This window comes from Oryx dammah, unplaced genomic scaffold (genome assembly GCF_014754425.2).
Source record: "Oryx dammah isolate SB20612 unplaced genomic scaffold, SCBI_Odam_1.1 HiC_scaffold_1, whole genome shotgun sequence".
NCBI classification, from domain to species: Eukaryota; Metazoa; Chordata; class Mammalia; order Artiodactyla; family Bovidae; genus Oryx; species Oryx dammah.
In genome coordinates this window covers 65,833,584-65,968,318 of record NW_024070185.1, presented here as the reverse complement: position 1 = coordinate 65,968,318, position 134,735 = coordinate 65,833,584, and the positions used below count along the sequence as shown (strand labels likewise).

At 46.4% G+C, this 134,735-nt stretch overlaps 2 protein-coding genes and 1 non-coding gene across 3 annotated transcripts in view; 2 read left to right on the top strand and 1 right to left on the bottom strand.

The window, feature by feature from the left end:
- Window positions 1–14,042: 14,042 nt before the first annotated feature.
- LZTS1 (leucine zipper tumor suppressor 1) lies at window positions 14,043–82,572 on the top strand. The gene is made up of 4 exons (XM_040239185.1): window positions 14,043–14,288; window positions 72,752–73,229; window positions 74,624–75,412; window positions 78,843–82,572. The coding sequence occupies exons 2-4, from the start codon at window positions 72,885–72,887 to the stop codon at window positions 79,494–79,496; spliced, it is 1,788 nt and encodes a 595-aa protein (XP_040095119.1). The 5' UTR covers window positions 14,043–14,288; window positions 72,752–72,884; the 3' UTR covers window positions 79,497–82,572.
- TRNAC-ACA lies at window positions 34,059–34,130 on the top strand. The gene has a single exon. It is a non-coding gene; the product is annotated as a tRNA-Cys (tRNA).
- Window positions 82,573–114,174: 31,602 nt separating the features above from the next.
- Window positions 114,175–134,735, bottom strand: part of ATP6V1B2 (ATPase H+ transporting V1 subunit B2) — a 24,087-nt gene continuing 3,526 nt past the window's right edge. Inside the window, exons 2-14 of the mRNA XM_040239171.1 lie at window positions 130,497–130,552; window positions 126,363–126,461; window positions 125,024–125,117; window positions 124,789–124,866; window positions 124,220–124,359; window positions 123,780–123,881; window positions 123,311–123,408; window positions 122,567–122,690; window positions 120,508–120,658; window positions 119,037–119,119; window positions 117,666–117,770; window positions 116,270–116,399; window positions 114,175–114,455 (exon numbers count right to left, since the gene is read on the bottom strand). Of these exons, the coding sequence (XP_040095105.1) occupies window positions 114,316–114,455; window positions 116,270–116,399; window positions 117,666–117,770; window positions 119,037–119,119; window positions 120,508–120,658; window positions 122,567–122,690; window positions 123,311–123,408; window positions 123,780–123,881; window positions 124,220–124,359; window positions 124,789–124,866; window positions 125,024–125,117; window positions 126,363–126,461; window positions 130,497–130,552 (1,400 nt within the window). The 3' untranslated portion in view covers window positions 114,175–114,315. The remainder of the gene's footprint in view (window positions 114,456–116,269; window positions 116,400–117,665; window positions 117,771–119,036; window positions 119,120–120,507; window positions 120,659–122,566; window positions 122,691–123,310; window positions 123,409–123,779; window positions 123,882–124,219; window positions 124,360–124,788; window positions 124,867–125,023; window positions 125,118–126,362; window positions 126,462–130,496; window positions 130,553–134,735) is intronic.

Below are 134,735 nucleotides of genomic sequence, written 5' to 3'. Positions count from 1 at the left end.
GACCTCTTCAGGGCCTCACACTCTACGGTGACCCTAATTAGACAGGTGTGGCACACAGATATAAGGAAGACTAGTGATGGCATAGATTAGGCAGCCTCCTCAACATAGTTCCTGGATTCCCTGTACCTCCTACAGCATCACATTCACTGCACCCTCTTTTACTTACTCAGTGACCATATTCCCTACCAAGGCTGTAAGTTTCATGAAGACAAGGACGTGTCTGTCTTGTTCACTGCCCTGTTCCTAGCACAGTGAAAAGCATGACTGGTTCTCTTGAAATATTTGTTGAATAAATAAGAAAATCATATTACATGAGTAAAATGGTGGCGAAAAAAATGGGAACGTTAAATTTGGAAATGAGTAGTTCAAAATGGACCAGATTCTGATTTTTAAAAATCTGCAAGATTTTCAAGTGGAAAAGGGAATTTGTTTACTTGGGTTGCTCAATGAGCAGAATTAGCATGGTAGGGACTAGAGTACTGGACTGGAAGTCAGAACCCTGAGTTCTGAACACTGGGATTGAAAAAATAAGTAAAAGGATAGAGAATGGTAGAAGCTAAATTTCTCATAGTTGGAGTAGGAGGTTACAGATAAGGGGAAAAGAATAAAATGAACCATGTAGTTCTGAACTAGAGTCTGTGACATCAATGGAAATTCTTATTTAGCTTAACTTAGGAACTGGTGAGTAATAGTAGAAATAATATAGACTTGTATGGATACAAAGTTTAATATATTAATACATACCTTTACTCTCTAGCTCAGACAGTAAAGAATCTGCCTGCAATGCAGGAGACCTGGATTCGATCCCTGGGAGGAGAAGATCACCTAGAGAAGGGAATGGTTACCCACTCCTGTTTTCTTGCCTGGAGAATTCCATGGACAGAGGAGCCTGGTGGGCTATAGTCCATGGGTTGGCAAAGAGCTGGACACAAATGAATGACTTAATTTTTTTTTTTTTTTTTTTACTTTCTAGCACTGACAGGGCCTAAAGGCAATGACATTCCAATTTCAAAGCAATGAGCAGATTAGAGCAAATGCTGGTTTACCACTCTCCAATAAAAGGATTCAGGGATCCTTGTTGAAATAACTGACTTGACATAAAAAACAATGAAATAATGCCATGTGAAGCAACATGGATGGATGCAGAGATTATCATACTAAGTGAATTAAGTCAGAAAGAGAAAGACAAATATTATATGATATCACTTATATGTGGGATCTAAAATACAACACAAATGAACATACTATGAAACAGAAACAGACTCACAAACATAGAGAACAGACTTATGGTTGCCAAGGAGGGTGGAGGTGGGAGAGGGATGGATTAAGAGTTGAGATTAGCAGATGCAAACTCATATATATAAGATGGATAAACAGCAAAGTTTTACTATATAGCACAGGAAACTATATTTGATATCCTGTGATAAACCATAACAGAAAAGAATATGAATGGAAGAGAATATGAAAAGAATATATATATATATATATATGTACAAATGAATTACTATGCTGTATAGCAGAAGGAGTGACGCTGAAGTTGAAACTCCAGTATTTTGGTCACCTGATGCGAACAACTGACTCATTGGGAAAAGTCCCTGCTGCTGGGAAAAGTCCCTGATTGAGGGCAGAAGGAGAAAGGGGCATCAAGAGGATGAGATGGTTGGATAGCATCCCCAATACAATAGACATGAACTTGGGCAAACTTTGGGAGATGGTGAAGGAAAAGGGAAGCCTGGCGTGCTGCAGTCCAAAGGGTTGAAAAGAGTCGGACACAGCTGAGTGACTGAGCAACAACCCCAGCAGCAGAAATTAACATAAGACTGTAAGTTAGCTCTACTTCAATATGTTTTTAAAAATAATACTTACCCTTTTTACGTTACAAGGTTGGCAAAGATCAAACAAGAGAATGTTTGAAGTTCAAAAGTATGAAGTGCTCTACAAATAGATTAAGTCTCTGCTCTGTTGAGAAAAAGGAAATCTTAAAGTCCCACATCTGATGCCTGGGCCAAGATTCTGTCAATCTTAAACAAGGGTGTTTTTCCTCAAATCCCCCTAGACATCTCAGAGATAGTTTGCACTTCTCTCTGTCTCCCTGCCTGGTGATAACAGGGCTGTTAATTTGTTTTTTTAGTTGTGGTGATTTCACTTGCTACATAAATGTCAAGTTCCACTTGGGTAGAAGTTAATACATAATGTCTTCCCTTCCCTTATGAGCACAATCCTGTTACATTATCCCTTTATGCGCACATTGATTTTTTTTTTTTTTTTTTTTGCTTTTCAGTTTTAAGTGCTAAAAATAGCATATTCTACCCCACCACTTTACTGCTTTCAAGGCAATGAGAATGGTGCCTGCCATGGTGGGAGTTTAACAAATCGTCGGGAAGTTGACTGTTCTTCAAGATGGCAACAGCACTGCCAAATGGGCATTTATCAAGGGCAGCCTGACAATCCCAAATAACCATACATTTGCAGCCTTTCATTCACAATTCCCTGTAACCTTCATGCAAGCTAAATGGGAACACAAGATAGGTTTTATTATCCCTATTAAATTGAGAGGGAAAACTAAGGTACAAAACAATTAAATGCTTTTGTAAAATGCCTTGGGCTTCCCTGGTGGCTCAGTGGTAAAGAATCCACCTGTAATGCAGGAGACCCGAGTTTGGTCCTTGGGCCGAGAAGATCCCCTGGAGAAGGAAATGGCAACCCACGCCAGTCTTTTCGGCTGGAGAATCCCATGGACAGAGGAGCCTGGCGGGCTACAGCCCATGGAGTTGCAAAAGAGTTGAACCTGACTTAGAGACTAAACAATAATACAGTACTTGATCCTAGCAAGGCTGGTGCTAAACCTACAAACCTGGCTTCCTATTGGCCCAGTACTCTTACATCTTCAGACACGTTTCAATGACTCTGCCTTTCCCATCGGTTGACTGTACTCCCAATCCACTCTTGGGATCATGGCATGCAGACTTTTCAATCCTGACCAGTCTTGCTAGGAAAGGCTCTGACCTTTTTCATGGCACCTTCTCAGACAACCCAAGAGAGGCCCAAGCAAAGAAAGTGTCTCAGAACAGGAGGAAGTAACCAGGAGAGCAGGCTTGTCTCTGTTGTGAAATTTCAGTGTTGGTTCTTACAGCTGATCGGAATACTGGGCAACAAGCACCAGTGAGGGGCTTAAAATCTGCCTGAAACTGGAGGAAACTCTGAGTTAAAAAGATACGCCCTTCAAGTGTAGACAGTGACTTTCAATTCAAAAGCACTTTCGCACTGTCACCTGATTTGGTCTTGGTAATAACTCAGTGAGATGTGTGTCAGATGCGGGGTGAGGGGTGGGGCTGGCTGGGAGGAGGGGGAATCTCTCCACTTTACAGCTAATCAGCTGAGGTTAAATGATATTCATGGTCATGAGCTAGATAGAGCTACTCATGAACTCTGGCCTTTGGAAAACAACACTAGAAGATGCTGTTTTGTTCATAAATAAGTCTCAGGATTGACTCACATTTACAGGGATTTATTTGGAAAGGCTCTTTTTGGTCTCCCAGCAATAACACCACAGAGGTAAACACTGTCCATTATTCTCTCTCTCTGCAAAAGGCTGACTCTGCACTATTTTTTTTTTTAACTTTTTGTTTTATATTGGAGGATAGCTGATTAACAATGTTGTGACTGGGCAGGAGCAAAGGGACTTAGTCATACATATACATGTATCTGGGGCTTCCCTGGTGGCTCAGACAGTAAAGAATGTACTTGCAATGTAGGAGATCTGGGTTCGATCCCTGGATTGGGAAGATCCCAGAAGGGAATGGCTACTCACTCCAGTATTCTTGCCTGGAGAATTCCGTGGACAGAGGAGCCTGGTGGACTATAGTCCATGGGGTCTTAAAGAGTCAGACATGACTGAGTGACTGAGCACAGCACAGCATACGTGCATCTATTCTGCCCCAAACTCCCTCCCATCAAGGCTGCCACTGATCCTGCATTTTATAAAGGGTAGGTTCACTCGCACTTTTCCTTTCAAGGCCAGGGAGGCCCCCCTTTCCCTAGACCTGGCTTTTCCATGAGAATCTCGAAGAGACAAGCTAGGAATGTTTGTTCTTAGCTTTAAACCAGCGAGAGACTTCCCCATGTCAGAGGGAGCAGGACTTTCCCAGAAATCCCTCTGGTACAAGAGCCCCCATTTTTTGTCCCTCTCTCTGCACCTCACCTTCTCCAGCACCCCGTCATCACCAGCGCGGCAGCCTGCCAGTCCACACCTCCCGCCTTCTTAGCAAGCAGCTGCTCCCTCCACACAGATCAGGTCCAGGGGCAGGCCAATAAAATGCAGGTCTCAGGGAGGGGAAGCTGGAGACGCTCTTCTGAGAGGCTGTGAGAGCCGGCAGGGTGGCCCCATTGAACCCCTTTCTCCTCCCACTGCAGGGCGGTGGAGGGGTGGGGTGGTGGTGAGGGGGTGGCGGGGAACCTCAGCACTGCTAGTTGAAACAGGATTCCCCCCTCCCTTCTCAGCAGCCAGGCTTTAAATAGGATTAATGAGAGAGAACATTCTAAACACTGCTCTGTGAGGTTCCAGAACCGGCAGCCGGCTATTTCCTCTCAAGCTGCCATTTTGGACTCATTCCCCGGGCTGCCCTCCTAACTTCCAGCTACTTCTTTCCCACTGGGCATTACAGCTCTCTGCTCAGAACCTCGCTACACGGAGCTCAAGGACAGATGAATGTCGTCCACCCACTGCTTGTGTCAGGGAGTGCCCTCTGCTGCATTCACTGAGACTGATTATCTTCTGTGATAAAATTCAGACCTTAGGGCAGGGGGTGGGCACGAAATGGAACAGAAAGGGAGTGGCCCTAAGCTGTGGAGGACGAGTCATATTCACTCTGGTGTGAAGGGCTCTTTCATATCATGGGGGACTTCCCTAGTGGTCCAGTGGTTGAGAATCCACCTTGCAATGCAGGGGATATGGGTTTCATCCCTGGTTGGGGAGCTAAGATCCCACATGAAGCCGAACTGAGACTGCAGGCTCTGGAGCCCAGATTTGGCAACTAGAAAGGCTATGTGCCACAAGGAAAGATCCTACATGACATGGGGGAGATCTTGTGTGCTTGCTGTATGCTCAGTCACTTCCGTCTTGTCCAAGTCTTTGTGACCCACATAGACTGTAGCCCGCCAGTCTCCTCTGTCCATGGGATTCTCCAGGCAAGAATACTGGAGTGTGTTGATCTTCCTGACACAGGGACCAAACCCTCCTCTCTTACATTTTCTGCATTGGCAGGTGGGTTCTTTACCAGTAGTGCCAAGCTGGGAAGCCCCTTGTGTGCTTCAACTAAGACCAAAATAAATTAAAAAAAAAAACAAAACAATCACAGTACCCACAGAATTGTAGCTGTTTGTTTTGGCCACACCTTGAGGTGTATGGAACTTCCCTGACCAAGGATCGAACCCGCCCCACCCCAAAGCAGATCTTAATCATTGCCCCACCAGGGAAGTTCTGTAGATATTATTTTATCACCTGTAATTTTTTCTTGCATTCCTCTCTGTGAGATTATAGTGTTAAAATCACTCAAAAGTGCCAGAAGCAGAGGATATGGGAGCAAGAGATTTGGCCGAGATCACATAGGGCCTGAGGGCAGAGTCGGATTCAAACTCAAGGTTCCAGCTGCGATGGATAGATTCAAAATGCTGTTCTCAGAACTTCCCTGATGGTGCAGTGAATAAGAATCCACCGGCCAATGCAGGGGACACAGGTTCAATCCCTGAACCAAGAAGATCCCAAATGCCTCAGAGCAGCTAAGCCTGTGCACCAGAACTACTGAAGCCCACTTACCCTGGAGCCTCTGCTCTGAAACAAGAGAAGTCACTGCAATGAGAAGCCCATGCCCACCATGAAGAGTAGCCCTGGGTCCCCGCAATTAGAGAAAGCCAGCGTGCAGCAACAAAGATCCAGCACAGCCAAAAACAATAAATAAATAATGAAAATTTTAAAATGTTGTTCGCTTTTCCACTTCACCATGCTGAATTGGTTTTGGGCCAAATCGTGAGAATGTTTTTAATTGGAAGAAATAGGGCAGAAAAGGCCCTGGGTTTCTGATGGGGGGAGGAGAGGTCGCACAGAGAATAAAAGCAGCTGAAGGGTTTTCCTATAGATTGGATGCTGGGCTCAGCTTGTCACAAGTGTTGATACATTAAACACTCAAGGCGACTCTGCAAGGCAGGTGTATTAGGGAACTTCAAGCAAACTGAGGCTCTTTCACAGGAAAAATTAGTTCAAGATCACCAAGAGCCTCTTCTTGCCAAAGTGCTCAAGTGGCACCTGCAGCTGTCCTTTTTTGCTGCTCCCAACGACTGGAGCGACTTAACAGCAGCAGCAGCCACCTTAGGTAAAGTCAGAAAATGCCAGAAGCGACCTCAGAGATCACCTGGTACAGCCACCCACCACCTTCCCTTCTCTGTCCCCCTTTCTGGCCTCTATTTTTGGAGCTGGTGAGATGGAAGCCTTCTCAATCATTCTGGGAATGAAAGCAAAAGAAATGGTCAGCATGGAGCAAATACAGTGAGTCGGGGAATAAAGGCAAAATACAGGGTGAACACCTAGAGAATTCGATACACAAAGTAAAGGCAGTGAAGTTAGTCCCAGAAGATGGGAGGGAAGAATGGCAATGTTACTTGAGGAGTGGAGTGACCTGGAAGATTCAGTTAGAAAGCCAGGCAGGGGACTTCCCTGGTGGTCCAGTGGCTAAAACTCCATCTTCCAATGCAGGGGCCTGGGTTTGATCCCTGGTTGAGGAACTAAGATCCCACATGCCACAGTGCAGCTAAATGCCACAACTAGAGAGCCCCACATGCCCCAATGAAAAACCCACAGACAGCAATAAATGAAGATCCAGTACACACATCCCCCTCCTAAAAAAAAAAAAAAAAGAAAGCCAAGCAGGCCAGCAGGAGCTCAAGTCCAGGGCAGGTCCCAGGCGACCGGTCTTGATGTCACCAACTCTTAGGGGACAGCACCAGCCTTTCAGTCTAGGTCTCCCTGAATTGCTTCTTCAGAAAGAGCTAAGTAAATGTGTAAATTCTATTTCAGCACAAAGGGTCTCAAAAGCCTCTCTGCTATTTCCCGCCCCCGCCCCACCCCCCCACCCTGGCACAGGAAATGAGCCTGCCAACATGCTCCATAGGGAAACTAAATGATTTCCCAGAAGTCACAGTCTCATATGCTCTATTTGCTTAAATGAGTTGAGGGCTATAAGCAAATGTGGGCTTGATGGGGCCCATTTACCCAAGGCCTCTCTCAGTACTGAAAAGGTCATGCCAGCTTCTTTGTCTGCCTGTCGTTCCTCAGCCCTGGGGAGGAATCAGCCCAAAGCCAATTAGTCCATTAGTCACCACCCACGGGCAGCAGCAGACTGAGGGTTACGAGAGAGAGAGAGAAGTAAGAGGTGGTCGCTGCCCTCGCTCAGTCATTAAGTATTTGTGGAAGGCCCTCTCATGGACTAAGCATGGAGCTGGCCAATGAAAAATGTAGTGGGAAAATAAGATGCATTCACGTAAAACAAGAAAGCACAAGTCACAAAGTGTGCAAGAAGGACAGAAGAGCAGACACGGACTTGACACATTTGCTAGGACTTCCAGTCATGGAGTGGGAGTAGGGCATGCAGGAGGGCAGGGCCAGGGCTTGGGGAGGGCCTTGAAAGACACTTCCATTCTGCCCTGAAGGAAGGCAAGAGCATGGTAGTGGCCTTGATGGAGGTGGGGAAGTTGTGTGGAAGTAAAAAGACATATCTCTTGGGAGGAGCGGGGAAAAGGAATGCGCAGGTAAGAAAGAGGCACACTGTAGAGATGCTAAGAAAGAAGTTTAAACCTGAGTGGAGGGCCTCCTTGGTGGCTCAGTGGTAAATAATCCACCTGCAGTGCAAGAGACCCAGATTCAATCCCTGGGTTGGGAAGATCCCCTGGAGAAGGAAATGGCTACCCACTCCAGGATTCTCAGCTGGCTGGAAAATCCCATGGACAGAGGAGCCTGGCGGGATACAGTCCATGAGGTCGCAAAGAGCTGGACACGACTGAGTGACTAACACCTTCACTTTCACTTACTTACACTTTGGGGCAAATTACTTAGCCACTCTAAGCTTCAGTTTCTTCACTTGGAAAAGAGAAGTAATAATGATTTCTACAACTAAGTAAGATAATGTAGATAAAATGCCCAGCAAAGTAGAGGGATGAATAGACAAGCAATGATTGTCAGTTCTCGCCACAGTTTCCCCCTTCTCCTTTGAAGACAAGAGATACAGGTATGTCCCAATATCTATTCCACTTCCAATCCCTTGGTAAAAACCAATCAAAATAATCTCATTGGATCTGTCAATGCCTGCTTGCTGATGTGGCTAAGCTTGTTCACTGTCAGCAGGAAAGATTTTTCTCACCTTTCAGGAAAGGTTTTCTTGATCCTAGGAAAGAGATGCAGAAACAAAGGTACTTTAATCCTCAGACTACTGTTGGACATTGGGTGTACCAATGGGACTGAAAGATCCAGCCTGTAGTCCTAAACAATCACTCTGGGGCAAAGCACTTACTCTGAAAATACCAAACTAGGAAATGGAGACCTGATCTCTGATGATATTGTGAATCCATGGTATGCACTAACCTGGGAGCTGAGCTCTTCACTTATTCATTCATGACAGTTGTTTTTTTTTTTTTTTTTCCTTTTGTTTAACCCAGTTTGAGTCAAGCTTTCCTAATACTGTAAGTAGAAACAAAGTGGAAACATCTGCCTGCTTCAGACTTTCAGACAAACTAGTCCAAACCCTGGAAGAGACAGACTCCCTAACAGGTGCTATAGCCCAGAACCTTTCAAAGCGAGGATGCTGAATGAGAAATAACCAACCACCTCCTATTGAAAATGGTGCTGGGATAGGAGGAATCAAGTCAGAATATTTTCTTCTCAGTTTTTCCATAATCTAGTTTAATCTTGCATTTACACTGAAGCATTTGCTAAACAGTTACCTTGTGAGTTTTGCTGGCTGGTGGCTGGACAAAACCTCTTCACACTGAAGCTAGTTAGTGCCATTTGAATGGGCTTCCCCAGTGGCTCAGCAGTAGAGAATCCTCCTGCAATGCTAGAGCTGTGGGTTTGAACCCTGGGTCAGTAAGATCCCCTGTAGGAGGGCATGGCAACCCACTCCAGTATTCTTTCTTGAAAAATCCTGTGGACAGAGGAGACTTGCAGGCTACAGTCATAGAGTCCCAAAAAGTTGGACACGACTGAAGCAACTTAAAATGCATGAACGCCATTTGAACACTTTGCTTTAGCTAAGGTGACTGCTTTACTAGTCTCTGCTCAGGGGAAGGCTGCCTGCCTGTGGTCTCCACTGCCCAAACCAAAGCACATCAGGCACTGAATCAGTCACACGGTTGCTGAGGTAGGCACAGGAGCCATGCCTTAAGACCCTGGCGTCCCAGTGAAGCTGGGCCAATTTCTTATTTGCTCTTTGACTCAGTTTTCCTTTAGATGAAAGGATGGGGTGGACATATTTCCTAAGATGACTTGAACATCTTAATGGAGATGAGTCATCCCAGGATAGGAATTCTGAGGTCAGCACGTTCTCCCCAGGGGCTGGAGGAGTGTTTGTTCCCTCCACAACTTCCCTGGTCTCCTGAATGGGAATATAGGTTAAGAATACAGAATAATAATATAATAATGTCAGATAATACGGTCACAATGATAATGATAGTTATAACAATAATGCTAAACAATTTCTGGAAGTTGTGTAATACTTTCTAGGAAAGGAGAAACACTATTTGCATTTTATCTAGCTTGTTTTCTTAATAGGTAGAGAAGTCAAGGAAGAGATGGCCCTCTCAAAACACAGGAGTTTAGTGATATCCAGAGATAAGAGATGTAAAGTGCCCAGAGATGTACAAGTAAGAAATGTAAATTCTGGTTCTAAGAGCTTCACATCCTACAGGGAGACAGGACATTGGTTGGGCATCTTCTAAGATCAGGAGGCATTGGCTTTGTATGAAGGAAAATCAACCTACTCCTACTTCCCTAGGCTAGCTGGAAGATAGATGGAATAGTGGAAGCCTGTTGATTCATTAAATCTTTTTCTCAATGCTCTGCTGCATGCTAACTCACTTCAGTTGTGTCCAACTCTTTGCAACCTCATGGACTGTAGCCTGCCAGTCTCCTCTGTCCATGGACTTCTCCGGGCAAGAATACTAGAGTGGGTTGCCATGCCTTTCTCTAGGGGATCTTCCCAATCCAGAGATTGAACCCATGTCTCTTATGTCTCCTGCACTGACAGGTGAGTTCTTTACCACTAGCACCACATGCTCTAGCATAATAATATTTTCTCACCTGCTTTCAGAGATTACCCAGCCTCAGTTAAATAGTCATCCTTTCTTGCCTCCCAACACAAAGCCCTGAATTTTTAGACTCAAAATAACATTAAACTGTTATTTAACATTTTTTACTTTACCACTTTGATTTCAGTAATCCTTTTCATATTTGCATCAGTGCCACAGACAGGGCAAATATTACTAGGCCCATTTTACTGATGAGCAGACTGAGTCTCAATATGGTGATGACAAGGTTACAAGTTTGAAAAAGCAGGAATAGATGTGAATCTTTTGTATATGAGTTCATTCCACTCTCTGCAACATCATCCTGCCTTCCACCACAGAATTTATTTAAGTACTTTTTGAGTGCTTGTTACATACAAAAAATGTGCTGGGGATTCAATATCGAATAAGAAAGATGTTGGGCTTTGAATAAGAAACTCACAGGAGAGTTGAAGACAAACAAGAAATCGGGCAGTTATTTAAATTGTGATAGGAGAAAGTACTTTGAAAAAAGCAGAGGTGCTTCTAGCTCAGACCAGCTGTCGGGTTACTGGGCCATGGGCTTGGTCCTCTGTGGCCAATCTGAGGTCCTAGAGCTGAGTAACAGAAATAAGCTAGAACAGTAAGCCATTTGAACCTCAGATAACAAGTTGATGAGGATGGCAGGGAATATTTTATAAGAGCGTATATCGTGACCTAGTTTTCTAGACTCACCTCAAGCAAGGGAGAGCCTGAGAGAGGCAGAGGGCCAAATGGGATAGCCAGGACCTAGAAGGATAACACACCATCATTAGACAATGGGAGAGGAGCCACAGTGAGAATCCCACCAGAGGTTTCAGAGGCAGACACACCCAGGTATTGCATTTCCATACCCAACAGCTGAATCAGGAAGCTAATTATGGCCTCGTACTTCAGGAGACCACATTCCGGAGGCTTTTATGACCACACACATGCACACACACTGTACCATCACGGCTTTCCTCTCTCATTCTTCATCCTTACTCTGCCCCCATTCTCCATACACCCCACTTTATCTCTGCAGCTTCCCTGCACAGGGTGTTTCTATTCTTCCATACTGTTTCTGGATTTCACCTCTCACACACATCACTGCTCTGCCCAGACCCTTTGCCTAACTCAGTTCTTCTAAGTGAGCTGTACATCAAACCCTGGAATGCATTTTAGGTTTTAAATTCTGACAAATAGAGAATGACTTTTCCAATGAGGGATGAGTACATACAAAGGTGGGTAGGAAGTATTGTCTGAGAAAGCTGAGTAACCAGTCTTGGGGTTGACACAAAGAAATTGTAGTATTACTTATAATAGCTGTTATGTATATGTACTTTCATGGCAGCTGTTATAAACAATGCTACAATTTCTTTGTGTCAACCCCAAGATTTATAATTGCTGCCATGTATATGCACTTTCAGGGCTTCCCATCTGACGCTAGTGGGAAAGAACCCTTGCCAATGCAGGAGACATGAGAGATGTGGGTTCAATCCCTGGGTCAGGAAGATCCCCTGGAGAAGAGAATGGCAACCTTTCAAGTATTCTTGCCTGGAGAATTCCACGGACAGAGGAGCCTGGTAGGCTACAGTCCATAGGGTCGCGAAGAGTCAGACACAACTGAAGCAACTTAGCATGCACACATATGTACTTTCCACATGCTTGCATGTGTGCCAAGTGACCCTGTAGACTGTAGCCCACCAGGCTCCTCTGTCCGTGGAATTCTCCAGGCAAGAATACTTGAACAAGACCCAGTTTCCTCCAAGGTCAGTCTCTCTTATCAGGAAGCTTCCATAACCCTTTTATCCTTATCAGAGGACTGCTGCTACTGCTAAGTCGCTTCAGTCATGTCCGACTCTGTGCGACCCCATAGATGGCAGCCCACCAGGCTCCTCCATCCCTGGGATTCTCCAGGCAAGAACAATGGAGTGGGTTGCCATTTCCTTCTCCAATGCATGAAAGTGAAGAGTGAAAGTGAGTCGCTCAGTCGTGTCTGACTCTTAGTGACTCCATGGACTGCAGCCTACCAGGCTCCTCTGCCCATGGGATTTTCCAGGCAAGAGTACTGAAATGGGTCGCCATTGCCAGACAGAATAAAAACCACAATCTCAGAAAACTAATCAAACTAAGCACATGGACCACCGCCTTATCTAACCCAATGAAACTATGAGCCATGCCGTGTAGGGCCACCCAAGATGGATGGGTCATAATGGAGAGTTCTGACAAAACGTGGTCCACTGGAGAAGGAAATGGCAAACCACTTCAGTATTCTTGCCTTGAGAACCTCATGAACAGTATGAAAAGAATACTGGGGTGGGTTGCCATTTCCTCCTCGAGGGGATCTTCCCAACCCAGAGCTCAAACCCATGTCTCTTTATGTCTCCTGCATTGACAGATGTGTTCTTTACCACTAGTACCACCTGGGAAGCCCATACTTACCATATACTGGGATTCTTATTTAATCCTCACAACAAATCCATAAATAAGAAATTCATTCATTCAACAATTATTTATTGAGTGCCTACTATGTATCAAGTTCTGAGTGTTGGGGATATATGTGAACAAAAGGAATCAAGTTGTTCATTCATGAATAAAAAAGAAAGTCCCTGCTCTCAGGGAGTTTACATTCTGGGAATTGTTATCCCAATTTTATAAAGGAAGGAACTGGGGTATAAAGAATTTAAGGCAGTGACTCAGGGTCATAGAGTTGATAAGTAGCAGAGCTTGTCTGACTGACCCCTTAAACTTCATGCCTTGCTGCCTCCCGGGAAGCCAAGAATTGAAAGATGGAGTCTTTAGGGCCAAGAACTGGGGATAATGAGGATCCTCTACAGGGTTTCAGGTGGAGAAACAGCAGAAACAATATGGTGTGGTTCCTTTCAGGCCATCTTCCTTCATCATTCTACTTATAATCAGAAGCCAGGCACTTCAATCTCCCCACACCCCACCTCGATACTCCCTGGGCAGGGTCATGACTGGTTTTAATGAATTAGATTCCATGCATCCTCAGGACCCCAGCCTCATGCAACCCCTGGAAACCCAATAAACTGGCCCTTTGTCCAACCAAATCTTGTAAACTTGGGTCCTCTCCTACCTCAACTGCTAGAAGTGGAAAGTGGGTGGTAGAGAAAATGATAGTGTTAGAAAGGTACTGGGTAAGATTACTAGCTATAAACAGTCCTCAACTTTCACCTGAAACTTTTCGGAGTGGGATTGCCAGTGGTCTAGGCTCCAACCTGCAATCCTGGCGAGCCAATGCCTCTTACCAGACTGCTGGTGCCTTCTTTGAACCTAGAAATCCAGGGGACTGAAGTGGGGAGATGGTGCTGGGGAAAATGAAACATGTAAGAACAAGGGGGTGAAAAGAAGGGGAAATAAAGAAAAAGAAGAAATGGGAGAAGAAAAGGAGGGGGGAGAAAAAGATCGAGCAGACGGAGCTACCCGGAGGGATCTGCTGAAAGTGAGATCGGAGAGTTGGGGGAGTCGGGACCCCGGGCGGGAGGCGGATGCAGGCGAGCGGGAGGTCGAGGGCAAACCCAGCTGTCAGCTGGGAACAAAGGCCGCCGAGCCGCTGGGAAGAGCCGCCGGTAGCCCTAACCAACGAGCGGCGCCGGCGCCGGCCCCGCCCCGCCCCGCCCCGCCCCGCCCCGGCCAATGAGCGGCGCCAACCCCGCCCCGGTCCGCCCGCCCCGCCCTGCCCTCCCGCCCGCCCGAGGCGCCCGGACCCGCGCTGGGGCCGGCGCTCAGGGAGCCAGCGAGCGGGCGGGCGGCCGGGCGGCGCCGGGCGGGAGGCGAGGTAGAAAGTTTCTCTGCTCGCCTCATCTAGTAAGCCGGAGCCGAGAGCAATCTCGGGACCCGCCCGGCCAGCGCGAGAGGAGAGACGGGAGCACATCGCCAAACACACTGGAAAAGAAAAGAAAAAAACCCTGAAGTCAGCCCCAGGCGCAGGGACAGATAAGGTGAGGTGGACAGGGGTCTCGCTCAGTCCGCAAGGAGGGAGCCGGGCTCCCGGGAAACTGGGCTCCCCGCAGCGTGCCTGTGCGTCAGTCGGTCTTTGTCTGTCTGTGCCGGCGTCTGTCCAGGTGTCTTTGTCTCCGCTTGTAACTGTCAGGGTCTCCCTTCTGGCCGGGCGCGTGCGGCGATTCTGGTCCCCGCCTGGAAGAAAGGAGGGTGCGCCGGTCCTTCCGGCTTTGTCTCCTACAGACCGGGTTTATCTACTCCCCGTCCCGAGTCTGATCTGCGGGGGCAGCGGTGTTGGGTGACACCGAAGTCCAGAAATGAGGAAGCGGGAGATGTACAGGCAGGGTCTGACAGCCGCGGCCGGGCCACTGAACTTTGCTGTCTGGAACTTTGGAGATGGGCTGTGTGTGTCCGCACTGGTGGCGGGGACACGGGTGCAGTTGGAGGCATAGATTGTTCCACCGAAGGAATAGGTCACAGGGGCTGAGATCGATAGAGAAGGTGGGTGATGAGCCTCGGTATTTAAGTGGCCCCCTGCCTGCTGGGGGATTCCCAGGTGGCGCTGGTGGTAAAGAACCTGCCTGCCAATGCATGTTAGAGGTAAGAGACACTGGTTCGATCCCTGGTTTAGGAAGATCCCCTGGAGGAGGGCACGGCAACCCACTCGAGAATCCTTGCCTGGAGAATCCTATGGACAGAGGAGCCTGGAGGGCTGCAGTCCATGGGGTCTCACAGAGTTGGACACGAGTGAAGCAAATTAGCACTGCCTGGACTCATTCAGCCAAAGCAACACACACACAGTCTCACACCTACACACATATCACATTGATTTCTTTCTCTCACCCACCACAGGCAGCCAGCCCCTCACTCTCTCCCCACTCCCCTACACACACACACACTCACACACACACACACACACAAACACCCTTCCACATGCTTAACTCCAGCCTTTAGAGCATAGAACTCAGCAGCAACAGGCACTAACCACTACAGGCTTTCTGGTTGCTGCTCCAAGTGGAAAGGACTAAACTGGGGAGGACCTGAGCGGTCTGCTTGCCCACGATTGTGTCATGCCTAGGAAAGTGCTCCTGATTCGTTGACTTCGGGGCCCTAACTTCCCAGGAATGAGGAGTACTTAGGGCGCTGAGCATCTGAAATGTCTGGGTCCTTGCTCTGGCCTTCCAGCCACATCCTCTCGCTGCCATCAGCCCCTCTGTTCTGGTCTTGGGTGCTGGCAAACTAGCAAGGAGTCACCTCGTCTTGGAAAGCCCTTGCGGGAGCTGTGGCAGGTAAAGATCTCCTGCAGCCTCATGGTGGGAGCTGAAATGCCCTGCTTGAGAGATAGGCTGTCTGCTTGGCTCTTCTTCCTGCGTCCTGAAAAAGAGCCTGTGTGTAGGGGAAAGGGAGCATTTGTAACCTGAGCTTCCTCTGAGTTGAAAAACAATTTTCCCTGGGCATGTTGGGGGAAATACAGGTGCTGAAAGTCTGTGGGTATATGTATGCACGTGAAGATGTGTAGCAGAGACAGTGATTACAGGCAGGAAGGGTGTTTATGTTCAGGGGTGGAGGAGAGTGGAATCTATGGTTGAAGTCTGTGCACAGAGGCATACACGCTAATCAGGTGTGGTTTTAACACCTTGTGTTTATCCAGAGCCTTTCTTCTTGAGGTGTTTTCTGTGCATCATAGACGTTATCTCATTTGTTATCTCCTTTCCCCTTGAGACATAACTACCAGGTGAGCATGGAGCATCGCTGACTCTCTGTGTTCTGACAGTGAAAAAAGTGAGGCCGCAGAGCGGCAGGACTTAACTGAGGTCCACAATTCATGGGAGCAAAGTCAGGCATAATGAGTGGGAGTCCACGCAGAAGGGATCAGGGCTGGGGGGATGTGAGCCGGGGACACTCATCTGTTGGTGATGAGAAGAAACTCAGGTTGGAAAAGAAGGGTGTCTCTTTGAAGGTTCCAGCATGTGAGCAAGAGGGAGGATGGGACATTTGAGATGGTGGGGTTTTTGAATGTTGATGGCAGCCTCTGTGCTTCACAAGGGTAGAACCTGTTTTAATACTTCAGCTTCTGCTCCTGTCTGCCTATAGGAAGAGCCCCTTGTCTGCCCGTGTGTCCTGGTGGATATGTGTCAGGATAGTTGGCATTGAAGGGGTACAGCTGGGGTAGTATGGCTTGGGGAGAGCCAGTGCATTTGGACCACGAGAGGGAAAAATTTGCTGAGCTATTTCGGGAAACCATGCATCTGCCTATATGGCCACAGAAATAGATGGGCTCTAGCTATGGAAAAATGGCTTTCTGATCCCGAAAACATAGGTATACGCCTTTGCACTTTTTCAACATTCATTTTAAAAATATTCATTCGGTGCCTACAAAAGGCAAGGCTCTGGGCCTGAAAGTGAGTCTACAAGGATGAATAAACCGATGATGGCAAGCCAGTGGTTATGCAGCTTACAGGCTAGTGTAGTGGGAAATATTTAGCAACATTTAATACCCTTCACTAAGTACCCTGTGTGCCCAGTACTTTTGGCTCATTATCTCCTTTAACACTCAGCACAGTCCCACAGGGTATGTATGATTATTAGAGGAGGAGACTTCACTCCCATTGCCAGGATAGGAAGTGGAGGAGCAAGGGTCTCAGCTCAGCTGAGCGCTGAGCCTGGCTCTTTGCACATTCTTCTGCTACTTTTGAACATGTTTCTTCTGTGCAAAAGATTCTTGCCCTCTTCCTCTACCTCCACCCAACTAGCCCCCATTTGCGCTTCAGGTTTTAACCACACAGGATCAACTCCTTCAACAACTTGTCCCTTCTCTCTTTAAGTCTGGGTCACCTGCCTTCCCGTCATTCCTTGCTCTCCTGGCATTTACCCACAGGCTTCTGAAGAGCCTCCAAAGTTCCTAGAGGCAGAGATTGTGTCATCAATTCCCAGGTCAGAGTAGTGTTTGGCTTTTAGGGGGACGTTCTTAGGAAATGCGTGTTTAATAAAATAACTGGACAGAAAAGAGGTATCAGAGACTTGGTGGGAGCACTTTTCCCAGCAGCATGTTTCTGCTGAAGGACACTTGACTGGCATGACCTCTGATTTTCCTTTCTGTATTATTAGGCCAGCTGTTTCAGGGCTTCTGCCTAACTGGGGCTCCTACATCCTGATTCCTGCCTCCAGTAGTTTGGGAGCCTAAAGAAAACCCAGCCTCCACCCACCCTGCCAGCCTACGCACTATATCTCCAGGTCCTTCGACCAAGAAGTATAATTATACAAGTAGGAGGTGATAGGTGTGATCTAGATTTGAGGTTTCAAAATCCTGTAGTTGGAACCCCCGGGGGCAGTGGTTCCAGGGTAGTGATGAGGTGTTTCTGGGGTCTGGCCAACAAACCTGGGAAATCTTTCCAACTGCCTGGGAAATCTTTAGACGATTTACATGGTGGGTCACTGAGCTGGCTTTTGAATAGATTTTTGTGATGCTGCAGTTTAAAAAACACTGTTCTGGAATGGACACTCTCACAGTTCTGCTGGGAGTGTGAGTTGCTCCCATGTTTGGGGAGGTCATCAGGCTGTGATTTGCCCAAGGTCACACGGTTCAGAGTCTGGTGACTCCTTTCCCATGCCCTTTGCACCACCCCGTTATTCCTCGTGTCAGGATTTCACATGCTTTCTCAGGGGTCCTCAGTGATTTTCATTTTCCTTTCAAAGATCATCACCCAAGTTTGAAAATCTCATGTGTTGTGTTCTTTCATGCTTGTGCTCAGTCCTGTCTGCCTGTTTTATGACCCCATGGATTGTAACCCACCAGGCTCCTCTGTCCATGGAATTTTCCAGGCAAGAATACTGTAATGAGTTGCCATTTTCTTTTCCAGAGAATCTTCCCAACTCAGGGATCAAACTCCCATCTCCTGTGTTACCGGGCAGATTGTTTACCACTGTGCCACCAGGGAAGCCCAGTTTATCCTTCATCTCCCTGGCACCTTATATGGATGTGCATGCATCCTAAGGTGCTTCATTATTAAAGGTCTTATCCATGCAAGGTGCCAGGGTGATGGGGGATAAACAAAATGACTAAATAATGGTCTGGCTACATAAAACTTGTGATGAGGATTGAAGAGGAGCCAGCCCCCATGAGTCAGTGACAAGAATGTTGAAAACTAGATCGGGACAACTTTGAACATGGTAGCTGTTCCCCAGGAGGGAGGTAAGCTAGAAAACTCTAGGGTGGAGGTGGCTGTGAACGAGACCTTGAAGTTGAACCTAAGGAAGGAATTTATACCTTCCCTATAGAGAGGAAGCATAGCAGCAAAAAGGTCATAGCTCCCAGATGCAAGTTCAGAGTCCAGGAGATGAGTCTGTCTCTCCAAGGGGAGCCCCTGGAGGGAGCCTGTTACCTCCTTTTAACTGGCTTGACCAGCCATGCAGACCAGACAAAACTGGGCGATGCCGAGTGGGAGGTAACTCTGCTCTTTACAACTGCCTCCAGCAGAGCGAGTGTATAGCTTAGCCACGGATGGGCTCTTCCAGGAGTCTGGAAAAGTTGGCCTGCTGACTCTGTCAGCCAAAGTCAGGTGGGGTGAGTTGGGCTTCTAGCTGCTGCTGTTTTGCATAGTTGCCTCTGTATCTACAGTCTCCATCCTACTTCTCTTTCTTACTTCCTGCCAGATGACAGGCTCCCACCAGACAGCCTGACCATCCCTGGCTTTCCTATTGTAGTGATTGTAATAGCACTTTTTAACTTCAAAAGGATTATTATTATTATTTACAACTCTGAGATTTCTTCTGCAATTTGACAGATGAGAAAATTAAACGAGAAGTAAAGGAGTTTTACCCAAGACTTTAAGTGGAATGCTGTGGGTTGAACTGGGCCATCTTGACTCCCAATCCAAGCAGTAACCATGCAGCTGAATTAAGTAAATAGATTTAGGTTCAGTGAATTGTTGTCAAGTGTTTAACATACAGAAAGAGGAAAGATTTTTTTTTTTTTTCAGAAAGAGGAAAGATTTTTAAAATTATAAGAACTCTTTTACTTCCATATTTATTTTAATTCAAGCTTGATGAAAGTCTTAGACTTTTCTCCCCTTTTTCTGTTCACCGCCTTCTTATCCCCAAGCACTTGTTATGCATATAGCTTAAGCTCAATAAACAAAAAATAAGTATCTTGCATAATGGCATCTCTACTTGAGATGCACTTTAAGGAATGAAATGTATTTTATGTCAGTTCTTTCTCTTTATAGCTAGTCAACTCATAAGGTTTAGTCCATGCCGTGTTGAAATTATGCAGAATTTGTCTTCACAGAGTCTGAATTAACGATGTTTCATTGGAATACCAAGTTTTCATCTATAATCTAATTCAGTGTCCCCACCTTATCCATATGCAACAAAGTCCTAAACTAAAATGGGATTAGCGATCTCTTCTTTGGTAACGTGAGCAGTGTGTGGAAACCAGACTTCAGGGGTGGTCACATACGGAGGCTGCCTCCCAGATGACAGAACTGGATGGAGGGTTGGTGGCAAGAGAGTGCAGTGGGGCTCCAAGTAGGGGAGGCAGGGGAGTTGATGGAATGGGGAGAGGGTGAAAGAGACAGAGGAGAGAGTGAGTGAGTGTGTGTGTGTTTACGTGTGGGTGCATACGTGCCCTAACAGCTAAAACTAATTGTCCTAATCAGTCCAGCATAGAGGTGATTTTTCTTCGTAAGTGACAGGCCAAATTGGTGTCTGAACAGATGTGATGTGGGTTTCGTCCAGCGTCTGGAACAAAGGCAAGAAAGAGCCGCCCTCCCCAGATCACCCACAGATTTGCTTCCATGTCAGCTAATCACTGTGGAAGAAGAGAACTGCCTTTAAGACGACAGTGCACACACACACATACACACACACACACATCCCATGCATTCTCATCATCTCTTCATCTCAGGTAAGCTCTCCTCTGATACCTACCACACTCGCAGTCACATGCCATAATACCAGTCCTCAAGACTCCTGGTTGGCCCACCCTGCAAGCCCCACACCAGTATCCACCTGGGTTGGCATCCCTCTGGGGCATGGTCCACAGCATGCTGGGGGCAGCCCCCTCCCCCAAGACTACAGGACCTCTGTTTCTGCCATGCCCAGAGCAGTCTGTCCCGTTCCCATCAGCCCCTCAGGGCTGTAGATCCTCTGAGGCCCCAGCATCCATTAGAAGAAGGACCTAACTAGTGAAATTGCCAGCCCCAGGGATGTACAGGAACATGGGCCCCTCAAAGATGTCCAAAATAGAACTGAGATCGGGGGTGGGCATGACTCTGAAAATGAGCTGGCATTTCAGGACAAGTCCTGCCCCTCATATGACCTAACCTCCCTGCACAGGCTGCCAGGCAGCTGAGGCAGTCCCTGCCCTAGGCACCTGGGCAGGGCTGTGCACTTGGCTCACTGGTCTGTTGGCTTTGGGGGCATCTTCACTCTCCTTGCTGTTTGCAAAGCTATTTGCTGCTAAATCACCCTCCTCCTGGCACCCCGGACTGCTAAATTGGTCTCAACTTGCTGTACTTCCACCCACCACCTTAGTCATTATTCGCTGGCAGCATTCAGAGAGTGGGTGGAAAGCAACCGAACATTATATTCCTGCTGAAGAGAGAGAGATTTGAGCATAGGCATGCAAGGAAGGGGGAGAGGGAAGGAGGTAAAAGAAAGCAAAGGAGGCAGGAGAACAAAGCTCAGGCTTGCCGGCACCTGTCCCTGTGACCCCAGCCACCCTGGGTGGTGGGGCAATGGGCCATAGGTGAGTGAGTGGGTGCTGGACTATTAGGAGACCCAGGCCTTCTAGGGTGAGAGCGGTACACTCACTACTGGGGCTGCCCTGCCCAGTCTGGTCCTTTATTTCTCCCTTGAACATCTGTTCCTGTGAATTAAAATGTAACTTATATCCTTCCTCCCTGCTTAGTTGATAAACTTTTAAAATTTTATTTTTAGCAATACTGCAAGGGTGGGATCTTAGTTCCCCATCCAGGGATTGAACCCAGACCCTCAGCAGTGAGCGCTTGGAGTCCTAGCCACTGAACTTCCCAGGAAGTCTCAGTGATACACTTCTTGAAAAGGAAAGCATGTCATGCCCCCTGTGCCTAGCACCAGGCCCTGGACACACTCGGGGCTGAGCCGCACATAGTCGAGATCGAGGGTAGTGAGGGCTATGGTGCTCCTTCCTACCCAGCCATTTCAGGTCTCCCTCCCTGGTGGCTCAGACAGTAAAGAATCTACCTGCAATTCTGGAGATCCAGATTTGATCCCTGGGTGGGGAAGATCCCCTGGAGAAGGGAATGACTACCCATTCCAGTATTCTTACCTGAAGAATTCCATGGACAGAGGAGTATGGGGGGCTACCGAGAGACTAACACTTCCTTACCTGCTGCCCTAGGACCATAGGGTCTGGGATCCCAGGCACACGAGAAGAAGAGGAATCCCAAGGGAGCTTTTAGGGCTTGGTCTCCTATCTGGGTGAGGAAGCTTCAGGGAGGGAAAGGGTTAATACCACAAAAGAACAGATCAGCTAAAGAAGCAGAAACCTGGAGGCCCTCCGTCCTGGCATGGAAGGCCCCGTGATCTCCAGCCAGGGGTCAAGACTGTCATGGAGAGAGGTCAACCAGTGCCTGGGCAGTGCACTGGAGCTGGTGGGCAGTGGACAGTAGAGTCAGCTCTCATGTCAAACAGCAGAGACAGCATCAGGCAGAGCAGAGTGACCTTGACAGGAGGCTCTCTGAGTCGCTGATAACATTTGTTTGGTCTCTCGGGAGAGGCTGGAAGAACTCAGTGCCAACCCCAGCTGGCCTGAAACCTGGTGGGCCCATGACCTGGCCTCCTTTCCCTCCCACCCTTTTCTCAAGGAAGATAATGGGAAAACTCTGTGAACAGAAGCCTCTGCACAGCTATGGAGGTAGGGACACCAGGGAACCATGCTGAGAATATCAAAGGGCGTAAGTCTAGGTGAAGGAGCCCTGAACCTGCCCTTGACCTTCCACCAATTGCTCAGAGACAGTGCCTGGAGGATGCCTGGGCCACATCTGCCTCTGTACCTTAGCAGTCAAGAGGTCAGGACAGCAGAGGTTCAGAAGGACAGTTAAGCACCCAGGGCACCTCTTGACCCATGGCAACCTTCAGCTACTTCAGCCTCAGCTCCTGTCTGCTCCCCCGCCTGCCCGGCATCTCAGCAGTAAGCCTGCCTGCCCTGGAGGAGGGAGGGAAGGATTAGACTCTGCTCATATCTCAGGGAGACAACCTCCCCCTCCTTGCTGATCAAATTCCCCCAGCCCCTACGCCTTGTCGGCGCCGGCAGGCAAACCGCACTGCAGGCAGGTGGGGAAAACAAGACCCAGTGGGCAGAGCCCCCAGCCCTCCACCTGCACAGAGAAGGGAGGGCCCCAGCCCAGGGACCCAGGAAGGCACCCCAGCTGCTGGCGCCCCTCCCCTCAGAGAGCCTGCAGCTGCCCTGCTCAAAGGCTCCGGGCAGCTGCGGTCGGGCAAGGACTGGATGCTTGGCTTTTCCCGAGCAGATGTCTCATCTACAAGGATAACCAGGACTGCAGGGCTGTCAGTGTCCCCAGGCCTCCCAGCAGTGCCGCAGCCATCTGCTGACTTAGAACCTTCTCTAGATGATAGACTCACTTCTATGCTAGAGCTGTCACAGGACCATCAAGGCCAGTGTTCCAAGATTTATTAGGAAAGTAGAGAGCCTTCTTTGAAGCAGTGCAACCTACTCTGCATAAAACACAAAGTCTCTCGGTGGAAAGGACCCTTAAATATATATATATATATATATATATTTACCACACTGCAGGGCTTTCAGGGATCTTAGTTCCCTGACCAGGGATCAAACCTGTGCCATTGGCAGTGACAACACAGAGTTCTAACCAATGGACCACTAGGGAATCTCCTTAAATCCCAATCTATCTGCATCAAAACCTTCCTCAAGTCTTTTTTCTACTTACCCCTAAGAGCTGCTGTTTCAGACTCCAGAAACACAGTTCATTCTCTTTTAGTTTCATTCTTTTAAAGTCACGGAATGCTAGGTTCGTGTCAAATACTCCGCTGACTCCTGGAGCATCCTGTATTGGGACAGGAGACAGACACATTTTACAAAATCACAGTACAAAGCCCAGCTGGTCTAAAAATGTCTTCTTGGAAGTTACAGATTTGAGAAAGGACCCTGTGGGTTGGATGTGATTCAAAGAGATGGGGGAGTGGGTGGCACAGATAGGGACCCGAAGTGGCAGGGAGACAAAGGCAAGTTGAGTTAGATCAAGGATGGTCTTGTGTATCTGGCTCAGAGTTTGGCAGGTAGCGTGGAGCCACTGAAGTCCCAGGGAGAAGAGTGGCATTGGACAGACCTTGGTTTTGAGAAGTTCATCTAGCAGTGGAGTGTAGGATGGATTTGAGGTAGAGAGGCTTCTTTCTAGAAATAACGTTATTTATTAGAATGCCTTTCTAGTCTCCTCTCATGTCCCAGTTGATGGCACATGTTCCCAGAGATCCCACACAGTCTGGAAACATAGTGAGGCCGAGGCTTCAAGGAGAGAGGAGTTCCTTGTCCAGGCTCAAAGGTCAGAGGTCAGTGTGCAGGGTCTACGCCTTATTTATGACAGGAGATATAGGGAACACCTCATAGCTTTGGACCTAGAAGAAATCGAGGATGAGGGAGTGGGTGGGGGAGGGGGAGGGATTTTTTGGCTGTGATGGGTCTTCATTGCTACATGAGGGCTTTCTCTAGTTGCAGGAGCAGTGACTGCTCTTCATTGCAGGGTGCGAACTTCTCATTTCAGTGGCTTCTCTTCTTTCAGTGCACAGGCTCTGTGTATAGGCTTCAGTAGTTGTGACCCTTAGGCTTGGTTGCTCCGCAGTATGTGGTATCTTCCCAGACCAGGAATTGAACCGGTGTCCCTTGCATTGCAAGATGAATTCTTAACCATCAGGGAAGCTCAGGGCTTTTTGTTGTGTTGTTTTTTAATGAATGGAGACAGAGGCTTAGGCAGGAGAGGGACTTACTTGGTCAGGGTCCCACAGCTAGTTTGTGTAGAACAAGGACTGGTGCTCCCACTTCAGACTCCTTTCATTCACCCACTGCTAATTGTAGACAGGGACTGGGGACCAGTAGGATGCATCAGGTCCTCCAACCTGGGGTGTCAGGAAGGTTTGCCCAAGGGTATGTCTGAGAGCTTGTCACTGGTGGGATGGTCTCAGTTTTTGAGGCTTTCTCCTTGTATGCCAGAGACAGCTGATACCCCCAGTCTCCATTTTTCTCTCTTGTCTTGTTTCTCTGAATGCTTCGGATGCTTTATTTCCTTCTCTTCCTCTGATGGTTCCTATGTCCTAAAAGTTCTGAGGGGCTCCTGGCTAACATGAGAGTGAGGTTTACGAGGCCATTGGCCGTAGTTACCAGTTGCCGTCTTTCAAAAATGAGAAATGAGGTCTCTGCCTCTGTCTCACATGTGCTCAGTTTAAATGAGAAGAGTTGTTGTTGCTATTCAGTTGCTAAGTCGTATCTGACTCTGCAACCCCATGGACTGCAGCGCACCAGGCTCCTCTGTCCTTTACTATCTCCCAGAGTTTCCTCAGACTCATGTGCATTGAGTTGGTGATGCCATCCATCCAACCATCTCATTCTCTGTTGCGTCCTTCTCCTTTTGCCTTCAGTCTTTCCCAGCATCAGGGTCTTTTCCAATGAGTCATCTCTTCGAATTAGGTGTCCAAAGGATTAGAGCTCAGTTTCAGCTTGGGATGTTTAAATGGGAAGATTGCAGGTGCCACCAGTCACTGCAGCCACCCATCATGTTTGATGCCACATCAGGAGAGACACTTGGACAGGAGGCAGGTGTGCATTCCAGGGCCTGAAGAGGCTGGTCTCGTCAATCAGGGACCTCCTTCAGTTTCAGAAGGACAAGGTGCCAGGGGTCCCCTGCCCTTATCTCTGAAGCTCTTGGAACACCATTCCCCATCTTCCTCTGGAAGGTTCCTCAAGCAAGATACCTACCCAAGAGCTACCTCTTACCTGCTAAAACCTGGCTAGCCTAGGGAGGGGCAAGGCTGTGGCAATGTCCTGTGAAGTCTCCAGGGAGGTGTCACCTGGAGACAGATTCTTTCTTCCAAAACACTCCAGCCCATGCCACATGCTCTTAGGCTCCCAGAGCAGTTCTTTCTCACCTGGATGGCAACCTTCAGCTCTAGTAGAGAGAGTAGGTAAATCCTAATAGAAGTAAAGCATAGATTTTTTTCATGCTTGCCAGTACTATGGATGAGTCTGGGAGGGGACAGCAGAAAGAATGTATCTTTGGCAATCAGACCAGTGTTCACATCTCAGCTCTGCTACATAAGAGTTGTGTGTGATATTGGGCAAGTCACTTAGCCTCTCTGAGCCTCAGTTGTCTCATCTGTAAAATGTTTTGTGTCCCACATAGAATTTTTATGAAAATTGCAAGAGCGAGTATAAGTCAAAGCATGTGAAACATAGTAGGAGCTCAATTTATGTCAGTCTCATCCCCTTTCCATCAGCTCCAAGGGCAGGAAACCCAGCAGGAGGCTGAGTTGTCTATGCAGAAGGGTCATGAGCCCTTGGTCCAGGTACATGGCCAAGGGGTCAGGCAATGATGCCTATGACAGCTTCCCTCTTGTCTGCTCACTCTGGCAAAGGAAGGTAATTGTAACTGAAAACAGATGGGAGGGAATCCCTACCACCTCTGTCACTCTGGATCTCCATCGCTGTTGTCAAATTGACTAAATTAAAATTGACTTATAAAATTATGTAGAACAGATGAGCAGGACATCTTTGACTGCTCCGACATCAAGGCTCAGCACTGAAAGTGAATCTCTTGCTCACATTGTGCTAAATCGCTTTAATAGCATCTGGCTCTTTGTGACCCCATGGACTATAGCCCTCGGGCACCTCTGTCCATGGGAGTTCCTAGGCAAGAATACTGGAGTGAGTTGCCATGCCCTTCTCCAGTGGATCTTCCCCACCCAGGGATCAAACCCAGTTCTTCTGTATTGCAAGCAGATTCTTTTCCTTGTGAGCGGCCAGGTAAGCCCTGGTGCTCATGCTGGCTTGTGCCAAATGTGTGTGCAGAGGAGGATGAACGGAGAGGGGGGTGCTCAGAGACCTTAGGGTTTTCTCCTGTCTCAGGAAGACCCCACAAAGCCATCTTGTGCACGTGTGAGGGGCAGAGTTTAGGAGAGGAAGATTTCTCCCCAGGGTGAATGGCTCGAGAGAAGCGGTTTAGACTGCATCCCTTTCTTTCTCCTGCCTCTGGCTTCAAAGGCAATGTCTTTACGATCTGGATGTTTTCTGGATTAGGTAGCACGTATGGTTAGGAAAGGGGGAAGGAAGAAAAACAAATAAAATGAAACTCTGTCTCTGCACTCTGTCTGTGGGAGATGCACAGCTGCAAGACGGCCCAGGTCTGGCAGAGACTCCCGTGAGAGGATGCAAAAGGTTGAGGGGGTTGAATTCCACATTGGAGAATCTGCTGCTGCTGCTGCTGCTAAATCGCTTCAGTCGTGTCCGACCCTGTGCGACCCCATAGACAGCAGCCCACCAGGCTCCTCCGTCCCTGGGATTCTCCAGGCAAGAATATTGGAGTGGGTTGCCATTTCTGAGGGATATCTTTTCTCCTTCAGTGACACTTAGGGCGTCCCAGGTGGCTCGGAGGTAAAGAAACTGCCTGCCAATGCAGGAAACGCAGTTCCAATCCCCGGGTCGGGAAGATCCCCTGGAGAAGGGCATGGCAACCCACTTCGATATTCTTACCTGGAAAATTCATGAATAGAGAAGCCTGGTGGGCTACAGTCCGTGCAGTTGCAGAGTCCGACATGACTGAAGTGACTGAACATGCACGCACGCAAATGGCACTTAAGATGGAATCCAGCAGCCTGGGGGGACCCAGGAGAAATGGCTCCTTTTTGGAACAGAGTCAATTCCAGGATCCCATACCTGAGTCCTCTCTAGTGAAACAAGCACACTGGTGTTTCATGCTCCTTCCAGGAGAGCTCAATATTGCCTTCTTTTTCCTCCTCCTCTGTGGTTGCGTGTATGTGTTTGTGTGTAAATATTCATTTTTTTAGCTGCATTGGGTCTTAGTTTTGTCATGAAGATTTTTCTGTGTCCTGTGGATCTTTCCTTGTAGTGCCCGGCCTCTCTGGTTGTGGTGCCCGGCCTCTCTGGTTGTGGTGCAGGCTTAGTTGCTCTGAGGCTTGTAGGATCGTAGTTCCCCGACCAGAGATCAAACCCTGGTCCCCTGCATTGAAAGGCAGATTCTTAACCACCAGAACGCCAGGAAAGTCCCTGTGTGTGTGTTTAGTAAAGAAAACTTTCCCGTGGTAATGGCATGACCCAGAAAATTGAGGTACCTTCCTCTACCTGATCTGACATTAGGTCTTATCTTCAGAGTCCAGCAATTTCTCCATTCTAGCATGTTGGGATCTGTTGAGGACAGAGCACCTGGCTTTTAGGAACTTTTGGGAGAGGGGATGCTAACTCAGCTGAGGGGCTAGCAAGGGCTAAGATTTGGAGAACGTGAAGCCTCCCAGAACAAAGGAAGGCTCCCAGTGAGCCTCCAAGAACAAAGGAAGCCATGAGACTTGCCTCCAGGCTGTCTCTGCCTCCTCCTTTAAATTAAGGGATGGTGGGAATCTCCCTTGAACCTTGGAGACGCAGTTCAAAGGACTGCCCTCTGCACCATCCTGGGCCGACAGCTATTAAACTCCCACTTGACCTTGCTTCTTGGATTCAGAAGCTGAGATGTAGAGCTTGTGAAAGCCACATGAGGCAACCCAAAATTAGCTCTTGTCTCATTGGCATGATGTGATTTTAAGGAAGTCTGCCAAGAGTCGGATATAGTGGTATATGTTAAGATTCTCCACCCAGCAGGGCTGCAGGGAGATATGTCCTAAGACAGGAAGTTAAGATGAAGAGATGACAACACTAGCCCAGAACCCTTCTCCCCTCACTCCCTTCCCTGCCATTCTTTCCACCAGCAACAAGGACCGTGCTCTATTGCCTGGCCCAGGAAAGGCTGAATGACAGGGACAAGGAGGCCATGGGGGTTTCTGGAAGCAACAGCACTGTCTCCCTGCCTTGCGCAGGCCTGTCTGGGCTGCTCATCATTTTTGACGCCACAGGAGCAAAGTAACCCCGGTGATCAGCCACTTCTGAGGACCAGAAAGGCGTTTTAGGATCTCAATCTTTGCAGACAAATGTGTTGCCACCATGAGGGAGAGTCTGGTTTCTAAGAGTGGTAACTGTAAAGGTTTCTTTGGCCAGAAAATCTCATCTCAGAGTGTTCAGCATGTACCAGATCCCTTGGGAAACTGAGTATTGCTGCTGGGTGCATACCAGCCTTGGCACTGCTCCATGTCACTCTCCCTGCCCTCAGACACTAAATGGAGGTGGTACCCTGGATTCCTCAACTCTGTCCTCCTCTCTCCCCTCCCTGGACTCAGGTGAAAAGGAAACCCACAAGGGTTCTTGTTAACAAGGAGATCAAACCAGTCAATCCTAAAGGAAATCAACCCTGAATATTTATTGGAAGGACTGATGCTGAAACTGAAGCTCCAATACTTTGGCCACCTGATGGGAAAAGCTGACTCATTGGAAAAGACCCTGATGCTGGGAAAGATTGAGGGCAAAAGGAGAAGGGGAGATCAGTTCAGTTCAGTTCAGTTCAGTTCAGTCACTCAGTCGTGTCTGACTCTTTGTGACCCCATGAATCGCAGCACGCCAGGCCTCCCTGTTGATCACCATCTCCCGGAGTTCACTCAGACTCACGTCCATCGAGTCCGTGATGCCATCCAGCCATCTCATCCTCGGTCGTCCCCTTCTCCTCCTGCCCCCAATCTCTCCCAGCATCAGAGTCTTTTCCAATGAGTCAACTCTTCGCATCAGGTGGCCAAAGTACTGGAATTTCAGCTTTAGCATCATTCCTTCCAAAGAAATCTCAGGGCTGATCTCCTTCAGAATGGACTGGTTGGATCTCCTTGCAGTCCAAGGGACTCTCAAGAGTCTTCTCCAACACTACAGTTTAAAAGCGTCAATTCTTCGGCACTCAGCCTTCTTCACAGTCCAACTTTCACATCCATACATGACCACAGGAAAAACCATAGCCTTGACTAGACGGACCTTAGTCGGCAAAGTAATGTCTCTGCTTTTGAATATGCTATCTAGGTTGGTCATAACTTTTCTTCCAAGGAGTAAGCGTCTTTTAATTTCATGGCTGCAGTCACCATCTGCAGTGATTTTGGAGCCCCCAAAAATAAAGTCTGACACTGTTTCCACTGTTTCCCCATCTATTTCCCATGAAGTGATGGGACCAGATGCCATGATCTTCGTTTTCTGAATGTTGAGCTTTGGCCAACTTTTTCTCTCTCCTCTTTCACTTTCATCAAGAGGCTTTTTAGCTCCTCTTCACTTTCTGCCATAAGGGTGGTGTCATCTACATATCTGAGGTTATTGATATTTCTCCCAGCAACCTTGATTCCAGCTTGTGTTTCTTCCAGTCCAGCATTTCTCATGATGTACTCTGCATAGAAGTTAAATAAGCACGGTGACAATATACAGCCTTGATGTACTCCTTTTCCTATTTGGAACCAGTCTCTTGTTCCATGTCCAGTTCTAACTGTTGCTTCCTGACCTGCATCCAGATTTCTCAAGAGGCAAGTCAGGTGGTCTGGTATTCCCATCTCTCTCAGAATTTTCCACAGTTTATTGGGATCCACACAGTCAAAGGCTTTGGCATAGTCAATCAAGCAGAAATATATGTTTTTCTGGAACTCTCTTGCTTTTTCCATGATCCAGCAGATGTTGGCAATTTGATTGATCTCTGGTTCCTCTGCCTTTTCTAAAACCAGCTTGAATGTCAGGGAGTTCACAGTTCAAGTATTGCTGAAGCCTGGCTTGGAGAATTTTGAGCATTACTTTACTAGCATGTGAGATGAATGCAATTGTGCGGTAGTTTGAGCATTCTTTGGCATTGCCTTTCTTTGGAATTGGAAGGGGAGATAGAGGATGAGATAGTTGGATGGCATTACCGACTCAATGGACATGAGTTTGAGCAAGCTCCAGGAGGTGGTGAAGGACAGGGAAGCCTGGTGTGTTGCAGTCCATGGAGTCACAAAGAGTCAGACACAACTTAGTGCTAACCAACAAGGAGGTGGTGATGAAAACAACCTGAGCTGAACATGGAGGCAAAAGACAAGGGGTGGCCCAAAGGAACATTAAAGCCAGAGACCCACAGAAATGCCTCCAGGGGAGACAGACAAGTCTCATCTCATCCATACCTGGGCCTGAGCAGGTGTTAGCTGGCTGGGACTCAGGGGGCTTACGGGGGGCACAAGGAGGTGGCTCCAGCTGCACCCTAACCTCTGACCTTCTGTATCACCCTAACATACTGAACCATGTTTTGACTCTCTCCTCCTCTCCTTGAATATGCTGAGTTCTTCCTGCCTGCCAGACTCTAAGACAGTCCCCAGGGATATCAGTGTCCTTGGGGAGTTTACTAGCTATTGGTCAGATCCGTGATTTCTAAGCACTTTAAGAACAATATTGACTAACAATGGATACTGATTACTCACCTTAAAAAAAAAAAATTCTAATGGCTCAGAGGTAAAGTATCTGCCTGTAATGCAGAAGACACAGGATATGTGGGTTGGATCACTAGGTCAGGAACATCCCCTGGAGGAGGAAATGGCAACTTACTCCAGTATTCTTACCTAAAGAATCCCATGGACAAAGGAGTCTGGTGGGCTACAGTCTATGGGGCTGCAAAAGAGTCAGATGCAACTGAACACAGCACACACAGTCTCTAAAGGTCCAGAATGGAAGTGTCCCCAGTTCCTTAGACAATGAAGGAAAAGAAATAGAGCCCAGGGAAAGTTGGAGAAAAACATATCAAGAGTTTGAGCCTAGGGTTAGACCCCAATAGTATCTTGATTTACCAAATCTTGTATGTTGAATAAACAAAAACAAAAACTAGCTGCCATTTACTAAGCTTTTAATTATATCCTGACTAATTTGCAAATAAAACATCACAAAAGAGAGAAAGAAACATATTACGTTAATTAGGCTTATCTGGTACTTTATATTACCTGGAAAAAGTCTTAGGTTATATTGTGTGGGTGAATGTTATTAATATAAGTATTTTAGAAATTACATGAAATTTAAGAAAATATGATATGTCCTGGTATAATGTTACTGTAATTCTTATTATCCTATAATGATGTATGACACAGAAGTAACTAAATTTTCTTGTCAGTTGCATTGTAACAAACTCTCATTTGATCTTTAAAAAAAAAAAGTCACTCAGTACATACAGAAACCTTATGGAGTAGGTACTAAGGTCAGCCCCAGTTTACAAGCAAGGAACAGAAGCTTAGAGCAAGGTCCCAAGACTAGGGATGAAAGGGGTTAAAGGGGATTACAGACCAACCCGGGGTACAGGGGTTGGTGAAAGAGCAGACATAGTTAAGGTGAGGTCTAGAGGAGCCTGCAAGCCTGGGTGGGAGCTGGCTTCCCTGACTGGCAGTGAGGTCTGCCCTGAGCCAGGCCCTGCATGCCCTGGCGCCATTGGAGATAAAGAACCAGTGCACTGTTGGCCTCAGCCAGGTTCAAAACTCAGGCATGGCCACTTGCTAGGTATAAAACCCAAGGCCTCATTTGCTGCCTCTCTCAGATGGGGATAATAATAGTGCCCTCTCAGGGCACCTTGGGGTGCAGCTTGCATCCCATCCTGTATGTATAGTGCTTAGCTCAAGACCTGAGGAGACAGCAGTGGGAGCTTGAGAGGAAACCAGTCCTCCTGCTTGACATCCTCAGACTCTGCAGGTCAGCTGAGCGTTCTCCTCTGGCCAGAAGAAATGGAAGGAGAAGGCGGCTATCCCCCACCCCCAGCCTTTCCTGGCAGCGACCCCCTTCCTAAGCTGTGGGAGGCTGGTGATCAGCCTGTTCAGAGGAGGCTCCTGACTGTATCCAGGTCCTGATTCTTCAGCGAGGCAGAGACTCAAACATCCCCCAACAGTGTAGGGGAGGGAGGGAGCTGGAGGGAAGGAATCCTTGCTCTGGTGATCTGCCATCACAGACAGCAGCTTCACTCCCTCTTCTCTCTGGGCAGAAGAGGAAAGCTGACTTGGAGGTGGAGGAGGCAGAGCCATGCCCTGAAGGCCCAGAGAGGGGAGCTGAGCAGGTCAGTCCAGACCCCTCCCCTCACCCTGAGGACCTCACCAGGAGCAGCTGAGTGGAAAAGACTCTACCCTGCCTGGTGGTGGCTCAGGTGCAGGTGGCCTGAGGGAGAGGCAGGCAGCCAGGACAGCATTCCTCCTCCCCCTTCTCCCCCACCACTCCAACTCTGGAGCTCTGCTGAGGTCACTCTGCCTCCCATGTCCTAAAGGTGACATCGCTCTGCCAAGTAGGGAGGCCAAGTCAAGAACCAGGCAAACTCAGGAGCACTTTGGGGAACCAGGAAGGAAAGGAGAGTACAAGGGAGGGAGAGAAAAAGAGTAGGTGGCCAGGTTTATAGATTTAGCTTCTGGCCTTCCTCTCTTTCTCTCTGAGTGCCTCAGTCAGCTGGGTCTGCTATAACAAAATACTATAGTGTAGTTGGCTTAAAAAATGACCTTTCATTTCTCATAGTTCTGGTGGCCAGGAAGTCAAAGATCAAGTAGCCTATAGATCTGGTGTCTGGTGAGGGCTCACTTCCTGGTTTGCAGATGGTTACCTTCTTGCTGTGTCCTCGAGTGGTAGAGGGAGAAGAAGCTCTAATATCTTTCTATTCTTTATTAGGGCACTAATCCCATCATGGGGGCCCCACCCTCACAAGCTCATCTAAATCTGATCACCTCCAAAGGCCCACCTCCAAGTACCATTGCATGTGAGGTTATGGCTTCAACGCAGGAATTTGGGGGACAGAAACAGTCCATAGCGCTGGGCGTATGTTGGGTTGTAGTGTCCAGCCTTTGGAGCACAAGATCAGGAGAAATGAGGGTTCCTGCCTCTGAGGGCACAAAGCCCCAGTGAGGAACACTTGGGAGAGAACGGCACTGCATGTAAAGTCAGGACACAGTGTTTAGGGATGCACACAGTGTGGATTTGAATCCTCATCTGCCTCTCATCCGCATGTGACATTGGACCGGTTCTTTGTTTTCTCTGAGTCTCATTTCCTTAGTGGTGAGTTAGAAAGAAAGAACCACCTTGGAGAAGTTATTTTGAGAATAACTTTAAGTGAAAATTTTATTGAAGTATAATTTATATACAGAAGTGTACACAAACCACGGATGAACAACTAGGTGAACTTCAAAAACTTCATACAAATATAACCCAAGTTAAAAGATAGAGCATTAGAAGTATTCTCAAAACTCCTCTGGTCCCCCTACCAGTCACTCACCATGGCACCATAATTGGTACCTCTTTTTAAACTTCTTATTAATAGAATCAAATCCTATGCATTCATTTCTGAGAGACAGGTCCATATAGCAGTAATTCCATCATTCTCATTGCTCCATAACATTCTACTGTAAGAATAGGTCATGGCTCATTTATTCTACTTTGGATAGAATGTAGGTTTCCAGATATTTCCAGTTTGGGACTCTTACAATGCTGCTAGGACTTTTTAGGAAACACGTGTGAGCGCGTCTACTAGGTGTGCATCTAGAAGTGAGATTTCTGGGTCATTAGGTGTGCATATGTCCAACTTGAGTAGATCTTGCCAAGTATTTTTCAAGTGTGGCTAAACATATCTGCACTTTTACCAGCGGTATAGGAGATGTCACTTGCTTCCCTGGTGGCTCAGACGGTAAAGCGTCTGTCTACAATGCGGGAGACCCAGGTTCGATCCCTGGCTTGGGAAGATCCCCTGGAGAAGGAAATGGCAATCCACTCCAGGACTACTGCCTGGAAAATCCCATGGACAGAGGAGCCTGGTAGGTTACAGTCCATGGGGTCACAAAGAGTCAGACACAACTGAGCAACTTCACTTCACTTCACTTACATCATCACTAATGCTTGATGTTGTCGGAAGGACTTTTTCATTTGCCTTTATAGGCTTCCCTGGTGGCTTAGATGGTAAAGCGTCTGCCTGCAATGCGGGAGACCCAGGTTCAATCCCCTGGAGAAGGAAACGGCACCCCACTCCAGTACTCTTGCCTGGAGAATCCCATGGGTAGAGGAGCCTGGTGGGCTGCAGTCCATGCGGTCGCGAAGAGTTGGACATGACTGAGCGGCTTCACTTTCACTTTTCACTTTCATGCATCGGAGAAGGAAACAGCACCCCACTCCAGTACTCTTGCCTGGAGAACCCCATGGGTGGAGGAGCTTGGTGGGCTGCAGTCCATGGGGTCGCGAAGAGTTGGACATAACTGAGCGGCTTCACTTCACTTCACTTCACTTACATCATCACTAATGCTTGATGTTGTTGGGAGGACTTTTTCATTTGCCTTTATAGGCTTCCCTGGTGGCTTAGACGGTAAAGCGTCTGCCTGCAATGCGGGAGACCCAGGTTCAATCCGCTGGAGAAGGCAATGGCACCCCACTCCAGTACTCTTGCCTGGAGAATCCCATGGGTGGAGGAGCCTGGTGGGCTGCAGTCCATGGGGTCACACAGAGTCGGACATGACTGAGCCGCTTCACTTCACTTGTAATGCATGGGTAAAGAATCCATGTGCAAAGCAGAAGACACCAGGAGAGGTGTCAGTCCCTGGATTCGGAAGTTCCCCTGGAGGAGGAAATGGCAGCCCATTCCAGTATTCTTGCCTGGAGATTTCCATGGGTAGAAAAGCCTTGTGGGCTACAGTCTTAAGGGTCACAAAGAGTCAGACACAACTGAGTGACTAAACACACACAATTATGGTTTTAATTTGCATTTTCCTGAACCAGTCATGGTGGGCACCTGTGTATACATTTTGGCCATTTCCATATCTTATTTTATCAAGTGCCCAATTCAAATTTGGTGTTAATTTTTAATTTGGTTTCTGTTTTTTATTTTTTGGCGGGGCTGGGTCTTCACTGCAGTGTGGGCTCCTGGTTTGCTGTGCCAGGCTTCTCTCCAGTTGTGGGGTGCAGGCTCTATAGTGTGTGGGCTCAGGAGTTGCAGTGCATGGGCTTTGTTGCTCCACACCAGCTGGGTTCTTAGCTCCCCGACCAGGGATTGAAACTGTGTCCCCTGCATTGGAAGGCACAGTCTTAACCACTGGACCACCAGGCAAGCCCCTGGCTTCTGTTTTTTTTAATTAGAGATTTGTAAGAGTTCTTTGCTGTATTTTGATAGGAGTTCTTCGTCAGTTAAGTGTATTATAAATACCTTCTTCCACTCTCTGGCTGGCCATTTCACTGTCAAGGGAGACCTTTGATGAAGATGGATTCTTCATTTTTCAGTAATTTTCCTTTATGGTTACTGTTTTTTCTGCCCCGGTAAAGAAATGTTTGCCTATCCAAAGCCAAGAAATTATTCTTCTGCTTCCTTCTAGATGCTTTAGTGTGTGGTGTTTTGCATTTATATCTACAGTTCATCTGAAATTATTTGTGTGCAGTATGAGGTAGGAATCAAGACTCACTTTTTAAATAGATGGATACAAGCTGATCCAGCAGCAATTTAAAAAATGATCTTTATTTTTCAATTGCTCTGCGTTGTCCTCTTTGTCATAAATCAAGCAATTGTACATGTGCAAGAATGTTTCCACTCTATTCTACTTGTTGATTTACCTGCCTTTATGTCAATTACATTGTCTTAATTACTGTTATTTCGTAAATCTTGAAATCTGGCTGCATGCACCCTCCAGCTTTGTTCTTTTTCAGGATAGTGTTGGTTATTTTTGGTCTTTTGCATCCTGATATGTAACTGCTGGGTTTAGACTGGGATCGTATCAGTCAGTTTGGAAAGAATTCGGATCTTTGGGATATTGACTCTTCTAATCCATGAATTTGACATATGTCTGCACTCATTCAGATTTTCTTTAATTTATCACAATAATACTTTACAGTTTATGGTGTGGAGGTCATGTATACCTTCTGTTGTTTCCAGGCATACACATTTTTAAAATGTTTAAATTTTTTCTGTCTTTCTTTATTGTTAGTATACAGAAGCCAGTTGTTTTTTATATACTGGCCTTGTATCCAGAGACTTCTAAGTTGAATGAGATAATGGGTAAACCACCAGCACACTGTCAGAGCTTGCCAGCTCCTATCTGGGTGCCAAAGATGAGGCAGGTAAGGGACTCGCTACTAAGGGTACGTTTAGTAAGGGGATGAGGCCATCAGGTTGGGAAAGGCAGTGAGCTCTCAAGGGCAGTATTTGCTGGGCCAATTGAAGGAAGGTGAATCCATATGGAGAGAAACAACACAAGAACCATAAGAAAACTACCTTGTAATTGTATTTGTTTATTTATTGGCTACTCTGAGTCTTTGTTACTGCACACAAGCTTTTCTCTAGTTGTGGTGAGCTGAGGCTACTCTCTAGTAGCGGTGCTCAGGCCTCGCTCTGTGATGGCTCCTCTTGTTGCAGAGTACAGGTTTTAATGCGTTCAGGCTTCAGTAGTTGTGGCATGCGGGTTCAGTAGCTGAGGCTCCCAGTCTCTAGAGGTAGTTGTGGTGCATGGGCTTAGTTGCTCTGCAGCATGTGGGATCTTCCCGGATCAGGGATCAAAACCGAGTCCCCTGCATTGTTAGGTGGATTCATTGCCACTGAGACATGAGAAGAGCCTCGAACACCACCTTGAATCGACCTTGAGAGAGGTCCCAGAGACCTGACTAGGATGTAATGTTGGTACTGCACTTTACAGTTTTTATCCACTGTGTAACTGATCCTCACTGCATAACTCTGTTGTTGTTCAGTTGCTAAGTTGTGTCCCACTCTTTGTGACCCCACAGACTGCAGCATGCTGGACTTCCCGGTTCTTCACAATCTCCTGGAGTTTGCTCAAACTCATGTCCATTGAGTCAGTGATGCCATCCAACCATCTCATCCTTTGTTGCCCCCTTCTCCTCCTGCCTTCACTCTTTCCCAGCATCAGGGTCTTTTCCAGTGAGACAGCTCTTCTGATCAGGTAGCCAAAGTATTGGAGCTTGAGCTTGAGCTCCAGCCCTTCCAATTAATATTCAAAATTGATTTCCTTTAGGATTGACTGGTTTGATCTACTTGCAGTCCAAGGGACTCTCAAGAGTCTTCTTCAACACTACAGTTCAAAAGCGTCAGTTCTACAATGCTCAAACTTCTTTATGGTCCAACTCTCATATCCATACGCAACTACTAGAAAAACTAGAGATTTGATTATATGGACCTCTGTTGGCAAAGTGATGACTCTGCTTTTTAATATGCTGTCGAGGTTTGTCAAAGCTTTTCTTCCAAGGAGCAAGTGTCTTTTAATTTCATGGATGTAAGGTCTTTTTAATTTCATGGATGTAAGATCTGATAGAGTGCCTGATGAACTATGGATGGAGGTTCATGACATTGTACAGGAGACAGGGATCAAGACCATCCCCATGGAAAAGAAATGCAAAAAACCAAAATGGCTGCCTGGGGAGGCCTTACAAATAGCTGTGAAAAAAAGAGAAGTGAAAAGCAAAGGAGAAAAGGAAAGATATAAGCATCTGAATGCAGAGTTCCAAAGAATAGCAAGGAGAGATAAGAAAGCCTTCCTCACTGACCAATGCAAAGAAATAGAGGAAAACAACGGAATGGGAAAGACTAGAGATCTCTTCAAGAAAATTAGAGCTACCAAGGGAACATTTCATGCAAAGATGGGCTCGATAAAGGACAGAAATGGTATGGACCTAACAGAAGCAGAAGATATTAAGAAGAGGTGGCAAGCATATGCAGAAGAACTATATGAAAAAGATCTTCACGACCAAGATAATCACGATGGTGTGATCACTAACCTAGAGCCAGACATCCTGGAATGTGAAGTCAAGTGGGCCTTAGAAAGCATCACTATGAACAAAGCTAGTGGAGGTGATGGAATTCCAGTTGAGTTGATATTTCAAATCCTGAAAGATGATGCTGTGAAAGTGCTGCACTCAATATGTAAGCAAATTTGGAAAACTCAGCAGTGGCCACAGGACTTGGAAAAGGTCAATTTTCATTCAAATCTCAGAGAAAGGCAATGCCAAAGAATGCTCAAACTACCGCACAATTGCATTTATCTCACACGCTAGTAAATTCTCAAAGTTCTCCAAGCCAGGCTTTAGCAATATGTGAACCGTGAACTCCCTGATGTTCAAGCTGGTTTTAGAAAAGGCAAAGGAACCAGAAATCAAATTGCCAACATATGCTGGATCATCAAAAAAGCAAAAGAGTTCCAGAAAAAAACATCTATTTCTGCTTTATTGACTATGCCAGGGCCTTTGACTGTATGGATCACAATAAACTGGGAAAATTCTGAAAGAGATGGGAATACCAGACCACCTGACCTGCCTCTTGAGAAACCTATATGCAGGTCAGGAAGCAACAGTTAGAACTGGACATGGAACAACAGACTGGTTCCAAATAGGAAAAGGAGTATGTCAAGGCTGTATATTGTCACCCTGCTTATTTAACTTCTATGCAGAGTACATCATGAGAAATGCTGGGTTGGAAGAAACATAAGCTGGAATCAAGATTGCCGGGAGAAATATCCATAACCTCAGATATGCAGATGATGCCACCCTTATGGCAGAAAGTGAAGAGCAACTAAAGAGCCTCTTGATGAAAGTGAAAGAGGAGAGCAAAAAAGTTGGCTTAAAGCTCAACATTCAGAAAATGAAGATCATGGCGTCTGGTCCCATCACTTCATGGGAAATACATGGGGAAATAGTGGAAACAGTGTCAGACTTTATTTCTGGGGGCTCCAAAATCACTGCAGATGGTGATTGCAACCATGAAATTAAAAGCCGCTTACTCCTTGGAAGGAAAGTTATGACCAACCTAGATAGCATATTAAAAAGCAGAGACATTATTTTGCCAACAAATATCCGTCTAGTCAAGGCTATGGTTTTTCTAGTGGTCAGGTATGGATGTGAGAGTTGGACTGTGAAGAAAGCTGAGCACCGAAGAACTGATGCTTTTGATCTGTGGTGTTGGAGAAGACTCTTGAGAGTCCCTTGGACTGCAAGGAGATCAAACCAGTCCATCCTAAAGGAGATCAGTCCTTGGTGTTTATTGGAAGGACTGATGCTGAAGCTGAAACTCCAATACTTTGGCCACCTCGTGCAAAGAGTTGACCCATTGGAAAAGACCCTGATGCTGGGAGGGATTGGGGGCAGGAGGAGAAGTGGACAACAGAGGATTAGATGGCTGGATGGCATCACTGACTCGATGGACATGAGTTTGAATGAACTCCGGGAGTTGGTGATGGACAGGGAGGCCTGGTGTGCTGCGATTCATAGGGTCGCAAAGAGTCAGACAGGACTGAGGGACTGAACTGGACTGACTAAGATCTTTCTGTCCTTCTCAAAGATAAGAATGGGGCTCATAGAGTTAAGACTCTTGGCCAAGCTCGGTCCATGAGGAAGTCAGTGGGAAGACCGGCATCAAGTGCAAATCTTGATTTCCCCTCTTAAGGCAGAAGTTTGCTGATACTATCAGATGGTGCTGTGGGTCTTGATGAGATAAGCCCTTGGAGCAGGAAAAGGTTATCAGGAAGATAAGATGTGAGTGTTGAAATCTGTGTTTAGAAGACCTTTGTTCAGAAGGGTTAATGGAAAGAGGCATAGGTCCTCTTCCCACCCGCCCCCCACCGCCCCAACCACACCACATGGCATACAGAACATGCCCAACCAGGGGTTGAACCAACACCCTCTGCAGTGGAAGTGTGGAGTCTTAACTACTGAGCCACCAGGGAAGTCCTTTTAACAATTATTATTATTATTTATTATTATTATTATTTTTGGCCTTTACATGTGGCATATGGAATCTTAGTTCCCCAACCAGAGATCTAACCTGACTGGAAGCCCTTGACTTCCAGTTAAGATCTTCCCCTTGACTGGAAGCATGAGATCTTAACCGCTGGACCCCCAGGGAAGTCCCTGAGCAGGCCCTCTTAAAGGTCATGCCACGTGCCAGGGAGAGACGATGCAGGTGCTCAGGGAGGGTGGAATGGGTACAGAGAGAGGATGGGTCAGTTACCCACCCAGGCAGGTCCACAATTCTATCCACGTGAAGAAAATACCTTTGGGGCTTCTGAAGCTCAATATCCCATTTTTAAAAACCTGGGCAATGTCCGTTTCTTTTACCCTTTCTCTTGTTGTTGCTGTGTTTGTGCTCAGTCGTGTCTGAGTCTTTGCGGCCCCATGGACTGTAGCCCACCAGGCTCCTCTGTCCATGGGATCCTCCAGGCAAGAATACTAGAGTGGGTTCTCATTTTTCCCTCCAAGGGATCTTCCTAACCCAGGGATCAAAACCACATCTCATGTATCTCCTGCACTGGCAGGCAGATTCTTTATCATTGTACCACCTGGAAAGCCCTTCTCATGATTAAAGCCAAACCAAACACAATAAATTCTCCCCACCTTGCCCATTGCTCTGCTCTACCCCTTTCCCAGAAGAAGGCTGTGGGCTCCCACCTCTGAACACAGTGACCTCATTAATCTTCCTAGGACAGTCTGCTCTGGTCTCTCAGAGATGGCCAGCTGTGGTCTGTGCTCACTCTTTTAACTTGGTTCTTTCATCCCAGGACTCTCTTTAAATGGTTCTCCTGCAGGCTGTGCTCTCTCAGCATGCGGCTGAACTTGGCATTGGGTATACACCAACAATCCTGTCTTTCCACTCAAAGCCTCTTTGGTTTCTGATGTCATCAGATTCTCTTAAAGTATCTGTATCAGAGAGACTATTGACCTCGATGCCCAAGAGCAGAGGATGGAGAGGAGACTTGGAGAGAATTGCTCACTCAGAACCACACAAGACTGCACTAGTCAACAGCCCAGGGGAGCAAGTTTAAGCCTCTAGGCCATTGTCATTACTTGCTGTTGTTGTTGTCCAGTTGCTAAGTCATGTCTGACTCTTTGCAACCCCATGGACTGCAGCATGCCAGGCTTCCCTGACTTCACCATCTCCAGGAATTTGCTCAAACTCATCTCCATTGACTCAATGATGCCATCCAACCATCTCATCCTTTGCCACCCCCTGCTCCTCCTGCCCTCAATCTTTCCTAGCATTAGGGACTTTTTCAGTGAGTCACTCTTTGCATCAGATGGCCAAAGTATTGGAGTTTCAGCTTCAGTCCTTCTGATGAATATTTACTATTCCACCAGTAAACAACAACATCAACAAAAGATTCAAAAAACTCTCACAGGAGTTGAGGGGAAGCGGGTAGTAGGGGTGTGTATAACGAGCAACTCTGAGATTCCCTATATTGGGTCAGTGTTGCCTGCCACGGGAACCCAACTGTGAATTTGAAAGATTTCCATGGATTCTGGCCCAGAAGGAAGTGAAGCCTCTAGAGAGTTCTCTCCTTCCTCTGTCTTCCTGCCTCCATGGAAAGGCCTGGAGCCGGGCAGGCAGGACTTGGTAGCTGCACTGGCCAGATGCGCTGAGGCCAAGGCGGGCTGGCACTCCGTCCTCTGGGGTCTGCAGTACAGCCAGGAGGCTCTGAGTCCTTCCTTCCTGTGCCCCACCCAATGTAGCATCTCAGCAGTACTTCCGCAGTCCTTCCTGGTATGAACTGCTTCTCTTTGTGAGCTGTGGTCCTTTCTCTAGAATTGACCGTGTGTCTCCCCAGAACAACCAGGTAGGGAGGAGGAATTGAAGCTGAAACAGGCTGTCTCCTTGGAAAAGTCTTCTAGAGGAAACTGTTGAACCCACATCCATCTCTGGACCTCCGGGTTCACCGCCCCTTTCCCATCAGATAGTTCCAGATACACCTGAGCATGCACGATAGGTCTCCTCGGAGACCTAGGAAGCTTCTAGGGGAGGCCCCTGGGCTCAAACATCCTCCACCAAGCTGAGCCATCCCCACTCTACCCACTTCTGAAGCCCCAAAGGTTGGAAGGGAAATGCCAAATTCTACTTACAATGGCAAATGGAACTAAAGTGTATTGAGCACCTATTCTATGCAGATACTTTATTTTACATTCACTATCACATCATCTAATCTTCAGAACCAGGAAGATGCCCTAGGGAAGGGCATGACAGCCCACTCCAGTATTCTTGCCTGGAGCATCCATTGACAGAGCAGCCTGGTGGGCTACAGTCCATAGGGTGGAAAAGAGCTGGGCACAACTGAGCAATTAAGCACAAACTTAAGAACAACCCTAGGCTGTATATAGCAGTGCTTTTCTCCTGGGATCCATTTTCCTCCCATGGGAAATATTTAGCAGTCTCTAAGCCTTTTTAAAATTTTTTCCTGTACTAGGTCTTTGTTGTGGCACACAGTCTTCTCTAGTTGCAGCAGGCAGGTTTAATTACCCCGAAGCATGTGGGATCTTAGTTCCCCAGCCAGGGGTCGAACCCTACTCCCCAGTATTGGAAGGTGGATTCTCAACCACTGGATCATCAGGAAAGTCCCTAAGACATTTTTCATTTTCATGCCAGGGCAGGGGAGGTGGGGCAGAGAGCTAGTACAACTGGCATCTAGTAAATAGAGGCCAGGGATGTTGCTAAACTTCCTGCAATATATGGGACTGCAGCTTATAATAAAAAATTCTCTAGCCCAAGAAATTCAACTGCAATTTTCAAAAACAAAAAGACTGGTTCAAAGCAGTTAAGTAGCTTCCCTAAGGCCTTACAGCTAGTAGCCCATGGCCAGGGACAGTACAGTCCACACCAGTGTGATCTGAAAGCCTGTGATCTTTTGACTACAAAATGCCCCTATTCAAAAGCAGTGACTCACCAGGTCCTGTCTCCTGGCAGAACAAATGTCATCATTTCTCTAGGCAAGCAAACACGGATCTGCGCCACCAGCTGGGGAGCCTGGGAGCAGCTGCTGTGGTGCAGACTTTTCCCACAGGGTGCTCTAGGGAATCACAGAGCTATGAACCCTTGCCTCTTCCCTCCAGACATCAGGGCTGTCATCTGAACAGCTATGTATGCACATGTGTTAACACAAGTTCGTGTACCTGATGCACAGAGAAGCCAACAACCTGAGACGTTGGAGTCTGGAGCAGAGAAAGGTTTATTGCAAGGCCATACAGGGAGACAGGCTTCCCTGGTGGCTCAGCATTAAAGAATCTGAGTGCAATACAGGAGATAAAGGGTTTGATTCCTGAGTTGGGAAGATCCCCTGTAGAAGGAAATGGCAACCCACTCCAGTAATCTTGCCTGGAGAAACCCATGGACCTCTGTGCTTAGTGGGCTACAGTCCTTGGGGTGGCAAAGAGTTGGATATAACTGAAGAGTCTGTATATGCTCGCACGCATGCATGCAAGGAGATGGATGGCTCGTGCCCTAAAAAGCCTTGAGCTTCCAGAAGGTTTCAGCAAATCATTTTTAAAAGCCAGGTGGAGGTGGGGTGGGGAGTCACAGGTTGCTCAATCAGCTTGTGCACAGTTCTCTGATTGGCTGATGGCGAGGGTGATGTCACGGGGCTTAGCATTTTCTGTCCTTAGGCTCCAGGAGGCTTGGGGCTATGTGCTCATGGTTATCAAGCAGTTCCTCCATTAGGGGGGAAGGTAGCAGGTCACATCTGCAAAACAACTCAGGAAATGTGCATCAAATACTATTATCGAGGTGTTTCCCAGAGGAGAGCTAAAGCCTAGGAAAAGGGGGAAGGTCTGTCTAGGGCAGGACCCTTCTGAGTGCTGCGTGAGGGCACTGCCATGAAGCCCACAGTCACCAGAAGGCCCACCAGAAGACTGCAGGCCCTGGTGGGCGCAGAGTGTGTCTCTTTCATGGAAGGGCAGGCCTAGAGTAGGTCCTGGAAGGCCTGGTGGTGGGATTTCAGTACTCAGGGGAGTATTGCTGTCTTAATTAGGGAGAAACAAGCTTGACTCTGGGTTCAGGTCAGGAGGGGCTGGGCCTGTAGTTTGATAGGCAGGTGATGTTAGATCATAATGAAAGCCCTTCTGGTCCACTGATTGTTTTCTCTTATATCTCCTATATAAGAGACTTACTTTTGCTCTGCTTCCTCTAATGACTTTCTCCACAGTCCTAACAACCATCTTGTTAACCATTACCTTAAAAACTGTTGAAAGACTGTTTTTGCTGAGTTACTGAGAAAGAACAGCCATTCTGCCATCACAACCACCCGGTCCCTAAGCAGTGGTTGGAGAGAATGCATAAGCCAAGTATGAGCCACAGATCCTAGAAGCAGACTTGACTGGTTGGAATGGAATTCAGTGTAGGGAGGAAACAGAGGAAAAGCCTGGAAGGCACTTGAGAGCTGTCTTCTGGAGCCTTGAATGCCAGGCTGACAGCCAAGAGGGAGGTGAAGATTGAGTCTCTGGAACTGTTGCAGGAAGGGGGACTCTTTCCAAGGCCCAAGAGTGGGCTCTTGTCTAACACTAAGAGATGAATTATCCAGGGAGACACATGTGCTGACAAAGCAAGAGAGATTTTATTGGGAAACGGCGCCTGAGCAGAGAGCAGCAGAGTAAGTGAACCCAGAACTGCTCTGCCACGTGGCTCACAGTCTCAGGTTTTATAGTGATGGGGTTAGTTTCCAGGTCATCTCTGGTCAATCACTCTGACTCAAGGTCCTTCCTGGTGGTGTGTGCATCTCTCAGGCAAGATGGATCCCAGCGAGGAAGATTCTGGGAGGTTGGTAGGACATAGGGACTGGCATCTCCTCTCTCCTTTTTGCACTGAATTCTTCTAGTTGGTGGTAGCTTTTAGTTTCGTGTTCCTTACCTGAACCTCCTGTTGTAAGATAACTCAGGCGAGAAGTTACTGTGATGCCTGGCCTGGGTGGACGGTTTCAGTGTTTCCCCTAACAGAACTAGCTGGTTCTGGGAGGAATGGGAGGGTGTAAAGCTATCTGTCTAGAGTGATGGAGCTGACAGTGTTTGAGATTAGGAGCCTGCCTGCCCCTTCCTCCCAGCCTGCTCTGCAGAGGATACCAATCCTCCTGATACTTCTTGAAATCACATGAGCGCAGTGGACTCCTCAGCTATTAGAGGGGGAGGGCTGTTCCCCATTCAGGCAGCGCTGTCCTTTGCGTCAAGTGTCCCCGCTGCTAATAGGACCAGGGATCTGAACACATGTGCACGTGCCTCCCTGCCTGTGGCAGCAGGGAGGAGGAATTATCCCGAAGACTGTCAATGAATGGATGTGGACAATGAGGTCCAGTAAATGAGCGAGTTGGAAAGGGCCTTTCATGAGGCCCAAGTGACCATGGAACTCCCAAGGAAGAGTGCCAGCGGGAACAGTATCCACAACCAGAAAATTAGAGAGGACTTTTACGCCTGACAAAACAGGACTGGAGGAAGAGCCCAAGTCCTGGCAATTAGCGCTATTACTGGGTAGATTAAAGCAAGAAGAAGGGCACAGGCCGGCTGTAGGATGCTCTAAGATCACAGCCAATTCTTCCAAAGAAAGAACTGAGAACAGGAGGGAAATCCACCCTCATCTTTTCTCTGATGAAACTCAGAGTGGAGGTGGGATGCCTAAAGGAATGAGAGCATCTTCACTCTTGCCTTGATAGGAGGGTGGTCCATGCCTCCTCCGGCTCCCCTCAGTAGTAATTGTACAGCTTGGGATGGAAGCTGTGTCAGAAGAAGGAAGTTCAGGGCCTATGACAGCAATTTCTGAGGCAAAAAGCTAGGGAATTAGTCATTTAAAAAATATTTTTATATTTTAGAGGTGAATAAGTATCTGGGGCTTATTTATTTATTTATTTATTTATTTGCAGCATGCAGGATCTTTAGGTGTGGCATGTCAACTCTTAGTTCCCTAACCAGGGAACAAACCCAGCCCCCTGCATTGGAAAGGCAGAGTCTTAGCTACTGGACCACCTGGGAAGTCCCTAAAACAAAATATTTATTTCCTTATTTGGCTGCACCAGGTCTTGGTGGCATGTGGCATCTTTGATCTTTGTCACGGCATGTGGAATCTTTAGTTGCGGCATGTGGGATCTAGTTCCCTGACCAGGGATCAAACCCGGGGCCCTGCATTAGGAATGCAGAGTCTTATCGTTCTCTGGACCGCCAGAGAAGTCTGGGAAATCTGCCATTTTATACACCAACCCATCAACATTTCTTCTTCCAACCTCTTGGAGCCTCTTTGGCTCCCTCCCTCCTTCCCTGTTGGCCCAGGTGGTAAAGAATCTGCCTACAATGCAGGAGCCCCAGGTGTGATCCCTGGGTCTGGAAGATCCCTTGGAGAAGGGAATGGCAACTCAACTCCAGTATTCTTACTGGGAGAATTCCGTGGACAGAGGAGCCTGGTGGGCTACAGTCTATGGGGTAACAAATAGTCGGACATGACTGAGCAACTGACACTTTCACTTTCCCTCTTTTCGTTAAGAGTCATATAGCTGAGTCTATGGAGACAAAGGCAACAGTGTTAGTCTTCAAGAAGCCCAAAGATTAGGGCACAATTTAAGTAAAGAATAAAGGACTTAAAGAGAAAGAAGGAAACCCGTGCAGAGCTTCATCTTCCTCCAGGCCCCCCGTTGTGAAATGACACACAGAGGAGCAAGGGAGACACAGGAGCACTTCCCGGAGGAGGTGATATTTGAGTGGGACCTTGAAGAGGGGGTTAGCACAGGCTGAAGGCTGGGGTCACAGGGGCAAGTGGTGAAAGAGATTCTAGGCTGAGCCAATAGCCTGAGCAAAGCCCTGGGTGTAGGATGTCCTGAGAGGTGTCTGGAGGAAATGGTGAGCAGTCAGTGGTGGGTGAAGGGCGGAACAGAGCTGGAAAGGGGGGTCTGGGAATAGGTCGTGTAGAATCATGAATGTCCTGGCAGTGCAAGTCTCTGAGGAAGGAAATTAGGACAGTTGTTGCCAAGGGGGAGAGGCTATAAAGAATCTCAACCTGAAGCAATCAGGTCTGTGTTTTAGAAATGAAACTTAAGCTGCTAGAATGGGAAAGATCCATTTGCACTAAGAGAGTTCTAAGGCAGGAAGTTCATTCATTCATTCATTGAACTTTTTGAAAACATGTTATTAAAAAATTTTTTTTAATGTATTGAAGTATATTTGATTTATAAGATTGTGTCAGTTTCAGGTATACAATAAAGTGATTCAATCATGTCATATGTATATATATTCTTTTTTCAGACTATTTTCCCTTATAGATTATTACAAAATACTGAGTATAGTTCCCTGTGCTATACAGTAGGTGTTTGTTGGTTATCTGTTTTATGTATATATTCACTGAACATTTATTGAGCTCCACCTGTGTGCCAGGCACTGTGCTCAGTGATACTGTGGTGACACATTCCAAGGGACTCACAGTCAGTGGGGCTATTTCTACCTATCTTTGCTAAGGCAGCAGAACCCTCCTGGTTGATGGAGGGGCTCTCTTACTGCTCTCTTCCCTCCAGCCCCAGAATCTCCAAACTCTGTGCGACACCAGGATTAGCAATAGACACAGATGGCCCTGACACTTCCTGTTGCTTGGGACCTTGCGTGAGATTCTTCGCTCTTCAGTGGGGAGAAGTGAAGTGAAGTGAAGTCGCTTAGTCGTGTCCAACTCTTTGCGACCCCATGGACTGTAGCCTACAAGGCTTCACAGACCATGGGATTTTCCAGACAAGACTACTGGAGTGGGCTGCCATTTCCTTCTCCAGGGGATCTTCCCAGCCCAGGGATCAAACCCAGGTCTCCCGCATAGTAGGCAGACGCTTTACCCTCCGAGCCACCAGGGAAGCCCAAGAGGAAAATGGTGCTTTTAGGAGTTTGCCATTCCAAGGCTCCTGGGGTTTTTCTAGTGCTCTTCCCTCTTCCCTTTGACCCAATGACTTTCAAGAATAAAACCCCCAGGTAAAAGCCTTGTTCTTAAATCATTCTTTTCTTGGTTTTGTCCTGTTAAAACACCATTTTGGTATACTTACCTTCACTTCTCATGGCCAGTATTGGAAGTACCTTTAATAGTTATCCACTCTTCAGGTCATTGTATTTTTTTTTTCTTTTTGGTCACACCACTTGAGGCATGTGGGATCTTGCTTTCCCGATCAAGGATCAAACCTGCACCCCCTGCACTGGAAGCATGAAGTCTTAACCACTGGACTGCCAGGGAAGTCCAAGTCATTTTGTGTTTTAAAACAAATAAAACAAGTATCTTCAAGGATTCTATAATTTATTTTATCTTTTAATTTAAAAATTGTTTTCATTTGGGGGGTTTTAAAGATTCATTTGACTTTATTCTTTATTTTTACTCTTAAATGTTTTGGGTTTGGGCAGTAGGGGAGAGAGTAGTAGCTGCTAGCTTTTCAGATGTCTCCAGCTATTAAAATGTGCCCCTGTCCCTAAAAGCTTCATTTCTGCAGGCTACATGGTTTCTCCTGCCAAGCTAAGATACACTCAACCACACACCTCCTTTCTGCTAAGCTCTGACTTCTTTTAGTTAATAACAGCTCACCCAGCCTGTGACAGTTGCACAAAAGAAATCAGATCTCCATAAGCAGCAGCTCTGATATAATCTCTGCATTCATCTCCACTGCTGTTTCTGCAGTGGACCCTCCTTCCTCAGCTCCCTCCTCCTCCCCATCACTGCATTTACATCACAATGAGGCCCCACCTTCACCCAGCATCTTTGTCTGGTCCTCCCTCTGCTGCTGCACACTGGACCAACTGGCACTCTCCGTCTTACTCCCACCCTCTCCATCGTCTCCTTTCCACGCTCTTCCCCTTTCTGAGAGTTCCCCTCAGCCTTTTGCACCCTCCCCCTCTCAGATCCTCTGGACCTCCTCCTCATCGCCCTTTCTTCTTCCCTCAGGTCCCTCCTCCACTTGCTGCTTCCCTGTCTCTCTGAGGTCTGTTGGAATGTTGGGCATGAGGGCTAACCCATATGCTCAATTCTCCCCTTTCTTTCTCCCTCAAACGTAACAATTCACCCACCCCGTCCACATACATTCTTTTTTGCCAATCCCCACCCCAGTTCATGATTCAGCCCTCCCTATAGACGCTTCCCTCCAGGAGCCCAACATCACAGCCCTGAGAGGCACTGAGGCAGCTATCCTTCCTTGGTTTCCCATCACATCACCCCAGACAGCAGCCACCCAGTGAGAGGCCAAGTGGCAGGTCAGGGTGTGGCCGGGACTAATTCAGTCTTCTCTTGTACTAATCCCACCCTCCAGACTAGATGAGAACACCAACTCATCTCAGTTTTACTGGGACTTTTCCGGCTTCCCTGGTGGCTCAGAGGTTGAAGTGTCTGCCTGCAATGTGGGAGACCTGGGTTCGATCCCTAGGTCGGGAAGATCCCCTAGAGAAGGAAATGGCAACCCACTCCAGTATTCCTGCTTGGAGAATCCCTGGAGAATCCCATGGATGGAGGAGCCTGGCGGGCTACAGTCCACGGGGTCCCAAAGAGTTGGACACGACTGAGCGACTTCACTTTCCGGGTTTTAGTGCCGCAGTCTGACCTCCCAGGGAAGTTCCAAGCACAACAGGATGGGTGGTCACTCTGTGAGTCCCACAGTCTTCACAAATGGAGTTCAGAGTGCAGGTGACTTGGAGAAACCTGACACCAACAGGAGCATTGACTATAACGCACACACTTAGACTTAGCAGGTCAAGACACTCCGATGTACCCACCAGACACTCAAGATGTGGTGCCACTGAGACACTAGTGCCACCCAAAGGAGCCTTCTCTGGAGTGTGGCCAAGCAAGGATGGTCCCAGCTGTGTTCCAGACTGCCCTAGTGTGTTCCAGGGAGCCCCCCAGGGTCGGGCTTAGGATGAAAATGTTTGTAAACACCACTGTGAAATGTTTCGTGGTGTTGCAGCTCACAGAATCCATGCACTGAAATAGAATATGGTTTTTATTTTATTTATGTATTTGTCTGCACCACGTCTTAGTTGTGGCATGAAGGCTCCTAGCTGAGGCATGCAGGATCTAGTTCCATGACCAGGGATCGTACCCTGGCCCCTGCTTTGGGAGCACAGTGTCTTACCACTGGACCACCAGGGAAGTCCCTAGAATGGAGAACCATTCAGAAAATGTTTATAAAGCTCTGGATCAGGCACAATGCTAAGAGTTAAGAATATAGCATTGAATGAAACATAGTCTTAAAGTCTGTTAAGAAAGAGACATGAATGAAGAGGACCTGCATTGTGGGGTGATTGAAGCTGTGATAGGAATATGGACACATTGAGGACATGCAGGAAGGCCTCAGACTGGAAGTCCTATCTCAGCAGAGTCCTGGGTACTTGGGTATAGGGACCAGTGTGGGAAAACTTGGATGAAGGTCATTGGACAATGCTATACGTTTCCAAAACTCAAATCCATAGAAAATGGATGGAGGGGAGGGAAGGAAGGGCCTGGTGCTATATAATATGAAGATACAAGATAAATAGTTCTGATCACAAAGGTCTTCTCTACTACTTTGGACTTTATTTAAACTTTGGGCAATAGGGAATCCTTGGGAAGCTTGGAAAAGTGCAAAATATAGGCCTACCAATATCCCAAGGGAAATATAATGGAAACAGACTAAGACAATGCTGTGGATTTGGAGGGAAATGATGGTTTTGAGGAAAATCAATAATAAAAATAGGATTGGGATGTCCCTGGTGGTCCAGTGGCTAAGACCCTGAGCTCCCAATACAGGGGGCCCGGGTTCAATCCCTGGTCAGGGAGCTAGATCCAACATGCCACAATTATAAGTTTGCATGCCGCAGCTAAAGATCCCACCTGGATGTGCATTGGATTTTTTTAAGTTTTAAAAAAATAAGGTAAAACATAGTGACTGCTCAGATACAAGATGAAAGGAGAAGAAGGGATCAAGGGTTCCTGTCTTGGTCAGATTTCTCAGAATTAGAGGTCTGGCTGGGTTGTACCATTCTTCAAGCCTAGCAACTCAGAAGGAGGGACCTGTTGTGGGGAGGCGGGTAATGGCAGGGAGGAGAGAGTGGCGAGTTCTGTTTTGGACATGTTAGTTTCAGATGCATTGACCCATCCCAGTGAAGGTGAGCAGTTGGATGTCCAAGTCAGGAGCTTGGGAGAGATGTTTGGGCTGCAGACCTGACTCCAAAAATCATGGTGTGGGTGCAGCTGAAACCATGAAAAGACAGGCCAACCAGGAGCAGAGAACAGGGTCCACTGTGGACCCCTGAAGAGCCATCAGCTTTTCAGGATGAAAGAAATAAAAGTGACAGACAGAGGGAGTAGCCAAAGGTGATAGGAGAAAAGTCAAGAGATATAATATCATCTGAGTGACTGAGCACAGCAAGTAAAGGAAATAGTGTTCCCAAAAGGATGGAGTTAAAAAACAATATGGAGTGACTGGGAGGTCAAGTTTGATAACTATTGAAAAGTATCAGCTGGATGAGCAACATCCCTGGAGAGAAATTCTAGTGGATTGGGAGGGACAGAAACCAAGCTTTTGTGGACTAAACCCGAGTGGGAAGGAGCAAGTGGAAAAAATGAGGATAACCTTCTTTCTCAAGAAGCTTGGCTGAAGACCTCCTTCGTGGTCCAGTGGCTAAGACTCAACACTCCCAATGCAAGGGGCCTGGGTTCAATCCCTGGTCAGAGAACTAGATCCCACGTGCTGCAGCTAAAGAATCCACATGCCACAGCTAAAAGATCTCACATGTTGCATCAAAGATGGAAGATGCTGTGTGCTACAAATAAGACCTAGTGCAACCATAGAAATAAATGTTTTCACAAAAGAAGCAGCAGCAGCTGGCTATGCACAGGAGGAAAGATGATGATTTGGGGAGGGAAAATGGAGTTCAGATGTTGCTTTGGAGTTGGCAGACTTCTGCATATTTAAGTGCTCTTTGTTAAGAATAACAAAGCAAGAATGTGAAGAAATAGAAGAAAAGGACATGGTTCTTAGAGGTGGACCTCTGAGATGGTTGGAGTTGGTGGAATCATAGCAGGGCTGGAAAGATTAGCCTGATGTAAGTTCACTGACAGGCACAGACAGGCAAGAATCATGTCAATTGCATGTAAGTTTAGGAGCTGAAGAACTTGATGGAGTTTCCTCCCAGTGCTTGTAGAGATGAACCTGCCTGCAGGGAGTAAGATGCAGAAGTGGGTGCAGGGCTTAGAGTAGAGAAGCTTTAATAGATGTAACTTGAGAGGCTCTAAGGGCAGTAGTCACAGTCCAGGCTTGCTAGGAGATCTTGATTCTTTGGTGTGTTCCTGAGAATCTGGGCTCAAAAGGCATTTACTATCTGGTTGACAAAAGTACTGCCCAAAAGTACAAAGTCTACTGAGCAGGAGAAACCAGAGAGGACTGGACCTGAGAGAGAGAGAGAGAGAGTGTGTGTGTGTGTGTGTGTATGTGTGTGTGTGTGTGTGTGTGTATCTGAACTTCAGATAGGAAGAAGCCCCATGAGCAAAGGCATGGAGACTGGAAAATTATGAGGGCATCGGGGATGCTGGCGAGGAGGTCACTCTCAATGTCAGCTGCACCCCTGAGTGTCAATGACCCTGTGCCCTGATCAGTTGGGAAGTGCTATAATGGGAGGTAAAGAGAGAAGGGAGATTGTACAGGGCCTTGAAGGCAAACTACATTTGTCACTTCCTGACACAGTTCTACATGTCAGTAAAGGCAGACTCTGTCTCCTCATCGCTGTATCTACAGGGTCCTGATGATGACTGCACATAATAAGTGCTCACCAAACACTTAGGAATGTGGAACAAAGACGCGGGTGCTCCCAGCAGTTCACCCCTGTTGCAGCATCTGCTGATACAAGCACTGGGAGGTGTCGTGCATCCACCGGGTAGGATCCATCCTGCCTTTACCTTGCCTGCTCCATGACAAGGCTATCCAAGGCAGTCGATGAGCTCTGGCCCATGACCAGCAGTCCTGGCTTCTAGAATCAGTTCTTCTAGCTGAGACCAAGGAGTGTATTAGTCAGTCAGTTATGTCTGACTCTCTGAGTCCCCATGGACTGTCGCCCGCCAGGCTTCCCTGTCCATGGGATTCTCCAGGCAAGAATACTGGAGTGGGTTCCCATTCCCTTCTCCAGGAAATCTTCCCAACCCAGGGATTGAACCCAGGTCTCCCATATTGCGGCCAGATTCTTTGCCATCTGAGCCACCAAGGTTGTTGTAAGGACAGATGAGATCAGGACCCAATTCAAAGGAGCTTGAAGTATCAGGGGCCATAGCTCCCTACAGACCACTGTATGCAAAGCACCTGGTAAGAGGTCCATTTAGCTGGGACTCTGCTTCCCAGCTGCTTCCCTTTCCTTGTCCCTTAAGTAGTCAACAAAATTTCAAGTGACTAAGGGAAGGGGACAGGAGGTCAAGAGATGTCAGACTTCCTGCTTGACATCCTTACCCTTGGTCTGCCCCTCATGAGAATAAATAATGGTTGATACATAAACACATGCTGGTTTATGTCTGTTGTCGTAGTCTATTTAATACTAGTGATCCTGTTAACCTTTTTTGTCATTGTTATCTGTTTTCTTTGTTTGTTTATTTTTTTAATTTTTAATTGCAGGATGATTGCTTTAGAATGTTGGGTTGGTTTCCGCTGTACAACAATGAATCAGTTATAAGTATAGATATAGCCCCTCCCTCTTGAGCCTCTTGAAGCAGCTAGGAAGCAGAGTCCCAGCTAAATGGACTGCTTACCAGGTGGTTTGCCCCCCACTTAGGGGGCGGCCAAGGGCCAGCCCTGTGGGATCCCTGGGCTTTGAAGAGATGTTAACTATCTCACTGTCAGGGCCAGTGTGGGCCAGGGGCTCCAAGAAGATAGAGGGGTGCTTGATGCTCACCAAAGGCTCCTATTCTGGCTCCTAGTTCACTGCCAGGAACGTGCCCTGGAGGAGGAAGAAGCAGAAGGTTGAGAGATCAGGACAGAGCTGATGCAGAAGTCAAAACTCCCCAGCCAGAGACATCAGATGCTCTGAAGAAAGGATTAACTCAGGACCTGTAGAGACTCGTCAGAAATGTCAGAAATAATCAGGATTTGGGGAGGTTCCCCTGCTATGCACAGAGATCTCAACAGACAGGCCATTCCTCTGAGCCCACAAAGAACACTCAGCTGCCCACAGACAACTCCAAATACTGAGGGGTACATTCCCTAAAGGACCAAGTTAAACTCTTCAAGCTCCTCTAGGTCATTTCCAGCATCCAGAACAAGGGTTTCCTCAATTCCAGTTCCTTTCTGAGTTCTGAAACTTACCAGATGCCCACCCCGACTCCCACTCCATGCATAAACTCACACATACTGAATACATACACTCAGTGCTGTGCGTGCTAGGTCACCTCAGTCATGTCTGACTGTTTGCAACCCCGTGGACTGTAACCCACCAGGCTCCTCTGTCCATGGGATTCTCCAGGCAAGAATGCTAGAGTGGGTGGCCATGCCTCCTCTAGGGGATCTTCCCAACCAGGGATCGAAGCTGTGTGTCTTACATCTCCTGCACTGGCAAGTGGGTTCTTTACCACTAGCGGCACCTGGGGAAGCCCATGTACTGAATACACTCAGTGAGTATAAAAGCCAGTCAGTCGTGGGGATGAGGGGAGAGGTGAGTAGGGAAGGGTAGCTTCTTTAGAACAAACGCTCCCCTCCTGCATCGACCCTCCATCCTTCTCTCACACCTACCAACCTTCTGGAAGACTCAGAAGGTTGTTGTAAGATCTCCCTCTTTTATTCCTGAGGCAGAGCTCTCCTAGGGTGTTGTGGGTGGTCAAGAGCTTTCTGCTCTGTGTGTGCATGATCAACTGTGTCTGACTCTTTTGCAGTTCCATGGACTGTAGCCCACCAGGCTCCTCTATGAATTTTCTCAGCAGGATACTGGAGTGGATTGCCTTTTCCTCCTCCAGGGAATCTTCCCAACCCAGGAATTGAACCCACATTTCCTGTGTCTCCTGCATTGGCAGGGCAGATCCTTTACCACTGAGCCCCCAGAGAAGTCCTTGTCACAGCCCTGCACCAGCCAAATTTACAAGTTCCAGTTTGCCATTGATTTTTCTTGGAGAGATACCACTTATTACCTGCCCTCAGCCCCTGTTCATGGCTGATGGTGACACATTGCGGGTTGCTGGGATGTGGGGTGGGGAACTTCATCTCATCTTTAGTTTGGATCCTTTGATCTGAGTTTTTTGTTTTTTGTTTTGTGCTGGGTCTTCATTGTGACACCACAGGCTTTCTCTAGTTGCAGGAGGTGGGCTTAGTTGCCCTGCAACATGTGGGATTCTAGTTCCCCGACCAAGGATTGAACCTGCATCCCTTGCACTGGAAGGTGGCTTCTTAACCACAGGACTACCAGGGAAGTCCCTAATCTGAATATTTTTAAATCAGTACCTCTCAGTACAGAATGATATTTTCACTCCTGCCCTTCCTTCTCTTGATAGAGAAAGCTGGAAGTGGGAAGTAAGCCATCTGGGGAGTTAGGAGGCCAGGCTTCTAGCCCCAGCTCTGCACTTGCCTTGCTGTGTTTCCTTGGACAAGTCACGCCACTACTCTGGCCTCTTATTGTGAAGCATTGAAGCAACACCTCTAGTCTCTAAAAGCTTTTCTTCATTCTGTGATCTGGTACCAACTTGTTTCTTGTCCTACCAATTTCCCTGGGGGCTCCCACTGTCTTAGGATAGACCTCATGCACAGGTGGAGTGATTAGGTAGGTATATCTGTGATGCCCCGGAAGGGGCCTCAAGCCCTTTTCCTGCTCAAATGGCGCCTCTAGTGAGAGGCTCCCTGCATTTTCCTCTCCCTGGCTCCTGGGATGAAATGGAATGTGAGGTCACTCCCTTGCTGATTTCCTCAGAATCCAGGAACCTGGTCTGGAGAGTGAAGGAGGACCACAGTGTGGAGCTGAGTCAGGCAAAGGAAGGGTCATGATTCTGGAGAGATGGAGCCACAAAGGCATTCCACAGTGTCAGAGATCCTGAGGGAACTCGAGACATCTCCCACTCAACTTAAGATGCTGGGTCATCTGCTTTGCCAAAGACTAACCAGGTTCCAGGGCTTCCCAGGTGGCTCAGTGGTAAAGAATCCACCTGTAATGCAGGAGACTACGTGCAATGAAGAAGACTCAGTTTTGATCCCTGAGTTGGGAAGATACCCAGGAGAAGGAAATGGCAATCTACTCCAGTATTCTTGCCTGGCAAGTCCCATGGAAAAAGGAGCCTGGCAAGCTACAGTCCATGGGGTTGCAAAAGCACTGAACAGAACTTAGCAAGTAAAGAACAACAGCAACCAGGTACCAACTTTGGCACATGGACCAGGAGTGTCACGTAGCTAACAGTGTGTCCCCACTGCCCTTTCCCAAGCCCATGGCCCGAGTGGCTAATTTAACACAGATTTGTCCATACTGAACCTGAATCTGACCTCGTATCCTTTAGACAGCCACCAAGATGGGAGATAGGGCTTCCCTGGTGGCTCAGATGGTAAAGAATCTGCCTGCGATGCAGGAGACGTAAGAGACTCAGGTTCGATCCCCGAGTCGGGAACATCCCCTGGAGGAGGGCATGGCAACTCACTCCAATATTCATTCCTGGAGAATCCCATGGACAGAGGACCCTGGCAGGCTACAGTCCATGGGGTCCCAAAGAGTCGGACACAACTAACACTTTGGAGATGATAAATAGGTCAAACCTAAGTTTGAATGCCTGTCCAAGACCCTGTTGGTTCTGACACAGACCTAGTACCTTCAAATTTACCCTTCTAGGAGGTACCCACTTGGTCTGTACTCTAGGCTGGCAAGGGTTTGGCAGACAGGGGGACCTGTCTGTCCCTTGCGTTCAGGCCTCCAAAGCCCAACTGGTCCCGGGTTTTTAATCTCTGACCAGAGAGGACGGGAAGGAGTCTAGCCAGATTCCCAGCCCTCCTGGATGTCTCACATCTCCTCTACTTAAGATCTGGCTCTTTCCATGCTGCCCCCTTGGCCAAGAGGAGAAGTGGGCCCCTCAGCCGCACTGCCCAGCTCGTGGGGCCCTGGGGCTCGGCGGTGCCCGAGCCATGGATGTGCATGAGGCCCACCTTCCGCTCCCTCGCGTGGGAGCACCCACTGCACGAGCAGCTGTGGGGTTAAATTTGCATGAGCTTTGCATGTAACTGTGGCTTTATTTTTGGAAGGGAGAAGGGCAGGTTGGGATTGGTGGGTAATCTGGTTCCTGGGGAGAACCGTCAATCAGCACTGCTAAGACACAAGCTGCCCACCGGGGGGACGGAGGAAGGCTCAGCTGCAGTGCCCCAGCCTGCACACAAAAGGCGGCAGGGCAGAATGGCTTTTGATTCCTCCCCGGCAGTGGGAAGGAGAATTGCTTCCGATTGTTCACCCCGATGGTGTGACTCAGCCTGCCAGCGATTTTTCTTTCACTCTCTGCCTTTCCATGGAACCCAAGTACACTTAATTGAGAGCTGCGTGGGCCCCTGCCCCCCCTCAACCTCTCGTCTCGCTGCCCACGCTCGCCACCCTCTCCCTCCTTCATCCTCGCCTCTCTTTCATTCATCCATTCACTCAAAAAAAAAAAAAAATGTACTGTGCTTTGCACATGGAGCCCTCCAGGCAAGAAGAAACCAAGTGAGTGCTGGGAGGTTTGCAGATTGGGCTGAGATGATTAACCAGCTCCCTGGCTCACCCCTGCCCCAGCCCTGGCCCCAGCCCGACCTTCCTTTAGGAGTGACAAATGGGAGGAGAGGTCAAGGACAGGAATACTAGCACTGGAATTCCAGATAAGGAAAGCTGAATCAGGCAACATGCTGTGGGGAGGGGCAGAGGGGCCAGGGGGAGAGGCATCTTAAAAGGGGAGTCAATTAATCCTGGGCACGTGCCCCATTTAGCCCCTAGAGACCTCTGCCGGGGAGCTGGCTGGGAGCCCTCCCACCAGCCTGGTGCAGCCAGCAACTGCCGCCCCCCTCCCCCCTTCCCCTCCCACCACCTCCCAGCCCCAGCTGGCAGATGCCGAGAAACTGCTCTCACATCCTTGCAAGCCCCAGCTGCCCTTCTGGAGGCTGAGAGGCAGGTCTGGCGGCTGCCAGTTCCCCAGGACAGCAGCCCGTCGCCACAGGGAGATAGCAGGAGATGGGGGTGGGGGTGGGAGGTGGAAGGAGGGGGGTGCTGTAGTCCTCCCCTACAGATTTGCCCTTTTAATTTTAAGATTCAGGAGGATGTAGTTCTAGCATCTTTCCATACTGCTTTATAATTCCACCAGCACTCGGTTTAGATTCATCCTGTGTGTACCGTTTTTACTGTGGTCAAGCATTTTCATAAATGTGGTTTCATTTAATCCTGACGGTTGCTCTGTGAGGTGTGGGAATCAGCTGTGCTTATCTAACAGAGGGAAATAGAGATGCTGAAAGGTTCACTCTTCTGCCAGAAGACAAAACAGACCCATCACTCTGTGATTCTCTGTTAAGGGCCTAACACAATAATGCAAGTAGAACAGGCTCCATGGATGGGATCTGATAAATGTGTATTTATTATATATGAGGTTCTCTCCTGTGGGCCCACAACCCGAAGGAGCAGGCAAGTCATAGCAGATGGGGCCAGACAGTGACCTGGTTGCTGGTGTCTGAGAGCTGGGGATGGGGTGGAGGGGTGTGGAGTGCAGAACCAGGATTAGCGCTCCGAGTACCTGACTTCTCAGCAAGTGTCTGTCCATTATGGAGCTCCCCACAGAGCGTGGCATGTCTGCAGGCTGTGAGGCTGCCAGCACCATGCGAAGCAGGGGGGAAGAATATAAGGAAAGGACAATGCCAGAAACGGGGTGACCTGAAGGCCCAGACAGCATCTTCTGCCAGGGTGTCTGGAGGGTAGGGAGGGGGACAGTAGCTCAGCTTGTGCACGGATGCTAAGTCACTTCAGTTATGTCTGACTCTTTGTGACGCTATAGACTATAGTCCTCCAGGCTCCTCTGTCTATGGGATTCTCCAGGCAAAACTACCGGAGTGGACTGCCTTGTCCTCTTCCAGGGGATCTTTGCCACAAAGGGATTAAACCCACATCTCTTATGTCTCCCGCATTGGCAAGTGCGTTCTTTACCACTAGTGCCACCCAGGAAGCCCATCTTAGCTCAGACTGCTAGAACAATGTAGCCACAGCCTGGGGGAGTTAAACAATGGACATTTACTTCTCATAGTTCTGGAGGCTGGAATGTCCCAGATGAAGGCATTGGCAGCTCCTGTCTCTGGTGAGACCTCTCTGCTTAGCTTATAGATGGCTTTTTTTTTTTTTCTTTAGATGGCTGACTTTTTACTGTGTCCTCACGTTGGGTGTGGTGGAGGACAAGGGAATGGGAAAGAGACAAAAAACAGGTACTCTCTCATCTTTTCTTATAAGGGCACTAATTCCATCATAAAGACCCCACCCACATGTTCATCTAAAACTAATTACCTCCCAGTACCATCACTTTTGGCTTCAACATGAATTTTAGTGGGATTCAGACATTCATAAGAGCTTCCCAGGTGGCTTTAGTGGTAAAGAACCCACCTGCCAATGCAAGAGATGCAAGAGACCCATGTTTGATCCTTGGGTCAGGAAGATCCCCTGGAGAAGGAAATGGCAACCCACTCCTGTATTCTTGCCTGGAAAATCCCATGGACAGAGGAGCCTGGTGGGCTGCAGTCTATGGGATCACAAAGAACTGGACATGACTGAAGCAACTTAGCATGCATGCACACAAGCATTCACAGCAGACAATTATCTCACTCCTATATAAGAGAAAAAATTTAAAATTTATCATATGCTGAAGTCAGAGAGCTGGCTTTAATCCAGCAAACACCTGCTGGTTTGTCTTGCATCTTTAGTTAAACTAGTGTTACCTTTTAAATTCTCTTTAACTGTCTCTGTCTTTCTTTCAAATCAACCATTGAAAACAGATACTCTGCTTTTTCTTGGGTTGGTCAAAAAGTTCATATTGCAGAAGAACCTGGATGAACTCTTTGGGCAACTCAGTATTTCTTAGTTTTGGCCCTAGGTTTGAACAGGACTGGGAGGTCAAAGAGGAGAGTAAATTTCCTTCTTCCCAAGGTGACCAGTTGACTCTAGTGAAGTCCAAAGTATGGAAGTTTGGGTTGAAACCAGACTTGGATTCTAGTTTTATAGACTTGGCTTCCAGTCTGCATATATGGGACCCCAGCTGAAGTCACCTATCCTCCCTGCTGAGCTTGGCCAGTAAAGCCTGAGCTCTCTGTGAGCCCTCTGTGAGATTTCATTAAAAATATGTATTGTGTTCTCAGCACTGTTCACCATACCATGTGAGATACAAGGAAGCTTTGGGGTGCCATCCCAGCCTTTCAGGAAGTTTAAAGACCCTTCGCTTCTGAAAAACTCAGTAACGCAAGAGCTGTCTGCAGGCTGTGTAGGCTGAGTGCCAAGTGAGCTGAGTAGCAGCTCTGGGCCCAGAGTGGGGGGCTTCCTGTGGTCAGTGGGGCCTCTCACAGTAGAGAGAAAAGAGCCAGGTCTGGAAACCAAGTCTTCCTTTCAAAGGAAGCTGAGGTTGGGACTTCCCTGGTGGTTCAGGGGTGAAGATTCCATGCTCCTAATGCAGAGTGCATGGGTTTGATCCTTGGATAGGGAACTAAGATCCTGAATGCTGCATGTTGCAGCCTTAAAAAAAAAATTAAAGGAAAAAGAAAAGGAAGCTGAGGTTTCACAACCACATTCAAGTTCTTTGTGAGAGGACTTGTCCCCTCCTTTTCAGCATCCAATGCTTGCACGTGGTGTACCCTGAGGACCATGTGGATGAATAATAGTGAGTGTGAAGTTTGCTAAGTCCCACAGATGGAACTGAACATAAGAACGCAAAGGTGTGGTTCCCAAGATTAGCAATTGTCCTGAGTTGGTGATGCAGGCAGAGCTCCAGTCCCAGCCCAGCAGCCACCAGCTATTCCAGCTATTCCTGGAGGCCAGCCAGCCCTGCCACCCATGACTGGGGCCCACACAGAGCCTGCAGCAGCTTCCTCTGCCTTCTCCAGCAAACCCACGGGCTGGGCATCTCTGAATGAAGCATGCCGCCCGCCCACAGGACAGAATCTCATTTGTATCAGGCGGTCTTACACACACACACACACACACACACACACACACACACACACACACTCCATACCTCCTCCTTACACACGTGGCCCACATAAAGCAGGAACTGCCCACCCTTCATCTGGAAAATGGATTCCAATTGGTCTTGTGCTCTGGATAGAATGGAAAGGATATTAGTTTCAGGTCCAGAAGTTGTGACGTGACCTGGGCGAGTCCCTTCCCTGCTCTGGGACTTCCATGTCACCGTTGGGCGGTGAAGGAATTGGGGTAAATGTCCCATGTGGCTCCAGAATCTGGGATTTGGTCAGGGAAGATGCTACCCTTGGCATCCAGGCTGCCTCTGAGCGAGGAAGAGCAGCGGAGGACCTGTCTATTTGGCCAAGGCTCCTCCAGGTCCCTCTCTCCCTCCTCTGCTGTGTTGGTGACACTCTCTTGTTAATAACAGGGGGTGTGCCCCTCCCCCACCCCAGGGTAACACTCCAAGTGTGATTTGGAGGCGCTCCTCCCCAGCTCCTCCCACTCTTGGCACCCTCCTCTGATGTTTTGGCCCATAAGGGTCTCAGATGCTTCCTCTCCTCCAGGATTTCAATTTAAGGGGGTGGGGAGTGGCTTGAAAAACTAAATAACTTCCAAGACTCAGAGAAAAATGAACCTTAGAAAAATTCCCACACATATGGAGAAGTAATCACCTAACAGAGGGTTCTTGTAATGAAATGCAAATATCTGAGCACTGGTGAAGGACATGTGAAGATCACTGCCCCCACAGGCAGGGTGAGAGCAGATTGCCATGCCCTTCTCCAGGGGATCTTCCTGACCCAGAGATCGAACCTGGGTCTCCTGCATTGCAGGCAGATTCTTTACCATCTGAGCCACCTAGAAACCCAAAGGAAAGATACAAGTGGATCCCGAGTGTAAAGCATTGAATAAAGCAACCAAGGTTATAGAGTGCTTGCTACACACAACAGGATATGATTTCTTTTAGCTTCGCTAGGCACTGCACCGGTTTAATTGCTCCGTGACATGTGGGATCTTCGTTCTACCACCAGGGATTGAACTCTCACTCCCTGCACTGGAAGGCAGATTCTTAACCACTGGACCACCAGCTAAGTCCCAGGATAACATTTCTATAAAGTAAAAATCAAAGCGGCACATAGACATATTCTCATATGTGAAGAATGCATTTGATGATAAACAAATGTACCCACAAAAGTCACGATAAGGATTCCCCCGGGGAGGGAGAGACGGTGCAGGAAAAAGGAGCAGGGAAAGGGGATTTCCACTTGCAGCTGTTTTATTTCTGAAACAGATAGGACAACATTTTAACAGTTGTCAGTTCTGCATGAGTTACTTAGGTGATTTTTATAGGATTTCAGTATTTTAAAAATCAATTAAAATTAGAATTGAATAGAAAAAAGCTTTAATAATGGCCCATCAGGAACTAGAGTAAGCTTTGGTGAAAATCTTGCCTGAGGGAGCGTTATTCATCCCCTGCTAGGTAGGTAGGTTGCTGCCCACTGCAGATAGCCTTTTACCTTATGACTCCCTTTGAAGTAGGTCTGAGATATGTCCAAGTCATGGGATCCTGAGTGTAGGAGGTGGGGGGCTGCACTGAGGTGACACACAATCCTTTTAGTTCACTTCCTCCCCTGCTTCCACAGAGAAGCAGGGAGTCATTAGTTAAGTCAGTGATCCAAGGCAAAGTATTCATTTTGGCTTCCCTGGTGGCTCAGATGGTAAAGAATCTGCCTGCAGTGCCGGAGACCTGAGTTCAATCCCTGGGTCAGGAAGACCCCCTGGAGAAGGGCATGGCAACCCCCTCCAGCATTTTTGCCTGGAGAATTCCATGGACAGAGGAGCCTGGAGAGCTATAGTCCACAGGGTCACAAAGAGTTGGCCATGACTTAGTGACTGTCCCTTTACCTGGGACTCCAAAGCTCATGTTTGATCTCCCAGAGCAGGATGTATTCATGTTTTTAAAGTAGGTCCGTCGAGGGGTGTTTGGGGCCAAGGAATTCTAAGACATGATAGTCAAAATGTTGGAGTACGGGGGAGTGGGGGTAGGAGGTGACATTTTTGTGAGGAGGGTGTGGATAGCTCTCAGGAGATTTTAGGAGATTAAATTCTCAGATCTCAGAGAAGAGCTGAACTGAGCCCAGCTTTGCACCAGCTGAGGGGAGGATTGTTACATCTTGCAGCCCAATCTCTGTCTACACCCCAGTTCATGGGTGCTGTGCGAGACAAGCCATCATGCTGAGACTTCTGTGTTCAGGCCAGGGTCTGTACTGTGGGTGCAGCTCCATGGTGCTTCTCAAATAAACCCTATTGTATAACAGAATATCTTAGAGAACTGTCCTGGATGACAGTGAGGAATCATACAATAACCAGCGTTGGTGATTTTTCTGGTGTATTCTAAGCTCTCACTTCCTTTCATGATAAAGCCCTGTGACAGGGCAAATGTGGTTACTTCCATTTTACAAGTGAGAAAACGGAGGCACAGAGCTTAACCCACTTAACTCAAAGTCACACCGCAAAAGTGGCAGACTTGAGGCTCTAAATCTCATGTTTTCTTTCTGTTCCTCTAAATCCAGGTTTCTCAACCTTGGTACTATTGAGGGTTCAGGTCAGATAATTCTTTGTTCCAAGAGTTCTGTGCTCTGGCTACCAGATGCCCATGGCACCCCGGTCATGACAGTCAAAGAAGTCTTGTCTTCAGATATTGCCAGGTCACCACCCTGGAGACCCCTCTGCTCTAAACCCCTAAGCCCATTCCTGCATCAGAGCCTAGGGACCATTCTACTGAAACCTTCATCAGCCTGGCTCTTCCTGAATACCATCTTCTCCAAGATCTTCCCTGGATGCTGCAACTAAAGTAGAGAACACACACACATGCACACACACACACATGTGCACACTCACACACACAACTGACTTTTATCTCTGGCTTTTCTTTTTTTCCTTCTATGCATTTTCTCCTCTCCTTCCTCACCCTCTTCCAGCTGCACTTTGCATAGTACTTGGCCTTTGTCAGATGAGGAAGAAATATTTGTTAAATTAGTGACCCAGTGAACCCTACACAGCAACCCCATCAGCTCAGCCCACAGGTGAGATTACTTGGTGCTCACTGAGGCCATGCCCCATGGAGTGTGTTCTGGTGTGGGTGCCCTCCCCTTCTCCATGGGTGCTGGAGGAGAATTCCTCAGGGTTCAGTGAGTGCTCCCCTGCTCCATCAGCAGCAGCACTGCTCAGTGGATGCCCCGAATGGAGGCCGACAAAGAGGGCAGACAAGAGGGCAGCTGTATATCCTCACTTTCCCCAGGCAGGAAGTCTGGGTTTGGTGTGGACAAAGATCCATATAGTCAAGGCTATGGGTTTTCCTGAGTCATTTACAGATGTGGGTGTTGGAGCATAAAGAAGGTTGATAGCCGAAGAATCGATGCTTTTGAACTATGGTCCTGGAGAAGACCTGAGAGTTCCTTGGATAGCAAGGAGATCAAACCAGTCAATCCTAAAGGAAATCAATCCTGAATATTTATTGGAAGGACTGAAGCTCCAATACTTTGGCCACCTGATGTGAAGAATAGACTCTTTGGAAAAGCCCCTGATGCTGAGAAAGATTGAAGGCAGGAGGAGAAGCAGTGACAGGGAATGAGATGGTTGGATGGCATCACTGATTCAGTGGACATGAGTTTGAGCAGGCTCAGGGACACAGTGAAGGACAGGGAAGTCTGGCATGCTGTAGTCCATGGGGTCGCAGAGTCCACACAACATAGTAACTGAACAACAACAAAAGGCCATAGCTGCTTCTCCCCTTGGTGTGAGATGAGGGGGGATGTAGTAATATTTCTCACCTTCCTGAGTCCTGACAGACTCCTTTTCATGTTTGTGTCTCTAGCTCCATATTCCAGAATGGGAGGAATGTGTCACCCTGGTGTGAGCCCTGGTTAAGAAGAGTACAAGGTGGATGGGGAGGGAGCAGCTGCTATGGGAGTAGCAGCAGCTCAAAGTCCAGGGCTTCCAGGTCCTTGCCATTCCTGGGGTAGCAGCCATCCTCGGTGGGGAAGGTCACATGGCAGGGTGGGGAGGTGCTGGCACTTCTAGAGGCAAGTCCCCTCAGTTCCCTGGGGCCAGATTCTGAGACATGTATCCTAGGGGCTCCTTTACCACCACCTGTTCTTGGCTGTCCTCTTTCCTTGTAAAGTCTAATGCTTGCTGGATTTCTTTTGTAACATCCATGGAGATCACAGAGCTCACGTAATTGAGCCCAGTCTGAGGAGCTGTGGCTCCTTTACCTTTTCCTTTCCAGTCCTTCTTGCCTCTTCCTTTCCCCTTCTGCAGTCTCCAAGATCTGTGTGGTTGCTCACTTTCATCCCATATCCCACACTCTCGGCCAGTGCGGATTTCTTTCCCAGGAAGAAAAACATGCCCTTCCCCTTGCCTGCCTGAGGGCAGAGACAATGAGTCTGGTAGGGGGTGGGTGGGAAGACCCAAGATTTGGGAACTAGGGTGGATCACGGCCAGGTTTTCTGTGATGCTCTCTCCTAGTTGAAAACCGAACAAGTCTAGACATTTAAAGGTAATTAGGTTAGCTTCAAATATATCTGGGGGAGAATCTCAAACTTCAAAGCTCTTCTGTGTGTTAAGACCTGGGGAATGGAGAGCAGAGGCTCCAGGGCTAAGGGACAGAAATGCTCTCAGGATCAGAGCCAGCATCCTTCACCCACTCCATGCCTTTGCGCTCCGGCACCATTTATCTTCTCCCTCTCGGTCCCCTGGGGCCCAGCACAGTGCTTGCCCTTTGCACATCTTCCAGGCTGCCCTTCAGGCCAGTGAAGGAGCTCACCTATACCTAGAACCATGTTTTCTGCCCAGTTGGGAAATGAAGCCATGGCTGGAGGCCATGAGCTTAATTTCCCCTCCTGACTTTCTTTCTGTTAACCCTTGAAACTGACCTGCCTTCCAGGATAGGATCCCTAATATCTCTGGGGGCTTCCCAGGTGGCACAGTGGTAAAGAATCCACCTGCAGTGCAGGAGCTGCTGGAGATGCAGGTTCGATCCCTTGGTTGGGAAGATCTCTGGAATAGGAAATGGCAACCCACTCCAGTATTCTGCCTAGAAAATCCCATGGACAGAGAAGCCAGGCAGTTTACAGTCCATGGGGTCACAAAGAGTCAGCCATGACTGAGTGACTAGGCACCCTATCTCTGAGCCTCTACCTATAGTCCTCAGCAATCTGCTCTCACGTGGAGATCATGGAATTTGGGTCTGGGTTCAAATCCCACCTTGGTCACTGGCCAGTTGAATGACAAAGGCCGAGTCATCTAACCCCTCTGAGTTTTGCTTCATTTTCACCCTAGGAGTCTAGAGAGAAAGTCTCTGCTCTCATAGAGCTGAAATTCTGGTGGTTATTACTATAAGTTAGCAGCAGATTATTATAGGTTAGCAGCAATGACTTCCTGTATGACACAGGGAACTCTACTCAATATTATATAACAACCTAAATGGGGAAAGAATTTGAAAAAAATAGATACATGGATATGTATAACTGAATCACTTTGCTGTACACTTGAAACTAACACATTGTTAATCAATTATACTCCAATATATAATAAAAAGTTTTGTTTTAAAAGATTTTGTTGTTGTTCAGTGTCCAGTTCTTTGAGACCCTACAGACTTCGGCATGCCAGGCTCCTCTGTGTTTCACCATCTCCCAGAGTTTACTCAAATCCATGTCCATTGATTCAGTGATGCCATCCAACCATCTCATCCTCTGCCACCTCCTTCTCCTCCTGCCCTCAATCTTTCCAAGCATCGGGGTCTTTTCCAATGATTCAGTTCTTTACATCAGGTGGCAAAAATACTGCCACTTCAGCTTCAGTATCAGTCCTTCCAATGAATGCTCAAGGTTGATTTTTCTTTAGAATTGACTGATTAAATCAAGTGTTGTGAAGGAAATAAACAGATTGGTTCTAACAGAGAGTAATGGGAGAAATGGATTTTTCTATGAGTAACTAGGAAATCCACGGAGGTGATATTTGAACTGAAAACTAAAGCGTGAGAAAGGGAAATCTGTGTGAAGAGGAAGAGCTAAGGGAAGAGAGTTGTCAGCAGAGGCAACAGCAGGCACGAAAGCTCCTCGATAAGAGGTTTGGTGTGTTCCACTAGCAGAAGAAAACCAATGTGGGCATCATTGAGGTGAGGAGACTGGAGTGGTGAGCCAATCAGCCAAACCCGCTGAACTCGTGAGGAGCCTGCTTCACTCTACGAGCAATGGGAAGCCTTGAAAGGTTTTCACCTATGAGCGGGAGGACTTTGACACTCCAGATGCTTAGGATGAGCAGATGGGGGAAAGATAAATTTGGAGGCTGTCTCAGGGTCCAAGTGAAAGGAGATGGCGGTGCAACAGGAGAGCTGCAAACAGATTCTTTTTTTTTTTTTTTAACTTTATTGAAGTATAGTTGATTTACAATGTTAATTTCTGCTGTAAAGCAAAATGATTCAGTTATCTGTATTTATTTTCTTTTTGATTTCCATTATGGTTTATCACAGGATATTGAATATAGTTCCCTATGCTATACAGTAGGAACTTGTTGTTTATCCATCCTATACATACTAGTTTGAATCTGCTAATCCCAAACTCCCAATCTATCCTTCCCTCACCCTCTCTTGGCAACCACAAGTCTGTTCTGTATGTCTGCGAGTCTGTTTCTGTTTGTAGATACGTTTATTTGTGTCATATTTTAGATTCCACACATAAGTGGTATTCATATGGCATTTGTCTTTCTCTGTCTGGCTTACTTCACTTAGGATGATAATCTCTAGGTTCATCCATGTTACTGCAAATGACATTATTTCATTCCTTTTCATGGCTGAGTAATAGGCTATTATATATATGTACCACCTCTTTAACCATTCCTATCTGTTGATGGATATCTAGGTTGCTTCCATGCTCTTGTAAATAGTGCCGCAGTGAACACCGGGGTGTGTGTATCCTTTTGAATTACGGTTTTCTTCAGACAGATATCCTGTAGCAGGATTGCTGGATCATATGGCAACTCTATTTTTCGTTTTTTGAGGAACCTCCATGCTGTTTTCCATAGAGGCTGCACCAGTTTACATTCCCATCAGCAGTATAAGATTCCGTTTTCTCCATACCTGCTACAGCATTTGTTATTTGTAGACTTTTTACTGATGGTCCTTTTGAGCAGTGTGAGGTGGTACCTCATTATAATTTTGATTTGCATTTCTCTGATTATTAGCAATGAGCATCATTTTGTGTGCCTGTTGGCCATCTGTATGTCTTCTTTGGAAAAATGTCTATTTAGATCTTCTGCCCATTCTTCAATTAAGTTTGTTCATTTTTTATTATTGAATTATATGAGCTGCAAACAGATTCATTTCACATGTCTTCCTGGTATTATAGCGCTGTTCCAGCTATTACACATTTCTAGAAGGCACCCTAATCCTGTCTTTCAGTTGATCATGGACTCCCTGGACAGCACCTACCATGTGTGAGGCATTGCACTTGACTTCTGTGAGTTTGCTTCATCCCCATACTGAGCCTGTGAAATCTTGATTATTTCCATTTTCTGGCAAAGAAACCTCAGAGAGGTTAATTTTCAAATCCCAGTCTCTCTGATGCCATAGCCTACAGTCTTATCTCTACAACACTGTCCATGCAGATGTTCATAAATGTGTAACTGGATGAGCAAAAAGTAAGTCACCAGTTGTCCAACTGGTAGAACATGCAGAGTGCACAAGAGTCTTTAGGCCAAAAATAGCTTCCCAGTATATGGACAGCACTAAAATACTGCCTCATAGCCCCCTGGGGCCTCAACTAAGCAAGAGATGGATGACCTGGAGCATGAGAAACACATTTTGTCATTGTCAATGGTTAAAGTAGCAGAGGAACTTCATGTGCCTACGTGGTGCTGTCAGGGAATGGGATGCAGGAAACTTGCATTTGGAGAGGAGAGAACTAGTTCTGGAAAATGAGATGTGGCCATTGAAGATAACACAGGGCTGATGAATGCCTGGAGAGAACAATAATGATAATATAAATCATAGATACCAGTGAAAATACCTCCTATTCATTGAGTGCCTACTATACACTAGCCTTTAAATAAATGTATCAGACCTATTAGCTTCTGGTAAGATCCAATAAACTGCTCGTAATGGCAGTATCATCATGTTTCCCAGATTCTAAGAGATCATCAGTTTAATAAAAGCTTTTCATAGAAACGCATATATTACACTTACGGAACGCTGCTTTGTTGTGTGGTGCTCCTACGATTGGAATATAGGATGTATTTATTCATGTCATAGCTACTTTAGTCTTCAAGATGACAATGCATGTTTGAATCTGAGCCTTCATCTTCAGAGTCTGAAGAGTCTTCTGGCTCACTCAGCTGTGCCCATAATACCCCCTTATCACCCACCTGGGATGTCTTCTGCCCCTTTCAGTTGACAGGGTAATTTAGAGCAGAATAAAGAAGGCGGGGTTCCTTCTGCATTTCTTATTTTATTAAACTCCCCATGTCCCTCCCCTCCCCCTGCTTCTTAATTGAATCATCTGTCTTTTGACTGACAGAGATACTCCTTCTCAATGCATGGCAATCACACAGCATTTCCAAGCTCTGAAAATCAGGTGACCCAGGCTTGAGCGATTCACCTATATCCGCGAGGATATCCGCATTGCCTTCTAGTGCATTCCTCTGTCTGGTGACCGGCAAGGCCGTTGTTATTGTTTTCAGCGTTGATGATAAGATGCAGTCCTATTACTTAAAAAAAAAACTTTAAGTGTATCTTAGAATTGATTTGTGACACTGAAGGTAAAGATGTAAGAGAGTTTGCCTCCCACATCATAGCTGGCAGAGAGCATAACTAGGAATCCAAACCAAGTCGCCCGTGTTACTATTCATTGTTCAAGGGTACAGTTGTTTCTCTCTTCTTCTTGTGAGCCTTCTCCAGTCAGGCCTTTGTTCACACCATTCCACCAAAACCACTCTTGTCAAGGTCACTGGTGCCTCCACATAGCCAAATCCATTGACCAATTCTTAGTCACATCTTAGTTCAGCATCACTTGACCCCATCTTCACCCTTACATTTCACGGGTCTCCTGCATGTCTGTCAAAGTTCTGGTAGTGTCTCTTCCTCATTCCCACTCATCTTCCTGGCCTCTGTGAACCAGTCCTCACATTTCTCTTGCCTTCTTGCCCTTGCTTTTTCATCTAGTCTCAGACCTAGCTCTGAGACTGTGCACAAACAACTCACACAGGGAAATCTGCAGCTTGCCCTGCTCCACACCCATCCTACTCCACATCACTGCTTGGATCTCTAATGGGCTTTGCAATCTTAATGTCTTAAACCAAAGTCCTATTTCCACCCCCTCTTCATCCTAAACTGGTTCCTTTTGTGGTCTTTTGCATCTCAATAAATGGCAACTTACTTCTTCTGGATACTTGGATAAAAAACATTGAAGTCATCCTAGATTCCACTCTTTCCCTCCCTGCATTCAATGTTTTAACTAATACCATCAGCTCAACCTTAAAATTACATCTGAAATTGAATCCAGGGCTGCCCTGCTCACTCAGTGGTAAAGAATCCGCTTGCCAGTGCAGGAGACATGGGTTCAATTCCTGGTCTGGGAAGATCCCACATGGGGCAGAGCAGTTAAGCCCGTGTGCCACAAATATTGAGCCTGTGCCCTAGAGCCCAGGAGCTGCAACTACTGAGCCCATGTGCCACAGCTACTGAAGCCCATGCAACCCAGAGCCCATGCCCTGCAACGAGAGAAGCCACTGCAACGAGAAGCCCGCGCACCACAACTAGAGAAAAGCCCGCAAAGTTGTGAAGAGCCAGCATAGTCAAGACTAAGTAAATAAAAATAAATAAAATTGAAAAGAAATCGAATCCACAGCTACCACCCTAGCCTCGCCATGTTAGTCACTCAGCTGCTATAACAGGCCCAGCACTTCCACCCAAGCTCTTCAGTGACTCTTTTCCATACAGCAGCCAGAGTGACCCTCCACAACCCAAGTCAGATCAAGTTGTCAGCTGCTTAAAGCCATCTGGGGGCTTCTTATCTCAGACTAAAGCCAAAACCTTTATGGCCAGTCAGGCTCTCTTTTGCCTGGCACCTACTAGCTCTCTGACGTCTGTGTCCTCCAAACCCCCACTGCTAACTACCTTCCAGCCAGACTGGCCTCCTTGCTGGTCTCACAAATGCCCAACACATTCCACTCAGGGACTCAGGGCTTTGCACTTGGGGCTACCCCTGAGCTTCCTCTTTCTCCCCACAGGTCTCCACATAGCTTTCTCCTTCATTTTCTTGGGGTCTCTTCAAATGACACCAAACAGAAAGGCTTCCTTTGTATTCCCTGCATAAAACAACCACCTCCCCTTCCTGGTGGCTCAGACAGTAAAAAGTTTGCCTGCAGTGTGGGAGACCTGGGTTCGATTCCTGGGTTGGGAAGATCCCCTGGAGAAGGGAATGGCTACCCATTCCAGTATTCTTGCCTGGAAAAGTCTACGGACAGAGAAGCCTTACGGGCTATAGTCCGTGGGGTCACAAGAAGTCTGAGTGAGCAACTAGTACAATGACAACAGAATTCCATCCCATTCACTTGGATTTATTTCCCCTGTAGCACACAGATCTCTTGAGGTCACGCACATTGATCTGTTTATGGCCAGTCCACACTACACCACACACAAGCCCCATGAGTGCAGGGACTGTAACTGTTCACCCCTGCATCCCAGTGCTGAGAAGTGAGCCATCTCAAAGAAGATGTGGCACATATATACAATGGAGTATTACTCAGCCATTAAAAAGAATGGAATAAGGCCATTTGCAGCAACATGAATGAACCTAGAGAGTATCATACTGAGTGAAGTAAGTCAGACAGAGGAGAAATATATGACATCCCTTTTATGTGGAATCTAAAAACAAATGATACAAACGAGCTGACTTACAAAACAGGAAAAAACTAACAGAAAACAAACTCACAGTTGCTGGAGGTGGGGAAGGGATAGTTATGGACTTTTGGAAGGTCATGTACACACTGCTATATTTAAAGCGAATAACCAACAAAAACCTTTGTATACCACATGGAACTCTATTCAATGTTATGTGCCAGCCTGGATGAGAGGCGGGTTTGAGGGGAGAATGGATACATGCGTATGTATGGCTGAGTCCCTTTGTTATTCACCTGAAACTATCACAACATTGTTAATCAGCTATACCCCAATACAAAATGTTTTTGGTGTTAAAAAAAGAATAAAAATTAAAAAAAAAAGAAGAAGAAGAAGAGAGCCATCCCATTGGAGGCTTCTAGCAGATGTTTGCTGAATTAGAGGACAAAGGAAGAATGAGTGGGGAGCCCATTGAGACAGAGACAGGGCTGAGCCTCTGTTATGGGAAACACGCATTTTGCTGCTGCCCAGATCTCGAGGTTGGTCACCAGTGGGGATGTGCCATGGCCAGCCCATCCAGGCTGACTTCTGCTTATGTCTCCTTCCAGGTCTCAGCTCTCCCAGGCTCTGTGAGGCTTCTGCTATGACTGCAGTCTCTTCTCGGAGCCAGGACTGCCCCTCGCCGCCCCTGCCACACCAGGTCCCCACTCTGCTCCAGCTGTCCTCGGCCCCCGTGTCGCCATGGGCAGCGTCAGCAGCCTCATCTCCGGCCATGGCTTCCACAGCAAGCACTGCCGCGCCTCGCAGTACAAGCTGCGCAAGTCTTCCCACCTCAAGAAGCTCAACCGCTATTCAGACGGGCTGCTGAGGTTCGGCTTCTCCCAAGACTCGGGGCATGGCAAATCCAGCTCCAAAATGGGCAAGACCGAAGACTTCTTCTACATCAAGGTCAGCCAGAAGGCCCGGGGCTCCCACCGCCCTGATTACACGGCACTGTCCAGTGGGGACCTAGGGGGCCAGGCAGGGGTGGACTTCGACCCGTCCACCCCACCGAAGCTCTTGCCCTTCTCCAATCAGCTAGAGATGGTAAGTGGAGGGGTCTCTGGTGTGGGTGGCTGGATTGGAAAGTCAGGAAAGAGGCCTGGGGCTGAGAGCGGTGGTGGTGAAGGTCTTAAATGCTTATATCACTGAGAATGCTTACATTACTGAACGATGCAGAGAGGGCAGAAGCACTCAGCCACACCAGAGAGCAAGATTGGACAAAGGAATAGACACATTGATCAGTCTCATAATGCAAAAGTCCTGGGTGAGCTTTTTAGCACAGAGCAATCGGAGAATGCAAGCCTTTCTGAACTCTGCTGGGCTGTAACTCAGGATTGCCAAGACACGACCGATAGCAGTGTTTTCAAGTGCATGGGAAGGGAGAGGGGCTCGCTTACCATCTGGAAAAGCAGGTGGAGAGTCCACCTGAAGAGATCTGGCAGGCTCTCTTGTTAGAGGACTCACAGAGGTGGGCTTTCTCCTCTTTTGCTGATCTGGTGGGAGAGCAGCTCTCACTCAAACCAGCCCCAAAGCATCTTTGGTGGGATAAGAGCTGTGAGTTTGGTAGTTTTTTGCCATGCTGTGTGGCTTGCAGGATCTTAGTTCCCTGACCAGGAATGGAACTCGCACCCCCTGAAGTGGATGCACGGAGTCTTAAACACTGGACCACCAGGAAAGTCCCTCGGGTTTGTTATCATCACCAATCTAGCAAGGATGAGGGCAGAGAGTCCCAGGTGCTCAGAAATCCATCCCTCATCCCAGTTTAAGTTCTCATGGATCCTGCCAGTCAGTGCTAGAAGCATTGTTCCTATTCAGTACCCTGGCCTCACCTGGGAGGATGAATCTATGCATTGATATGCTAGGAAATGGCCCACGTGTTGGATAGAGTTTTAAGCTTTTCAAAGTAAACAGCTTGTAAACTTTGTAGTCCTCTAATAATGAAAATGATGGCTTTAGGGAAAAGACTTATTTCAAGTAGTTCTCCCAACCACTGGGGGAGGCCACGGCCAGAGTTCCCCCAACCACTGGGGGAGGCCACGGCCAGAGTTCCAGCTGCTGGCCAACTGGAAGTAATGGGGAAGAAGCAGGGATGAGCTTCCCTGAGGACAGTGTGTCCAGCATCCTTACCTGAGCACACGGAGCCCCAGAACCCTGGCATGGGGGTCTCAGCCAGTGAACCTAGAAAGGCTGTCATCTTGGAGAAACTGGTGACAAACTGGTTAGCAGTTCACAAAACAAAGGGCCTGATGATCTTTAAGGACAGGCATGGAGGAATTCCTCCTCCTTGAGGGAGATTCACCACCTTTGGCCCCTTCAGAGTAACAGGTGAGGTCACCTGCAGCCCCCGACCAGTAAGGTGCCATGTGGCTGGCATGCATACCTGACTCAGGGCTCATCGCAGGGAGACCCAGGGTCAGTATGGCTGTTTTCCTCCCCAGGGTTCTGAGAAAGGTGCTGTGAGACCCACGGCCTTCAAGCCAGTGCTGCCACGGTCAGGCGCCATCCTCCACTCATCGCCTGAGAGCGCCGGCCACCAGCTGCATCCCGCACCTCTGGACAAGCCCAAGGAGCAGGAGCTGAAGCCCAGCCTGTGCTCCGGGGCACTGTCCGACTCCGGCCGGAACTCCATGTCCAGCCTGCCTACCCACAGTACCAGCAGCAGCTACCAGCTGGACCCGCTGGTCACTCCGGTGGGGCCCGCCAGCCGGTTTGGGGGCTCAGCCCACAACATCACACAGGGCATTGTCCTCCAAGACAGCAACATGATGAGCCTGAAGGCCCTGTCTTTCTCCGATGGGGGCAGCAAGCTGGCCCATGCAAGCAAGGACAAGGGCTCTGTGCGCTCCCCCATCTCCACGGACCAGTGCACCATCCAGGAGCTGGAGAAGCAGCTGCTGGAGAGGGAGGGCGAGCTGCAGAGACTGCACCGCAGCTTCGAGGAGAAGGAGCTGGCCGCCAGCCAACCTTATGAGGAGCGGCCGCGGCGCTGCAAGGATGAGCTGGAGGGGCTGGAAGCCAAGGGCAAGATGAAGGTGGCCGCACAGAAGAGCCAGCGTGCCCAGCAGGTCCTGCATCTCCAGGTGCTCCAGCTCCAGCAGGAGAAACGGCAGCTCCGGCAGGAACTCGAGAGCCTCATGAAGGAGCAGGACCTGCTGGAGACCAAACTCAGGTCTTACGAGAAGGAGAAGACCAGCTTTGCCCCTGCACTGGAGGAGACGCAGTGGGAGGTGAGGATGAGGGCATGGGCAGGGGGGTGGGCAGGGGTTCAGTGCCTGCATTCCCCATCACTTTCTCCAGGTCTCCTCCAGGCTCTAGGCAACAGGGAGAAGTATGAAGTTGCTCAGTCGTCTCCGACTCTTTGCAATCCCATGGACTGTAGCCTGCCAGGCTTCTCCAGGCAAGAATACTGGAGCAGGCTGCCATGCTCTCCTCCAGGGGATCTTCCAACCCAGGGATCGAACCCAGGTCTCCTGCATTGCAGGCAGATTCTTTACCATCTGAGCCATCAGAGAGACCCAAGAATACTAGAGTGGGTAGCCTATCCTTTCTCCAGGGAATCTTCCCGACCCAGGAATCAAACTGGGGTCTTGTGCATTGCAGGCAGATTCTTCACCAGCTGAGCTACCGGAGCAACAGGGGTGGGAACACAATTGCCCCGGAAAACTAGGCTGGAGTGCTGGCTTCCTGACCCAAAGAAAGGCACTGAGAATAAGCACAGTAAACCATGTTGGAGATTTTCTTAGTCTGGGCTTCTTCATCTCCCCAACCTGATGCCTCATGGCCAGAACTGAATTTACTAATTGAGTCGTTGGCTGAGAAACTAGAACAAGAGAACCAAGTCCCAGCCAGGCTGTCTAAGGGCCACCTCAGTGCATCTGCTCACAGAGGTTCTACAGGACTGCAAACCGTCTCTGGTTCATGATGGTCCCAAAGCCACAAAAGACCATAGCACTATTTGTGATGTTTTTTCTTCTTCTTCTTCTTCTTCTTTTTTTTTTGTTGTTGTTGTTTTCTTTATGGAAGGCTCTCTTTGCACTCTGAAAACATCACAGTTCCAAAGCTGCGGGATTTTTTTTTTAAACTTTTTGGCTACAACACGGCATGTGGGGTTTTAGTTCCCTGACCAAGGATCGAACCCAAGCTCCCTGCATTGGGAGCATGGAGTCTCAACCAGTGGACCACCAGGGAAGTCCCTCATCTGTGACTTTTGAGGAAAGGGACTTCACCCACTGGTGGGAGTGGTCACATCTGTGTAGGTCTCGGGGACAGCGTTGGCCAGTCCTCATAGAAGTGCAAGTGGAGCTTCTGTTTGGTGGGCTGAGATGGAAGCATAGAGCAGGAAGAAAGAGGACTCATATACACATGCACACCCTCAGGCACACCTGGAAATTAGGTGGCTGCCCCTGGTCTCACTGGAGAACAGCCTAACCCCCATATCCTGCTCACTTTTCTCACCTGATGGGCCTCTAAAAGTGGTGCAGGGACCAGAAGAGGCGTGTGCATGGCATTCACCCCAGAGGCTCCTGCCCTGGGAAGGGGCTGAGGGCTCACTGGGTCTGGTTAGACCAGCGTCACCCCTCGGTGGGGGCGGCACACCATCAGCCACGCAGCCATCTGTCTGAACTGATCTCCTGTGCTTATTCTGGAAATTAGAGTGACAGGTGTTATCAAGGGTAGAGGGAAAAGATCCTTTCTGAGGAAGTGATGGGTAGAGGCGCTAGACAGGTGGGCAGGGAGCGTCACTGTCTGTTTGCCAGGTTTCCCAGAGAGGAAAGGACCTCAGCCGTGGGACCATTGCCTTTCTTCTTCTCATCAGTGTTGGTTCAAGAGACCCTTTCCCAGCCATGGTTTCTCAGCCAGGACTTGGGAACACTTTGGCCCATCTCAGAACATAAGCCAGCGCTAGCATTATGCATCCGTTCTTGCTTCTCTAATCCAGAACTAAGCTGGACATGGCTGTGACCTCATTCCCAGGTTGTCCAGTCAGACTATTAGTAAAACAATAAATGAAGTAAATTTTCACAAAAATATAGAAATATATTACAAACATGTTTATAATAACAATAATTCATAGAGTGTTTATTAATGCCAGGCCCCAGGTCCTTTCATTTAACCTTTACAACAGCCCTATGAAACTCAATTTAGAGTTAAGGACACTGAAGCACGGAGAACAATTATAATAGCAAAGAGCTTGTTAGATGACTTGCCAAAGTCACAACAGATATCAGAGCCAGGATCTGATCCTGAATTAGGTCCCAGAGTTCAGAGTTTTATGTTCATAATGCTACTGTGTTAATGGATGCAGAATTGGCCGGGTCACTCTGGTAGAGCCAGGATTCAAAGCGAGGCCCCATCCTCAGCCACGGCTCTGCTGCTCCCTGCATGACGCAAATCGAGGCTCACCCTCGGAAGGCTGTCTCAGTCCCAGCCAAGCATGGTGGTGGGGCTGTGCACACTTCGGAGGTGGTGCATGAGAAGAAGGGGTGGTTCTACCTGCAGAAGAAAAGAGGGAATATTAACACTTCCAGTCTTGCTCAAAGACTCTATTCTGTGGAGGCCCAGGCCCTGGCCTTCATTCTGGCCATCTTTCCTGCAGGCTGGCAGAAAATGCTCTTGTGACACAGCCAGCCAGACTGGCCTTGGACACTGACCCCCAGTGGCCAAGACTCCATAGACACATGGTCCGAGTCAATGTTGTTAGTGTCATTAGTTTTGTTTGCTGCTCTTAGCCAACTTTTGACAGAGACTGAAGTAGAAATGGTGGAGGGCACTGGGGAGAACAGTGGCTCATCATTTGGCAGATGCCAGCTGGGCACTGTCTCTGAACCCAGTCGGTTGCTGGGTGCAGCCATGTTTGTGTGAATATTGTCTTTATCCCAAGAGGAAGGAGAGAGTATGTGCAGGGGTGAGGCCAGAGGGTGTGAGCATATACACAAATGATAGAAGTTAGGCAGACCCCAAATTGACATCATTGATGTTAAAGTAGATAGTGGAGCTACCAGCTGTGGGCAGATTAAACCACTGGCCCTTAATTTATACATAGCTATAAGTTTGGGTGGACTCCCCCAGTGGTAAACAAACAAACAAACAAAAAAACAACTACCTGCCAAAGTAGTAGACATAAGAGACACAGATTCGATCCCTGGGTCGGGAAGATCCCCTGGAAAAGGAAATGGCACTCCAGTGTTCTTGCCTGGAGAATCCCATGGACAGAGGAGCCTGGTGGGCTACAGTCCATGAGGTCTCAAAGCCAGGACTTAGCGACTAAACAACAGGGACATGAGTTTGGGTATGGACTGAGATTTAGACTCTGAATTGGGGGTGAGGCAGGCTTGTGGACAGACCCAGCCAGATTCAGAATGAAAGGAGGCTCACAGAGGGGCTTGGCCTTTGTGGGTCGCCCAGACCACCATGCTGGGGGCTCTTTCCAGGCACCGTGTGAGGACTAGCTTAGTTCTTTTTATTTTTGGCTGCGCTGGGTGGCTTTCAGGAGCTTAGTTCCCCTATCAGGAAGGGAACCCGCATCCTCGGCAGTGAAAACCACGAGTCCCAATCACTGGATCGCGTAGAATTAAGTGCTTTTAAGCAGTCAGGTGCCCCGTAGGTGCGGACTCTCACCCCTTGGCTCTCTCTTGTCCCTGCCCTGCCCCGTGGCAGGTGTGCCAGAAGTCTGGAGAGATCTCCCTCCTGAAGCAGCAGCTGAAGGAGTCCCAAACAGAGATCAACGCCAAGGCCAGCGAGATCCTCAACCTGAAGGCTCAGCTGAAGGACACGCGGGGCCGCCTGGAGAGTTTGGAGCTGAAGACGCAGGACTTGGAGAGCGCGCTGCGCACCAAGGGCCTGGAGCTGGAGGTGTGCGAAAACGAGCTGCAGCGCAAGAAGAACGAGGCGGAGCTCCTGCGGGAGAAGGTGAACCTGCTGGAGCAGGAGCTGCTGGAGCTGCGGGCCCAGGCCGCCCTGCAGCGGAGCAGGGACGCGGCCGCTCTGGGTCCCGCCTCCGCGGACGACGTGCCCGCCCTTCAGCGCGAGCTGGAGAGGCTGCGCGCAGAGCTCAAGGAGGAGCGGCAGGGGCACGACCAGATGTCCTCTGGCTTCCAGCACGAGCGGCTGGTGTGGAAGGAGGAGAAGGAGAAAGTGATCCAGTACCAGAAGCAGCTGCAGCAGAGCTACCTGGCCATGTACCAACGGAACCAGCGCCTGGAGAAGGCACTGCAGCAGCTGGCCCGCGGGGACGGGGCGGGGGAGCCCTTTGAGATCGACCTTGAAGGGGCTGACATCCCCTACGAGGACATCATCGCCACCGAGATCTGAGGGGCCTCCTGGGAGAGGGCCCGGGACCTGGCATTGGGAGGCAGGGGTGCTGAGTCCGTCGATGGGGGCTCCCTTGCCCTGCTACCCTGCTCAGGCCTCAGAGAGAAGAAGCACAGACTTCAAGGCGAGGAGATTGGTTGCCGGGTGGGAGTGGGGGACGGTTGCTGCTACAGGGCCTCTCCTGGCCTCTCCCAAAATCCAGCGCTTAGCAACCCTGCAGCTAGCCAGACCTCCAGCATTGCCAAGAGAGGAGTCCTGGGATCATCAAGATTTGGTTAAGGGCTTCCTAAAACTTGGTCTTTGTTCAAAATGCTTAGAGATTTTGAACCCTCTAAGCATTTAGAGAGTTCCCTAAATGCTCTCCCAGAGAGGGTGGTGACTGATGGAAGCTCCCTTCCACCTCTTTTCCTACAACTTTTCTTGCCTCCCCCATCCCCGCTCCCAACACACTGGGATGCCCCTTGGGAACAGAACACGAGCATTTATGACCAGAAGCTTTGGAATCTGACCTGGTCATACCTGAGCTATTTCCCCCGGCCATGGAGGGACAGGGCTTGGAGTGCGATGTGGAGAACCTGGCTGAACAGCAATCAGAACTTCCCAACACTGTTGGTCTCAGAAAGGAGGGAAGAGCTGGGGCCACCCGGGAGGTGTCGAGACTCAGCCAGACCAGAGAGGGTCTGAAGGAGAAGCTAGGTGATGACAGCCAGACCCTCTAGCTCTGCTGACTGGACGTGAGCAGCCTCGGGGTGACTGGTGGCCTTTGATCTCTTCTTAAAGCCATACCCCCAAGGCCCTGGGGTGGGTGCTGAGGAGGAAAGATGATGCAGGGAGTGTGTAACTCCATGCTGTCCCCAGGGGAGCCCCCAGATCTTTTCATCATGAGACCAGAGATAGGGATTTCCCCTCCTGTTCAGGTTGCTCAGCAGTTACCCTGCATTGGTTTTAATTCCTAAGAACCAAGTCTTTGCTTGGACTCAGAATAAGCTGTGTCCACTGAGATGGCACAGGGTCGTCTGGGCTAGGCCTTCCCCCTTCCCCTTCAGCTCCATCCTGCTGCCGGGCATGTCCCTTGTCACCTCCAGGGCTAAGCCCCAAAGTGCCACTGTCCAAAGACAGTAAGAGGCTCAAACACAGCCTCTGAAAGGCCCTGGGGCCCCCAGCTGCACCCCCCTCCGCTTGCATTAGCCCCACCAGAGCCCCATAGTCAAGGACCCCTGGCCTGCAGAAGGCTGGCCTTCCCTTTCAAAGATGTGCAGAGAAAAGATTGTTTCTCAGTTGCTTGGTTCAGGGAATTTTCTTCTTTTCCTTTCTTGTCTTTTCAGACACAAGCCAGATCTCGCAGGCAGCCAGGCTGTTCCATGTTCTATTTTTGCCTCGAGCTGCAGCTGCTGTTCCTGGGACAGCCAGCCCCGGCTGGATTCCTGGGCTCACGCCCGCATGCTGAGGGGGGTTAACCAAATATCTGAGTATGCAGCAGCCCCAGGCCGTTGTTCCCCAGTTCTGTCCCCAGGTGGTAGCGGGGAGCTGCTTCTTCTCCAGCCTCCCATCCTGCCAGGGTCCCCACAGTCCCTCCTTGAGCCTGGACTGAGAGCAGGGCCGCCTTCCCGGATGCTGGCTCTGCCTTCCATTCCCCAAGTTAGGCTGTGCCTGTCCTGCCTTCACGTGACAGAGGAGCCTCTCTGGAATTTCAAGCCATTACTCTTAGTCATAGGCTAGACTTAAACCCGGAATCCACAGGCCCAGAGCCCCCTCTCTGCCTGGAGGCCAGTCCTGTCCACAGGACACAGGCAGATCACTCCTGATCCCCCGTCAAAGACTTCCCGCCCCTTGTCTCTTGGTTTCTCCATCTCTACCAGCCTGTGCCTTGTCTGAGTCCTTTCCTCCCAGAGGCTGTCCTGACGGATAGAAAAAGAGGCTGCTGCCCCCTCCTCAGGCTGGAGACCCCCCTCCCAAAGGGCAGACAAAAGCCCATTGCTCTACCCTCAAGACCTCGCTGCAAAGAGGTGGGTGCTAAGCCCCAGGGGAGGGCGCTCAGGGGCACAGCAGCTCCACCTCAGTGTGACAGTGCCCTGCACCCCTGTCCCCATCTCTGCACCAGACCAACCCATGGAGCCCTCCCCTGGGTTGCCACCAGCCCAGGATTCCAGGGTGGCCCAGTTGCACCAGAATGAAAGTGTCCTATAACTTAGCGACCTCGCCTCGGTGTGGTTTCCCTTCCCTTCCCTGTGCTAAAACCTCTGTGCTATTCCTGGACCTTGCCAAACCCAGCCTGTCTCCGGAAGGAGCCTCTGAGCAGCAGAGGCTGAGCAGGACTGGAGAAGTCGGCCACGCAGGCCTCGGAACAGGCAGCCTGGCCCAGGGCCAGTGGGAGATCACCGCCCCTTCCCCGAGAGCGACTGCTAGGACGCATGCTCACTGGATCAGACCTGCGGCTCTGCTAGCCAAAGGATGGTGAAGCTCTCTGCTGTGAGCAAGGAGGCAGCCATGCCGAGGGAGGCTCTGCCTCTGGGCTTTAGAGTGACCAGACTCTCATGTGGGACCCACCCTGGATTTATCCTCTGGTCTCTGCATTCGGGTTAACCCCTGCTGGACACAGTCGGTCCCCATGAACACCGAGTTCCATGGGGACTGCGTTGGGGGGTACCTCTCCCCTGAGAAGCACCCGCCGAGCCTCTGCTCCTGCTCGACTCCCGGCCTAGCCTGGGCCACTTAGGAGAGAGATTCTAGGGGTCAGGCAGGCTGGGCGGTCAGAGCCGCAGCTGTCCCTGCCGGGAGGGCACACATCTCTGTATGCACCTGTGTGCTTTCGTGCTCCGCCTTCCTCATTTATCTGTGGTCCCCCTTGCGCTTCCTCTGCAGGCAAAGAGGGAACTCCGGCCCAGGCTGGCTATGGATGGACTAGCATTTGGAAGACCATGTACAGAGTTATTTTTCTCTTGGTTGTGTCTTGTTTGGTTTGCTCTGCTTTTGACAGCTTTGATTTATTTTTGATGCCCCCTTTTGGCCATGTAAACTATTTCTGGTAATTTTATGTTTTTATTTATGAATAAAGAATGCCATTTCTCATGTCCTCCCAAGCTACCCTCCTTCCCCTGGCTGGCATGGCAGCTCCCTGGAGCTCCTGCATTTGGAGTAAGAAAGGTGATGTCCCTTCCCACCAGTGGCGGGAGGGTGGTTTGCAGCAGGCGGTGGGGGTTGGGGGGTGGGGAGAGGGACAGCTTTGATATCGGCTGTATTGGCTGGTAGGAAAGCAGGGGCCGTGGCATCAGACAGACCTTCAGCTGGTCCCCGCCCTCACCAACCTGTGACCTTATCTATGTGACTAGGTCTTGGGGAGAACATGAAGAGGTGGAAAGGAAACCAAGGGCTGTGGTCCCCTGCAAAGGCAGAGGGTTCTCCAAAAGAGAGCCCCCTTCCCCCAGCCCCAACTTCAGACCTCCCTGCCTCTTCCCTCCAGCCACTCCCCTCGCCAGCAGCTCCTCGGCCTACTACATATGGCCTCATTGGCCGGAGACCAGAGTGGCTATTGTCACCGCCCCCGGCCTCCCAGCTAGGAAGGTGCAGTCACCACAGTGGCCATCTGTCCAGCCTTCTCCGTGCCAGCCTGCCTTGTTCACTGACAAGCAATCCCTACCGCTCTGGGCCCAGATTTGAAACTCAAAAGGCCTTTCTACTCAGGTGGCAGGAGACAGAAGGGACTTGTAAAGAGGGAATTAAAAATACGAGGCAGCCTGTGGAGCACGTGTTGGGTAGATGTCAGTGCCTCTGGGTGGGAAAGATCAGGGTCTCCGGGAAGGTGATGGGCAGGAGGGGGCTTTTGTGGCATGAATGGAACGTTAGAGGAGTGGAGAGGAGAGGGAAGACAGGAAATGCACCCCAGGGTGGCCTTCCCATAGCTGTGGTCTCCCTGCCTGTCTGCACAGGTGACAGGCCAGCGAGGCCTGAGAGGCGCACAGGAGGCCAGCGAGGCAGATGGGGATGTGCAGGGGGTCGGCGGGGAGAGGCGGTCACACCCTCCCAAGTAAGCTACCCTCCTTCCCTTGGCTGTGTCATGGCAGCTCCCTGGAGTTCTTGCATTTGAAGTAAGAAAGGTGATATCCCTTCCCACCAGTGGGCGGAGGGGGAGGGGCGGCGGTTGTAGGGGGTGAGCTATCAAAGTGCAAAGGTCAGGCAACTGGCCAAGCCTGGACAGTAGTCCACATCTAAATCCAGAACCCCAGGATTGGGGCAAAGATGTCAGGCCTGGGTGACCCCTCCCCTTCTCCCGGACCTGGCCCAAGGCTGACAGGCCACTGCATTGGTGACACCTATGGGAATATGCCCCCACTGATGACCCTGTCTAGCCCTCTCCCCTCTAGTCCAGGCAGACCCTGGGACTCACTGAAATTAATCCAAGTCAGCAGAAGTGATGCTCCACCAGTTCCAGCCTAGCTTGGCAGCTTCCACTTTGACATATACTGTTGGGGCCCCTGAGCTGCCATGTGAGAAACCCTTCAAGTCTGCTGGGAGACCCTCTGGAGCAAGAGAGGTCCTGTTGTCCTGCAAGTGACCAGGACCCAGCTAACCCTCATGAAGCAGAGGTTCACTTCCCATTCGGCCCTTCTAGAATCTTAACCAGAGCACATGGAATGGCACTGTTTTTAAGCCTCTTAGTAAACCTGGGGTGATTTACCATGTGGCGCAGAAAAGGCTGGGCTTCCCTAGTGGTTCAGACGGTAAGGAATTCACCTGCAATACAGGAGATCCCTGGGTTGGGAAGATCCCTGGAGGGGGCCATGGCTACCCACTCCAGTGTTCTTGCCTGGGAAATCCCATGGACAGAGGAGCCTGGTGGGCTATAGTCCCTGGGGTCACAAAGAGTCGGACACGACTAAGAAAATTACACCTTCACTTCACAGAAAAGGGTAACCCAAACACCTTGTGACAACCCCCTTACTTACCACCCCAGCAAGCCTCTTTCTGTCCACAGGGCTTGTGTGCATGCTCAGTCGTGTCTGACTCTCACCCTTTGGACTGCAGCCTGCCAGACTCCTTTGTCCATGGGATTTTCCAGGCAGGAATACTGGAGTGAGTTGCCATACCCTCCTATAGGAGATCTTCCCAACCCAGGGATTGAACCTGTATCTCCTGCATCTCCTATATATAATGCAGGTGGATTCTTTACCACTGAGCCATCTGGGAAGCCCAAAGGGCTAACAGAAAAGCCGAGTGTCTGGAAAGGGACAGGGCCATGGGAAACCGCTTCAGCTGCAGGTGGGGCAGCCAAGTGAGGGCTGGGGGGCAAAGGCTTTCCTCACCTCATTTGCTCTGGAGTGCTGTCAAGGCTGTAAGCCTTCCTTGATCACCCCCACACACACCTCAAACCTCCTTATTATTTTAGGAAAAAAATAGAACAAAAGGGGAACTATATATATAGCTTCTCAGAGTTTCTCACAGAGCTATAGACAGACTGTGTGTGCTGTGCCCAGCAGGAGGGAGGCAGACCAGCGAAGGTCCCCAGCAGCCCCCGCAGCAGGTGCTTTCTGAGTTATATGAGGAAGGTCATGCTGCCCTAAATTTCTCCCAGCCCAGGCTTCTCAAGGCCTGAAATATCACCACTGCGTTTATTCACGTGTGTGTGCCTGTATCTGCTGTGCTGTGCTCAGTTGCTTCAGTCGTGTCCAACTCTTTGTGATCCCATGGACCGTAGCCTGCGAGGTTCCTATGTCCACAGGATTCTCCAGGCAAGAATGCTAGAGTGGGTTGCCTTGCCCGCCTCCAGGGGATCTTCCAGACCCAGGGATCGAACCCACGTCCTTATGTCTCCTATATTGACAGGCGGGTTCTTTACCACTAGCGCCACCTGGAAAGCCTGCATGCATGTATGTATTCAACACATATTGACCGAACTCCAACTCTATGCCCAGCCCTGTTCTAAAGGCCAAGAATTATACAGCCGCAAACAAACATAGTCAAGGTTCTTCCTCCTGATGGAGTTCACACTCTGAAACTAAACGAATAAATCAAGTGATTTTTCTGAGAAATGAGATGAAGGAAGTAAACAGGATGATTGAGCCAGTGGGACCCAGGTGGTACTGTGTCTGGAAGGGTGGGGGGAATTGGTTCAGGAAAAGATCAGAAAACCAAATTATCCCCTCATTTCAACATTTAGGGAGACTGTGCCAACCATTGTCCTTTCCTAATGTGGACTCCTCTTCACCCCAATTTCTCTCCCTTGGAACCTTCACCTTCTCACAGGGTCTCAGTAGACCTTTTCCTGGTAGGTGGCTCACCATGCTCCCATAACCTTAGCATCCACTTGTTACTGGCCCCCAAAAGCCCCAGTCCTGAGGAGCCTTGAAACCTGGATTTAATGGACCAGAGTTGGGAGGGAGAAACCAGTGGGGATGTGAGAGTCATCAAGGTGACTAAGTTCTGTCATTCACTAGCTGTGTGACCTTGAGAAAGTCCTCTCCCCTATCTGGCTGGTCCGTCTTGCACATTTGTAAAAGTGAGGTGGTTGGAACTAGAAGATGTCTAAGATGGCTTGGGCATTCTGTGATTCTTTGGATGACCTCTGCTGGGTCAGTAGATGTTGGAAGGAAAGAGGACAGGAGGAGGGCTTTAAAGACGGGGCTCCGGGGGATGTGGGATCTGACTGCATAGACAGGATGATGGGAAAGTCATCCCGTCTTTTCACTCAAAAACAACTCCACCCAGCACATTCCATGAAGACTCGAGAAGTCTGAAGCATTAAATGCTGTTCTTCCACATGTGAAAGTTAAAAACCAAATTTTGTGAAATAGCACAATCCTTACATAAATGCTAAAAGAGCATCTTTCCATGTAACTTGATAGAGAAATGTTCAATTTTAACTAACGCAGCCATTTTAATTAACTTAGCCATCTCTTTCTCTATGTATTTATGTATTTTTTGGCCTGTTTGTGTTGGTGGAGGGGTCTGCCTTACTGGGTGTGCAAGCACACACACACAGTCCCCATCGTATTCTCCCTTCCACTCTCCCCATGCCCCCAACTCCACTGCCTTAATTATAGCTAATTGAGCGGTAAGTAGGCTCACGACAGCTTTTGTAACCAGTGACAGGTGAGGCAAATTAAATTCCTTGCACCAAAAATAACAGGACAATTTGCCTGCCAGCATCCGTCACCCGGTGGCACCCTCCTGGGCTGTGGGGCCAAGTGCAAGGCAGTATGTAGCCGGAGGGTTCAAGGCCCAGGGTTCCCTTGGCTTAATTGGTTTTTTCAGGCTGAACCATGAGAACAATGAAGCAAGCAGACGGTGGGGTGGGGACCAGTGGGTGTAGTCCACTCCCAGAAGGGAAGTTACCAGTTCCTGGGCCGGGGCTGGATGACTTCCCAAATCCACATGAGGTTTGCGCCTCACTGGAGGCTGCATTTTATACATGAAGAAGCTGTGTCTGGGCTTCCCAGGTGGCGCAGCGGTAAAGAACCTGCCTGCCAGCGCAGGAGCCATAGGAGATCCGGGTTCAGTCCCTGGATTGGGAGGATCCCCTGGAGGAGGAAACGACAACCCGCTCCGGTATTCTTGCCTGGAGAATCCCAGGGACGGCGGAGCCTGGCAGGCCACAGTCCATGGGATTGCAGAGAGTTGAGTATGACGGAGCACACACACACAAGCTGTGTTTCAGAGAAGCCAGTCCCCTGCCTTCTGCCCCAATGCACGAGGCCTGACTGTGGCCACTGCCCAGTTTCTCACTCTGGCATGAGCCTGCCTCTTCCTTTCACCCTTCTTTCCACCGGCAGGCAGATCTGGAAGCGCCATAAAAGGCTGTGTTCTGAGCTACTCTTCCCCACCTCCCCTCAATCAGGCTTGTCCCATACAGAGTCCTGAAATTCCACTGTTAGCAATGCCTGTCCTTAAGCTGAGCTTTCAGAAGTATCAATATCCCAGGAGAGGGACCCAGATGAAGTGAACTGGTTTCTGAAGTATTTCCAAACTGGAGATGAGTGAGGTCATGTGAGATTGCTGGGCTTCAGAGTTGGGATGGGGGCCGGATGGGACAGGGGTTCAGCAAGGGGGTCAGCAGCTCAAGGCTACCTTGCCTTTCTCTCCCACTCCCATCTGAGTGGCTCAGGCTCCCTTGGGGGCCACCTGAGCCCCAGCCCCTGCAAATGCCTGTCTGAGCAACACAGAGCACGGCCATTCCTGGCCTCTGCCATCTGGTCACCATCAGATGGGAGAAGGGGCTTCCTGGGTGGCACTCGTGGTAAAGAACCCCCCTGCCAATTCAGAAGACATAAGAGACAAGAGTTCTGTCCCTGGATCAGAAAGACCCCTTGGAGGAGGGCAGGGCAACCCACTCCAGTATCCTTGCCTGGAGAATCCTGTGGACAGAGGAGTGGTCATATGGTCGCAAAGAGTTGAATGCAACTGAAGTAACTTAGTAAGCATGCAGACGGGAGGAGAGGGCTGCCCACCCAGAGGTCCAGCCTGGAAGGAGCCCCAGGACCATCCCTCCAAGCCCTTCTTGGACAGACAGGGGGCCCAAGGAAACCAGGCCCACCCAAGAAAACAAGAAACAGGAGGAGTCTGAGCACCTGTGCCAACAATCCAGACCCCCAGCCTGCTGTACCAGCTTCCCCTACCCAGGTCTGTGAAAGCAAATGCTTTCCAGGGAAATTCTGGCTCTGCCTCCCAGCTGGCTGGGCCTCAAAGACTATACTTAGAAAACGGGAGGGGCCACGGCGATGCCAACTGGCCAGCTCCAAACGAGAGCTGGCACTGCAAAGAGACACAGCTCCGGGAAAACTGAAGTAAACCAACCCCCACCCCCACCCCAGCCCAAAGCCTGTCTTTCTCAATCTGGTTCCCCCTCCCTCCTCCTTCTTCCTGAACCCGAGAAAAGCAGACGTTCTCAGGCTCAATTTCACATGCCATCTTCTTTCAAATATCATTGTTTCATAGGGAATTCTACAGATTCCCAAAGGGCATACCTCTATGAGAAAAGAAAAAGCCACAGGTATACCTATGGCTGATTCATGTTGATGAATGGCAGAAACCAACACAATATTGTAGAGCAATTACCTTCAATTAGAAATAAATAAATTTAATTATAACTGACCCCCCAAAAAAGAAAAGGAAATGCCTACTAAGCTAATTTACGTTTCTTACCCACACAAATACACACACGCAGAAGGTTAAAGCGGCAAAAAAATAGTGTTACTTTTCTCTGGTTTCGAGATGTTTTTAAAGTTGATGTTGAAAATTGGGACCCCACAGGCTTCCCTGGTGGTCCAGGGGTTAAGAATCCACCCTGCAATGCAACGGACGCTGGTTTGATCCCTGGTCCAGGAAGATCCCACGTGTGGCCCGTGTGCCACAACTACAGAGTCCAAGCTATAGAGCCCCAAAACTGCGACTACTGAAGCCTGCGTGCCTAGAGGCGACGAAAGAAGCCAGCGCATGAGAAGCTGACACACCACAGTGAGAAACCACGTGAAGAGCAGCCCCCGCTCGCCACGACTAGAGAAAGCCCAAGCGCAGCAACAAAGACCCACTACAGCCAATAAACAAATACATATTTTTAAAAAGCGAGTTAATACCCAGGACTTCCCTGGTGGTCCAGTGGTTAAGACTCTGAGCTTCCAATGCAGGGAGCATAGGTTCAATCCCTGGTTGAGGAACTAAGATCCCACATGCCACACAGCGCCCCCCCGCCAAAAAAAAAAAAAAAAAAAAAAAACGAAGGAAAAGAAAATTAAGGCTCGAGAGGTGTGAGTATGTAGGTGTGTGTGGGAAGGGCTGAGGTGGAGGCCACTTCTAAATGGGGAAAGGCACTGTAGGTCTCCCCTCTCACCCCCACTCCTCCTCTGGGCACAGATCAACCTCCAGAAAGTGCCTTTGACACAGACGAGTTTCCCCTGGAGGTCTTCCTGGAGGAGGAATCTCTCCCAGCTGCATGGCAGAGAAGGAAGCCAGCAGGATGGCATGGAGGGAGACTTCACCGTGAGCCTCCGCTAATCTTAGTGCGTGGTGGAGCAGGAGGGCTGGGCCTTTACTCCTGTTCCCACTCCTGGGCTGAACTACAGCCGTGGACACAAGGCAAGACTCAGAGGAGGACTCAGCTGAGCATGGCAGCCACTGCACCCTGGACAGGACGGGGGTGAGTCTCCTCCTGTGGTGGCGGGGAGAGGGGCCTGGGCTACCAGATCACCACATCCCCCTCCTCTCTCTCTCCCCCCTCCCCTTCTGCATCTTCACTGCCCGCCCTCACCTCAGAACCCTGTGTTAGAGAAAGCACTGACTGAAATAGCCCACCCTGGCCAGGCACCACAGTAACCATGTGTGCGTTACTTTACTACAGGAGGTCCTGGTGAGGAACATAGAACTAACAAGCCACCACCAACCAGAAGAGTTCAGGAAAGATCAAAAGGAGATCCCACCTTTCCTACTAATCTTCCAGAATCCTCCTCGCTGGAATCCACCTTGGCTGAGCAATGTGTGCACCACCAGGAAGGACCCTGGGTCACAGTGATTAGCCAGAGACAACCCCAAAACTAATCCCATTACCATAAAACCTGAGACTGTGGGCCACGCGGCAGAGCAGTTTTCCTGGGTTTTCTTACCCTCCTGTTCTCCCCCTGGGTGCCCCTTCCCAATAAAGTCTCTTGTTTTATCAGCATGTGTGTCTCCTTGGACAATTCATTTCCAAGTGTCAGGCAAGAGGCCACTTTTGGGTCCTAGAAGGGGTCCCCCTTTCTGCAGCACCAGTACCACCAACTAAAGCTTCATGGATGGGGGCCTCCATTCCAGCTTATTCCACCACAGCCTCCAAGCCCTCATGGATGCCACCAAGATCAAGCCAACAGTCCTGAGCTGGCAAAGCTCAAGTGCAGGTTACACCTACAACTCTGCTCTTTTCACATCCAAAATACAACTCTGGAGATGCTCAGCAACACTCACTGCTGAGAACCATGCGTGTGTGCTAAGTCTTCTAGTCGTGTCTGGCTCTTTGCAACCCCATGGAGTGTAGCCCACCAGGCTTCTCCGTCCATGGGATTCTCTAGGCAAGAACACTGGAATGGGTTGAGATACCCTCTTGCAGGGGATCTTCCCAACCCAGGGATAGAACCTACATCTCTTTTTCTCTCCTACATTGGCAGATGGGTTCTTTACCACTAGCACCGCCTGGGAAGCCTCCCGAGAACCATACTTGTTTACAAATTTGAGTCAGTTACAGAGAAGAAAAGGAAAACTGGTTGGATATGTCTGATGTACCTGATGGTGGGCACTTTTAAGGACCCCTGGGGTGCCCCAATCAAATCTCCAGGGTTGGGACTTTCGGAATGGGAAGGAATTGGGGCTGGCAAGGGAGGGGCTTGGGGTGTGCTGTATGGTGTGTTTTGAGGGTCACCTACCAGTTCAGCTGTAGCTGACTTCTGGGCAGGGGCCCCTGAAACTGGCTGGGCACTTCTCTGGCCACAGCAAGGGCTCAGAGGGAGGCTCTGGATGGGGGTCAGACTTCCCACAGGTCCCAATTGCCTGTTCCCCTAAATGACCTTGTTGTTGTTCAGTCACTAAGCTGGTCTCACTCTTTTCAACCCTGTGGACTACAGCACACCAGTTTCCCCTCTTCTTCACTGTCTCCCAGAATTTGCTCAGATTCGTGTCTGTTGTGTAGGTGATATATCTAACCATCTCATCTTTTGTTGCTCCCTTTTCCTCTTTCCCTCAGTTTTTCCCAGCATCAGGGTCTTTTCCAGTGAGTTGGCTCTTCGCATCAGCTTCAGCATTAGTCCTTCCAATAAATATTCAGGTTTGATTTTCTTTAGGATCAACTAGCTTGATCTCCTTGCTGTCCAAAGGACTCTTAAAAGTCTTCTCCAGCACCACAATTCAAAATGACCTTGATCAAACCCCTTAAGCTCCAAGGGTCTGAGTCCCCCACCCGCTTGGCCATGGTGATCTGGAGGGTACTTGGCAAAGCTCTCATCCTCAGACTGCCTGGTGAGGCTGTCCCAGGCAGTAAATGACAGAGGAAGTGGCCATTTCCAGGCTATTGTACTGTTCATAGAGGAAAGGGAAAAGGCCAGGGGACAAATGGCCAGACAATGGGGAGGCCAGCCTGGGGAGGGCAGCAAATGTCCATTCAGCAGCCTAATGAGGCGGAGATCATTAAGGCTGCCGCAGCATCCTGCAAAGAAGCTGGGGCGGGGTCCTCCTGCTCGGTGTCCCCATGAAGGCAAGCACAATAACTGGCCCTCCTTTCTCTTGGTGGGGAGAGGCCGATGACTACAGACTCTGCTGGGCAAGTATGCTGGTGGTACAGCTGCAGGTCCACAGCCCCCAGGATGCACAGTGACCCTGCACTGTGAGGAATGCTGTCCCCACTTCATAGGTGCCCTGGACGAGGGCTAGTCACCCAGGCGGCGAGTGACTGTTGGAACACTTTCCTTTGGTTCCCGCTTGTCTGTCGGTCCCCCTCACCTCTCCTTCTGCACCTTCTGAGGCCAGCAGAGACACTTTGAGAAATATTAGCTCTAGAGCCTCTCCCCCTACCCTGCCAAGATGCTAACAGTGGGATTTTCCTGGTAGTCCAGTTGTTAAGAGTCCACCCTCCTATTCAGAGGACACGGGTTCAATCCCTGGTCTAAGAACTAAGATCCCACATGCCACAGGTAAGCCAGGGAACCACAATGAGAAGCCCATGTGTTGCAATGAAGATCCTACATGCTGTAAGAGATGCAGCCATATATATATAAAATGTTAGCAACCTCTGCAGGTTGTGTGCTGGACTAGCCCTGCCCTGGAAAGCTGATGGCCATCATCTCCAGAAGAGGAGGACCAGGAAGGGGGAGGACCAGAGGAGGGCGGTTCTGCCATGGCTGGCAGGGCCTGGGTTGTTGGTAGGGACACAACCCCACCTGTTAGGTTACCCGCTCCTGGGCATAGGTTGGGGTCTCACAGGACACAGTGTTACCTGAAAATGGGGTTTGCCTCTCGCTGCTTGTGGAGCCCAAAGTCAACCAAGGCAAGGAGCAGGAGAAGGAAGGCCCCATTTCTAACTGCAAGTCAGGAGAACACTGGGCATGTTTCTCAAAGCAGCGCCTCCCTGAACAGCAAAATTGGGGAAATTTTGCTTCCCTTCTGGGTGGCTCAGAAGGTAAAGAATCAAATCTCCTGCAATGCAGAAGACCCAGTTTTGATCCCTGGGTCAGGAAGATCCCCCAGAGAAGGGAATGGCTACCCACTCCAGTATTCTGGCCTAGAGAATCCCACGGACAGAGGAGCCTGGTGGGCTACAGTCCATGGGATGACAAAGAGTCAGGAACAACTGAGTGACTAACACTTAAGCTAAAGATACATGCATACTCACTAAGGGGCTTAAGCAGAAGAGAATTCAGCACCGACCTGGGGCAAAGATGAACAGAGTCCAGGCTTTAGCTGATGGAAGTCTGGAGGATCAGCATCATCATTCCATCCTCGACCTGGGTGTGGGTCTCTTAGGCCCTGCAGAACTCAAAAATACATCTGTTCTTTGAGGAGGAACTAGGACTCTGCTTTATCACTGGACTGTTGCTTTTTGACTACTTTCCCTTTGTTCTGCCATTCCCTTACTTCCCTTAAAATCACTAATTACTGAGACCTAATGGCACCCCACTCCAGTACTCTTGCCTGGAAAATCCCATGGATGGAGGAGCCTGGTGGGCTGCAGTCCATGGGGTCGCTAAGAGTCGGATACAACTGAGCGACTTCACTTTCACTTTTCACTTTCATGCATTGGAGAAGGAAACGGCAACCCACTCCAGTGTTCTTGCCTAGAGAATCCCAGGGATGGGGGAGCCTGGTGAGCTGCCGTCTATGGGGTCCCACGGAGTCAGACACGACTGAAGCGACTTAGCAGCAGCAGCAGCAGCAAGGATTTCCGAGGTAGCACTAGTGGTAAAGAACCCAGGAGATGTAAGAGATGCGGGTTCAATCCCTGGGTTGGAAAGATCCTCTGGAGAAGGAAATGGCAACCCACTCCAGATTCCTTGCCTGGGAAATCCCATGGACAGAGGAGACTGATGGGCTACAGTCCACGGGATTACAAAGAGTCAGACATGACTGAAACGGTTCAACATTCACTGTGGCCAGGCTTGGATCACAAAATTACTCAGCCCCAAAATGGCCTTTCTTATGTCAAGAGAGACATGTCTGATTCTCTTTCTCTAGGGACCCCCTTCCCATATCCTTATCTGCTTACAACAGCATTTACAGCATGCAAAGACCCTCACACCTGAGCTTGGCATGGTTGTTATAGCCCCATTGCCCAGAGGCTAACCAGGACAGTGGCTTTTTAGCAGTGGGGGACAGAATTGGGCAAGTTCATGTCTTGTCTGTCTCTAGAAGCTAGAAGTCTGAGACTGAGGTGTTGGCAAGACCATGCTCCCTCTGAAGGCACTAGGGGAACTGCTTTCCACCTCTCCCAGCTTCTGCCTCCCGGGTGTCCCCTGGCTGGTGGCAGCATCACCCCCATCTCTGCCTGCATCTCCCCCTGGCCGTGTTCTCCCTGCGCCTGTCTGTCTTTGCCTGCCATTCCCATCTGTGTCTCGCTCCTCTTCTTGTAAGGACTCCAGACATCTTGGATTAGAGGTCTGTCTCATCTTAACTAATTATATCTGCTGTGATCTTATTTCCAAATAAATTTATGTTCCCAGGTACTGAGGGTTAGGATGTCAACATTGCAGGGGTGGGGAGCGGGTAGGGGGCTCCTGATTTATCCCCTAAGGAGGCATGTTAGGAGGACTAAGATGGAAGGCTGTTCAAACAGTGGGAGCTAAACGCCAGAGTCCTTCAGCCTGGAACAGACCCCACTAGAAGGAGAGCTGACAGACAGAGGGTGCCTGGGAGGGCCCAGTGAGTGGGCTGTAACTCCCTGGGTTGTTTAAATCCTCCCTCCTGTTAAGAAGGGGGTGGACCCGGGTGGGGAACTCACTCAAAGCAACTGGATTTTCCCCAGAATAGACCTGGCTCCCTAGAAGAGGGGGACTGGGGCCTGACCCCCTTTGAAGTGCAAATGCGGCCCCTCCGGGGATAATAGGGGCCTGGCATCTGCCGCTGCCACTCTCCCTGCTGCCGGAAATGCGCCCCACCAGCTGCTCCAGTGCTCCCACACCCCCTCCGGCTGAAGTCAGGTGGCTGGAAGGATCAGGCCCCAGGCTGTCTCGTAATCACCACTTAGCGGGAAAGGGAATTAAGAAAACCGAATGTTGCCTGGGCTCGGCAGCAGCTGCGGTCCTGTTATCCATTTGCTTTGATACCTGCTGTCCCCACGGGGCTGTGTGTGTGTGACAGGGGAGGGGAGGAAGGGCACGGGGCGGCCCTTTGTTTCAAGGCAACTGACTTCCAGGCGGCCCATTCCGAGCACCGGGTGGCAGAAGGGGGTGCCACCTGGCTGTCCAGTGACACAGTGTGACTCCACTGCAAGTCCCAGGGCCACAGGGCTTGCCTGGTGGCTCAGTGGTAAAGAATCTGCCTGCCAGTGCAGGAGACACCAGTCGAACCCCAGTCCCGGATGATCTCCCGTGCTGTGGGCTAAGCCCGTGCACCACAGCTACTGAGCCTGTGCTTTAGAGCCTGGGAACCACAGCTACTGAGTCCAAGCGCCTCAGCAACTAAAGCCCAAGTGCCCCAGAGCCCAGGAGTAGCAACTCCTGAACCTGCTTGCTGCAACTGCTGAAGCCCAAGGGCTAGGGCACCTAGACCCTGTGCTCCACATCAAGAGAAGCCACTGCAGTGAGAGGCCTGAGCACTGCAACTAGAGGAAGCCCGCTGCAGCAATGAAAACTCAGTGCAGCTAAAAAGAAGTAAAAGAAAAGCCAAGGCCACAGCCTGCAGCCAACATATGGAGAGAGAGGGTTCTGCTCCAAAATCCAGGGCTTGGGAGTCATAGAACAGATAGGGTGAGCCCATGAGACTGTGGTCAAGTTAAGGAATGCAAGTCTCAGTTTTCTCATCTGTAAAATGGGAATCACAGAACCCCCCGGATCAGTCATTAGGGCTGGGCAGAGAATGTGTATGTAGATCTCAGATAAATAATACTTAACAGGGAGTTTCCTTGGTGGTCCAATGGTGAAGAATCTGCCTTGCGCAGGGGACACAGTTTTGATCCCTGGTCTGGGAAGAGTCCACATGCTGTGGGGCAACTAAGCCTGAACACGGCAACTACTGAACCTGTATGCCTTAGAGCCCATACTCCGAAACAAGAGAAGCCACAGCAATGAGAAGCCCATGCACTGCAATGATGAATAGCCCTCCTTCTCTGCATCTAAAGAAAGTCCATGCTCAGGCAACAAAGACTCAGAGCAGCCAAAAACAAATAAATAATATTTTAAATAAATAAATTTTCAGTTCAGTCACTCAGTCATATCCGACTCTTTAGAGCCTGCCATGGACTGCAGTATGCCAGGCTTCCCTGTCCATCACTAACTCCCGGAGCTTACTCAAACTCATGTCCATCGAGTCAGTGATGCCATCCAACCATCTCATCTTCTGTCATCCCCTTCTACTGGCTTCTGTCTTTCCCAGCATCAGGGTCTTTTCCAGTAAGTCAGTTCTTTGCATCAGGTGGCCAAAGTATTGGAGTTTCAGTTTCAGCATCAGTCCTTCCAATAAATATTCAGGGTCGATTTCCTTTAGGATGGTTGGATCTCCTTGCAGTTCAAGAGACTCTCAAGAGTCTTCTCCAACACAGTTCAAAAGCATCAATTCTTTGGCGCTCAGCTTTCTTTATAGAAATATTAATGTTTTCTTTTTTTAAAAATAAATATTGTGTGTGTGTGTTTTTTTAAAACAAGGTCTTTCCCCACTAGGACCGAAGGGGCCTCAGAAAGGTTAAGTCACAGCACTGTCCCTAGGGAAGGCAGGCCAGTGTGGAACTTGGAACTGCAGACCCAGCAGCCTCAGGGCCATCCTTGGTGCTGAGTCCAAGTAAAATCTGATCGTTCTCTTCCTTTTTTTTTTTTTTTTTCATTTTTATGGCTTTTAAAATTTTTATTTATTTTTAATTGGAAGATAATTGTTTCACAAGGTTGTGTTGGTTTCTGACCTATAACATGAATCAACCCAGTTGTCCATCAAAGGATGAATGGATAAAGAAGGTGTGGTACAAATATACAATAGAATATTACTCAGTCATAAAAAAGAACATATTTGAGTCCGTTCTAATGAGGTGGATGAACCTAGAACTTATTACACAGAGAGAAGTAAGTCAGAGAGAAAAACAAGTATCATACATTCATGCATATAGATGGAATCCCTTCCTTCTTCCTCCTATCCCATTGATCTGCCCTTCTCAGCCCCAGGCACTTCCCAGGGTCCCCTGCTTTATTCAGGTTCCCAATTTGGATCTATCTTGGTTGAGGTTAACAGGTCACTGTCCTTGCACAGTGCTCAGCCCGAAGGTAGACAGGCCCTCGGACACTTGACATCACTGGTGACCAGGCCATGAGCAGGGGCAGTTGGCCTGTGGTCTAAAAACTTGGCCAAAGCCAGGATATGGGGTTCCCCTTGAGAGCATGCCCAGCTGTGACCTGGGGATGATACCAAGGCTGCCAAGGCAACTCCTTGGAGGGCACCTTTCTGGGAGGGCACAGGGCTGGGCCACCGAGACTCTGGAGCCTGCAGATTAAAGGCTTCCTGCAGCTGATAACTGCCCCTTGCCTTCGGGCCCCCAAGGAGGACAGTCCTGACCCGCAGCAGGGGCCATGCCTGCAGGCTCTGAAGAGGAAGTATTGGAATCTTGTATTCTTTTCCTAAGGCTGCCATAACAAAGTACCACAAGCTGTGCATCTGAACAGATACGTATAGCCTCACATTTCCGAGGGTCTGAAATTCAACATGTTAAAGTCACGCCTCAAATCAAGGTATTTGCAGGGTAGGTTCTTTCTGAAGGTTGTAAAGAGCATCTGTTTAGTATATTTCTCCCAGATCCTGGGGGCTTGATGACCATCTCACTATCCCTTGGCTTGTAGCTACATCATCATAATCATTACAAGACATTCTCTTTACATCACTGCTTTCACATGGCCGTCATTTTGTAAGAGGGGTTTCCCAGATAGCTCAAATGGTTAAAAAAAAAAAAAATCTGCTTGCAATGTGGGAGACCTGGGATAGATCCCTGGGTTAGGAAGATCCCCTGGAGGAGGGCATGGCAGCCCACTCCAGTAGTCTTGCCTGGAGAATCCCATGGACAGCGGGGCCTGGCAGGCTACAGTCCACTAGGTTGCAAAGAGTGGGACACGACTGAGGGACTAACACTTTCGTAAGAACCAGTCATATCAGATTAGGGCCAGCCTCCCTGACCCCCATCCCATTACGCTATGACCTCATCTAACTGATTACATCTGCAATGAACCTATTTCCCAAATAAGGTCACATTCTGAGGCACAGGAGGTTAGGATTTTAATATACGAATTCTTGAGAGGCCATTGTTCATTCCATGATAGGACTTGAAGGTAGAATAGGATTTTGATCAGATAAAGATCTGAGCCTAGAGGATCCTACTTGGGAAAAGGCAGGGATACAAAGCATGCTTGGGGCCCCAGGGCCTAGGAGGTGGGAAGGAGCTGCCTCCAGAAAATTCACTGCCTCAAGTCCACAGTCTGCCACTTGGGGAGAGATGGAAGGCCAGCCTGTGTTGGGTTTTGTTACATGGTAACTGAATTCCTGGGAGGGTTTTGTTTTGTTTTATTCATTTTTATTGGAGTATAGTTGTTTTGCAGCTTCCCAGGTGGCACTTGAGGTAAGGAACCTGCCTGCCAATGCAGGAGACATAAGAAATGTGGGTTTGGTCCCTGCGTCAAACCTGGAGGAGGGCATGGCAACCCACTCCAGTATCTTTGGCTGGAGAAACCCATGGTCAGAGGAGTCTTATAGGTTATGGTCCATAGGGTAGCACAGAGCCGGACAAGACTGAAACGACTTAGCATACATGCATGCATATAGTTGCCTTACAATGTTGTGTTCATCCCCTGGGAGTTTTGCTGTGAGAGACGTAAGAGTTTGTGAAAGAAGGTGTGGATTGCTCTGTGGCTAGGGCTCCACCTCTGGGGAAACAGCTTCTGGTAAAGCCTAGGTTCAGGGCTTTTTACAAAATGTATATTTATTTGACTGCTCCAGCGTTTAGTTGTGGCATGAAGATCATCAATTTTAGCCGCAGTATGCAGAATCTTTCATTGCAACATGTAGGATCTAGTTCCCTGACTAGGGATCGATCCCTCTGCATTGGGAGCATGGAGTCTTAGTCACTGGATGACCAGGGAAATCACCCAGGGCTTTTAATCCATGTGATCAAGAAAGCCGCTCTTGATCTCCATTCACCCACTTCATCTGTCTAACAGGGTGACTCATGCCAGCATCATACTGTTGTTGTGATCATTAAATGAATTGGGTAAATGTTTAGATCTCTGCCTGGCACAGAGTAAATATATAAATTCCAGCCATTGCTACCCAGTCCTAGGGGAGGAGATGAATCCCTAAAAAAAAAAAAAAAAAAAAACCCGAAAAAAACACACCCAGAAGGGAGCTTGGGGCGTAGAATAGTTGGGACTATGGTGAGACCCAGGGGTCGAATGAGGGTAGGGAAAGGAGGTGCCTAGGATGACTCCCACATGAGGGGAGGGGAGCAGGATATGAGTGCCCAGTAGGGCTCTTCAGTAACATCCAGACTGAGGCTCAGAGCATGCTGCTAAGTCGCTTCAGTCGTGTCCAACTCTGTGCGACCCCACAGACGGCAGCCCACCAGGCTCCCCCGTCCCTGGGATTCTCCAGGCAGGAACACTGGAGTGGGTTGCCATTTCCTTCTCCAATGCATTAAAGTGAAAAGTAAAAGTGAAGTCACTGAGTTGTGTCCAACTCTCAGTGACCCCATGGACTGCAGCCTACCAGGCTCCTCCGTCCATGGGATTTTCCAGGCAAGCGTACTGGAGTGGGGTGCCATTGCCTTCATACCTGCCCCTAAAGTGAAAGTGAAAGTCGCTTAGTCGTGTCGGCCTCTTTGCGACCCCCTGAACTATATAGTTCATGGAATTCTCCAGGCCAGAGTACTGGAGTGGGTAGCCTTTCCCTTCTCCAGGGGATCTTCCCAACCCAGTGATCAAACCCAGGTCTCCTGCATTGCAGGCGGATTCTTTACCAGCTGAGCCACAAGGGATGCACACCTGCCCTTAACAGCCCCTTATTTTCCTGTAGCCTACTGCCACCCTGTGGTGGATACTGGAAACGCACCAAGAATCACTAGGGTTTTGTTTTTGTTTTTGTTTTTTCCAGTTTGCTTTTCTTTCTGTTGATTTAGAGGAACTTTACTGCTTCACAGACACCTCTTCTAATAGCATATGGCTAATCTGTTTTCCCAACTAACTCGCTGAGTGACCTACATGGACCTCAAAGTGCAGAGGAGTTTAAGTCCTGGTTCTTGATGGGTTTGCAGCTGAGGAGCCTCTTCCCACTATCCCAGGCCAGGCCAGCCCCAGAACAGGCTTCAGAAAAGAGTCAGTGCTTCCTGGGATTTCTGTGGCAGTCCAGTGGTTAAGACTCCTTGCTTCCACTGCAGAGCTTGCAGGTTCAATCCCTGGCTGGAGAACTAAGACACCACATGCCAAGGAACATGGCCAAACTCAGATTAAGAAATAATAATATTGTATATATTTGAAAAAAAGAATCAGTGCTTTCTGGAGAGTTTTCTAAAGTGGAAGTTTCAGTTGCCTGCCTGATAGGAAATTTACTTGCCTCATGCCCTCCAACTAGCATAAGAAACCCTGGCTGAACGGGCACTCCCAAGCCTGAAGTGTGGGTCACAGCTGTTAATTTTGTTACTGAGTCCATGCTTGCTCTGCTCGCCTCACACAACAGACCAATGAATCTGAGAGACCAGGTGTTGCCGCAAGGAATATGACCTTATTCAGAAAGCAGGATGACTGAGAAGATTGCAGAACAATCTATTTGAGCAGACGTCTCAAAATAACCATCTTGTCAAGGTCTGGATGCCAAGTTGTTTTATAGATCAGAGATGGGAGGAGCTGAGGAAACAAAGTAAAAAAGACCATTTAATTCTTGCAAATATCTCCTAGAATGACAAGCCTCAGGCCGGAAGATGTGTTAATTTCTTTCTTCCTGCCATGTGCATACAGGTGGACAGGGTTCTGAACAAAGGCACTTTAACAGTCAGGCAGAGGGGCAGGATTCTCTGAGGCAGGCCATTATGTATGATTGCAGTAACAAAAGCAATGGAAAGCAAGTCAAAGAAGCAGTTCCAATGTGGAGTCAGAACTGACATCTCACTGCAACTGTTTGAGGACAATTGTGTAGATTAGGGAGAAGGAGACAGGAGGGGAGGAGAGAGCAGGAGAAAAGAGACCAACTTGAGAAGGATATATCTGACCCTTTCTAGAAAACCTGTGGAGGAACTGGTATTCCCTGGGGTGCTACGGGCTTCCCAAGTGGCACCAGTGGTAAAGAACCCGCCCGCCAGTGCAGGAGACATAAGAGATGCCAGTTTGATCCCTGGGTCAGGAAGATGCCCAGGAGGAGGGCCTAACAACCCATTCCCATATTCTTGCCTGGAGAATTCCATGGATGGAAGGGCCTGGCAGGCTACCATCCATGGGGGCCCAGTGAGTCAGACACAACTGAAGCAACTTAGCATGCACGTGCACGGGGATGCTATGATGTTGTTGGACAACTATCTCAGAGTTAGATTCCAGGCCCTTTTGGAAACGATGCAGATGGACTTGGAGGGCATGATGCTAAGTGAAATGAGAAAGACAAATACTGTGTGATTGTTGTAGCCATGCGTTCTGGGAAACAAACTCACTCAGAAGGACAATGCAGATAATGGAGTGCAATTTATTACACTGGCGGGCCCAAGGCAGAGTCTCCTCTTAGCCAAGGACCCTGACCAGTTTTTCTGAAAACCTTATATACCCTAAGTGTACGGGCCCAAACCCACCTCCCCAAAGTCCCTGAAACTAGTCTGAACAAAGGAAAAGAAAGATACAATCAAAGTTAACCCGTGATTCATATGCCTTAAGCCTAGGTAGTTAACAGTGGACAATTACCAATAGGAGTGTGGTCATACCCCAATAAGCATAACAGAATTTATGATTCTATTCGGTTACACAGATAATTAGGGTATTCTTTTAGGCAACAGAGAGTCTAGGTACGAGCCCTGGGGCTCTTCCATCCAGGGGGCCTGGTTTTCCAGTTGGTATATCATTTCCATAGATACTGGGCATATAGCTCAAAGTCCACAGTCTAGCCAGAGATGGAGTCCTGCTTTCAAGAAGGAGCCTGTTCTATCTGTTTCCTCCTTCATGATCTCACTTATATATGAATTAAAAAAAAAACCAAAAAACGGAACTCTTACAAACAAGAGAATAGAAGGTTGTTGCCAAAAGCAGGGGTGGGGAGGGAGAATTGGGGGAAGGCGATCCAAGGGTCTGAGCTCCCATTCAGGGTAAGTCCTGGGGATGCAACATGCACCATAATGACTGTAGTCAACAGCAGCATGTTTGAAAGTTGCTTAAGAAACAAAAAGTTGCTAAAAGAGTAACTCTCAAAACTCTCATCACAAGGAAGAAAAGTTATAACCCTGTAAGGTGAAGGATCTTTTATTGTGGCAATGGTTTTACAATAGATACACAAATTCTTACTTTGTTATACCTTAAACTTATACAACGTTATATGTCAATTGTTGTTCAGTTGCAAAGTTGTGTCTCTTGCCACCCCATGGAACTGTAGCTAGCCAGGCTCCTTCATCCATGGGATTCTCCAGGCACAAATAGCTGGAGTGGGTTACCGTTCCCTTCTCCAGGGCATCCTCCTGATGCAGGGGTGAAACCTACATCTCCTGTGCTGGCAGGTGGATTCCTTACCGCTGAGCCACCAGGGAAGCCCTGTGTGTCAGTTACATCTCAATAAACTGGTCAGGGAGGCCTGGTGTGCTGCAGTCCATGGGGTTGCAGAGTCGGACATGACTGAGTGACTGAACTGAACTGAACTGAACCACTGGACCACCAGGCAAGCCCTCTCCTCTTTTGGGGCACTGAGCTCAGGAGTGCTTCAGCTCACAGATGTGCCTGTCTCAGGACACCTCTCTCCACTCAGCTGCTGCCTAGGGGTGATGCCAGGGCTGTCTTCCTGAGCTTCGCCTTGGGCAAGGGAACTTCTCTTGGAGAGGACAGGGATGTGCCCCTGAGACTCCACAGCCTGCAGGGTTATGCCTTCTTGGAAGCACGGGAGTCTGTCTTGTCCTGAGGCTTCAAGGGTTCCCTCATCATGGCCACCCTATCCTCTGAGATCCAATCCTGGGTGGATACCACACAGCAGAAAGGAGACACTCCCGGTGGGCGAGAAGGATGGGACCCCACAGATGCCAGGTGACCAGCCTCGCACCAGGCCTCTGGAGGCTTCTCTCCTGATCCATTTGGGGGCAGTGATGGTGGATAAGGAGAGAAGGCAGTACAGGGACAGTAGGCTTTGCTATTTTGTTTTGCTTTTCTGGAAAAGGTGTCAATCCTGAGCCCATCATCTCTCAGATTTGCTTATGGATATGTGAGAGTTATACCATGAAGACTAAGCACTGAAGAATCGATGCTTTTGGACTGTGGGAGAAGACTCGAGAGTCCCTTGGACTGCAAGGAGATCCAACTAGTCAATCCTAAAGGAACTCAACCATGAATATTCATTGGAAAGATTGATGCTGAAGCTCCAGTACTAGCTACCTGAGGTGAAGGGCTGACTCACTGAAAAAGACCCTGATGCTGGGAAAGACTGAAGGCAGAAGAAGGGGATGACAGAGGGTAAGATAGCTGGATGGCATTACTGACGCAATAGACATGAGTTTGAGTAAGCTCCGGGAGATAGTGAAGGACAGGGACGCCTGGCATGCTGCAGTCCATGGGGTCACAAAGAGTTGGACATGACTGAGCAACTGAACAACAAATATTTCCAGTAGCCCTATGGGGCTCTTCCAAGTCTCTGTGTGACCCATCTTTATGGCTAGAGGTCTCATTTCTATAACAAGACTTAAGGGCCTGGACATGACCTTTACATCCTGAAAAAAACAGTCTTTGAAGAACAAGCTGTGAGTCATAGCCAAGTCAACCATACCATCTCTGTGACCTCCGGCAACTTACTTAGTATCTCGCCTCAGTACTGACCATAACAAAATGGAAAGTATCTCAACATGCACATTATAGATACAGTGCAGTGTAACTTCCCCTGGATGCACAGAGCATTTTTTTTTTTTTAGAGACTTTTTTTTTGGTTAATTTTTTTTTTTAATTTTTAAAATTTTTAATTAAAAAAAAAATTTTTTTTTTTAAACTTTGCCCCAGGTCTTAGTTGCAGCATACAGGATCTTAGATCTTCATCAGGGCTTGTAGGGTCTTTCCTTTCTGCATGTGTGATCTAGTTCCCTGACCAAGGATTGAATCCAGATCTGCATTGGGATTGCAGTCTTAACCACTGGACCTTAAGGAGATGGGAATACCAGACCACCTGACCTACCTCTTGAGAAATCTGTATGCACGTCAAGAAGCAACAGTTAGAACTAGACATGGAACAACAGACTGGTTCCAAATTGGGAAAGGAGTACATCAAGGCTGTGTACTGTCACCCTGCTTATTTAACTTATGTGCAGAGTACATCATGAGAAACGCTGGACTGGATGAAGCACAAGCTGGAATCAAGACTGCCGGGAGGAATATCAATAACTTCAGATACGCAGATGACTCCACACTTATGGCAGAAAGTGAAGAACTAAAGAGGCTCTTGATGAAAGTGAAAGATGAGAGTTGAAAAAGTTGGCTTAAAACTTAAGATTATGCCATCTTGTCCCATCACTTCATGGGAAATAGATGGAGAAACAGTGGAGACAGTGACAGACTTTATTTTTATGGGCTCCAAAATCACTGCAGATGGTGACTGCAGCCATGAAATTAAAAGACGCTTGCTCCTTAGAGGAAAAGTTATGACCAACCTAGACAGCATATTAAAAAGCAGAAACATTACTTTACTAACATAGGTCTAGTCAATGCTATCGTTTTTCCAGCAGTCATGTATGGATGTGAGAGTTGGACTATAATGAAAGGAGAGCACTGAAGAGTTGATGGTTTTGAACTGTGGCATTGGAGAAGATTTTTGAGAGTCCCTTGGACTGCAAGGAGATCCAACCAGTCCATCCTAAAGGAAATGTCTTGAATTGTCATTGGAAGGACTGATGCTGAAGCTGAAACTACAATACTTTGGCCACCTGATACGAAGAGCTGAATCATTTGAAAAGACCTTGATGCTGGCAAAGACTGAAGGCAGGAGGAGAACGGGACGACAGAGGATGAGATGGTTGGATGGCATCACTGACTCAATGGACATGAGTTTGAGTAGGCTCCAGGAGCTGGTGATGGACAGGGAGGCCTGGTGTGCTGCAGTCCATGGGGTTGCAGTTGGACATGACTGAGTAACTGAACTGAACTGAACCACTGGACCACCAGGGAAGTCCCTTAAAGCATCTTAAGATCAGAAATTCTTTCAAGAAACATGGAGCCTTAATATTCCTCCTTGTTTTGAGATCATGAGTTTTTAGATGATTCTTAATGACTTTTTTTTTTTTTTTTTTGACTGTGCTGGGTCTTTGTTGCTGCAAGTGGGCTTTTTCTAGTTGCGGTACTCAGGCTTCACATTGCGGTGGCTTCTCTTGTCGCTGAGCACACCTCTAGGGTGTGTGGCCTTCAATAGTTGTGGCAAATGGGCTTAGTTGCCCAGAGGCATGTGGAATCTTTCCAGATTATGCATTGAACCTGTGTCCCCCGCACTGGCAGCCGGATTCTTAACCACTGGCCCACAAGGGAAGTCCTCTTAATGACTTTTGATTTCTACCACCACCCTACAGTATAAGGATGGTTCTTGCTCATTTTGTTTTATAGTTGAAGAAACTAAGGTTAAATTTCTCCATAGCTGTGATCAGTTACCATTAGTAAAATAAGGATGATTTTTTTTTTCTCAAACCCATGTATTCAACTAGGTATTTTGTAATGTTTTCACTTAATCCTTAACAGTTTAGAGTAGGTGTTGTCTCTACTGTATGATAAAATTCAGAGTTGGTAAATGACCTGCCTACATTCTCATAGTTTAGTATAGACCCTAGATTTCAGCTTGGGTCTGTTGTGCTTCAAAGCGCACGATTTTCCACTTAGGCTGCCACCATCTGAAGGCTAACAGAGATACAGAATGACAGAAGGACACTCAATTTGACTTCAGGATCTCCTGAGTTCCAATCCCAATTCTGCCATCAAATCCTGGTCTGTTGCTTGGCTGCCATGATTCTCCAGTGAAGGCGAACAATGTTATCTCAGCCAAACTTGGGACGGTTGTAAACAGTGTAATACGGTGGGTTGAGGTGGAGTCGAGGGGCAGGGGCTGAAAATAGCAATACAGCTGGAATCCTCCAAGAGACTCAGTAAAATCCTGTTTCACATGGCAGCAGCAGAGAACCACGTGCTCCCCAAAAGCTCTCATCACCTGAATCTGTGATGCCATCTCTTCCCATGTGTAAGTTTTCAGGTTGTGATGTAAAGGGAAGACCAGAGAACAGAGCTGACCAGGCAGGCTGAAAAAAAAGTCCTGTAGTTCCCAGCCCTGGAAAAACAAGAGCTCCTTCATTCCAGGCTTTTGCCAGGTATGTGGGGGAAAGAGCAGTGGCTTCCTAACAAACTTGCTCTTGTTCTAGAAAAGATCATTTCCAGTAGAAAAAACTGATCTGGAAGCAGAACTGTGGGATTAACAGTGGTCTTTCCTTGAGTAAAATGGTTCACCCATCATGTGAAAATTCTGTTGCTGTCATAAAATCCTAGAACAGCATCCTCTAGAGTTTTGTCTGATAATGTATGAAGGGCAAAAAAACGCCCATCATTACATAAGCAAGACGGGAAGGAAGAAGTCTTAAGAGGGATGCTGGGCATAAGCACAGCACACGGCTGAGGTCAAGTCTGAGCCCTTGGGATTACATATCATGTGGTTCTCTCTTTTCCCACCAGGTGGGGACCTGGAAATAAAGCTACCTTTGCAAAGCACAGGCCTTGGATTATCAAAAGAAACAAATGGTGGAAAAGGTTAGGAATTTTGTGATAACTTGATTTAACAATGGTACGCGCGTGCGTGCTAAGTCGCTTCAGTCGTGTTCTACGCTGTGCGATCCTATGGACTGTAGCCTGAAAGGAGCCTCTGTCCATGGGATTCTCCAGGCAAGAATACTGGAATGGGTTGTTGTGCCCTTCTCCAGGGGATCTTCCTGACCCGGGGATCGAACCCGCATGCCTTATGTTTCCTGCGTTGGCAGCTGGGTTCTTTACCACTAGAGCCACCTGGGAAGTCCAGTAGTACAGATTAACCTATTTCCAGGGCAAGAATAGAGATGAAGATGGAAAGAACAGGCTTGAGAGCATGGGGGGCTGGGGGAGGGGAAGGAGAGGGTGGGATGAATTGAGGGAGTAGCACTGACGTATGTACAATGCCATGTGGATAAGGCTTGAAAACATTAGGCTAAGTGAAAGAAGCAGTCATTAGAGGACCGCATATATGATTCCATCTATATGAAATGGCCAGAATAGGCACAACCACAGGGACAGAGAAGTTAGTGGTTGCCTAGGACTAACAGGGTTGGGGGAAATAGGAAATAACTTCTGATGGGTACAGGATTTGTTTTTTTGGGGGGAGAGTGTGAATATCAAAATGTTTTAAAATTGATTGTAGGGCCAGTTACACAACCCTATAACTATACTAAAAAAAAAAAAAAAAAAGAAAGGCCTACTTTAAATGGATGAATTGTATGGTACGTGAATAACATCTCAATAAAGTTGCTATTTTTAGAAAAATGCACAGTCATAACCACTCTTCTGCCAGACCTTCAGTGTTGCTGCTCCAGGTAATGATTTGTCAGATTCTCCTGGAAAGCACGGTACGCAGAAGGAAGCTGTAATTACATTTCTCTCTCTTTTTTTGCTTCACCACTTGGCTTGCAGAATCTCAGTTCCCTAACCAGGGGTGGAACCCAGGCCATGGCCATGAGCCCAGAATCCTAACCACTAGGCCACCAGAGAACTCCTGTGATTACATGCCTTCATGCCAGCCCTTACTGGCTTAAAACATCTTTCACATTCGTGTTCTTGTATCTCTCAGAATCCTTGGCAAAAACGCAAATAACTGCCTGAAGTTTTCACAGGTTGTTGAAGCCCTTAGGAAGCCCGAGAAGTAGTGCTAGGGGACCATAATTCCCTTCATGGAGGTTGGAGAAATCCATGATCTGTGTTGCTTTAATTCTGATGGCACTCTAAGGCTCACTGTTGGGTGGGAGGGGGGTTCATGTTTGGGAACGCTTGTACACCTGTGGTGGATTCATGTCAATCTATGCCAAAACCAATACAGAATTGTAAAGTAAAAATTAAAAATAAATAAATAAATAAATTAAAAAAAAAAATATAAGGCTCACTGTTTTGTGAATGTATGTACTGAGAATTTAAGGGGCTTCCCAGGTGGTGCTAGTGGAAAAGAACCCGCCTGCCAATGCTGGAGAAGCAAGAGATGAGGGTTCAATCCCTTGGTTGGGAAGATCCCCTGGAGGAGGGCACAGCAACCCACTCCAGGATTCTTGCCTGGAGAATCCCAAGGACAGAGGAGTCTGGTGGGCTACAGTCCCTAGGGTCACAAAGAGTTGGACACGACTGAAGTGACTGAGCACAGCACATTGAGAATTTATAGCTTAAACACATCTCTTCTTGACCTAAGTCCCACAGTCAGTATACCCAGTCTGTAGGAGAAAGAAGCCATAATTGCCAAGGGCTTTGGCTTAGAAGTCAACTTCCCTGGTGGCTCAGATGGTAAAGCGTCTGTCTACAATGCGGGAGACCCAGGTTCGATCCCTGGATTGGGGAGATCCCCTGGAGAAGGAAATGGCAATCCACTCCAGGACTATTGCCTGGAAAATCCCATGGACAGAGGAGCCTGGTAGACTACAGCCCATGGGGTCGCAAAGAGTTGGACACAACTGAGCGACTTCACTTTCACTTGGCTTAGAAAGATGGGTGGGGATAAGCCACAGTTGCCAAAGGCATGACTGTTAAGGGATTCTGTAGCACAAAATGTTATGTTCATAGTTTTTCTGAGTGATAGGTTTACGGTATTCTTATGTCTTTGTACTTATCTGTACTTGAGTCTTATCTGTACAGTGAGTAATGTATTTATTAAGTAAACTGTTAAAGAAACATCCGTTTGGGTTACACCCGACTGCTGCTGAGTGGCAGATCATGGGGGAAAGTATAATGGAACCAGAGATTAAAATGTTTTAGCTTTGAGCATACTGAGGTTTTCAGGAACCTTAGCCTCAATGAGAATTGGTCCTGAAGATCAACTACAACTCCTTGCTTAGGAGAGAACTTGATTTCCATGGGTTAAGCCTCTACATTTTGGAGACCATCTACAGACATAAAGCTACAACAAAGAGCTAAAACTGAAGTACAAAGATTCCTTTTCTATATTAGATCTGGGTCAGTTACTGAAGGGATAAATAATCCTCATTGTTGTTGTTCAGTTGCTCAGTTATATCTCTGTGATCCCATGGACTGTGGCGCACCAGGCTTTCCTGTCCTTCACCATCTCCTAAAGCTTGCTCAAACTCATGTCCATTGAATCGATGATGTTATCCAATCATTCCATCCTCGGTCACCCTCCTCCCCTCCCACCTTCAATCTTTTCCAGCATCAGGGTCTTTTCCAGTGAGTCAGCTCTTCGAATCAGGTGGCCAAAATGTTGGAGTCTCAGCTTCAGCATCAGTCCTTCCAATGAATATTCAGGGCTGAGTTCCTTTAGGATTGACTGGTTGGATCTCCTTGCTGTCCAAGGGACTCTCATGAGTCTTCTCCAACACCATAGTTTGAAAGAATTGGTTCTTCCCTGTTCAGCCTTCTTTATGGTCCAACTCCTACCTCCATACATGACTACTGGAAAAACCACAGCTTTGACTATACAGACCTATGTAGGCAAAGTGATGTCTCTGCTTTTTAATGTTTTCTAGGTTTGTAATCCTATCAGCCATGAAGTGAAAGATAGTTGAGGGATCTAGAAATATTTAGACTGAAGATATGGAAGTGGCAACCATGTTGAGAGCAGTGGTGTGTTTTCACATGGAAGAGCCCCTGGGAGGAAGGTCAAGGACACCGCTATGTGGCCTGATGCATGTGTGCTATGTAGCTTCAGTCGTGTCCGCCTCTTTGCAACCGCACGGACTGCAGCCTGCCAGGCTCCTCTGTCCATAGGATTCTCCAGGCAAGGATTCTGGAGTGGGTTGCCATGCTCTCCTCAAGGGATCCTCCCAACCCAGGGATCATACTCACGTCTCTTACATCTACCTGCATTGGCAGGTGGGTTCTTTATCACTAGTGCCATCTGGGAAGGCTTACAGAGAGACAAGTTTTACCTTGATGCAGGAAGATTTCAACCATGAGCGAGGTCCATCCCTCAAGTGGACTGCCTCCTGAGACAGTTCCAGACTCACCAGAAGCTGGGTCTTATCACTGCAGAGGCTTAAAAGGACTTTTAGTTATCAGGAGGGTTGGACAAGAAAATCCTTACAGTACTTCTAGATCTGATTCTACAATGTAAGCCTCTTTGTACAAGTTTTGGTTTGTTTTGGTTTATTTTTATTAGAGTGTGTTCCATTATGGCACCCAGGCTAACATGCGGCTCCAAAAAAATACCACGTGATTCAGTGAACCCTGACTGCCCTTCTGCTTCAAGGAGTGTCTGCATGTATCTGACTGTTCAGGAGCTGCTGCCCTCTAGAGGGAATGGAGAGTACAACTGCTTGAAAAGTTATGACCAACCTAGACAGCATATTAAAAAGTAGAGACATTACTTTGCCAACAAAGGTCTGTCTAGTCAAAGCTATGATTTTTCCAGTAGTCATGTATGGATGTGAGAGTTGGACTATAAAGAAGGCTGAGAACCGAAGAACTGATGCTCTTGAACCGTGGTGTTGGAGAAGACTCTTGAAAGTCCCATGGACTGCAAGGAGATCCAACCAGTCAGTTCATCCTAAAGGAAATCAGTCTTGAACAATCATTGGAAGGACTGATGTTGAAGCTGAAACTCCAATACTTTGGCCACCTAATGTGAAGAACTGACTCATTTGAAAAGACCCCAATGCTGGGAAAGATTGAGGGCAGGAGGAGAAATGCTGGTTCTAGCTCATGTTCTGCTGTTCTTGCAGGACCATGAACAAGTCACAAATTTATTCAATGTATAAAATGCTCTAGAGTTTGGATAAAAGTGGTCTGTCATATGTGTACTACTTCTTGCTACTCATCACAGCAAACTGCTGTGTGTTCACTCAAGGTTAGGTCTGCCAGGGGACTGACCAAGCCCAGACAACCAGTCAATCCTAAAGGAAATTAACCTTGAATATTCATTGGAAGGATGGATGCTGAAGCTGAAGCTCTAAAACTTTGACCACCTGATGCGAACAGCTGACTCACTGGAAGACCCTGATGCTGGGAAAGATTGAGGGCAGGAGAAGGGGGTGACAGAGGATGAGATGGTTGGATGGCATCACTGACTCAATGGACATGAGTATGAACAGACTTGGCGAGATGGTGAAAGACAGGGAAGCCTGGTGTGCTGCAATCCATGGGGTGGCAAAGAGTCAGACACGACTGAGCCACTGAACAACGGTCATCTGTCTTTAGCCTCGAGGGCAGCCACAGGCAGAGGCTGTTCCTTCCTCAACAGGGAGCAGCAGCAGACTGATCAGGAGGGGGATCAACAATGCCCAAGTCGCCCAGCTGTCTGAAAGTATTTACCACATTTTCTGGGCAGGTTTTGCCATTCTTGCCGAAGATACAAAGCTCTGTGACTGATGAGTCACTGGCGAGATTTCTGTTTCTCAACATCAGTTCCCTGTTGCTACTGCACGGCGAATGCAGGCTAGGACTCCACATCATTTGCTTTAGTGCTATTCAGCTCCAGACTGGAGAAAGTCTGGAATAAAACTACAGTTGGTAGCTGAGTAAGGAATATGATTTTCATAAAAAAAAATTTTTTTTAAATTATATATCTTTATTTATTTGACTGTATTGGATCTGCCGCAGCATGTGGGATCTAGTTCCCTGAGCAGGGATCAAACCCTGACCCCCCTCATTGGAAGCATGGAGTCTTAGCCAGTAGGGAAGTCCCCAAAACCCATTTCTTTGTACTTCTCTGTCCTTCAAGAATTGCCTTGCTGAGTTTTTCTTGTCATCTTTAAATTGTATTTTTAGTTAGGCCTAGGAAACTATTTTCTGTTGTTCCCTAGTACTGGACTAAGCTAACTTTCCATTACTGGTATAAGGGAAAATTTCAAAAGCAGACAATGCTTTGTTCACCCCAGACATCGGACACCGTCCACAGCTGCTGAGAATAAAACATCTCAGTGAGGCATTTATTAGCCAGAAAACATATTTCCACTTACATGAAACCTTACAGACTGAAGTGACAGTCAAGTGCAAGCAGTAAATGCTTAATGACTTAGCCCGAACTCTGAAGAGACCTCCCAAATACTCTAAGCCAACTGCAGAGAAAACTTTTTTTCTTTAAAATATTCACTTGTAGTGAGAGTCCACATTAAAGCATAACTTTAGCTGCTCTTTTAATTAAGTCTTATCACTGGCACAAAGAGGTACACTAAGAAAATGTTTTCACTAAAAGATAACAAACTAACAAGAGCACTACTTAACTAACTAATCCCAAGTATCATTTAAGAGTAGTTAAGTCTGCCTTAATAAAGTTTGTTATTAAAAGTGGTCTACTATAAGAGTGCCTAACATGGATCTGGCACTGTTTTAGTGTTTTGCATACAAAACCTCAAGTCCATATAATAACCCTAAAAGGAACACAGATCTGTTAAGTGACTTAGCAAGGTCACATGCTTAGGCAGCACCAGACTCAGAACCCAGGTCTCCCTATTCTTGCCATGACGGAGCCTTTCCTCCACATCTGAATGCTGCTTTGAGTTGAGGAAGGGAAAGAAGTGGGAGGCTACCATGATGCCACATTCTTGTGCTTTAACCACTATGTTTTCTTTATGTACTGGACATTTGTTTCAGATTTTAATGGAAATAAGTTTCAGCTTGCTTCAGTATGTCTTTCACTTTCTATTTATTACCCTCTTTCATTCGTGGCAGATAGGCTCTCAAAGTCTGGAGAATGTTTGCAACAAACAATGCTACAATAACCTTAGGGACTCCCAACCCTGAATCAAACTATAATACAGCGGAAGAGGTATTATAGAAAAGAGCTTGAAAGGGCAACCTACAAAGCAGATGGGTATACAAAACATGGTTCCCCTGTAAAAGGACCTGGTTCACAACATTGGTTATGATGCTCAAAACTGTGAATCAAAGAGGTGCATTATTATTATATACTTGCTCGTTGCTACTACCTTTTTGATGAGAAGATACAGAGTCACTACAGGTAACTTTCATTTAATTTAATATTTATTTTCATTTTATATCCAGGTCACATTTTCTACATTAAAATATAATCATGCTGACCTCCCCCACCCCCACCCCCTACACCTTCAGAGAAAAAAGTGAAGAACTTTACACAACTTGAAACAAAGATGGAATGCACGGAGAAGCTGCTATTGCACCCAAGGAACAAAGAACACAAAGAGACCCAACAGTAGACATGTCAGAAGTGCATAGAAGACAGCTCAGGGCTCGCAGCAGGAAGGAGGAGGAATTAAAAGGCTAAAGCTTTTAATGCTGTCACTTGTGCCACAAGATTACCCTGAAAAGGCAAAGAGGTCGAAAAGCAGGACCGAATAGGGGATTTCCAAAAGGCTACTATCTAACAGAGTTTAAAATATCCATACATTAAATTAAAAAATCCATAAACAGAAGTGCTTTCTCTTCCCCACTTGCCTTTTTAGCATCTGGTCAACATTCTACAAACTTAAAACCACTGTTGGCATGTCCAAATGTAGAAAGGATTGTTTTTTTTTACTTTTAAAAAATTGTACCCCAACTCTTTCCAAGCAACAGTTCTATTAATTACTGTAATGATGATTCTTCTGCATGGAAAGCCAGTAAGGATCATTAGGACAGGGCATCTTGCTGCTCAGAGAGATGCCAGCAGGGCAAAAGTGGCATGATTCTGTGTTACTCATAGGGAGGAAGAGCAGTAAGACATGGGGGTTGAAGATAATCCATACCAAAGAGGAAAAGGAAACTCCTTTTCTAATCTATCTATCAGACAGGAAAGAGCAGGCGGGCAGTAAAAACGATCTGCTGAGAGCAGCGGCACAGACCCCGAGGCATACCACAATCTAAAACCAGTGCTCAGGAAAGCCTCTTGGCTCTGAGAAGTGTCTTTCAGACCCCTCTCTTGTCCCTAGCTTGGAGACCAAAGCACTGTAACTTCAGATAGTGATACTACTGCTAGGGTGGAGAGGCAAGGGCGAAGAGACCCCAATAATGAGGACACTAGGCAGTCAGGTACACCACTATGTACAAATACACACATCGACGAAAAACTCCACCTCCAACTCTCAGCTGCTTTAAAGAAAGGGTTGGAAGGATCCAGGTTTTTCTAAACAGGGGATATTTTAAAGTCTGTTAGCAGTTTAAAACATTGCAACACTGGCACAGTATGTTACCTAGTCTTTGTTTTTAATTACAGAGTAACACAGTAAACTCCAACACAAAGGTGGGGATGGGAGAGTGCAAAAGGAATAAAGAAAATAGAACCAGTACTTCACAAGAGCATCGAGCCAGCGATGAAGTAGCAGCTAATGCTTCGCAGAGTCTCGAGGGTAGAATTCGCTCAGGGTGCTCTGAGGGATCCGCTTTAGCATTTCTTTGGGGAAGATTCGGAGCAGTTGCCAGCCAATGTCCAAAGTCTCATACACAGTGCGGTTTTCATAAGGACCTTACAAAAAATTGAGATCAGATGAGTAAAAGGCCAACTACTGTCAACTTACCAGAGTTATTCAAAATTTACTGTTATGGGCCTAGCACTGGGAGCATGAAGTATAAAAAAGAGACACAAATAGCTAGGTCCCCCTGGACTGGATGTGACTGAATGTAGAAATGAGGGTTTAGACATAAGAATAAGTGAAAAGGGAGAAAGCCACAGGGAGAGACATGAGCCTGTGCACGCGCACACATGCCTTTTTCTGATAACTGGGTGGGCTCTAAATACATTCCATGGAATAACGGAAACTAGAGTCAGGGTTTTATCCAGGGAGTAATGAGAAAACTGTTCCCCAGAAAAAAGAGGCCAACCTGAAAGAGTCTAGTACAGACACGTAAAAAGCCTTGAATGCCAATTAAGCTCCTGAATAGGGCAGTGGGTTTCAAAGTCGTTATTGCCATTATTATTTTTAATAGCAGAGTCATCCTTATCCTGCAAATGTATCTCATATTTTGGCTAAGTTGTTAAGAGTTCTTGATCCTTTTTTCTACCAGAATAATTGTTATCCTTTATAATAAGGTTCTACATATATATATATATTTTTCAAGAAAACCCCCCAATTTTTAATGTTAATAAAAACTGTATCAAGTAAACTGAAAACTGCACAAATCCTATGTGCGTAGCTGAAGCATTATTCCAAAATAAACATATCTTTTATAAGTACCAGTGAGGTAAAAAACAGCGTTCATCAGCGTTAGCAGGAGTGGCAGGGGAGAGACCAAACAAAACCGCTCAAAAGCCCTACATATGCTATGTGATTAAAACCACTACAGACTTTTTAACAGAAGAACAATCAATATAGTTAACAGTAAATTTACTTCAGCAGTGGTATAGAGAGCTGGGGAAACTGGTGAAGACACCAGACATGGACGATGAGAGAAGGGCTAGACTAGGTCTTCCGACTCAGAGTGGACAGAGGTCAGTGTAGCTTCAACATTACCCAGAAACATGTCAAAACAGACTCTCTGGCCCCACCCAGATCTACTGAATCAGATCTGCATTTCAACAAGATCCCCAGTAGATTCAAAGCTGTGTTCAATTTTGAGAAACACTGGCCTAAGTTATATTAGGAACAACAACAACAAAAACAGAACAGGATGTTTTAAAGGAGAACAATGCAAATTAGCCAATATTTAATGATGGAAAATAAATGAAAAAGGTTAAGAATTCCTAATTCCTGAGCCTGGGCTAACTGGGACAATGGTCATGTGAGAGGTAGACAGGGAATTAATTGCTAGGCAGGTGGTCAGTTGGGAAAATCCTGCTTCTCACCATGCAAAGTCTGAGAAGATAGTGGCATAAACAAAGTTATCCCAGTTAGAGACGTGGGATTAGAGCTTCAGAAAGAGGCTAAAGGCTCATAATAGGAAGTCAGTCAGCGTAGGGGGAAAAGCACAGAAAGAAAAGGTAATTAAGCCTTTTGAAACATTAACAATTAAGAAGCAAGAAGATGGGAAATCAGGAAGATGAAGATAGATGGATTGGAAAAGTCTGAAAGCCCTCACACCAGAGGAGAGCACTGCAAAGAGATTAAGAAGCAGCAGCAACAAGGGAGGCAGCAGAGCAGAAGGCTGGTTTTAAGAAGGCAAAGAAGAAGACAGGAGCCAAATAACTGGATCAAGGAGTTGAAGGCAGAGGGCTGAAAGAACCTCTTCTCTGATCAGAAAGAAAACTGCATAGAGACTAATGTAAATTTTCTCAGACTAGGAAAGAAGTCCTCAAAACTACCTAGGATGCTGTTTATATTCATGGGAAAACAGTCATCTTACCCTGAGCAATAAAGTTCCTCTCAAACTTCTGCAGAAATTCCAAGTAAAGAAGATCATCTGAGGTAAGCGCTTCTTCTCCAACGACAGCTTTCATGGCTTGTACATCCTTACCAATAGCATAGCACGCATACTACAGAGACAAAAGCAGAGATAAGGTTTCATAAATGTTAACAATAATCTGGGCTTCAGAAGTGTACTGCTACAGCTACCTTCATAGGATTTCATACTACTTCCAAACGCAATTCACAAAGTTCATATGCAAGTCAGACTTTATTATACAGTAGTCTCACTCAGAAAGAAGTCTTCAGGGACACAATACATCAACATTACTAACAATGTACAAAAAAATGCTCTCTCAACATATCAATGAGCTTACATTTTGTAGAGCCTTTTCATATAACTTACACTATGGGAGAAATCCACCTCTAAATTCTATTCAAAAAATATTTGTGATATTAGTAGGTTTATCATACCTATTTTAAGGTCAAATGCATTTTCCTTTAATTATGCTTGCTATACAATCTCAGGGCTATAGAAATCAAGGATTTTACAGTATATATATATATATATATATGTGTATATATATATATATATGTACCCCTTAGTGTTCTGGTGATTGCCTACTATGTTAAACAAAAAATAAGGTAGAATACCCTTTCAGAAATACTGTATAATTACTATTAAGATTACTAATAAAAACTTAAAGGCTTTAGGCCTTGATTTTTTTATTTAAAAACTAATTCATACACTATGGGAGGCAGGTCTCAAGCATGTGGTTCTTTTTTTTTTCTTTCTTGTCTTTAAACTTTATTCGCATCTGAGACTGGAGAGGGGATGGGGTGGGAGGGATCAAGGATCTGAGGAGCAGGTGGGAGGCACTATCTCACTCAACACACGAGTCCTGTGTTACACAGCTGTCAGGTGGACAAACTGAGCGGAGAGGGGAAAGGTCTCCTCTTTGCTGACAACTGGCAACTCAGGGAGAGACCCTGGGCCCAATGCCAGACGGGAGCAGTGAGCCACACCAAAGGGCCAGCTTCTAAGACCTAAGTAGCTATGTGCTTAGTCACTCAGTCATGTCTGACTCTCTGTGACCCTTTGGGCTGTAGCCTGCTAGGTTCCTCTGTCCATAGGATTTCCCAGGCAACAATACTGGAGTGGTTTGCCAAAATTTCCTTCTCCAAGGCATGTGATTTTTGATCTTTGTCATGAGTATTTATTTATCCTTATGAGAAAACTACTAGGCTCTAATGAATCCACTGATATTTCACTATTCTATATTACACTCCTGCTTTGATGGGGGAGAAGAAAAGTGATGTGGAAAAAAGACAAGAGGTGCTAAGAAAGCAGAAGGAATGAACTAAGAAAGCATTCATTCTGGAGAGCACACACGTACCAGCTGGTTAGACACATCGGCGTGATCCTTTCTGGTCATGCCTTCTCCAATAGCAGACTTCATCAACCGTGACAAGGAGGGCAGCACATTAATGGGTGGGTAAATCTTGGGTAAAATGGGAAGGGAGAAAAAATATTTAAGTACAAAATTCAAGCTTTACTGTTAATTAGGGATTGTGAAGCTCATTATTATTATTTAAACTGGATAAAGCTGCTGCATTTGCTTCCTAGATGAGTCCTAATATCTTTTCCTGATAAGGAAGAAATATTTTAAAGCTTAAGACTTCTTTTGAGAAATCAAATCCAAAAAGTAAAATCTACAAAACAGTACAAGATTAAAAAAACTGAATTTTCAAAATCTGTCTGCAATATCAAATCCAAAATGGTTCTGAACTCTCATAAAATTACACATAAAAAGATTTAACAATTTCATCGAAAAGCTGATTACTAGATGCTGGCACCTATTAAAGAATAATTAAAAGATTCCATTTTTGATTACTCAGCATAGAAAAGAATGACATCTTGCTGCTTGTCACACCTCTCTCACCATCCACAACATGGATGGACCTTGAGGGCACTATGCTAAGTGAAATAAGTCAGAGAGAAAACGATAAAAGAGAAATATGCATAATGTATAAAAAAGGAGAATATGTATAACCTCACATCCATGAGATCTTAAAAAACAAACTGTTGAGCTCACAGAGAACAGACTGGTGGCTGCCTGAGGCAAGGGGTGGGGGTGGGAAAAATGGGTGAGGGGGATGAAAGGGTAAGTGGTGAAGTCAGTAAGCCACAGGAAGGAACGGTTGGCACGGTGGCTGTGTAAGCTAGTAACGCTGTGTTGCACATTTAAAGGTAGCTAGAAGACTGGATCTCCAAAATTCTCATCATAAGAAAAAAAAACTTTAACCATGTAAGGTGACAGACGTTAACTGGGCTTATTGTGGTGATCATTTTGCGACAAATACAAATATCAAACCATTACACTGTACACCTGTGACTAATGAAATGTTATGTCAATTATACCTCAATTAAAAATAACAATAAAAAGGAAAATAATCTGAAAAATCTATTTTTATATTAGTAACAAAATTGGTGCACCATACCATTTTGGAATAAAGACCCAAAAAGAGTTGAGACAATGGACTCTACTTTAAGGCATAATAAGGAAAGTAGAAATTTAATTCTTAATTCTGGCAGTCTTTTCCAAACTAGGATTTTAGTATTACAGAAATGATAGTTTCATAGTCATATTAAACAACTGAAGTTGGTATTATCTAAATAAATAATTCCTAAGAGCAAAGTCAGAGACACTACAGAATAACTGAAGAACAGATGTGTAAGCTTATAGCACTGCACAAGTGTTCAATACCTGTCTGTTGTGTAGCTGTCTGTCCACATAGATCTGCCCCTCTGTAATATATCCAGTCAAGTCAGGGATTGGGTGAGTAATATCTACCAGAGGAAGACATCTGATGTTAGTTACTGTCCATCTCATATAAACAAAACCACAGGAAGTCGATCTGTACTACTTAAAACAGTGCTATATAAAATAATTTTCTGTGATGATGGAAAAATTCTTTATTTGTGCTGTGCAATATGGCAGCCACTGGTCAAATGTGGCTACTGTGACTGAAACACTTTATTTCAAAACTTTATCTGATTTTAATAAAGTTTAGAATTTAAACAGCCAAAATGGTTAGAGGTTACCACAATGGCCAATTTAACTTACTTGGCTGTAGCACAGTCAGACATGTGTTGACGCAAGTTAAATTAGCTACATTCATAAAAAAGCACTATTTCTCCTAGATGCGCTGCCTCTCCCCCAAGTGTAAACACTGTTCCATTTAAACAGAAAGTTCGCTTGCAGGGATTTGACCATTTGATGTAAACTGAGACAGCATTCTTCCATAAATTATCCCAGATGGGTACCCAACATTTCAACATGGGAAATACAGAGAGGCTAAACAAGTAAAGCAATACTACAGGCAGAGCCAAACAGGCCCTACAGAGCAAGATGCCCCTAGTCTGTTCAACTACAGAGGGTAGTCTTGTAGCTACTTCCTTGGAACAAATCACTGTCATGTCTGAGGTAGTACTCAGACTGCCTGGGTTCTAACGCCACCACTTCCTATTTGGGACACTTTACCTCCCTGTGCCTCACAGCAGAGCGGACACCTCAAAGTCACCATGAAGATCAAATAAGTCAGTATTTACAACACACTTGAAATAGTGCTCAGTTATAGTTATTGCTGTTTCTGAAAATATTCTGTAAAAGTATTAAAAAAAAAACTGAGATAAAAACGAAAAGACACTGACGTAAGGGGAATGCTGAGTGTCTCTCCCAGAGCTCCTGGGCAGCCAGCCAGGCAGGCGCTGCACGGTGCACTCACACACATGGCAGAACCAGGTCCTTTTTACCGAGTCTTCGCCAATCGTTCCACCCCCAGTCTTGTGGCATTTACTACTTGTGCTCTTTATCTGGCACTTAAGCTGCCTTCAATTACTGGTGCACATACATAAAGAAAATATCCAAGTAGAATGAGTAGCTTACAATAAGAAGAGCTCATACGTTTTAAAAAATTTCCTTACATCTGGACCAGGGGACTGCAAATAGCAGACACTAAATACTAGCTAATTAATAAAAATTAAAATTACAATAAATTTTTTTCTACTAAAGAATAATAATTATAGGTAGTTTTGAAATGAAAAAATTTTATTAGAAACAAATCATTAGGTGAACTCAACTTCTAATGCTCTCAAAACGATAGATGATCTTCTCTCTTGAAATTAAAGCCCTTACAATGATCAGGCCTGCTATAATCCAAAGAAGCAAAACTTACCATCGTTAGGCATGGTGAGAATAGGAATTTGAGTAATAGAGCCATTTCGACCTTCCACTCGACCAGCACGTTCATATATTGTGGCTAAATCTGTATACATGTAACCTGGGAAACCTCGTCGACCAGGAACCTCCTCCCTGGCTGCTGAAACCTGACAGTGAGCCAAGGAGAATAGTATCACACACCAGAATACGAGAACTAACGCTTGGTTAGAACACATTTGTTTGAATAGGCCAAATTACAAAGTCAGAAATATCATCTTGTTCATTTTAAGTATTGTCTCATTAAGAAAAATCTAGCAACAAAATTTCAGACTATTCTACAACAGAAATGTTGACAACTAGGGACCAGAAGCTTTTTGTTAAAATCATTATTGCCATAACAAGAATCTTTAAATAGCTTGCCAGAAGAAAATCTAGCTTGCAATTTTATAAATCAAAGGAAGTCCATTTTAAAACCAAGAGAACATTCTCAGTTCACAAGATTTATTTCATGTTATGTATCCTGCAGATTTATATAAACCAACTCTGAAAAAATCAAAAGGGAAAAAATAAATATATATGCATAAATCACTTGATGCATTTTATGCGTGTATGCTTAGTTGCGTCTGATTCTGTGAACCCATTGACTGTAGCCTGCCAGGCTCCTCTGTCCATGGGATCTCCCAGGCAAGAATGGAGTGAGTTGCCATTTCCTTCTCCAGATATACTTTACATACATCATTTAATCCTCACAAAAACTCTAATGAGGAAGTTAATATTAACCCCAATTTATAACTGGAAATCAAGGGCCAGATAATTTCCCTAGATCACTGCACAAGAACAGTAATACAAGGTCTTTCTCTCAGAGACATGCACACTAGAATATTATGTACACATATTAATCTACAACCACTAAGAACCCTAAAGCATGAAGCCCAACTTCTAAGTGCTACTTTGGCACCTCCAAGAGCATGCTCCATCAGAGCTACTCAAACTGTGGCCTGCAGACCAATTTTTATCAATGTGGCATGCTGCAGTCTATGGGGTCACAGTCATACATAACTTAGCAACTGAACATCAAAGGAGATAAACACATAGAAAACTTAAGTGGCTATTTAACAGAATAGCTGTCTATTGAATCTAATAATTTTTTTAAAAGGGCTTTTAAATTGTCTTTCTTAAAAATTTTCACTAATACTTATTTTTACTGCCTTTTATGTGAGTATGGATGGATGGATGGGAGAAAAAAAGTCCTTCAATGGAAAAGCACCAAAGCAGAGTGAGATATGGTGACAGATCTTAAGGAATTTTAAGAAGCTAGATATTTATATAGCAAGTCTCTTCAGAAGTCTTTTTCTCTTTTTTACATATTTAAAAGAGCAACTTACTCAAAATTTCCTAACTTGCATCAGAATCCACCCCACACTTCTGGATGCTAGAATCTTATATTGTTTCTAAATACTGAGTTTTCTGAAGGGAAAAAAGTTCTGAAGAAGGTTCTGCCAGAGTATAGTCTTTATTTATGTAAATAAATAAAAATTTACATCACTGAAAATGAAATTCTTGAAAAGGGCTAAAAATGGACTGTCTGGACAGAGACAGAACTTTCTGGTAGAGGAGCTGATTAAATAGCTTTCCTGATTTACTCTCTTTAAGAATCCAATCTTTTTCTAATATTTATTTAATCATTCATTCATTGGCTGTGTCACATCTTAGTTGCAGCACACAGGCTTAGCTGCTCCGTGGCATGTGGGAACCTAGTTCTCTCACCTGGGATCAAACACACGACCCCTGCACTAGAAGGTGGATTCTTAACCATTGGACCACCAGGAAAAGTCCTGAGAATCCAGTCTTAATCAATGGAGATAGTGACAGTATGATAAATAGGCTAATAATTTAAATCTCATTTTCAATCATTTCAGCTAGGCTGACAAAAATAGTATTTTCTTTCCTGATTAAGGTGTTACCCTAATATATGAATAATGAATTTTTAAAAATGATTTTAAAAAAAATGAAAACTTGCAGAGCAACAAGATAACCCCAACAAGATAACCTACTGTAATTAAGAGAAAAATTACCTCTCGAAGTGCTTCAGCATAAGAACTCATGTCTGTTAGGATAACCAATACATGTTTCTCACACTGATAGGCCAGGAACTCGGCCGTGGTTAGAGCCAATCGAGGAGTGATGATTCGCTCAATACTGAAAGGAAACATTAGGTACTATGTCATGCAGACAAAAAGGCCAAAAGCAAGATAAAATGATTCCGGAAATAACAGTACCATCTCCCTTTTAAAGTTTCACACAAACTTAGGAAGGTGAAGCAATTACTACTTTAAAATTCTTAAGTAAGGCAGAGTTCTTTTATGTATTTACCCAGTGCTACACAGTTATATTGATTATGTTATAAATGCCCCATAATTTCTCAGAACTACATAGTTCTCAAAATTTAGCAAGAAAGGAAGTGAGCGAGAAGGAGAAAGGAGGAAACAACAGGGGCCAGATTTTACAGGTAAAAGGAAAAGGGCATTTACTGAGTATGGGCCATGTGCTAAGTAGCTTATCTCATTTAATATCCACAACTCTGTGAGACAAGTATTATTTATCACATTTTACCAAAGAAGACATTGAACTTCAGAGCTTAAATGACTTGCCCAAAACCAAGTAACATGCAAAAAGCAGAGCTGGAATTTATATATATGGTTATTTTATTCCTAGACCCATGAAGCTTTCATTATAACGTTTTACCTCCCTAGTTTAAGGTAACATTTTTGACCAGAAGCCTGTGTAAACAGAGGGAAACAGCATATTCATTTACTTACGTTGGGTCATTAGCCAAGTTCAAAAACAGGCAGACGTTGTCCATTGAGCCATTTTCCTCAAAGTCAGATTTGAAGAACCGGGCAGTTTCCATGTTTACCTAAATAGCAATGACTTCATCAGTGCTCAGACCCAAGATTCTCAGTATTTCTTCCCCCCCACCCCCCGCCCCCAGCATCTATTTCTAATGAAGGCCAAGCTATAGATATGTACTGCTCCTTCTTTTAAAGCTTCAGGTACTCCCAAAACATTCACAAAAGCCAGGAGAGTAAACAGTCAGCTTTGGGCACAAGAAGAATTATTCTTATATTCCAGTCAACTGCTAAATACTAATCCATGGTTTGCCCAAAATACCAAGTTGAAACTTCTCTCCCTAGCAATAAATTGAATGACACATGTATTTCTCTACACTGTTTTAAGAACATAAGCAATTTTACATTTCATTCTAAAACAGGAAAAGATTATACTTACACCCATAGCAGCAAATACAATCGCAAAATTTTCCTCACTGTAGTCCACTACATCTTTGGATTTTTTTACCAAACCAGCCTGGCGACAGATTTGGGCTGCAATCTGATGAGGAGTATAAAAGGACTGAGTTGAAATCTAAAATATTATTTTCTATAACAAAATAACCTTTAACCTAAACTTTTGGGAATTAAATCATAAATGAAATTGGGATGTCTTAAAGGTCTTTCCCTAACAAAATTATTCTGCAATTTTTGCAAAGTTTCCTAAGAGTAAGGAAGAAGTCAGATATACATGGATAAGAGAGTCAATGGAACTGGATTACATAAATAGTAACATTGGGTATTTACCTTGAAAATCCTTTATTTGGTTTCTCACTAACAGTAAAACATTTGGAGATCCTTTCTTCTTAAATTTCAGATCAAACAGATTCTAGTTCTCACCTCATTGTGCGGTAAGCCAGCAGCAGAGAAAATAGGAATCTTCTGTCCCCGAGCAATACTGTTCATGCCATCTATGGCCGAAATGCCAGTCTGAATCATCTCCTCTGGATAGATTCGACATTGAGGGTTGATTGGCTGGCCTAATGCATTTCCAAAAGAGAACATTTTAATACATCTATATATTAAGACTACAGTCATATAAAGCATTTCTTTCTACTCAAAAAATGAGTTATTTTTGAAATCTGAAACTTTTTTCCATTAATCTTTTGTAGATTCATAAATTATACAGTGTAGCAAGAGAGAAACCCTACTTTCAAAACCATTATGGCTCTACTACTTATATTTCAGATATATCCTAGTAATATTTTACAATATCTTGCAGTATTTGACATAAAAAATTAAGATAAACTCTGGGAAAAATAAAATTACTAAGTAATTAACAAAATAACTAATTAAATATGAAGCATGTTGGTTATCTACTTAAGTATCATAAAAATCATCCTTTCTCTGACAAAGGTGTAAGACAGATGCTATCTCCTCTAAACACAAAATCCATTTTCTGTCCCTACCCATGATGTCAAGGAAGTCTTCAGCCAGGACAACAGGACCTCTGTCAATGGGTTTTCCTGAACCATTGAATACCCGACCTGTTAAACAATGACAAGACAGTACAGAGAGTACAATGACTCAAATATTCACTTTTTTAACCGTGTTTTTAAACATTCATTAAAAAAAAAAACTACATGGAAATATGTTAAAAAGGAAACAGATCTCTGCTCAGAATGAATAATAATATTTGTTTACCAAGCATATCCTCAGACACTGGCGTTCGGAGAATATCTCCGGTAAACTCACAGGACGTTTTCTTGGCATCTATACCTGAAGTCCCTTCAAATACCTACCAAGAAAGAAAAGTAAACAGAAGAGTAAAAGAAATATGATCATAAGTGCTTAAAATTTATTTGCCTCTTAAATGGCCCTTATAAAGTAAAATACATAAATGTATATACTACTTTTAATATCACTAACAAGTGTTCATGGTGGGTGATGAACCAAACTTCCACCTCTTAACCAGGGTCATGCCTGCAGGCCAAACCTATCAAGCAAGCTAAGAATGTGTTTTTTTTTTTGTTTTTTTTTTTTACAATTTTAAAGGGTGGTTTTTCTTAAAAAAAAAAAAAAAAAGAAGGGAAAGAAAGTGTAAAGATCATGCAACAGAGGAAACTTTAGATAAAACCTCACAAAGCCTAAAAAAATCTATTTGGCCCCTTACAAAAATTCTGCTGACCTCTGCTTTAGATTACTTTTTAGTTGTTGTTCAGTCGCTTAGTTGTGTCTGACTCTGCAATCCCATGGATTGCAGCATACCAGGCTTCCCTGTCCTTCGCCATCTCCTAGAGTTTGCTCAAACTCATGTCCATTGAGTCAGTGATGCCATCCATATTACTTTTTAGGGCAATATGTTATTCGAGAAAACTGCTACTTTCTATAGTCAATAACATTAAAAACTAGACTTATTAGAGACAATTTAAAATCAAAGACTCAGATCTTGTTTTGGTTTCAACCCACAAGCTGTGAATTCTGTTTTTTGTCTCTTTCCTTCTATGTGATTATCTGCTTCTTTTTACCAATTAAAAAAAAAAAAAGCCATTATACCAGTGGAGCTCTTGGGCTAGAATGCACATAGGTGGCAGACATTTGGCAAGAAAACAAGGAAAATTCATTTTCTTCCCTCACAGTCAGTAATCAATTTCTAAAAACACAGAGGGGTCATATGGTAGAAATACATTAGATATGTACCATTTTATTGTAAAATAGCCTTTGCATTAGACGGTCTTGTGCAACTGCGTGCTAATCTAAGTGTTCTGAGCATCTTCAATGGAAGTTAAGCTAAGCTGTGATATTCAGTTGGTTCTGTGTACTAAATGCATTTTCAACTTAAATGGTATTTTCAACTTACTGATGGGTTTATCAAGCTGTCACCCCACAAGTAAGTCAAGGAAGATCTGTATACTTATGTGATAATGACTAGAAAACACAAGAATCACTAAAAATCACTAGAAATCATAAGAAATGGTGTTTCTTATGCCTTTTTGTGATTAGAAAAATGTTCAACTGGCCAGATTTTTAAAGTAATGCTTACCTGAACCACAGCTTTGGAACCACTAACTTCTAGAACCTGCCCGCTCCTCTTCGTCCCATCAGGTAGTGTTAAGTGCACAATCTCAGCATATCTGGGAAACTAAATAGGAAAAAAACAAAGGCTCAATAAACCAACATTTTAGAAGCCCAAATGCTCTATAGGCTCTATCACAGCACACATGCTTGTGCAATCCCTACACATCCCCTATACATGCAGGTATATATCAAGAAGTTAAAATATCCTCAGGTAGTTTCAGTCCTTAAAACACTCATTGCTGGCACACATTCTGACAAACACAGTGAAAGGTATAGAAAGAAGAATCTTGATTCTATGGAAACACAGCAGTTAATTATTGTTTTTCTTCCATGTATATTTTTAAGTTTTCAGACTATAGAAAGATGATAAAACTAACAAATAACTATATTCCCTCTACTCAGTAATGATGCTTGCTTCTGGGCTGTTTAAACACTAATCATCTCGTGCTGTCAGAGAACAGGAATAAAATGCAACTAAACAATAAAATAATTACTCGTTATAAATAATGCTAATATACCCCCCTCAATATACACTTCTAAACAGAAGTGCATTACTCTAGTTCATTTTAATATTTTAAATTGCATATTTCCAAAAATATACCATAAATGTTTCATTTACCTAAATGGGAACATCCTAAACATATCATCTTTTTCCCACTTGCCTGAATATTTTGGGTCTGTCATGATAATATTTAAGATAAAACCAAGTGATGTTACATTTCACCCAGCTGTTCTTCTACCACTTCAAGGTTGTTCCAAATTTATACTAGTACAAACATACTGCAATGGACATTCTCACATGTGGCTCCTCATGCAAGTGGGCCTAAGTTTCTCTAAGGTATTTAGTTACCTAGCGGCAGGTTATAGGTTGTGTCCATTTTTCTGTGAAACTACTCTGCAAAGCAGTAATCTTTACAATTTCCTAGTAGCATAGAAAAGTATCTTTTCCCTACATCTTTGCCAATCTTATATTATCAAACTTTAATTGTTACCATTTTGATAAAATAAAGAAGAGTATCTTTCAATTTGCATTTTTCTGATTCTTCTAAGCATCTTTTCATGTTCATTGACAATTCTGACTTCACTTCCTGTAACTGGCTTATTAACATATTTTCCTCACTTTTCAACTGAATCTGCTTATTCTAATTTACTTTTAGATAAGTCTCATAGATTCTGAATATTAATCCTTTTAAGTATCTGCTCCCAGTCTGTTTTTTAAATTTTATTTATGGTAATCTTAATCAAACAGAAGTTTTTGCAGTAAAATGACTTATTTTCCTTTATGATTTGCCTCTTTTTTGTAGGTAAACCTTCCAATCTAAAATCACAAATAAAAATGGTCTTCTATATTGTCTTCTGATAGGTTTTTCATGTTTAGGTCTTTAATCCATTTGGATTTATTCCTGGTAAGTAACTGTATTTTTCTCATTTTTCTTTTTTCTATACAGGAAGCCAAATGCCCCAACTCTTATTTACTGAGTAACAGAAATAGCCCCCACTGACTTGTAATGTAGCCTTTATCATTTATCAAGTCAAATTCTCAGGTGTGAGAAGAGCTGGTTTTAAGAATCTTAATTTTGTTCCACTGAAATGCCTGCTCACTCTTGCACCAAATCTTTATTATCTGCTTCTAACTGATTTTGTCACCTGGGGAGAATTCTGAGTCTTTTCATTCATGGGTGTAGAATCTCCTCTTATTTGAAGTTGTCTTTTATGTCTTTCAACAAAGTTTTCTGTAAAAAGTTACTAGTTATTCCACTAGTTACTCCTGGCATACAAAACACTACTGATTTCTACAGACTGACCTTCTGTATCCAGCAACACTGTTTAACACCACTGTTTCTAATAGTCCATCCACTGAATGACTTGTGTTTTCTGTTTAATCATAGTACCAAGAAATGATGATAGTTGTGCCTTTTCCTTTTTAATCCCTATATCCCCTAATTTCTTTTTCCCACAACACTGATCAGGGTTCAAGCAAAAGGATAAAGATGGAGAGTGGCGGGGACAACGGGCCCCCTCATCTTGTTCCTGACTTAAATGGGAATGTTCCCAGAGTCTCCCCTTAAGGATGCTGTTTGTGGTAGGTTATAGTGGATAGCATTTAAGAGGTTTTGAAAGTTTGTTCAATCCCTTATTTCTAAAACCACCTTCTTTTTCTTCTTCTTTTTTTTAAAGGAGCAAGTAATTTTATCAGATATATTTTTGGTATTTACTGAAAAGAGCATAAGCTTTCTCTAGCTTAATCTATGAATGACCTGAATTATACTGACATTTTCTAATATCAAATCATCTTTATATTACTAGGATAAATTCTACTTTGTCATAATTCTGTTGACTTTTTAAAATATGCTCTTGCTAATATCCAATGTGAGCATACATTTATGCTCACATTTTGGAATCTGTGCCTGTGGGTGAATAGCTACACTGTTTCTTTTCTGATACTATCTTTTGTCTGGTTTGAAAGATGTGCTACCTTCAGAAAGTGAGTTAAACATAGAAGTCTCCATCATCATCTATTCTGATACAATTTATATAAAATTATCTATTCCTTGATCCCATGTATATGCATTATGGCATATATAGTCTTACAACTATATAAGCTTCATTTACCAGTTTCTCCTCAGTTGGCGTTATACCCCAAACATTCAATAAAACTTTCTCAGCTTTCTTAAAATTACTTCCTCCAAGATGTTTTTGAAGTCCTTCCCGTTACTGACTCTCACAGGATCTTGTACTTACCCTTCACAGCCCTTACCAATTAGACATTTACATATTTGTATTGTATATTTTTGGTGCTGAGTTCAACATTGAATATAGTTGAAGCATGAATATTTTTAAACTGTTTGAAAGTATATTTACTAATATGCTTCATATTTTTAAAATATAAGCCCCCAATTTTATCTAATAAGAAGTATGTAAAAAAGAATAAAGGATAAAGAAACAAATAATGTTTTCAATACTTTCTCGAAAAAGAAAAGTGTATGCTCCATCCTTTCACAAAACATTAATGGACATCTGCATGTATGTTGTACAACTTCAGTGCTACATACTGAAGCTCTGAATCAAACTGCATACTAGCATGAAGCTATGGCCAGGAGTAAGCTACATGCTTAATCTGATTTGTATAGGTACCCTGTCATGCATAAAAATATTAAGTTAAATAAAGCTGAACAGATAATGCACTTTGCACTCTTTTAGGAAGTGTCTTTTGATTACTTTCTGCATCTAGAAGGGCCACATGCCAAACGTACTTTCATCATTACTTCTCTCAACAAACTAATAAATGTGTACCTTTCCCCCAATCCACTCTCAACAACAACCAAAGCAGAATTACTGAGCATATTACACAAATTATCTTCTCTGAAGGTATTTTAATCACAGAACTCAGGAGGCTTCACCCAAAGTACTCAATTATAAACTATATTATGTGCCTCTTTTTCTAAGATAATTCTTATTATATAGGTGTGGCTAAAAAAAAAATGTAACAAAAGAGTCTTTCAACAAACTGAACAGGTAAAAGCTATTCTTCACTTTATGGTTTTAGCTGCTGTTGAGATAACCTGTCGTTTATTCATTAATTGAACACCAGTGTCAGGTCCTCAAAGATAAAGTTTATTGTTTATTCACTTAAAGACCTTAAAATTTAGTAGAGAAGATAAGACAAATATGTAACAGTAGTTATAATACATGGTAGTCTATGACAAGAGCCGTAAGATACTGTATATCTAATATCCGATAAGTCATAAAACATACTTACAAATATTACAGTTATTTCCCTAATAAACCTAGGAGGTAGGATTAAATTCTTAAATTAAAAAATTTTAATTAAATAATTTTAATTTTATTAAAAAATAATTTAAAAAAATTAAAAATTTTGCAGATAAGGGACTCAAGACCATAAGCAGAATCCACAATAGATCCAGTACTAGAATCCTATCTTCTGACTTCTGCTCTAAAATTCTTATCTCCTATGTAGCAATGACATTCAGACCAAGGCAGGCTTAAAATTTGTAATTTTTAATTACAAAAAATTAGAGTTTTTAATACTATACTTTTAACTGCATAAATGGTTAGATGATAAGGACAGTGGTATTACCTTAACATGATCTAAGATCACTAGTGGACCATTAACTCCTGATACTGTCTTGTATGCTGCAAAGAAATAGAAACAGTCAGTGCCAGTCAAAGAGGACAACAGTCTCCATTACCTCTCTGGTATTACCAAAAGTCCTCTACTTTGTCACATCCATTATTATACGAAGCACTCAAACAGTATGAAAGTTTTCACTAAATTCATAAAATATGCCCCTATCTGTACAAATTTTCATAATTCCCCTTCATTCAACCCAAACCATGTTGAATTCTTACTATAAATCACACTGCTTCAAGGACCCAGGCTATGAAAACAAAGGCAAAGAGAGAGAGTTCCTAAGAGTCCACAATTTTATAAGGAGGAGGGGAGTTAAGGGTTCTAACAGAGGTGTTCAGAGGATCTGTGCAGCATGGGGAAGACAGTGCAGCTGTTCTTATTTAGAAGAGAAATGGCTTTGTAGAAAAGGTGGCACTTAGCAAAGTAGACAGAGAAGGGGAAGGGAACCCTTTTTAAGCAAAAGTGACAAAACTCATGGAAGAAATCTGAGAAAAAGTAGTCTCTTAAGATAAAAAGCCATCACTAAACGGTACCATAAAAACTGCGAAAAAAGAGCTTATGAAGGGGGATAAAAGGCCAGACAACATACAAGTATCCTATTAAAAAAAAGTCAAATGTTACTGTCATTGTAGAAGCTTATATTTTCTACTGCAAATTATGCATAGAATCAAGCTACCCAAATCCCTCATTTTAGAAAAGATGTAGCCATCAGTGAACCACAACACAGCTCCATACCTGCCAAGTGTAATTAATAGTAATCAACTCAGGAGAGCAAATCCAACAATGTCAGAATTAACTAAATTTTATAATCAGAAAAGCTGAATAAACAAATGAAATAAATAATTTATAAAAAGCTGTCAATCAGTTGGGAAATTTTCACTTGCATGATTTCTTATGAGGTCTTAGACAGAAATTTCTGCATGAATGTAGATGCCCAAGAATAAGGAAACCATTTAAACAAGCAGTCTGATCACTCAAGGAGCTTCAGAACTTAAAAACACAATTTCTTTAGCCAGGAAGCAAGTGCTCTGGTACAAACACGGAGAGAGAGCAGGCAAGCACTAACAAGACACTTGTTTTTCATTCTGAGGACATTTAACTTCTGCCACCAAATATTTGCTTAAATACATTTATAACTGTAATGATCAACAGAGGTCTCTGCTGCTGCTGCTGCTGCTAAGTCACTTCAGTCGTGTCCTACTCTGTGTGACCCCATAGACGGCAGCCCACCAGGCTCCCCCGTCCCTGGCATTCTCCAGGCAAGAACACTGGAGTGGGTTGCCATTTCCTTCTCCAATGGATGAAAGTGAAAAGTGAAAGTGAAGTCGCTCAGTCATGTCCGACTCTTAGCGACCCCGTGGACTGCAGCCTACCAGACTCCTCCATCCATGGGATTTTCCAGGCAAGAGTCCTAGAGTGGGGTGCCAGTGCCTTCTCTGAACAGAGGTCCCTAAAAGTACTCTATTTTTCTTTTTTCTTCAACCTTAGATAAAAAGGAAGTCACAACCTGAATGGATGTCCATGTAAACAAGTTAATCATGCCTCCAAGGCTTTCCCAAATGGCTCAAGTGGTCAAGAATACACCTGCAATGTAAGACACATAGGAGGTATGGGTTTGATCCTTGTGTCAGGAAGATCCTCTGGAGGAAGAAACAGCATTCCACTCCAGTATTATTACCTGGGAAATCCCATGGACAAAGGAGGCTGGTGGGCTACAATTCATGCGGTCGCAAAGAGTAGGTAGGATATGACTGCACACCCAAGCAAGCAAGCAATTCAAGATTATTAGAAAGATCTCAACTGTTATATTTTCTACTACTTTTATGATAATCCTCCCAACTCTTTTTTTTTTTTCACACTTTTTTATTACAAGATTACCAAGCATATGTGGAAAATTCATCCCGGTAACTATATCTAAAGCACAGATATTTGGAGAAAAAAAAAAAAACCAGATTCATTAAATTATATGATTAAATCGACCAAACTGAAAATGTAATAAAGCCAGAAAAAAAGTTGTAAAATATAGTTTATAATAATTATTCACATTCAAGGAGGTACATCCATACATACAACAATGTGGCCCCAAACATGAATTCAATCCAAATAATTCATATATTAGATTTTAGATAACACAGACTGAACTAGAGGCCAACAACAGCCAGCAAACAACTTTATATAAGAATAAAAATACAAAAGCGCATATCCTAGTATCATTGCATTATTTGTTTTCATAAGTTCTTTTTTAATTTATACTTTGCCTGTATATCACATTTATTCTTTGCCAGGTAGAGAATATTACACATGTTATAACTGACTGCCGCCAACCTGAAAGACAGTTGACATACTACTGATTCATCCTCCCTACTGTTTTAAAACAACCTAATTCTCTTAAAAATAATTTCTACCCCTGAAACAATTTCTTCCTTGTTCTTATTTTATTTTTGGCAGTGTCACCTGGTATGAGGGACAGCAGTTCCCTGATCAGGGACTGACCCCGGCCAGGGAGTTAAAAGTGCAGAGTCCTAACCACTGGACCTTCAGGGAATTCCCTGATTTTTCTCATGTTTTAAGAATACTTTTGTATATTATTTTGAAAAAAAACGTATTGGTATATAGTTGATTTACAATGTTGTGTTAGTTTCAGATGTACTGCAAAGTGAATCAGTTATACACACACACACACACATACACATTTACTCTTTTTAGATTCTTTTCCTCACTGTTCTCATTTTAAGATTCCAAATATTGATTTTCAATGGTTTTCTAAAATTGCTATGTGGATATGCCAAGTGAACTACATTAGAAACACATTTTCTTAGCACCTGGCTTTTAAAACACTGACTTTTTCAAAAACCTTAACAGTTGGGAACAGGAGCAGAGAGTGGGCCAGTGAGGGTAGGGGAATTCAGTTTTGAGACTTATAAGCAACTTAAACGCTTCAGGTTCTGAAATTCTCTTTACTTTCTGGAAAAGATTTGCAATTTCTTTGAATTTTTAACCTCTTCAACAATGATCCTTTAGAATCTCATGTTTAAATTCAAGCTCATTCAAAACTATGAAGTTTTGCCAGTCACAAGACAAAAGTATGACCATGAAAAAAAAAAATACACTAATGATTGCTTTTCCTGGAAATAGTGAATCAAGTTGATTGCTACTATAGAAGACAAGATTCTACTTCATCACAGTCTCCAAATTTAAAACAATGTCCGTAGCCTTCAAAAAAGCCAAGAACCATTCAAATTGATTAATACCAAAACCACCGATAATATTTAATGAGTACTTGCCAGGAATTCTTTTTTAATCTCCATAACAGGTCTATGAGTTAATGAATATTATTCCAATTTTTTTTTTTCAGAAATTAAGTAACTTCCCTAAGGATCTGAACTTACACAGTCCACCTCCAGTCACTTTTTCTTTAACTCTGTGCTACAGCTCAAATTCTAAAACTAAACTGGTCCTTTTCTGTGATCTGGGACACTCTTCTATCATTACTGAAAACTAATCTTCTCTCACTGGTAAGCACCAGGAGACCACCCTCAGATAAAAAGCAGAGTTTAAGCAACAAGGAAAGAAACTAACACATGGCACAATCCAAACTAAACAAAACACATTACCAAAACAAACTGCTTCACCCTTTGCAGAGTATCTTCGGATAGGTTACCTTGTTTCAGCTCACAACACCACACTGGGAGGCAGGCAAAGCTGACACACACATTCCACACTTGAACTACATCTCTGAGAAACCTGTTACTAAATCAAAGAGAGGGGGCTAAAATTACTTTTGTTTGTGTCCCCCTTCTAATTCTAAGTTTGTTAACCCTTAGTCTCCAGTGTAATTTAAAAATACTGAGATAAGACAGTTCCTAGCATTGGACTACAAACAGGGAGAAGACAGTTTATATACAAACTATAGCACCTTTCCATAATAATAAAATGGTGGGGTTGGGGGAGGGTGGAAGACAAGCAGAGAAAACAACTTCAAACACCACCTTTTATCTCTCAACAGCATTTGCCCAGCTTTCCTCATCATTATTGGGCTTCCCAGGTGGCACGAGTGGTAAAGAACGCACCTGCCAATGCAGAAAATGTAAGAGATGTAGGTTCGATCCCTGGGTCAGGAAGACTCCCTGGAGAAGAGCACGGCAACTCACTCCAGTATTCTTGCCTGGAGAATCCCAATGGACA

Coding starts and splice junctions, on each gene's coding strand:
- LZTS1 (XM_040239185.1), top strand. CDS start 72,885: ATGGGCAGCGTCAGCAGCCTCATCTCCGGCCATGGCTTCCACAGCAAG. Junction 73,230..74,623: donor TCTCCAATCAGCTAGAGATG/GTAAGTGGAGGG, acceptor TTTCCTCCCCAG/GGTTCTGAGAAAGGTGCTGT. Junction 75,413..78,842: donor TGGAGGAGACGCAGTGGGAG/GTGAGGATGAGG, acceptor GCCCCGTGGCAG/GTGTGCCAGAAGTCTGGAGA.